Genomic DNA, 144,179 nt, shown 5'->3' on the forward strand with positions numbered 1-144,179 from the left:
TAGGGTTACTCATGTGAGGACTGTTAGGCAGAAGCTCATCCTGCCCTCTCTGTTGAACTTACAGTACTGCTGGAAAACAGAGTGAACACAGTGTTTGGCAGAGTAGAAGTTACGTGTCGTCAGTCAGTGTAAGTGCACACTGGCCTTGACACATGGCTCTGCTCAGCGGGTCAACACGTTGCGGGGGTTCTGTCAGGTCCTATGTCGTCACACACACACACATGCATACACAAACTTGTACAAAAACACAAATTCCTATTGACTGTCACTACACTTCATTTCACCCTATCAGAGCACACAGAGTCATTGCAGACAGTCTCTGATGTGAATAGCAGCAGGATAGTCAATCTTGACCATATAAACTATTCCTCTACAAACCTCTTACGGCCTTTCATTCTTGGCCTTGCATTCTTAATTGCTTCAGTCTCGCAAGACACACTGTAAGGTTAATAAAAAGAACAGTCCTCGAGTTCTGGAACCTCCGGTAAACCTCCACAATGTTTCTCCTTTCTGTCTCCCTCATTCTCCCTAATAAAAATGTACAGTGCACTCGTCTCAGAGCTTGCTGTGCTCTCTCCCTGCACAGAGTAAAACTCCCACTCAGTTCAGCTTCAGATGGCTCACCCTGGCTCTCTAGCTTGCTTGCTTCCTCTCTCTCACAGAAAAACTCAATTAAACCAAATAATAAATATCAGATACACCTATACATATTAATCATCACCTCATAAACTCCAGCTATTTAAAATGTCAACTCTAGTAGAGCTGTAGTGTACAGGGGAACCGTCTTCTGAATGACAATGCATCTCAGATGGGCTGAGATCTTCTCCATATTCCCTTCCCTCTGTAGCTTCACCGGCATAAATCCCACCTTAATTTCCTCGTGGGATAATTGGTGTAATTTGTAGCCGAATGATAGATAGTATAACGAAGCATTCCGTGGTAGTCCCCCACCATGCTTGGTTGAGCATCATGGATTTGTTCATTACAGACTGTTTCCCAGTTACTGCGCCCCCAGAGAGTGACTGTCTGTCCTTATCTAATGTAGTTAGAGAGACTCTCACAGCCAAGCTTAACCCAGGGAGCTCTCCTCCCTTTCTTGCCATTTAGATCTAGTTTGCACAGTGGTCTATTCAGAAGGGGGAAACAATATAAACCGTTCAGAAGGAAATACACTGAGTATACCAAACATTAGGAACACAGTTCTACAGCTGCACCATCGAGAGCATCCTGACCGGTTGCATCACCGCCTGGTATGGCAACTGCTCGGCATCTGACCGTAAGGCGCTACAGAGGGTAGTGCTACGGCCCAGTACATCACTGGAGCTTCCTGCCATCCAGGATCTATATAATAGGCGGTGTCAGAGGAAAGCCCATAAAATTGTCAGAGACTCCAATCACCAAAGTCATAGACTGTTTTCTCTGCTACCGCATGGCAAGCAGTACCGGAGCACCAAGTTTAGGACCAAAAGGCTCCTTAACAACTTCTACCCCCAAGCCATAAGACTGCTGAACAATTAATCAGATGGCCACCGGACTATTTACATTCTTTCAGACTCTACAAGGTGTCGAAAGCATTCCACAGGCATGTTGGCCCATGTTGACTCCAATGCCTCCCACAGTTGTGTCAAGTTGGCTAGATGTCCTTTAGGTGGTGGACCATCCTTGATACACATAGAAAACTGGTGAGCAGATGGTCACCATGCGCAGTGTTGCATTTCTTAACACAAACCGGTGTGCCTACTACCATACCCCGTTCAAAGGCACTTCAATCTTTTGTCTTGCCCATTCACCCTCTGAATGGCACACATACACAATCCATGACTCAATTGCCTCAAGGCTTACAAACCATTATTTAACCTGTCTCCTCCCCTTTATCTACACTGCTTGAAGTGGATTAAACAAGTGACATCAATAAGGGAGCATAGCTTTCACCTGGATTCACCTGGTCAGTCTATTTCATGGAAAGCGCAGGTGTTGTTAATGTTTTGTATATTTGAAAGAACAAATAGGATTTTCTGTAAGGTAGCATAGGGAATTGTTTGCTCTATTCATTACAATTCTATCTTCAACATTCTTAATGTTTCACCTCACTAGACCCTAGACTTAGTTAACAGAGCTTGTCTTCTACAACTTATCATTGATCTTCATCAGAGTTTTCTCCTATGCAGTCTTTTATAAATGTCAACCCTTACCTGTTGGATTCATTCATTGTGCAAGATAGTCAGTTGGAATTTTTCATATCATGAACTCCTTTTCGATGTTACAGAAAAACAGGTCCATTAACAAAGATCTCCTAAGGATAATTCACAATCTCCAGCCACATCATATTGATTTGGATAAGACCCCTGACCACCACTAATTACATAATGACTGGGAAAGCCTGTCTGATGAGTAATTGCATTTTAAGTGTGGGATCCAGGCACATTGAATTACGTTGCAATTCAGTTTAGGCCCTGCTGGCATATGTATTCTGGAAACATTTAGATCCCAATTAGGCCTTTCTAGGATGAGGAACCTGGCGCTAGGTTAGGGGGTGGGAGGGGGCTGCCTGGTAGTTAGGTTCTGTGTCAGGCCCCCTCATCTAGATTCACTCTGACAGAGAGGCCCAGTAGGACTGGTCCAAAACTGCAACTCATCCACCATGGATTCTGCTGAAGGCATACTGATTGGGTATCAAGGAGAGCTGTACCAAATCATACATTTTAATTTCATACTTATGCTTATACTATATTTCCATTGGTTCTGTATTTCCTTCCTCCGCTCTCCTATCCTTTGTAGATCCTGTGTGTGTGTGCCTGTGTGTGTGCGTGCGCATGTCCATGTGTGTGTGCGTGTTGGCTGCAGTGCAGTACAGATCTCTCTCTAGTGCTGGTAGGCAGTGAGTGCTGTGTGCAGGCTCTGGCCAGCTCAGAGGAGCGGCTAATGTAGTTATATAACAAGCAGTGCAGCTGGCGTCTGCTGTGAGCTGAGTGCCAGGCCAGCCTGGTTACGTAAGCTTGTCAGAGTCATATTATAGCAGCACGGAGAGCTCACACCACAGTGTGTCCCTGCTCCAGCTTCTGCTGCTCCCGTCATCTCTTGTTCTGTCTATCGCTCCCTCCTACTCTGTTTCTCTTCCTCCCTCACTCTATTTTTCCCTCCCTTCCTCTCTGTCCTCCCCTCTCTTTCTGTTGAGGTGCTGTTCTGGAGTCAACTGAGGGAACAAAGGCTGAACACGCTAGATGATGCAGATGCATAGACTTAACATGGCTCAGGGGGGTTTAGTGCACAAATGTATTTTATATAAATATCAAGACTGCACGCTATAACGAGAGAAAAAACAAGCAAGCGTCCCCTCACCCCCATGGCTTGTCTGCGTCACCATGGCACCTTTTGACGTGACTTTTGAAGTGACAGGGGCAAGCGTGCCGTGACTCACCACCTAAGAGCTCTGATGTCCACTGACCTTTAAACGTCTGGCCCCCATGCAGGGGCCAACCAGACAACCTTTACTGACCAGCACTGCCATCCCACACCGTCACCACAACACTGCGTCAGAGCCACAACAATTAATAAGTGGCATGGGTCACATTTTCTGAAGTCCCCTAGTATGGAGTACTAATGTGTGGCCACTGCCCAGTGCCCAACTACTACGGGAAGCATGGGTTACACTTTAAGGTCCCCTTGGTATGAAGGGAAGAGAGGCAAGCTGTGTGGAAGAGCTGCTGCCTGACAGGAAATTAAAGTGATGTACCTTCGCAATTGTGACACACACAGAGGTCTTTTCTTATAGTTTACATAGTCGCCAAAGTAACTATGTCACACGGGCTGTAAATGTGCAATCACTGTTTGGGCATAGAACGTGCACGCATGCACGCACGCACACACACGTCTTTAGTCTCAGTTAGAGTCTGAGCAAGAAAGAGAGAAAGAAAGAGACGAGAGTTTTACTTCCAAAGAAGAGTGGCCCAAAGAATGGCCCTAAGAACAGTGGGCAATGTACACTGCAGTTTGACTATGGAAGCAGGGGACGACTGGCCATTAACTTCTTAAGGTATAGGGGGCAGTATTTTCACGGCCGGATGAAAAACGTACCCATATTAAACTGGTTACTACTCTGGCCCAGAAATTAGAATATGCATATTATTATATTATTAGTAGATTTGGATAGAAAACACTCTGAAGTTTCTAAAACTGTTTGAATGGTGTCTGTGAATATAACAGAACTCATATGGCAGGCAAAAACCTGAGAAATATTCAACCAGGAAGTGGGAGATCTGAGAATTGTAGTTCTTCTTTCTAATCCCTATCGAAACTACAGTGTCTGTGGAGTCCCGTTGCACTTCCTAAAGCTTCCATTGGCTGTCAAAAGCCTTCAGAAAGTTTTTTAATCCGTCTCCTGTAACCGGGCAGAGAATAGGAGCTCAGTCAATGAGTGGACTGCCTGGGGACAAAGGGATTGATGATGCGCATTACCGTTCTTAGAAGCATGTCAAACGTTAAAATCAATCTTTATGGTATTTTTAACGTAAAAATGCGATAATATTCCAACATGACAATAGCGTATTCATTCAAGGATAAAAAACGTACCCGATATAATCTGGTTATTACTACTGCCCAGAAACTAGCATATGCATATAATTGTTTGATTTGGATAGAAAACACCCTACAGTTTCTAAAACAGTTTGAATGGTGTCTGTGAGTATAACAGAACTCATATGGCAGGCAAAAACCTGAGAAGATTCCTTACAGGAAGTGCCCTCTCTGACCATTTCTTGGCCTTCTACACTCTCTTTATTGAAAACTGAGGATCTCTGCTGTAACGTGACACTTCCTACGGCTCCAATAGGCTCTCAGAAGGCGGCAGAACGTTGAATAATGACTTTGCAGGCCATGGCTGAAAAACAGTAGCGCATTTGGTAAGTGGTCGATCAGAGAACAATGAGACTGGCGCACGCGTGCACGAGAAGAGTCCATTTTAGATTTTTAGTCTTTGAACGAAAACAGAGAAAAATCACATAAAAAATGATTTTAAACAGCGTTTGACATGCTTCGAAGTACGGTAATGGAATATTTAGAATTTTTTTGTCACGATACGCGCCGGCGCGTCACCCTTCGTTACCCTTCGGATAGTGTCTTGAACGCACGAACAAAACAGAGGATATTTGAACATAACTATGGATTATTTTGAACCAAACCAACATTTGTTATTGAAGTAGAAGTCCTGGGAGTGCATTCTGGCGAAGAACAGCAAAGGTAATCCAATTTTTCTTATAGTATATCTGAGTTTGGTGAGTGCCAAACTTGGTGGGTGTCAAAATAGCTAGCCCGTGATGGCGAGCTATCTACTCAGAATATTGCAAAATGTGCTTTGCCGAAAAGCTATTTTAAAATCGGACATAGCGATTGCATAAAGGAGTTCTGTATCTATAATTCTTAAAATAATTCGTATGTTTTTTGTGAACGTTTATCGTGAGTAATTTAGTAAATTCACCGGAAGTTTGCGGTGGGTATGCTAGTTCTGAACGTCACATGCTAATGTAAAAAGCTGTTTTTTGATATAAATATGAACTTGATTGAACAAAACATGCATGTATTGTATAACATAATGTCCTAGGAGTGTCATCTGATGAAGATCATCAAAGGTTAGTGCTGCATTTAGCTGTGGTTTGGGTTTATGTGACATTATATGCTAGCTTGAAAAATGGGTGTCTGATTATTTCTGGCTGGGTACTCTGCTGACATAATCTAATGTTTTGCTTTCGTTGTAAAGCCTTTTTGAAATCGGACAGTGTGGTTAGATTAACGAGAGTCTTGTCTTTAAAATGTTGTAAAATAGTCATATGTTTGAGAAATTTAAGTAATAGCATTTCTAAGGTATTTGAATATCGCGCCACGGGATTCCACTGGCTGTTGAGTAGGTGGGACGATTTTGTCCCACATACCCTAGAGAGGTTAATCTCTATGCGTAACTGCTAAGGTTGACGGTCACTGGACCAAGGTTCCTGTCCTGGTCAGGACTAACCTCTGAATTTGCTACAATATAGTAAAATAAAAAAATATAGATATCTTTACTGTGTAATCTACAGGTAATGTACAACACCTTGCACTTTTCTCTGAACCTCCCTTCACTCTCACCCTAGGGAAGGGGTTAATTGAATCGGGACACATATGTATCTGTGGCTTACCCCTGTAATAGTCCCTTTGTGGGCAATGCGTTATGTTGCCATTGATGATCAGTTAATTGATTTAAACTTGCAAGGATGTCACAAGCCTGGAGTTAGCTTGAATCGAAGTTGGCTGACACTAGCAAACCCTCAACTCCCCAGGTACAATCAACTAGTAGGCTATTGTGAGTGAGAGGGGTGAGGGACACTGGGTGATCCTCTGTTCTAATTGATGCTTTGGATCTTGATGTAATTTGTGGTGGGTATAGAGCTCGCCCGCTTGTAGTCCTAAAAAACTGAAATGAGTTACCTCTGGTTCATTCAGCAATTCCTATGGGGGAAATGAATGGGGAAAGAATGGTGTTTTGGGATGGACGTCAAAAATAAGGTCTGAGGTTTACACAGGCTTACAAGATCTTATACATTTTGTTCTATGAGATAATATTACCAAATTAACATGACCTTTATGAATTATGAAGCCTTCATGTGCTTGTTTTGATTACAGAATGTCAAGAAAACGATGTGTTATGGTTCTGGATGGCCAGATAGCTAGCAACAATGACAAGAAACTGTCATGTGGTGAATCTTAAGTGGCTCGTTTGATCTTGTTCGTGATACCATGTCGTGTATTGAGGTGTTTTGACGGTCACATCTATGCTAATACGGCTAGCTAACCAAAAAATGTTACAATATATTTGAGAGACAAGTGCTCATTTTGCAACTTTATTTATGTTTTCAATATAGTTTACATGTTATTAACAATTTAAGCCAAGCCTGTCTCTTTTGCCGCAGAGTTGCGCAAGCATTGGTTTTGTTACTAAACAACCAACCCGTCTATAAGCTATGCTTCAGAGAGGGCTCCTTGTTGCTTGAGCATGGGTCCATTTGCAGGAAGTGTCATCCATCAAGGTGTATGGCTGGTGCTTTCCTTTCCACACTTGCTTCAGCTTTTTGAAAGTATTTGTACACCTTGATGGTAGTGGAAAAAGTTTTAAATGTTTTAGTTACGTGAAGCGGTGAAATATAGTCAAAGTTCAATATATTAAAATATCAGTTCTTATTACTTTGATAGACTATATCAACCTTATTACTTTGGACTGTGGGGCAGTTAGATCACATTAAATCACAAATAACTATAATAAGACTACTACACTTTTACTCAAAAGGAATTAGAAAAGTTTTAAGCTATCATTTAGGGAGAGAAATATGATGGTGCATCTAGTGGAAAAAGTTTAGAAGTTTGTTAGTGTTTAACATTTTCTGTGGTAGTTGAAGTTTAAAAAGTTTTTCTTGAGCGAAGTGTGGGAATATAGTCAAAGTCAAAACATTTTGTGGTAGTTGAAGAAGTTTAAAACATTTTACCCGAGTGGCGCAGCTGTCCAAGGCACTGCATCTCAGTGCAAGAGGCGTCACTACAGACCCTGGTTTGATCCCAGGCTGTATCACAACCGGCTGTGATTAGGAGACCCATAGGGCGGTGCACAATTGGCCCAGCGTCGTCCGGGTTAGGGGAGTGTTTGGCAGGGGTAGACCGTAATTGTAAAATAATAATTTTTCTTAACTGACTTGCCTAGTTAAATGAAGGTTAAATTAAAAATAAAAAGTTGAGAAATACTTCGCTCAATAAAACTTTTTAAACTTCAATTACCACAACATTTCACTTTTACTATATTATGCTACTTCGCTCAAGTAAAGCTTTGTAAACTTCTTCCACTTCCATATTTCTCTACTCAAATGATAGCCGAAAATGTTTATAATTCCGTATGACTAAAAGTGTAGTAGTCATGGGCCTCCCAAGTGGTGCAGTGGTCTAAGGCCCTGCATTGCAGTGCTAGCTGTGCCACTAGAGATCCTGGTTTGAGTCCAGGCTCTGTCGCAGCCGACCAGGAGATGCATGGGGCAGTGCACAATTGGCCTACCATCGTCTGGGTAAGGGGAGGGTTTGGCCTGAGTTTGTAGTCATATATCACATATTTAATCAAAACTGCCCCACAGTAAGTTTAGAATTTTGTTCACAAATGTACCCAAATTTATATTATATGTAAATAGTTTATGATTAGTGAATGCCATAATGTAGTTATTTTGTTAGATGCTTCTCCCTATTTGCTTAATTTTCTTTTTCCAAAGCCATTTTAGCTGTCGTGCTAGCTGTTCGGTCTAAACAGATTCACTAATCATGTGAAAATCAGTAGCTCATTTGTGTCAAAAGTTGCATTGTTTCATTCACAGTAAATGGAATGTTGGAAGTCATTATGTCACAATGGAAGCTTTAGAATGTTGAAGAAATCTCATGAAAGTTTAAATTTAACAGTTTAAAAAGTATGAATAGTATCAAAAATGTGTTCGCAAGCAAGTTATTCCAGACCAGTCTGAACGTTTTAAAGTTTGAATGGCATTTCTAGCTTAAACGCTGTTTTTATTTTATTTATTTTTATTTTACCGTTATTTTACCAGGTAAGTTGACTGAGAACACATTCTCATTTACAGCAACGACCTGGGGAATAGTTACAGGGGAGAGGAGGGGGATGAATGAGCCAATTGTAAGCTGGGGATGATTAGACAGCCGTGATGGTATGAGTGCCAGATTGGGAATTTAGCCAGGACACCGGGGTTAACACCCCTACTCTTACGATAAGTGCAATGGGATCTTTAATGACCTCAGAGAGTCAGGACACCCGTTTAACGTCCCATCCAAAAGACGGCACCCTACACAGGGCAGTGTCCCCAATCACTATTTGAACATAACTATGGATTATTTTGAACCAAAACAACATTTGTGGATGAAGTAGAAGTCCTGTGAGTGCATTCTGATGAAGAACAGCAAAGGTAATCCAATTGTTCTTATTGTAATTCTGAGTTTAGTGAACGCCAAACTTGGTGGGTGTCAAATTAGCTAGCCTGTGATGGCGAGCTATCTACTCAGAATATTGCAAAATGTGCTTTTGCCGAAAAGCTATTTTAAAATCTGACACCGCGATTGCATAAAGGAGTTCTGTATCTATAATTCTTAAAATAATTGTTATGTATTTTGTGAACGTTTATCGTGAGTAATTTAGTAAATTCACCGGAAGTTTTCAGTATGTTTGCTAGTTCTGAACGTCACATGCTAATGTAAAAAGCTGTTTTTTTTATATAAATATGAACTTGATTGAACAAAACATGCATGTATTGTATAACATAATGTCCTAGGAGTGTCATCTGATGAAGATCATCAAAGGTTAGTGCTGCATTTAGCTGTGGTTTTGGTTTTTGTGACATTATATGCTAGCTTGAAAAATGGGTGTGTGATTATTTCTGGCTGGGTACTCTCCTGACATAATCTAATGTTTTGCTTTCGTTGTAAAGCCTTTTTGAAATCGGACAATGTGGTTAGATTAACGAGAGTCTTGTCTTTAAAATGGTGTAAAATAGTCATATGTTTGAGAAATTGAAGTAATAGCATTTCTAAGGTATTTGAATATCGCGCCACTCGATTCCACTGGCTGTTGACTAGGTGGGACGATTTCGTCCCACATACCCTAGAGAGGTTAAAATAAAGTGGTGATCCAAACTGACCTAAAAGAGGGAATTGTTACTTGGATTAAATGTCAGGAATTGTGAAAAACTGAGTTTAAATGTATTTGGCAAAGGTGTATGTAAACTTACGAATTCAACTGTACATTCCATTACAGCTGCGCCATGGTAGGTTTGGACAACGAGTTTCTCTATGAAGTTAAACTCAGACTTCTCAAAATTCATAAAGTCAAACACAGACTGTGCATCTTGCCCACTTCACACATCAAAGTAGCCCAATAAACGTTCCTGAATAAAGCCCTGGTTATCTACATACCTGACAATAACTGACAACTGTAAGCAGACTGGTGGCACCATAGGTCCCAGAGCAGTGGGGCAATTTTTACCCCCTGGGGCCTGGAGTTTTTCCTTAGGTGCTAACCAAACTAAGAAAACTCTGGACCCTATAAGGTATGAGGTCAGAGTCCTGACCGTGTGGAGGTCAGAGAACTGACCGTGTGGTGCAAGGAAAACAACCTCTCCCTCAACGTGATCAAGACAAAGGAGATGATTGTGGACTACAAGAAAAGGGGGACCGAGCACGCCCCCATTCTCATCAAAAGGGCTGTAGTGGAGCAGGTTGTGAGCTTCTAGTTCCTTGGGGTCCACATCACCAACAAACTAACATGGTCCAAGCACACCAAGACAGTCGTGAAGAGGGCACGACAAAACTTATTTCCCCTCAGGAGACTGAAAAGATTTGGCATGGGTCCTCAGATCCTCAAAAGGTTCTACAGCTGCACCATCGAGAGCATCCAGACGGGTTGCGTCACTGCCTGGTGTGGCAACTGCTCGTCCTCCAACCACAAGGCACTACAGAAGTTAATGCGTATGGCCAAGTACATCACCGGGGCCAAGCTTCCTGCCATCCAGGACCTCTATACCAGGCAGTGTCAGAGGAAGGCTCTAAAAATTGTCAAAGACTTCAGCTACTCTACTCATAGACTGTTCTCTCTGCTACCGCACGGCAAGCGGTACCGGAATGCCAAGTCTAGGTCCAAGAGGCTTCTAAACAGCTTCTACCGCCAAGCCGTAAGACTCCTGAACAGCTAATCAAATGGCTACCCAGACTATTTGCATTGCCCCCCCTTCTACGCTGCTGCTACTGTCACACTCTGACCTAAGAGAGCTGTGTTTTCTCTGTTTAGCTAGGCCAGGGTGGGCATTCTATGTTTTGGCCGGGTATGGTTTCCAATCAGAGGCATGTGTCTATCGTTGTCTCTGATTGGAAGCCATACTTAGGCAGCCTGTTTTTCCTTTGTTTTTTGTGGGTAGTTATTTTCCGTTTAGTTGTAAGTACCTGACGAAACTGTCTGCTGTCATTTTTTGTTTAATTTGTGAAGTGTTCATTCTTTTGCATTAAACGACAAGATGAACATATTCCACGCTGCACCTTGGTCTACTCACTTTGCGCCTGTGACAGCTACTCTCTGTTATTATTTATGCATAGTCACTTTAATTACTCTACCTACATGTACATACTACCTCAATTACATTGACACCAGTGCCCCCGCACAACGTGCCATTGGAACACAGGAGTGATGGTTGCTGATAATGGGCCTCTGTACGCCTATGTTGATAGTCCATTAAAAAATCTACCATTTCCAGCTGCAATAGTCATTTACAACATTAACAATGTCTACACTCTATTTCTGATCAATTACATGTTATTTTAAATGGACCAATTTTTTTTGCTTTCCTTTCAAAACAAGGATATTTCTAAGTGACCCCAAACTTTTCAACGGTAGTGTATCCAGAAGACAAGGGGGCATTGTTGAAGTTTAAAATAAAAAACATTATTTAACTGTGTATCCCTTACTTCAACCATACATTAATTTCTTAATCAAACGATAAAGCTTCTAAAATAACGTTATGACTGGATAGATAAATAAATAGTATAGATAAATAAATAAAGTAATGATACAGGAAGAGCTAATGGATGGAGGGATGAAAGGAGGTGATGTTGGACTGATTAGTGTGAAAGGAATTCATGTATGATTGAAGGAATATTCATAAGTTGAAGGTGTGGATGGTGTGTGTGTATGGGGGGGGGGATTGGTAGTAGTTATTGCTGTTCTGATTTCAGATTTGATTGTCAGAGAAGTAGACCAAGGTGTCATACACTAAGTTTTTGTTTACTACAGGTTGTTGGGAAAAGTGGTCAAGGTAGCTGATTTGTGTCACAAGTCACAATATTTACTCTTAGTCTCATGTTTAGAATCTGCTCCCCCATTGTTATAATTTTAAATAATGGCAATTCATTCAACAGTGGGAAGTTAGCTAAATTAGTTTGTGGTAACTAAAACAGCTGCACCTCTTAATTGGTAGTCGATATTTATGTTCTCATTTCCACATTTGAATAGCAGAGAAGTAGAGGAAGATTTCATACCTTATAAGTTTTTGTCTGAAGTGCTAGGAAAGTGGTCAAAACATCAGTTGTTTGAAAATAAATGAGAAAATGTTGTTGATGCGGTTACTAAAAAAGCTCTATCGTTTGATCCGTAGAAGTTTAAATGGCGTTTCTAGCTTAAACTGTGTAATGTTTTATTATTTATTTCACCTTTATTTAACCAGGTAGCAAAGCAGTGCGACACAAACAACAACACAGAGTTACACATGGAATAAACAAGCGTACAGTCAATAACACAATAGAAAAAAAGTCTATATACAGTGTGTGCAAATGGCGTCAGGAGGTAAGGCAATAAATAGGCAATAGTAGCGAAGCAATTACAATTTAGGAAATTAAAACTGGAGTGATAGATGAGCAGATGGGGATGTGCAAGTAAAACTACTGGTGTGCAAAAGAGCAGAAAAGTAAATAAAAACAATATGGGGATGAGGTAGGTAGATTGGGTGGGCTATTTACAGATGGGCTATGTACAGCTGCAGCGATCGGTTAGCTGCTCAGATAGCTGATGTTTAAAGATAGTGAGGGAAATATAAGTCTCCAGCTTCAGCGATTTTTGCAATTCGTTCCAGTCATTGGCAGCAGAGAACTGGAAGGAAAGGCGGCCAAAGCAGGTGTTGGCTTTGGGGATGACCAGTGAGATATACAGTGGGGGGAAAAAGTATTTGATCCCCTGCTGATTTTCTACATTTGCCCACTGACAAAGAAAGGATCAGTCTATCATTTTAATGGTAGGTTTATTTGAACAGTGAGAGACAGAATAACAACAAAAATATCCAGAAAAACGCATGTCAAAAATTTTATAAATTAATTAGCATTTTAATGAGGGAAAGGAAAGGCGGGAGGCATCGGCTGAGTGATCACAGAGTAGCCCGGGAGGTGGGCCTGGCTCAGGGCTAGCTTCGGGGCTGGGTCACTCGGCGGCAGCTAGCTGTGATGATCAGGAGTAATGGTCCAGGGTTTACGGCAGGAATCTGGCGTTGTAGTGAAGAAAACAGTCTGATACTGGCAGGCTGGCAAGTATTATTCAGGCCAAAAAAAAAACGTCTCGTGTCTGTGCAGAAGGTAAAGGCCGCTAGCAGTGGCTAACAATGACTAAATAGCTTGTAGCTATTTAGCTGGTTAGCTCCTGATGGCTAGCTTCTGATGGAGGTTCTGGCTATAAGGTCTAAAAAATTGCGAATCCGTGTCACATTGGGTGAGGCGGGTTACCGCAAGGTATATTTAATTGAAAAATGGAAAAGATTGAAAATAAATGTAAATATATATACAAAAAATACAATAAGTAAACGAGAGAACGACAAACCACGTCTGCACTGCTACGTCATCATGGATTAGGACAGAGTAGAGAGCTGAATAATAATAAGTATGACGAAAATTTAAAGTACTGACTTTTGCTTCTCAAGTCCAACCTAATAAGAAATATGACGAAGATTTAAAGTCGGGACTTTTGCTTAACAAGTCCCACCTAATAAGAAGTATGACTCCTACCGACAAATTATGAATTTACAACTCGAAAGAGTCATGCACAAACCTCTCGTTCACATGTCCTTTACCATAGTGCGCTTATTGGAGCTGTCATTTGTGACTGAAACTGGTAAAATTGTACTTTAAACAATGTACATGTGTTGATAGCTAGGCATACAAATAAGAATATTTCTTGATACATTTGAAAGGAGGTCTAGTTGTGGCCGCAACCGGACTAGATTGTGAACGGCTCTTGGCGGGAATGCATGGCTTGACTGCCGTGAGAGTGATTCCCGTTTACATTGTTACGTATTTCATTACACCAGTACTTCATCTTCAGAGTCTTGCCCCGCTACTGAATGGACAAGTGTACTGTTTGTAGCGTAAAATGGAGGAGAACCTGTTCCTCATCAGTAATCACATTTATTTTGGGAGATTGCAAAATATGACCTTTTCACTCAAGATAATAAAACATGTTTTGTTTAGTTACTTTTTCCTCAACTTGTTTCTCTAACTTTATAGAAAGTCAAGCTAGCTTGCAATTCTGAGCAGGTTGAAGATTTATTTAATTTAACCTTTATTTAGATAACATTGTGCCTAGCGAACATTGTGGCTAGCGACCACAACCTAATAATTATCAAAAACAAACATCATTACCATCACAAACTTAAACGGGAGACAACAGTCATATCATATAATTGGCTTAACAGAAAGCATTTAACATTACTATTAAAATAGTACTCACCAATAGGAATGGGTAATTGTTTACAAGTTGCTTGCTATCACATAAGCCATCACCAAAAACCTCATATTTTCATCTTCTTCGGTGGTTTGGCTGGACTGAAGACGATGCAAAGTTTGACAAATGTAAAAGTATGCGGCGTCCGTCTAGCAGCGGAGCCTTCTCTCGAAAGGGGGCGTTGTATTTCCACTCTGTTAACTTCGCCATATGAAATGCATGACATCCAGCACAACCTAACGGAGTGTTTATTGGTAAGATAAACAGGGCTAGATATGCAAAATATTGTTTGCGAAATGCAGCCCCCCCAAACAATTCGTTCTCGAGTTTGGTTCTACAAAGCTGTGTCCATCATAACATACAACAATCAATTAATTGTATTCATTATTGCACCATGCGATCAATTATCAGTTCTAAACATGCATGTTCTTCCCTATGCGCACATGATAGGCAGTAGCTGGTCGGAGCACGTCTCCAGAGCCGGAAGAGCATGTATTAATCCTGCTGTAGAAATAACACTGTGGGGGATAGGATGATGGATTGGTGCACATTCAACAAATCTGATCTAACAAAGTGGATATTTGTCAAATCCTTAATGATTGATGTATTGTAACAGGCCCACAATGTGGTTAATAAAATCCGATTTGGATATATTTGGCTGCATAACATTTAGAATTCGTATAAACTGGTAGCATAGCTAGCATACAGAAATTGGTGGTGGTAGTCAAAGTAGTTTTTAATTGTACTGCAGTTGAATGATGACGATGACATGAACATGTATTGACATCCATACAAGCATTATTCTTCAATTTGTACCTTAGCGTGCTGAGGGGGGGCAATGGGGAGATTCAGGATGGAGATTTAGGTGGGAGAATGGTGCAGTATTTTTACTTCATGCTATCTTGGCTGAGCTCCCATGTCAAGCACCGGGAAACAGACTCTCAGAAGAAGAAAGTTCTTGTCTTTTTATTTAGCCAGTTGCTTGTAATTAGCTGGATGGCTATACAGATTAGCCCTGAATCACTACGAGTGGTGCGGTGCAGACCAATTTATTGGATGCCTATGACTGCTGCCAGAAGAGCAAGAAGTAAGAATGCACTGACTTCTGTGGAGGCGGCTAGCAATTCAGTGAACAACTATCCCAAAATGGAAATATCTGACATGAATAACAAATAAACAAGTAACAATCAATCTCTTGAGTACCTGTTAATGAGTGAAGTTGACACCGACCAGAATAATTATCTTACGGTATAGAGTCCTCCTCTGGCATATTGCCTGGTCTGCTGCTCCATCGTTATGGACACGACAGGTAAGCTTGCATGCATATCATACAGGCCATGATTTTTAAAAATAGCTAAATAAACTATTTTACTGACTGTTAAGAATGATTAAAAGCCAGAATAGTGGTGTTTCAATGTGAAAGTAATATTGCATTAGAGCTGCTGATGTTTTTTTTCTAATGAGTAGGCATGCATTGTGATTAATTTATACAACATCACACCTGTGCATATTATTAAATGACACTGATGTTCAAGATAACTAATATTGAAAGGTGATATGATGCAATCTTAGATTGGAAGGCTACTTCATCCTAATGTAAACTACATGCAGATTAGCTTGCTCACAAAACTAGCCAAGTTAGCTGCATTGTTGCTTGCATGTGATTGGCTGTGGTCTTGCGGGTGGCACACAGCCTGGGAGACAGTGTTGCATGTCAGGCATTGTTCAGGATCTAAATGTCCCAATAAAGCTTAATTGACCCATGAGCTCTTAGCTCAAGGTAAGGGACATTTAGCTTGCTAACATTCTAACTTAATTGATAATAAGCTCCAAACACAAATGAAAGCACAGTGCTAGCATGGAATGTATCGTCCCTTAGTGTAGCAATCAATAAAAGTGTATGCGCTCAATACATCCACTCCTATTTACAGACTTTATCTTGTAATCTTGACAAAACCACTTTGTTATGTCATGATCATGAGAAAATTATTGTGATGGACAATTTTATTTTTATTTTTTATGTTGTGATCATGAGATACTGTACATTTTGTTGTGATCGACATAACGTGATGTTGTGATCGACATAACAAGAGAGTAATTTTTTTATTCATATGTCCTTTCTGGACTTCCATACTAAACAGCCGATAAGCAGGATGATATCGCCTGCTAGCTAGCTATCGTGTCCTACATGTCACCTAGCTTGGTTGGCAACGGCTGATAAGCATCAGTTACTCAACATTTGACTTAAAAATTCATACCTAAAGTTTTGCCTGTGTTGCAGATGGCTATATCAGTCAGCTAATACAGGACTATTAAAGTCCCAGTGCACTACCCTATTTCCCGCGGCTATGATGAGACATCCTGAAAATCGTTTTTCTCCAATCGTCTTCTGTAGTGTCCGAATGGTTTGGCCTACAAACTATTATTACCCCTCTGTGGAAAGATGAGATTCTCACCAACTTGAACATATTGGTTGTTTTGCTCTACGACCCCCCACAAGTGTCGTGGGACTCGGTACCACCGATCTGCCAACTTCTGTCTGAAGCATCTGTCTGTGGAAAGGTGACACTCACTAACATGTACAGTACCAGTCAAAAGTTTGGACACAGCTACTGATTTAAGGGTTTTTCTGTATTTTTACCATTTTCTACATTGTAGAATAATAGTGAAGACATCAAAACTATGAAATAGAACACATGGAATCATGTAGAAACCAAAAAAGTGTTAAACAAATCAAAATATATTTTAGATTTCAGATTCTTCAAATAGCCCCCCTTCGACTTGATGACAACTTTGCACACTCTTGGCATTCTCTCAACCAGCTTCATGAGGTAGTGACCTGGAATGCATTTAACAGGTGTGCCTGGAATTTCTTTCCTTCTTAATGCATTTGAGCCAATCAGTTGTGTTGTGACAAGGTAGGGGTGGTATACAGAAGATAGCCCTATTTGGTAAAAGACCATGTCCATATTATGGCAAGAACAGCTCAAATAAGCAAAGAGAAACGAAAGTCCATCATTACTTTAAGAGATGAAGGTCAGTCAATGCGGAACATTTCAAGAACTTTGAAAGTTTCTTCAAGTGCAGTCGCAAAAACCATCAAGAGCTATGATGAAACTGGCTCTCATGAGGACCGCCACAGGAAAGGAAGACCCAGAGTTACCTCTGCTGCAGAGGATAAGTTCATTAGATTTACCAGCCTCAGAAATTGCATCCCAAATAAATGATTTACAGAGTTCAAGTAACAGACACATCTCAATATCAACTGTTCAGAGGAGACAGCGTGAAGCAGGCCTTCATGGTCGAATTGCTGCAAAGAAACCACTACTAAAGGACACCAATAATAAGAAGAGACTTGCTTGGGCCAAGAAAATCAATGGACATTAGACCGGTGGAAATCTGTCCTTTGGTCTGATGAGTCCAAATTTGAGATTTTAGCTTCCAACCTCTGTGTCTTTGTAGGTGAACGGATGATCTCCGCATGTGTGGTTCCCACCATGGAGCATATGGGAGGAGGTGTGATGGTGTGCTGTCTGTGATTTATTTAGAATTCAAGGCACACTTAACCAGCATGGCTACCACAGCATTCTGCAGCGATACGCCATCCCATCTGGTTTGCGCTTAGTCCCACTATCATTTGTTTTTCAACAGGACAATGACCCTACACACCTCCAGGCTATGTAAGGGCTATTTGACCATGAAGGAGAGCGATGGAGTGCTGCTTCAGATGACCTGGCCTCCACAGTCAAGGGGCAGCAGGTAGCCTAGTGGTTAGAGCGTTGGACTAGTAACTGAAAGGTCACAAGATTGAATTCCTGAGCTGACAAGGGTAAAAATCTGTCGTTCTGCCCCTGAACAAGGCAGTTCACCCACGGTTCATAGGCTGTCATTGAAAATAAGAATTTGTTCTTAACTGACTTGTCTAGTTAAATAAAGGTAAAAAAATAAATCACTCAACCCAATTGAGATGGTTTGGGATGAGTTGGACTGCAGAGTAAAGAATAAGCAGCCAACAAGTGCTCAGCATATGTGGGAACTCCTTCAAGACTGCTGGAAAAGCACTCCAGGTGAAGCTGGTTGAGAGAATGCCACGAGTGTGCAAAGCTGTCAAGGAAAAATTATCCTTGGTATGACCTTAAAACAATTCCATATAGCTTAGTAGAACATAGACAGGGCTTTTACTGTAATGGGTTAAGCTATATAAAACAACAATTGTTGATGTGTATGGCTGCATTTCAGATTTTTTTTTTGTACATTTCAATGTTGCAGTAATAGGACCTAGGCCTAGCATTTGAGTGAGCGAGAGAGAACATTATTTTGATAGCCCTGATCCCAGTGACTCGATTGCCCCCGCATGGAGAGAAAGAGTGCTGCTCATTTTCAGCCACTCACAAGGCTCATTTGAATTTCCTGATGCATCAGAAAAATTCTCAGCGACAAAAGAGTGATCAAGTTAAGATCCGACATCTGTAGATGGAAACTTTACATGGAGTAAAGTTGTGAGGCTTGTTTAGCACTTTTAAAAAATGCTGTCGTAGAGGAATAAATGTAATAATAGAGCACTGAGGACAATGAGGCATTGTTGAAGTTTTAAATAAACAAATACATGTTTTCACAATGTATTTCGACAACAGCAGGATTTTTTGGAAGTCCTCTCTGGGCTGGAGGGGGATCAGTGGGAAGAGGGACCCTCTGCACCTCTGCCCCCAGGGACACAAGTTAACTGAGCATAGCATACACAGGGCCATATAAAATCCATTTAATGTTTTGCCTGATTTATTTTTCGCTGTTTAGTTTTTCCAGGTTTCCTTTTTTTGGGGGGGGTTTTCGCTCTGAAAATCACACTTTTTAAATAGAAAAACAGCAACGCTTATTTTTTTGTGCAGTGTGAACACTCCAAAGGAACTAAGACCCCTCAAAAGAGCCCCCGAAGCAAACCGAACTGAGACCATCTCGAGAAGTGGTCTGAGTTCCCATTCCAGGGTCAGGTTCCCTTTTTGAGTACAATGTGAATGCAAAGCTCCCCAGGTTCGCTTGTCATTATTCGTGCACCACACGCTAGACTACTGCAACCCCATTTCCCCTGCCATAAACCTTCACATTGGTGCCACAAAAGAGAGAAGATGTGTGCGGTTTTTGCATATTGATTAGCGATTGTCAAGGACGCACATATTCCAAAATGTGTCAAGTTTTTAGTTATTTGTTTGAAATATGTGCATCATAGGCATCAATGTGTCAAGTTTTTAGATTATTTGTTTGCAATATGTGCATCATAGGCAAAGAGAGCTTTATAAGCTGTTTATTTATTGTGTAGTTTGAATAGTGTGAGAAGACAACATATTTGGTGAGAATCTCAACATAGGGTACAAAATGTATTCTCTGTCTTAAAGGGGCAGCAGCCTACATTACCTTGGGTGTACAATTTTCAATTACAGCATTATTTATTATGCAGTAATTATATTGCTATAATTCTGTTACCAATGTTAATAGTATCTTCTGATTACAATTATTACAGTGCATCGGAAAAGTATTCATATGACTTGACTTTTTCCACATTGTTACATTACAGCCTTATTCTAAAATTGATTAAATTGTTTTTTTCCCCACTCAATCTACACACAATACTGCAAAATGACAAAGCAAAAACAAGTTTGGACATTTTTGCAAATTTATATTAAAAAAACTGAAATATCACATATACATAAAGTATTCAGACCCTTTACTCAGTACTTTGTTGAAGCACCTTTGGCAGCGATTATAGCCTTGAGTCTTCTTTTGTATGACGCTACAAGCTTGGCACACCTGTATTTGGGGAGTTTCTCCCATTCTTCTCCGCAGATCCTCTCAAGCTCTGTCAGGTTGGATGGAGAGCGTCACTGCACAGCTATTTTCCCCCTTAAATAGCTGAGAAGTATACCAATATGTTATACCCTCTAAGTTTTTGTCTAAAGTTGTAAAAATGTAAATTGTTTGGAAGTAGAGGAAGATTTCATATGCTTTAACTTTTTGTTAAAATTGATGGGAAAGTGGTCAGAGTAGCGTATCTTTGTCAAAAGTTGCATTGTTCTGTAACGGCTGTCGGGAGAGAGAGTTGACCAAGGTGCAGCGGAGTTAGTGTTCATCTTGAATTTTAATACAATGAAGAGAACACTATACAAAAACAAGAAAAACTGACAGCCAAACAGTCCTGTCAGGTGCAAAACACTCAACAGAAACATAGAAAAAGGAACATAGAACGCCCACCCAATGTAACACCCTGGCCTAACCAAAATAAAGAACAAAAACCCCTCTCTATGGCCAGGGCGTTACATGTTCACTGTGAATGGAATGTTGGAAGTCTGGGAGTTGATGTCACAATGGGAACTTTAGAATGTTGAAGAAAGTGAATGAAGATGGACAAAAAACGTAATAGTTTTAAAAGTATAAAAGATACAGTATCAAAAAGTTGTATGCACACACACTGGTCCTGACCGCTCTGCACATTTTAAAATTTGAATGAGATGTCTAGCATAAAGCTGCAATATGTAACTTTTTGGGCCGCTCCAATTCACACAGAAATGTGAATTATGGATATGTCATTCTCATTGAAAGCAAGTCTAAGAAGTGATAGATATGTTCTATGTGCGCTATTTCTATGATTCCTTGATTAAGTTTCATTTTTTGCATCTTTTACTTTTGGTTTTGTACACCAGCTCCAAACAGATATATTTTTATTATGGAACATATATTTTACAGCGGTTTAGATGGTACAATGATTTTCTACAATATACATGTTTTTTTTGTAACAAACTGAATTAGGTGAACTATTAGAATTTTAGCAACCAATAAATGGTGGAGCAATTTCTGCATAGTGCATCTTTAAACGGTGTAAGAGGATTCGTTTTCCAGATAGTAGCAATAATAAGAAGTATGTTGAATATTTCAAGTGGGGACTCTCGCTTTGCAAGCCCCACTATGAAAAAGATTTAAAGTTGGGACTTTTGCTTCACAAGTCCCATCGATGTAAAATGTCCTGTTAAGCCAGGCCAATGAGAGACGACGAAAGGGGGCGGGATCCTCTTGACGTCTGGTGCGGCGGCGCGAATGTTTGTGTAGCGCGAGATGATGTTTTTGTTGTTCTAATCTTCTGAATATGGCTTCGTAGTTCGTTTGACAAGGCGTAGGGAAAGCCCCCCCCAATTTGTTTCAGCTTGCCTTCAAGCATCGCTGCAAGATCTGCACTACACACAGTGACACAGCCGAGGAACCTTTCACTACGGGTTAAATGGCTGCAGCACCCACACCGTAGCAAGCTGGTAAGTAGTGCTAAACGGTGTAACTTCACGCTATGTATTTTAGTCGTTCGAATGACCGGGTTAGTGAATAATATGATGGCATTATGTCCAAGCTCTAGGAACTATTAAGAAATATGGCAGTTGTAGGACTTTGGCACTCACTCTGTTTATTTTGACAATAGTTGAGGTGCTCAACATTCTTGTTTCCCAATCTCAGTATAAAGTAGACAGTATATTATTGCTACTGTAACGGTATTGGAACTGTAGTACATGCCGTGAATTGAATTGCACTTCCTGACTGCCAAATCACAGAGTTTCTAAACCCAGAGGCACAACATCGCAAGACTTTCGGGAACGCTTGCGAAACAGACCAAGCAGTCCAGGTCCAGGTTTGAGAAGTCAGTGAGAGTAATTGTTACTTAGTTAATTTTCTGAAATCTAAAGGCACAACCTTGATTCGAGCCAATGTCTTAAGTAGTTGATCACTCCAGCCTCTGGAAGGTGACAAATTGACACGTTTTCATTTAATTCAGAAACAACTTAATATCGAAGGAGGGCCTTTATCTTACGGCCTGCACATGCGCAGTTTGGCGCGAGTCGACCGTTGACCCATTTACGTGTTTCTGCGCATGAGTTTCGCAAGCAAACATCGCCATGACATCGCCAAGTGTGATAGGCAGAAACTGCCTCTTCAGTAGAGATCCCCATCTTCATATTGTACTGTCTTTGATCAAATTCTGAATATGCTATGCTATTATTGCTAAGAATTTTGAATGTGTATTTTGACATAGGCTAAAATAAGAATATGCTATATATTTGACATACGTGCAGCTGTCTGTTTAAAATAATTGTTTGTTGTAATATAGCCTAATATCGTGCATTTCTACTATCAATTGTGTGCGTAAAATAACCGTGCGCAAAATATTTGTGTGCATAAACTCCAGCCAGGCAAAAGTTTAATTTTTAATTTTTCTTGGTTACATTCTTGTGCAATGGGGAAAAAGAAGGGTGGCAAAAATCGTTAGGTCTACCTGCCTTCATTCACCAACGTAAAGTCTGACCATTTATATGAATTAATGTGATAACTTGCTCAATATATTCTTGATGATTGCAGTTGATCATGTTATACAGTGAAATAATAGCTTAGAATAGAATTTCATAGGCATACATCTGCCAAGATGCGATTTCTAGAAATATCATCTTGAAATGTGAAAGCAAAGCATGCATTCATCCAGTTTTGGCTTACCTATATGCCAAAACTGGATTATGTTGAGTATGAATCTGTTGATTATGAATTCTGGAGAGCGCCCACTGCCCAGAATGAAATTACGCATAGCCTAGTGATGTTCTTCTTTGTTGGGAAAGCTTGAGTCAGTGCACTGTAGTGGGTCACCTGTCAGAAAACACACATTACAGTAATGTTGATCGTATTTGATCTCCTCCTTAATATGGTGGTATGACATTTTCTGTGCATTGGTCATAGGACATGGTCAATAATTTTTTTTTGTTATTGTCCGCGTTTGACACGATGCGGTCTTGGTTCTTTTTTATACACGTTAAAAGGTACTGCCATCAAGGGCATTTTAGGGCAAACAGTTAGACTATACTGTAGGCCTACATGACATGCCATGATATAAAAATATGTTTGCATGGAATCCTGAAGCATTTGCTTTGCATCTATTCCTTATTTCCTTCATATTTTCTATTACCCCATATATTAATTACTCATTAGTGTGGATAACTTTAAAATCTGCATACATTTCTTTCATTTTTTTATACTGTCCTTCATTCAGAGAGAAGTAGCTTGCTCTTTTGGAAGTTTAGAAGTTTCACTGCGCACATTCCTAATAATCTCATTCACAACCCATCACCGTTTCATTAGCAAATTAATCTACTCATTTCAATCAGGTCAGTGACCGGTCCAGTGGTTTCAAAAACCTGCCCTTTTATGTAATCTGTTGCCTGCATCTTTTATTATTTTCCCTGTACAAGTGTAATTACAGCTTAAGTGTAATACTAACTAGCACCACCAAGACATTTTCTGACATGTGTCCAAGATGCTCTCTGATCGCCCTCTGCAATTGGTTGGTTGCTTCGTTTTGTTGTTCGATTCGATTTATAATTGATTTCTGCCTCCTCTCCTAACGGCAAAGTAGAGGATGTCACTTCAATAATGTGTTGAAATATATTATTTTACTTACAATGTGTACTGCATTGAAACATAAACATGGTATTTTAAAACAAAAATCTTGTTCCTCTAGTAACTAAAATCAAATAATGTTATTGGTCTCATACACATACTATATTTAGCAGATGTTATTGCGGGTGTAGGGAAATGCTTGTCTTCCTAGCTCCAACAGTGCAGTAATATCTAACAATACACAGAAATAAAAAACTAAGTAAAATAATGGAATTTAGAAATATTAGGAGGAGAAATGTCTGGAGTGTGTGTGCGTGTACAGTGCATTCGGAAAGTATTCAGACCCTTTGCCTTTTTCCACATTTTGTTACGTTATAGCCGTATTCTAACATTTATTAAATAATCTACACCCATTACCCCATAATGACAAAGCAAAAACAGGTATTTAGAAATTGTAGAAAATGTATAATCTCTTAAGGATCGGCCCCTTTTTTTTCTACTTCCGCCTAAAATGACATACCCAAATCTATATGCCTGTAGCTCAGGCCCTGAAGCAAGGATATGCATTTTCTTGGTACCACTTGAAAGAACACTTTGAAGTATGGGGAAATGTGAAAGGAATGTAGGAGAATATAACGCATTAGATCTGGTAAATGATAATACAAATATTTTTTGTTTGTTGTATTATTCCAGCCCAGGTGCAATTTAGATGTTGGCTGCTAGATGGTTGCAGTGTATGTGCAACGTTTTAGACTGTTCCAATGAAAGATTGCATTTCTGTTCAAAATGTTTTATCAAGACTGCCCAAATGTGCCTAATTTGTTTATTAATAACTTTACATGTTCAAAACTGTGCACTCTCCTCAAACAATAGCATGGCATTCTTTCACTGTAATAGCTACTGTAAATTGGACAGTGCAGTTAGATTAACAAGAATTTAATCTTTGCCTATATCACATATGTCTATGTCCTGGGAAATATTCTTGTTACTTACAACCTCATGCTAATAGCGTTAGCCTACGTTAGCTCAACCGTCCTGCAGGGGACCCACCAATCCTGAAGATACAATTTTAAATAAACATATCACATTTACATAAGTATTCAGACCCTTTACTCAGTAATTTGTCTTGGGTATGATGCTACTAGCTTGGCATGCCTGTATTTGGGGAGTTTCTACCATTTTTTTAACCAACAATGCAGTTTAGTAAGCATTTAACTGTAAGGTCTACACCTGTATTCAGCGCATGTGTCAAATAAGATTTGATAAACTATATAATATTTGACTGCAACATTCAAGAAGACACTCATTGTTTGACGTGTTGATTTTGGTCGTATACACATACTGTATTTAGCAGTTTTGGACTCCCAAGTGGCACAGCAGTCTATCTCAGTGCTAGAGGCATCACTACAGGCCCTGGTTTGATTCCAGGCTGTATCGCAACCGGCCGTGATTGGAAGTCCCATACGGCAATGCACAATTGGCCCAGTGTCGTCCAGGTTAGGGCTTGGCCGGTGTAGGCCGTCATTGTAAATAAGAACTTGTTCTTCACTGACTTGCCTAGTTAAATAAAGAAAATGTTGGACATGTGAGCCTTCTGTAGTGAAACTGGAAATAATTGGTGATCTGACAGGCTCAGGCAACACCACTTGTTGGATATCTTGCCTTGGTTTCCTTTTATGAGAGGCAGTGCTAAGAGAGACTGCCAAGAACCTTGCCCTCATCCAGGCCAAGGTGGCGAGACATGGGCGTTGTTGATATCTTCACCAGACAGGATGCTCATGCCAGCACACTTGGGATCCAACATGTACGCTGCGGCATGTATGGGCTTCAGGCAGAAGTCTTAACGGCTTTTGATGTATTTCAGAACGGAAGTTTCCTTTGCTTGGAGCAACAGTGAAGTGGGAAGGGCAGTACGGATTTCTTCTCTTACATCTGCAAGCAGAGTCTGAACATCAGAGAGGATGGCATTGCCTCCCTTAATTTGTGCAATGGCTACTGCTATAGGTTTTGGGAGTTTCAGGCTGCTTACCACCCTCTCCCAAAATCCATCATCCAGGAGGATCCTCTTGATGGGGCTGTCCGTATCGACAGACTGTGATATGGCCATTTCTTGGAGAGACTCCTTCCCCTCCAGGAGACTGTCAAACATGATGACAACACCACCCCAATGGGTGTTGCTGGGCAGCTTCAATGTGGTGCTGTTATTCTTCTCACTTTTCTTGTTGAGGTAGATTGCTGCTATAACTTGATGACCCTTCACATACCTAACCATTTCCTTGGCTCTCTTGTAGAGTGTATCCATTGTTTTCAGTGCCATGATGTCCTTGAGTAGCAGATTCAATGCATGAGCAGCACAGCCAATGGGTTTGATGTGAGGGTAGGGCTCCTCCACGTTAGACCAAGCAGCCTTCATGTTCGCAGCATTGTCTGTCACCAGTGCAAATACCTTCTGTGGTCCAAGGTCATTGATGACTGCCTTCAGCTCATCTGCAATGTAGAGACCGGTGTTCCTGTTGTCCCTTGTGTCTGTGCTCTTGTAGAATACTGCTTGAGGGGTGGAGATGATGTAGTTAATTATTCCTTGCCCACGAACATTTGAGATGATTGCAATATAGTCTGCTTTCTCTATGATTTTCTTGACCTTCACCTGAACTCTGAACTCTGCATCCAGCAAATAAGTAGATAAAGCATGTCTGGTTGGAGGGGTGTATGCTGGGCGAAGAACATTCAGAATTCTCTTCCAATACACATTGCCTGTGAGCATCAGAGGTAAACCAGTTACATACACAGCTCAAGCAAGATATTCATCAGCATTTTTCTGACTATGTTCCTCCATCGAGTAAAAAAAAAACTTCTATTTCCAGGAAGACCATGAGCTGTTGCTATCGATAAGGTGTCTGATTCATCATTTTCACCTCGAATAGAAGTAGAGGGACTTTTGTCAGAGGTTGCTAGCGCTGAGGGAACTTTATGCACTTGGCCAGATGATTCTGCATCTTTGTTGCATTCTTCACATATGATTTGGTACAGTATTTGCAAATGTACACATCTTTTCCTTCTTCATTAGCTGCCGTGAATTGTCTCCACACATCAGATAGTGCCCCTGGCATTTTCCTGTAAAGATCAGAAAAGATGATTCAAAAAAATAAATATACAATTCCATGTACAGTTAGATTAAATAACTCCTTTTGAAAGATACATGTTTTAAAATGAAAGATCAATGTTTTAAAATGAAACCTTTATGGAAACAGGTGAATTAACACTCCTCAGTTTGCAGGCTTAAGCAAGCCTTAACCCACATGGTAGCAAAAACTAACTAGCAGAAATTGTTAACAAGTTAGAAATGATTTAAACACACTTTGCTGTATGCAACTATTTATTAGTTAACTAAAAATCATGTCATATAAAATATATTCACCACACCCAGTATTGTAATCAAAACTTACCAGAAAGCATGTAGTCCTTGGCTCAGACAGTGTAGTAGTGTGGGCTCAATAGCATCTCATTAGTGTGCAAGATCTTGAGAATCAGCTGTACATGGAAGAATGCACTGTGTATGCAGGGGGTTGCAATTCCGTTGCATTGGGATAGTTTAACCAACATATGCCATAAGGCCTAGAATTACCTTATGTGTATCCCACAAAAAAAGGTTAAATGTTATAAGATAACTTCTTTTGATGAATTTAAGCAAAATTCCCCAAATTCCAATGCTTAACTTCGTATGGAAAAATTCAGACCCTTTGCAACCCTAACGGTGACCATGACTCTGTGGCTGCTATTGTAGTTGTGCATTACCCTTGCTTTGGCCTGCCAGTGGTCATTGAAAGTACACACACACACACCACACACACAGGGTGTTTAATCCCAGAGACTGGTCCTAGGGACAGAAGTAAACAGGCGGACACAACCGTTTCATGTCCATGCCGCAGGTCATTAATCCTGTTCTCTGAAACACAAGGGAATAATAGAACCACTGTGTCCCTTAGAGAAGAGGGAGCCAGGAACAAGGCCCTGGACACACACTTTTTGTGGAGGGGCTGAAAACAGGGACCCGGAGCACTGGTCAGGAAGCCAACTGGCCCACTAGCCTGATTATTTCAGTAAGGTCATTAATTCATTGTAAAGGCACAACATGCATACTTACTATGTAGACCAGGGATCATCAACTAGATTTAGCCGTGGGCCAAACATTACCAAAAACCTGTTTTCACTTTGGTATTATGGGATATTCTGTGTAGTTTGATGAGGAAAACATTTTATTTAATACATTTTTGACTAAGGCTGTAATGTAACAAAATGTGGAAAAATGGAAGGTATCTGAATACTTTCCAAATGCACTGCATGTCCCTGGCCCAGACCCAGCTTTGTGTGTTGGCTACCTCAACGAAAAAGTATTTGGTAGCAGACTCGACTGATGTGTTATTGCGGTTGGCTCCAGTGCCAATGGTGATTACACAATAGACACACACACAGGGCAGGTGTAGATGGGGAGGATGTTGTTACTGTAACACTCCTTACTCCCACAGTAGTTAATCATTACATGTGCTCATATTTACCAACAGAACATGGGCTCATATGAGGGATTTTGCATGGTGCAGTTGTCAAATAGCTCCCTACATGAAATGGTCTTAATAGTACCCAATGCCTGTAACTACACAAGGCCTTTAGGTAACAGCTCTCTCACTGAGGTTTAGTGTGTGGGGAATATTGTCTGTACTACTTCTGCCTGGGCTATATCTTTATGTGTAAACTGAAGTTGGCTGTGACAATCCCTCATGTTATACACTCCTTTTGGGAGAGGGAATGTAGAGAACCTCAGCTGTGTGTGGTCTCTTGTGCAACAGTGGCAGTGTGGCTGCACTGTCATACACCACAAGTACAGTATGTCTGTGGTGGCATGCTATTATTGGTAAGAACAGTGTTTAGAGGGGTGTCTTGTAGGGATGCACAATATATCGGTTAGCATATCAGAATTGACCGCTATTAGGTTAAAATGCCAACATTGGCCCGATGTCTAGTTTAACGCCGATGGGCGAAACCGATGTCTAAGCTGACGTGCATACCTATATAATGTAGGCAGATGACATAATGACGCCACAAAAAATACAGTGCTACACAGAACAAAAGCAGAAAAATACTAAGCGCACTCTTCTAACAAGTTCAATTTGAGCAGTCATTTGAAAGAGTAAGAATTTCAGCGAGACAACTCAAAGGCGAAATCCATTAACGCCAAGATAATGGAATTCATTGCCCTTGACAATCAACCGTTCTCTGTCGTGGATGATGTTGGCTTTCGCCGGCTGGTCGAGCACCGGTACACACTTCCAAGTAGGCACTTTTTTTCAGACGTTTCCCTACCAAAGAGTTCCACAGTATTGTTGAAACGCACATGGAAATATGAACACCTAGCTCTATTCGAGCAACTGACTCGAAATAAGCTCAACTGCTTCTGCAGCAGACGTGATACCCTCTGTCATGGCATTGAAACGCCTGCTCAACAAAACTGCCGACACAGACCGTAGGGTTAAAACTTTCAAAAGTACTCTACAAGAGGCTGTGAACAAGCAATTCATGGCAGTCTCTCTGAGCTTCTTTACTGTGTCGCCACCATGCTTGACGCTAGGTACAAGGACCGCTACTATCGATGCAGACAAGAAAAAGGGTTTACATGAAATGTTAAACACAGCTGGACAAGATAGAAACGGACACAGTGACAGTGCGCACTGAGGAAGAGAGGCCACGGACAGACAGAGCTGAAACTTCACTGCTTGACATGTATGATGTAATCTTGGTTGAGACTGAACAATGAAACAGCACAGCAAATAAGTGAGAGAGGTTTTGGTAATGGGGACATATGTAAATGCCAACAAAATAACTTTTTGGTGTGTGTGTTTAACTGTACTAGAATGCTTAAAAGGCAGCAACATTGTTTTTATCAGATATCGGTTTCAGACAAAAATGTCATATCGGTGCATCCCTAGTGTCTTGTTTTAGGAATGGATAAGAAAGCTACTGCCCATGCAGTGTCCATTGTCCAGAGCTGGTGACTAGTCTCTTTCATCTCATTGACATGGGATACCATTGAAATGGAAGCTTAGCTGTAACCTTCACACATTCACATTTTTCATGGAATCCTGTAGCCTTAATGTGTTTAGTGGATGCATGGTCCAAATGACCATGGCTAGATAGTGCTGTGTGGACTTGTGTGTTGATCCTTCAATAAAGACTGTAGAGAAGGTCCATTTAAGGGGCTTTATTGGCATGGGAAACATATGTTGCATTGCCAAAGCAAGTGAAATAGTTAATAAACAAAAGTGAAATTAACGATAAAAAATTAACAGTAAACATTACACTTGCACTTCAAATGTCATTATGTCTATATGCCGACCTGTAATGATGTGAAAATAGTTAAAGTACAAAAGGGAAAGCTAAGTATCTGTTTTTTACAATGGTGTTTGTTCTTCACTGGTTGCCCTTGTGGCAACAGGTCACAAATCTTGCAGCTGTGATTGCACACTGTGGTATTTCACCCAACAGATATGGGAGTTTATCACAATTGGATTTGTCTCTCTAATATGGTCATACATTTGGCAGGAGCTTAGGAAGTGCAGCTCAGTTTCCACATCTTGTGTGCACATAGCCTGTCTACTCTTGAGAGCCAGGTCTGCCTTAGGTGGCCTTTCTCAATAGCAGGGCTATGCTCACAGAGTCTGTACGTAGTCAAATAATTCCTTAATTTTAGGTCAGTCGCAGTCATCAGGTATTCTGCCACTGTGTACTCTCTGCTTAGGGCCAAATAGCATTCTAGTTTGCTATTTTTTTGTAAATTCTTTCTAATGTGTCAAGTAATTATTTCCTTGTTTTCTCATGATTTGGTTGGGTCTAATTGTGTTGCTGTCCTGGAGCTATGTGGGGTCTGTTTGTGTTTGTGTTTGTGAACAGAGCCCCAGGACCAGCTTGTTTAGGAGGCTCTTCTCCAGGTTAATTTATTTGTAGGTGATTGCTTTGTTATGGAAGGTTTGCAATCAATTCCTTTTAGGTGGTTGTATAATTTAACAGCTCTTTTCTGGATTTTGATAATTAGCGGGTATCGGCCTAATTCTGCTCTGCATGCATGCATTTGGTGTTTTACGTTGTACACCAAGGATATTGTTGCAGAATTCTGCATGCAGTCTCTCAATTTGGTGTTTGTCCCATTTTGTGAATTCTTGGTTGGTGAGTGGACCCCAGACCTCACAACCATAAAAGGCAATGGGTTCTATAACTGATTCAAGTATTTTTTTTTAGCCAGATCCTAATTGGTATGTCACATTTTCTGTTCCTTTTGATGGCATAGAAGGCCCTTCTTGCCTTGTGTCTCATCGTTCACAGCTTTGTGGAAGTTACCTGTGGCACAGAGGTATGTATAATTTGTGTGCTCTAGGGCAACAGTGTCTAGATGGAATTTGTATTTGTGGTCCTGGCAACTGGACCTTTTTTGTAACACCCTTATTTTTTGTCTTACTGAGATTTACTGTCAGGGCCCAGGTCTGACAGAATCTGTGCAGAGGATCTAGGTGCTGCTGTAGGCCCTCTTTTGTTGGGGACAGAAGCACCAGATCATCAGCAAACAGTAGACATTTGACTTCAGATTATTGTAGGGTGAGGGTTAGGGTGCTGCAGCAGACTGTTCTAGTGCCCTCGCCAAAGTTTTAGAACAGCTACTCATTCAAGGGTTTTTCTTTTTTTACATTGTAGAATAATAGTGAAGACATCAAAACTATGAAATAACACATTGAATCATGTAATAACCAAAACAGTGTTAAACAAATGAAAATATATTTTATATTTGAGAATCTTCAAATAGCCACCCTTTGCCTTGATGGCAGCTTTGCACACTTGGCAATCTCTCAACTAGCTTCACCTGGAATTATTTTCCAACAGTTTTGAAGGAGTTCCCACATATGCTGAGCATTTGTTGGCTGCTTTTCCTTCTCTCTGCAGTCCAACTCATCCCAAACCATCTCAATTTGGTTGAGGTCGAAGGATTGTGGAGGCCAGGTCATCTGATGCAGCACTCATTACTCTCCTTCTTAGTAAAATAGCCCTGACACAGCCTAGAGGTCCAAATCTCCAATTTGGACTCCAGACCAAAGGACAAATTTCCACCAGTTTAATGTCTATTGCTCGTGTTTCTTAGCCAAAATAAGTCTCTTCTTATTGGTGTCCTTTAGTAGGGGTTTCTTTGCAGCAATTTGACCATGAAGGCCTGATTCATGCAGTCTCCTCTGAACAGTTGATGTTGAGATGTGTCTGAACTCTGGTAAATCTGGTAAATGCTGGTAAATCTAATGAAGTTGTCCTCTGCAGCAGAGGTAACTCTGGGTCTTCCTTCCCTATGGCGGTCCTCATGAGACAGACTTTTTTTGTTGTTGCCAATTTTAACCACACACTTGTCCAATTTGTAAGTCTGCTAAATAACGTAAATGTAAATGTTTATTTACATGGATTTTATGTGGTATGCTTTTCCCACAAAACCCACTTTCCATCAATTTGTATAGCAGGCCCTTATACCAAATTGAGTTGAAAGACTGCCTCTTTTTTCGTCAATAAGGGTGTGCAGGGTGAATATGTGGTCTGTTGTATGGTAATTTGATAAACATCTTATTTGACATTTGCTCAGGTTATTTGGGTCAAATTTGTCCCTTTTTTTTGTGGATTGGGGTGATCAGTCCTTGGTTCCAAATATTGGGGAATATGCCAGAGCTGAGGATGATGTTAGAGTTTAAGTATAGCCAATTGGAATTTGTTCTGTATATTTTATAATTTCCTTTAGGATACCGTTAACCCCACAGGCCTTTTTGGGTTGGGGGGTTTGTATTTTGTCCTGTAGTTCATTACATGTAATTGGAGAATCCAGTGGATTCTGGTAGTCTTTAATAGTTGATTCTAAGATTTGTATTTGATCATGTTTTTGCTGCTTGTTATTTGTTATAGAGCCAAAAAGAGTGGTTTATCCATATCTCCGTTTTGGATAGATACCTCTTTGTGTTGTTGTTGTTTTAGAGTTTTACAATTTTCCCAGAAGTGGTTGGATTCTTCTATGGATTCTTAAATTACATTTGAGCTGATTTCTGACGTGCTGTTCCTTCTTTTTCCCTAGTGTATGTCTGTGTTATAGTCATTCACCATAGTGAAGGCGTAGGCTCAGGTTTTCTGGGTCTCTGTTTTTGGTTGGATAGGTTTCTCAATTTCTTACATAGGTTTTTGCATTATTTTTCAAACCATTTGCCATTGTTAATTTCCTTACGTTGTCTGCTTGACATTTGATTTGATACGCACATAGATGTGATAGGAAAGCTGAGAAAGCAAATAATCTGTTTAGGTTTTCTACTGCCAAGTTTAGACCTTCACTCTCTTACAGTGAAAAATTTTGTCCAGGAAATTGTCTAGAAGGGATTGAATTTGTTGTTGCCTAATTGTTTTTTGGTAGATTTCCACACTACTTTCCTTCCATCTATAGCATTTCGTAATATCATTCAGTTCCTTTGGCATTGATGCCACATGATTGACCATGGCTCTGTTCAAGTAGTGTGATTTTGCTGTGATCTGATAAGGGTGTCAGTGGACTGACTGAACGCTCTGAGACTCTGGGTTGAGGTCAGTGATAAAGTAGTCTACAGTACTACTGCCAAGAGATGACCTATAGGTGTACCTACCATAGGAGTCCCCTAAAAGACTACCATTGACTATGTACATACCCAGCGTCCGACAGTTGTGACACGTTTTTGTTGGTTATGTTGTCGTAGTTGTGTTTAGGGGGGGTATATGGGGGAGAGAATGCTGTCTCCTCCAGATAGGTGTTTGTCCCGCTGTGTGTTGAGGGTGTTGTTCTTGTCCAGTTCTGGCACTTCCGACTTCAACTGTATGTCCTTCTGTCATGTTGAGGTCCTTGCCGCAGGGGCGGGGGGCATTGGGTGGCCAGAAGGGGCATAGGTCTGATATGGGGGGGCTACAGTTGAAGTCAGAAGTTTACATACACCTCAGCCAAATACATTTAAACTCAGTTTTTCACAATTCCTGACATTTAATCCTTGTAAAAATTCCCTGTCTTTAGGTCAGTTAGGATCACCACTTTATTTTAAGAATGTGAAATGTCAGAATAATAGTACAGATAATTATTTCAGCTTTTGTTTATTTCATCACATTCCCAGTGGGTCAGAAGTTTACGTGCACTCAATTAGTATTTGGTAGCATTGCCTTTAAATTGTTTAACTTGGGTCCAACGTTTCGAGTAGCCTTCCACAAGCTTTCCACAATAAGTTGGGTGAATTTTGGTCCATTCCTCCTGACAGAGGTGGTGTAGCTGAGTCAGGTTTGTAGGCCTCCTTGCTTGCACATGCTTTTTTAGTTCTGCTCACAAATTTTCCATAGGGTTGAGGTCAGGGCTTTGTGATGGCCACTCCAATACCTTGACTTTGTTGTCCTTAAGCCATTTTGCCACAACTTTGGAAGTATGCTTGGGGTCATTGTCCATTTGGAAGACCCATTTGCGTCCAAGCTTTAACTTCCTGACTGATGTCTGGAGATGTTGCTTTAATATATCCACATAATTTTCCTCCCTCATGATGCCATATATTTTGTGAAGTGCACCAGTCCCTCCTGCAGCAAAGCACTCCCACAACATGATGCTGCCACCCCTGTGCTTCACGGTTGGGATGGTGTTCTTCGGCTTGCAAGCATCCCCCCTTTTCCTCAAAACAAAACAATGGTCATTATGGCCAAACAGTTCTATTTTTGTTCCATCAGATCAGAGGATATTTCTCTAAAAAGGACGATCTTTGTCGATCTAGGACTCGTTTTACTTTTGATACTTTTGTATCTGTTTCCTCCAGCATCTTCACAAGGTCCTTTGCTGTTGTTCTGGGATTGATTTGCACTTTTCGCAACAAAGTACGTTCATCTCTAGGAGACAGAGTGTGTCTCCTTCCTGAGCGGTATGACGGCTGCGTGGTCCCATGGTGTTTATACTTGCGTGCTATTGTTTGTACAGATGAACGTGGTACCTTCAGGCATTTGGAAATTGCTCCCAAGGATGAACCAGACTTGTGGAGGTTTACAAAAACATTTTCTGAGGTCTTGGCTGATTTTGCTTGACATCATGTGAAAATCAAAAGAAGAGGCACTGAGTTTGAAGGTAGGCCTTGAAATACATCCACGGGTACACCTCTAATTGACTCAAATTATGTCAATTAGCCTATCAGAAGCTTCTAAAGCCATGACATAATTTTCTTGAATTTTCCAAGCTGTTTAAAGGCACAGTCAACTTAGTGTATGTAAAATGCTGACCCACTGGAATTGTGATACATTGAATTATAAGTGAAATAATCTGTCTGTAAACAATTGTTGGAAAAATGACTTGTCATGCACAAAGTAGATGTCCTAACCGACTTGCCCGCAACTATAGTTTGTTAAAAAGACATTTTGTGGAGTGGTTTGAAAAACGAGTTTTAATGACTTCAACCTAAGTGCATGTAAACTTCCGACTTCAACTGTATATAGGGTGCGGCCAGAGTTTGCTTGGGTTGGTCTTAGCTGGTTTGGGTGTGGCTTGTGATGCTCTGGTCTGGGTGTAGGTCCTTTTGGCATGGGTTCTCTCAGTTCAGGTCCTTCAGGAGTTGGTCTTGCAAGTTTTGGAGTGTGTATCGCTGGTCTGGACAGGGTGTCCGTTGCTTTATTGCTCCTGTGTGAGGTGCTGGGGCTACTCTGTGTTGCATTTAGAGATCAGGCCAGATGCATGACTTTCATATTTATCGATTGGTCTTGCAGGCAAGGCGTTGCATTTCAGTGGTGGGGCACACACACACAGAGAGACACAGAGGTTTTATAGGTCCCAGGATACACAGGCCCTCAGCTGAGTGTGTTGGAGGGTACACCCTGTTTTCACAACTTCCCAGAACTGTTTAACAAGACTTCATTGTTTATTTTAATTGTACCATTTAACTTCCTGATGAGTGACACTGTTCAGTGAAGATAGTGGCTGAAAATAAAGTAAAGCAATCTTTAGTGCTTATTTATACCAAAAAAAATAAAGTTTAAAGCTTGTTTCGAAGCCAAATCTTCGGGGGGGGGGGGTGACGAGCGGAAGAGGGTTTTGGCGAAAAATCCTCCAGCCGTGCCTGGGATCTGCTGAGTGAATTCTGCTGATGGGAGACGCTCCAGAAAAGCCCCCACAGCCTTGCCTCTGTCTGTGAAAACAGACACACACACGCATAGTCTGAAAAAGCGCTTAGAATCCCTATAAAGGTTTCCAGTGGAAACCAGATGTGTTATCCAGTCTCTCTAACACTACTCTCGGTGGTGCACCATGTTCAGCCCACAGCAATGCTGTCTGTCTCGGTTTGCTTGTATGACATAAACATTTACGTCATTTAGCAGATGCTCTTATCCAGAGCGACTTACAAATTGGTGCATTCACCTTATGATATCCAGGGGAACAACCACTTTATAATAGTACATCTATCTTTTTTTTTGGGGGGGGGGTTGGGTGGGAGGGTTAGAAGGATTACTTAATCCTATCCCAGGTATTCCTTAGAGGTGGGGTTTCGGGTGTCTCCGAAAGGTGGTGATTGACTCCACTGTCCTGACGTCGTGAGGGAGCTTGTTCCACCATTGACTGGACTGAGCGGGAACTGTGCTTCCGCAGAGGTAGGGAGGTGAGCAGGCCAGAGGTGGATGAACGCAGTGCCCTCCTTTGGGTGTAGGGACTGATCAGAGCCTGAAGGTACGGAGGTGCCGTTCCCCTCACAGCTCCGTAGGCAAGCACCATGGTCTTGTAGCAGATGCGAGCTTCAACTGGAAGCCAGTGGAGTGTGCGGAGGAGCGGGGTGACGTGAGAGAACTTGGGAAGGTTGAACACCAGACGGGCTGCGGCATTCTGGATGAGTTGTAGGGGTTTAATGGCACAGGCAGGGAGCCCAGCCAACAGCGAGTTGCAGTACTCCAGACGGGAGATGACAAGCGCCTGGATTAGGACCTGTGTGAGGAAGGGTCGTAATGTTGTGGAGCATGAACCTACAGGATCGGGTCACCGCCTTGATGTTAGCGGAGAAAGACAGGGTGTTGTGTTGTCCAGGGTCACGCCAAGGCTCTTAGCACTCTGGGAGGAGGACACAATGGAGTTGTCAACCGTGATGGCGAGATCATGGAACGGTCAGTCCTTCCCCGGGAGGAAGAGCAGCTCCGTCTTGCCGAGGTTCAGCTTGAGGTGGTGATCCGTCATCCACACTGATATGTCTGCAGGACATGCAGAGATGCGATTCGCCACCTGGTTATCAGAAGGGGGAAAGGAGAAGATTAATTGTGTGTCGTCTGCGTAGCAATGATAGGAAAGACCATGTGAGGATATGACAGAGCCAAGAATGTAAACGGATACATTCACTTTTAATTGTTAACTCCAGGGATGTGTGTGTGTGTGTGTGGGTTGCACCAACATGGTGTAAATTAATCTTAGATTAGACCTAATCTAGACTTTGTAAATGTAGGTTTATAATTAATCAGATATATGATGCACAATTTAATTTTAAGCCTAATCTAAGGTTAAATCAATACACGTCATAAAGGATTCACCATAGAACAAATTGCTCATTCTTTTTCTGTGGAAACAAACCCGCATTGCAAGCTTGGTTGCTGGCTAGCTAGCAAAGTGAGTTTTCACTTATTTGTCAAATTAGTTTGCTGGCTAGTTGAGTTTTACATACATGATAAGCTAAAGGAAATGATGGTGTTAATCACACCAAAAATACTGCATATACACAGTTAGATAAAGGTTAAAATAAAAAAAATACACTGACATTTGATGAACTTAAAACCCCTATGCAGTCTTTGTATTTTTAAATCATCACTGTATGTCTAGTAAATCACTGTTTAATGAAAATAACTCCAAGATACACTACCGGTCAAGAGTTTTAGGACACCTACTCATTCAATGTTTTTTCTTTATTTTTACTATTTTCTACATCTGTGAATGATGGACTGTTGTTTCTCTTTGCATATTTGAGCTGTTCTTGCCATAATATGGACTTGGTCTTTTACCAAATAGGGCTATCTTCTGTATACCCCTCCTACCTTGTCACAACACAACTGATTGCCTCAAACGCATTAAGAAGGAAAGAAATTCCACAAATTAACTTCTAACAAGGCACACCTAATAATTGAAATGCATTCCAGGTGACTACCTCATGAAGCTGGTTGAGAGAATGCCAAGAGTATGCAAAGCTGTCATCAAGGCAAAGGGTGGCTATTCAAATATACATTTTTAATTTAACACTTTTTTGGTTCCTACATGATTCCATATGTGTTTTATAGTTTTGTTGTCTTCACTATTATTCTACAATGTAGAAAATATATTAAAAATAAAGAAAAACCGTTGAATGAGTAGGTGTTCTAAAACTTAATCAGTAGTTTGTGTTTATTATTTCGTGTGGGCTTTAGGAAACAAATTTGAAGATATTTATTTACACAGCCCTGATTGGCTGAAAGGATGGTCTAGAGCTAGCCTGACTCACACTACATTCTTCTGCTGTTCTGTCGTTCCCTACGTACTTTATTCTAAGACTGCCATCATTGAAGTCGTTTGTGGTGATGAGGGGTGTTGTACAAAACAAATTCATCAGCGATTTGATTGTCTCTAACCAATATCAAAAGTATCAAAGCCATAAAGAATTTTCAAACTGCCGCTTTACCCACATGTTTTCTGGCTCTAGCCCAACCCATTGGTTTCTGGACTAATCAGACGGCCCCAAATGTGTTAGCATTCGGTAAAGGGTCGGAGATGTACTCAGATCCAGACTCATTGCGGAGAAGAAACTGACGTCGGTGGGCGTGGCGTAGCGTTTGCCCGGAGCAAGGAGTCTGGGTACACAGGCAAGTCTAGAGCTCACCCCTTTATACAGATGAACCGTCATTGGTCTGTTGTGATCAGATCACATTGTGATGTCAATATGTGCGCCAAAAGTTCCATCCCACCCTGAACAGGCTGAGAGTTACACAGAAAGGACAATCATCATTTTCACAATTTTAAGTTTTATTTCAACCTCATAGGGTGGAAATATATAATTTAACCCTTTTGACACGTAAGAACTCTCCGGTGTGGTCATTCCGGAGTGGTCCCTGCAGCATATGCTCAAACCGGTGTGATGAGAACATTTATTTAGAATGTCCAGTTACGATTGATGCAACAGTCAGCGTTTTTAGCTGGCCACACTGTTTTTCACAAACATTTTGCACAAATAGTCTTTACAACGTTACGTCAATGTGAGCAGTTTATTTTTGGATGCAATGTTAAGACATTCACAGAAGTAGCGACAGCATAACACAGTTCTCACCCAAACCGGAAAACGTAGGCTACATTAGTCATTGCACTAACTGAGGATAGAGTGACCTAACACAAGCAGCCATATTTAGCTAACTCTCGGCTGACAGAAACCATAATATGAATTAGCTAATAGCAATTACTATTTACAGTTCATCACGGGTGAGCTCACCAGTGATCTAAATAATTTAGTAAAACGCTTTCTAAAAATCAAAAGTAATCTGACTATGGGTAGTTTGTGCACACCACCCATGTTTGTTTTTCCGCAACCAGTGGTTACAAGGTTACAAGTGGTTACAAGATGAGATTGGTGTGTTTTGCAGTATGCATGTTGAAGGGGGTGTGTCTTCTACCATCATTCACTTCCTTCATTCACTTACGGAGGTTTACTCGAAAGACGAGTGAACCATCCCTTCACCTCGTTTTGGGATAACATCTTTGGTCTGACCGACTTTTGTGACAACCAGAATGCATTGTATGATGTCAACAAACATGGCGCCACACACAGCTGCCAATTTAATCAAATTAACTGTATTTTTAAAGCCCTTTTTTACATCATCAGATTGTGTTTATACAGAAACTCAGCCTAAAATGCCAAACAGCAAGCAATGCAGATGTAGAAGCACAGTGGCTAGAAAAACCTCCCTAGGAAGGCAGGAACCTATAGAGGAACCAGGCTCTGAGGGGTGGCCAGTCCCCTTTTGGCTGTGCTGGGTGGAGATTATAAGAGTACATTGCCATAAAGGCCAGATCGTTAGCTTAACATTAGCTCATCATAATCAGTACAACATTCAAAAAAGTATTTACATATATCATATGAGGAGGTGGAACACACCTCAATTCAAACTGTTATTATGAAATAAAACTTAGTCAGAAAATCATTTGAAATTGACAAGTTGTAACAGCTATAGATAATTAGCAGGCATCATGCCTTGGTTTGAGATCAGTGGGGGTTAACTGCCCTGTTGCGCAACAATCACATTTTGGAACAGTGAGTGCATTCTGACATCATGAGCATAAAAGAAAACTCATGCAGGGGCGACCGTTAGATGTTTGGAACTCAAGCGTGAAAAGGTAAAAAACTGCACTGATACTTTGAACCTCCTCCAGTGGCAGTTTTAGATTTCATCTCTAAACTCAATTTAAATTTCATTTTAAAACAATGGAGCAAAAAAATATTACATTTGATCTTGGTTTGAAGTCAATTAAACTTATTTTAGAAGAAGTATTACATTGTCATAGTTCAATGTAAAACTAGGTTTATAGTTTTGGTACAACATCATTGATAGATAAACCTTGATTTAACACCGTTTTAAGGGTTAATCCATGTTGGTGCAACCCAACCACACATTTGTAGGGTCGGTGGTGGGAGTGACGGGGTGTGGCAATGGGCGCAGTCAACCAATTGTCGCAGCTACATTTATCTTACACTCTCATCTTGGCATTGTAGAGACATTTTTGTATTTTTAAGCCAATTTCCTGCAATGCTACAATTTTCTCCATAGAGCTGAGAAGATTGTTTTCTGTTTTATAAAGCGATACTTTGGGATTTTGGCAATGAGGCCCTTTATTTCTATATTTTTGATTCCCTTTATCTACTCCCCCAGAGTCAGATGAACTCGTGGATACCATTTTTATATGTCTGCTAGCAGATACCGATAGACTTCCAATCATTGCGCTAACGCTAATTAGCATTGGTTTGCAAAACTACCTATAAATTCCTTCATACTGGACACAGACATATATAAATGGTATCCACGAGTTCATCTGACTCTGGGGGAGCAGATAAAGGGCATCAAATATAAACGCAACATGTAAAGTATAGATAAACCTCATGTTTCATGAGCTGAAATATAAAAGATCCCAGATATTTTCCATACGCACAAAAAACATTTCTCTCAAGTTATGTGCAAGTTTGTTTACATTCCTGTTGGTGAGCATGTCTCCTTTGCCAAGATAATCCATCCACCTGACAGGTGTAACATATCAAGAAGCTGATTAAACAGCATGATACTTACATAGACAATAAAAGGTGCACTCTAAAATGTGCAATGCACACACAATGCCACAGATGTTTTGAGGGAGAGTGCAATTAGCATGCTGACTGTGTCCACTGACTGCTGACTGTGTCCACCAGAGCTGTTGCCAGATGATAATTAAATGTTAATTTATCTACTATAAGCCGCCTCCAACTTAATTTCAGAGAATTTGGCAGTACGTCCAACCGGCATCACAACCGCAGACCACATGTAATCACACCAGCCCAGGACCTTCACACTCGGCTTCTTCACCTATGGGATCGTCTGAGACCAGTCACTCAGACAGCTGATGAAATTGTGGGTTTGCACAACCAAAACATGTCTGCAAAAACTGTCAGAAACCGTCTCAGGGAAGCTCATCTGCGTGCTCGTCATCTTCACCAGGGTCTTGACCTGGCTGCAGTTCGGCATGGTAACTGACTTCAGTGGGCAAATGTTCACATTCGATGGCCCCTGGCACGCTAGAGAAGTGGGCTCTTCAAGGATGAATCCCGGTTTCAACTGTACTGGGCAGATGACTGGCGTCGTGTGGGCAAGTGGTTTGCTGATGTCAACGTTGTGAACAGAGTGCCCGTCAACATTGTGAACAGAGTGCCCTGTGGTGGTGGGGTTATGGTTTGGGCAGGCATATGCTACGGACAACAAACACAATTGCCAGCAGCATACCACCCTGCATCCCACTGCTGGTTTGCCTCTGAAGCTAAGCAGGGTTGGCCCTGGTTGGTCCCTGGATGGGAGACCCAGATGCTACTGGAAGTGGTTTTGGAGGGCTATTAGGAGGCACTCTTTATTATGGTCTAAAAAAAAGTATCCCAATGCCCCAGGGCAGTGACTAGGGAAATTGCCCTGTGCAGGGTGCCGTCTTTCGGATGGGACTTAGGACACCCGTTCAGACTCTCTGTGGTCACTAAAGATCTCATGGCACTTATCGTAAGAGTAGGGGTGTTAACCCCGGTGTTCTGGATAAATTCTCAATCTGGCCACCTAATCATCACCAACTTCCAATTGGCTCATTCATCACCCCCTTCTCTCACCTGTAACTATTCCCCAGGTTGTTGCTGTAAATGAGAATGTGTTCTCAGTTAACTTACCTGGTAAAATAAGGGTTAAATAAATAAATGAAATTATCAATGGCAATTTGAATGCACAGACAGTGCATGAGATCCTCATGTTTCAGTATGATAATGCATGGCTCCATGTCGCAAGGATCTGTACACTATTCCTGGATGCTGAAAATGTCCCAGTTCTTCAATGGCCTGCATCACCAGACATGTCCCCCATTCAGCACGTTTGCTCAATGGGTGACACTCATTGAAGATGAGTGGGACAACATTTCACAGGCCATAATCAACAGCCTGATCAACTCTATGCGAAGGAGAGGCAAGGGGCGGAGGGGTGGCAGGTAGCCTAGTGGTTAGAGCATTGGGCCAGTAACCGAAAGGTTGCTAGATCGAATCCCCAAGGTAAAAGTCTGTCATTCTGCCCCTGAACAAGTCAGTTAACCCACTGTTCCTAGGCCGTCATTGTAGATAAGAATTTGTTCTTAACTGACTTGCCTAGTTAAATAAAGGTTAAATTAAACAAAAAGATGTCTCACTAGAGGACAAATGGTGGTCACACCAGATACTGACTGTTTTTCTGATCCTTTCTTTAAGGTATCTGTGACCAACAGATGCATATCTGTATTAGGGCCTAATGAATTTATTTCAGTTGACGGATTTCCTTATATGAACTGTAACTCTGTAAAATCATTGAAATTGTTGCATGTTGCGTTTATATTTTGTTCAGTATGTCCTGCAATTCTTCACATTTTTGCCATGGAGCTGAGCGAAAATGTTGCAGTTTTAAAGCTCATCTTATGCTCAAACATAATAACAAAATCAATACGGCTAAATTCATTGTTTTGAGAATGTTCAATTTTCCCTCACTGTCTAGCTTTTATTTTGATGATTGTTAGTTTTGAAAGATAATATTATAAAAAAAATATATAGGTCTATTTTATATTCAACACGGTTTAAGTTGACAGTGTTTTTCCATCCCGAAAAGTAGTTTATTTTCACACCCAAGGATTACAATGACAGAAAAATCCCTGCATTTGCATGTCACCAACACACCTCTACATGTAAGGCTGAAGGCTTCTAATACCTCTCAGCTTCTTTTAGAGCCATTCAGCCCTTCTCCAACCCAAGTCCCCAGAACATCACCACTGTCAATTCAATGTTGGGTCATGCATGCCTTGACCATGCGAGCCTACAGTGGTTCCTCCTTTAAAAGTTGCGAGCTTACACTGCGGGACTTAGCGGTACCCAGCGTCACGGCTTCATTGCTCCAGACCACCACAAGGGGGAGATGGAGCACTCCTTATGCATTTGGGTCCCAAGGTTTTTATATGACCTATCATATCGAGTGGTTCCAATAACGAATTTGAAGAGTCACCCACCCCTGGTTACTTTTTTTCAGCAAAGATGGCTTACAAAACATTACGGTGGAAGCTAATTTAGGTAGTTATAACGTCATAACGACTCAAACAAAACATTTACAATTGAGAGGAATATGTTAGTGTAGAGACAAACGATTGTGCATATTTCTTGGTTAAATTCATTTACGAAAATCACTATTTAGCATGTTTTTTTTTCAGTCATATCCAATACCAGGTGTATCAAACTCCATTCCTTGAATGATGCTATGTCTGCATGTATGTATTACAATTATACACTTCAACAGTGTTTACCACTCCTGCTCCTGGGACATCAATGATTGCACATTGTAACTATGCAATAGACTAGAAACATGATTTAAGTAAAGGCTGATTTTGTAATTCATATATACAGAATAAAACCGCTCAGGAAGGAGACGCGTTCTGTCTCCTAGAGATGAATGTACTTTGGTGCAAAAAGTGCAAATCAATCCCAGAACAACAGCAAAGGACCTTGTGAAGATGCTGGAGGAAACCGGTTCAAAAGTATCTATATCCACAGTAAAACAAGTCCTATATCGACATAACCTGAAAGGCCGCTCAGCAAGGAGGAAAGCCTCCGCTCCAAAACCGCCATGAAAACGGTTTGCAACTGCACATTGGGACAAAGATCGTACTTTTTGGAGAAATGTCCTCTTGTCTGATGAAGCAGTAATAAAACTGTTTGGCCATAATGACCATCATTATGTTTGGAGGAAAAAGGGGGACGCTTGCAAGCCGAAGAACACCATCCCAACCGTGAAGCACCGGGCATCATGTTGTTGTGCTTTTCTGCAGGAGGGACTGGTGCGCTTCACAAAATAGATGGCATCATGAGGAGGAAAATTATGTGGATATATTGAAGCAACATCTCAAGACATCAGTCAGGAAGTTAAAGCTTGGTCACAAATGGGTCTTCCAAATGGACAATGACCCCAAACATACTTCCAAAGTTGTGGCAAAATGGCTTAAGGACAACAAGGCTATCACAAAGCCCTGACCTCAATCCTATAGAAGATTTGTGGGCAGAACTGAAAAAGTGTGTGTGAGCAAGGAGGCCTACAAACCTGACTCAGTTACACCAGCTCTCTCAGGGGGAATGGGCCAAAATTCACCCAACTTATTGTGGTAAGCTTGTGGAAGACCACCCGACACATTTGACCCAAGTTAAACAATGTAAAGGCAATGCTACCAAATACTAATTGAGTGTATGTAAACTTCTGACCCAGTGGGAATGTGATGAAATAAAAGCTGAAATAAATCATTTTCTCTACTATTATTCTGACATTTCACGTTCTTAAAATAAAGTGGTGATCCTAACTGACTTAAGACATGGAATTTCACCTAGGATAAAATGGCAGGAATTGTGAAACTGAGTTTAAATGTATTTGGCTAAGGTGTATGTAAACTTCTGACCTCAACTGAATATTATAAATCCTATCAATTGTCTTAATTTCTCTGTTCAACAAAAGAATGTTTCCGGAATGACTGTCTTGTGTTTTGAACTAGAGAAATGATTTCGGAACAATCTGAGATGGTGAGAGTGTCATGGCTTGCTGAAATTACATGGAATGACCCTGCTTTGAATTATGCAGGAGTGTGGTGGACTGGACTGCCATCACTATGGAAGGTCATGCGCTCGTCACCCTATTCAAAAGCACACCGAAATAGATTGTGTGTGTGGTTATTTACTTAATATCTGTGCACATGGGGTTGTGAGCAGGGATGTAGTGTTATTAAAATATGTGGATAAATGCTGATCGCGGTGTTTAAAGTAACCCTCCCCTCCCTATACTTTCAATGCATTTTTCCGGGAAAGGTGGGTAAACGGTCGCGAAAAACAAAAAAAAAGTGTGTGAATGACATTTTAGCGCGTTTACCCGCCTCCGCATCTCTGGTTTGAGTATATTTGGGCTTTAAGGTACAGTATATTTAAGATGTATTGCAGATACATTTTTAGTGTGCTTTTTTTGTTGACTATCCTTGTGGGGACTGAAAGTCATTGTGGGGACGTTAGACAGGTCCTCACATTAAAAAAGGCTATTTTAAGGTTAGAATTAGGTTAGGGGTCAAATCAAAGTGCATTTGCAGATCTTATTGCAGGTGCAGTGAAATGCTTGTTTCTAGCTCCAACAGTGCAGTCATAACCTACCAATACTCACATAATATATAATGGCGTGTGATTAGACCGGATGGACACTATACAGTACCAGTCAAAAGTTTGGACACCTACTCATTCCAGGGTTTTCCTTAATTTTTTACTATTTTCTACATTGAAGAAAAGTAGTGAAGACATCAAAAGTATGAAATAACATATATGGAATCATGTAAGTGTTAAACAAATCAAAATATATTTAACATTTTTCAAATATCCACTATTTGCCTTGATGACAGCTTTGCACACTCTTGAATGAGTAGGTGTCCATTTTTTTTATTTAACCTTTATTTATCTAGGCCAGTCAGTTAAGAACAAATTCTTATTTACAGTGCCGGCCTACCCCGACGACACTGGGCCAGTTGTGCGCCGCCCTATGGGTCTCCCATTCACGGCCGGATGTGATACAGCCTGGATTCGAACCAGGTACTGTAGTGATGCCTCTTGCACTGAATGGGAATCAATTGTTTTGGCTCCACAAGAATAGTAAAACAAGTGTGTGTGCGTCCGGGCGGGCGGTGTTGGGATATATTTCCACCGTAGGTTTGTGTTTGTCTACTCTATCTGTAGGTATGTATGTATGTATGTATGTGTTTATGTATATTCAGTTTTTTTCTGCTGAGACCTCCGTACTGCAAAGCCATGCAAGGGCATCTGTTTCTCCGCTGCACTCTCTAATTGAAGGTCAATATTTGCATGAGCATTCCTACAGAAAGTGTTTTTGCTCAGCTCGGGGCAGAACACAGCGTGGTAGTGTACTAAAGCAACGCTCAAGGTACACTGCACTTCATATGACACAAGCTGGTGCTGTGCGTTAAGCCTAAGGCCTATGCTAGAAAAGAGTGTTTGATAGAAAGCAGGTACAATGTCCCTGGGCTTCAGTATCACATTTGTATTTATTATGGATCCCCATCAGCTACTCTTCCTGGGGTCCAGCAAAATTAAGGTAGTTCTACAATTTTAAAAACATTACAATACATTCACAGATTTCACAACACATGGTGTGCCCTCAGGCCCCTACTCCACCACTACCACATATCTACAATACAAAATCCATGTGTGTATAGTGCGTATGCATATGTTTGTGTTGCTTCACAGTCCCCGCTGTTCCATAAGGTGTCTTTTTTCTTTTTTTTAAATCTAATTTCACTGAATGCATTCTTTACTTGATGTGGAATAGAGTTCCATGTAGTCATGGCTCTATGTACTACTGTGCGCCTCCCATAGTCTGTTCTGGACTTGGGGACTGCGAAGAGACCTCTTGTGGCATGTCTTGTGGGGTATACATGGGTGTGCTAGTTTTTTAAACAGACAGCTCGGTGCATTCAACATGTCAATACCTCTCACAAATACAAGTAGTGATAAAGTCAACCACTTTGGGCCAGGACATGCATATTATTAATATTAGCTCTCTGTGTACATCAAGGGCCAGGCCTGCTGCTCTGTTCTGAGCCAATTGCAATTTTCCTAAGGCCCCTTTTGTGGCACCTGACCAAACGACTGAGCAGTGGTCCAGGTGCGACAAAACTAGGGCCTGTAGGACCTGCCTTGTTGTTAAGAAGGCAGTGCAGTGCTTTATTATGGACAGACTTCTCCCCATCTTAGCTACTGTTGTATCAATATGTTTTGACCATGACAGTTTTACAATCCAGGGTTACTCCAAGCAGTTTAGCCACCTCAACTTGCTCAATTTCCACATTATTTATTACAAGATTGAGTTGAGGTTTAGTGAATGATTTGTCCCAAATACAATGCTTTTGGTTTTAGAAATATTTAGGAGTAACTTATTCCTTGCCACCCATTCTGAAACTAACTACAGCTCTTTATTAAGTGTTGCAGTCATTTCAGTCGCTGTAGTAGTTAACATGTATAGTGTTGAGTCATCCGTATACATAGACACACTGGCTTTACTCAAAGTGTGTAAAGATTTAAGGAAGTAAGGGGCCTAAGCACACTTTCTAGTAGGCTTAAGTTGAAAATATGGAAAATAGGAGTGGCAATATTGTCTGCTATTATCCTCAGTAGTTTTCCATCCAACTTGTCAGACCCTGGTGGCTTGTCATTGTTGCTATATAACAATATTTTTTTCACCTCTTCCACACTCACGTTACGGAATTCAAAATTACAGTGCTTGTCTTTCATAATTTGGTCAGATATACATTACCAGTCAAAAGTTTGGACACAGCTACTCATTTCTCTTTATTTGTACTATTTTCTACATTGTAGAATAATAGTGAAGCATCAAAACTATGAAATAACACATGGAATCTTGTAGTAACCAAAAAAAGTGTTAAATTAAAATAAATATATAAATTAAAAATATATTTTTTATTCAAGATTCTTCAAAGTAGCCACCCTTTTGGGAGCCCCGAGTTCCTTCAACCTGCTGTCCAACTCATCCCAAACCATCTCAATTTGGTTGAGGTCGGGTGATTGTGGAGGCCAGGTCATCTGTGCAGCACTCCATCACTGTCCTTCTTGGTCAAATAGCCCTTACACAGCCTGGATGTGTGTAGGGTCATTGTCCTGTGGGAAAAAAAAACAAAAAACGATAGTCCCACTAAGCGCAAAACAGATGGGATGGCGTATCGCTGAAGAATGCTGTGGTAGCCATGCTGGTTAAGTGTGCCTTGAACTCTAAATAAATCAGACAGTGTCACCAGCAAAGCACCCCCACGCCATACATTGAGGGAAATAAGTATTTCACCCCCTCTCAATCAGAAAGATTTCTGGCTCCCAGGTGTCTTTTATACAGGTAACTGTGGCTCAGTTGGTAGAGCATGGTGTTTGCAATGCCAGCATGGTGTGTGCAACGCCAGGGGTGTGGGTTTGATTCCCACGGGGGGCCAGTACAACAACAAAAAATGCATGCATTCACTACTGTAAGTCGCTCTGGATAAGAGCATCTGCTAAATGACTTAAATGTAAGGTAACAAGCTGAGATTAGGAGCACACTCGTAAAGGGAGTGCTCCTAATCTCAGCTTGTTACCTGTATAAAAGACACCTGCCCACAGAAGCAATCAATCAATCAGATTCCAAACTCTCCACCATGGCCAAGACCAAAGAGCTCTCCAAGGATGTCCGGGACAAGATTGTAGACCTACACAAGGCTGGAATGGCCTACAAGACCATCGCCAAGCAGCTTGGTGAGAAGGTGACAACAGTTGGTGTGATTATTCGCAAATAGAAGAAACACAAAAGAACTGTCAATATCCCTCGGCCTGGGGCTCCATGCAAGATCTCACCTTGTGGAGTTGCAATGATCATGAGAACGGTGAGGAATCAGCCCAGAACTACACAGGAGGATCTTGTCAATGATCTCAAGGCAGCTGGGACCATAGTCACCAAGAAAACAATTGGTAACACACTACGCCGTGAAGGACTAAAATCCTGCAGTGCCCGCAAGGTCCCCCTGCTCAAGAAAGCACATATACATGCCCGTCTGAAGTTTGCCAATGAACATCTGAATGATTCAGAGGACAACTGGGAGAAAGTGTTGTGTTCAGATGAGACCTAAATGGAGCTATTTGGCATCAACTCAACTCGCCGTGTTTGGAGGAGGAGGAATGCTGCCTATGACCCCAAGAATACCATCTCCACCGTCAAACATGGAGGTGGAAACATTATGCTTTGGGGGTGTTTTTCTGCTAAGGGGACAGGACAACTTCACCGCATCAAAGGGACGATGGACAGGGCCATGTACTGTCAAATCTTGGGTGAGAACCTCCTTCCCTCAGCCAGGGCATTTGAAAATGGGTCGTGGATGGGTAATCCAGCATGACAATGACCCAAAACACATGGCCAAGGCAACAAAGGAGTGGCTCAAGAAGAAGCACATTAAGGTCCTGGAGTGGCCTAGCCAGTCTCCAGACCTTAATCCCATAGAAGATCTGTGGAGGGAGGTGAAGGTTCGAGTTGCCAAACGTCAGCCTCGAAACCTTAATGACTTGGAGAAGATCTGCAAGATCTACAAAATCCCTCCTGAGATGTGTGCAAACCTGGTGGCCAACTACAAGATTGATTGCCACAAGGGTTTTGCCACCAAGTACTAAGTCATGTTTTGCAGAGGGGTCAAATACTTATTTCCCTCATTAAAATGCAAATCAATTTATAACATTTTTGACGTGTTTTTCTGCATTTTTTTTGTTGTTATTCTGTCTCTCACTGTTCAAATAAACCTACTATTAAAATTATAGACTGATCCTTTCTTTGTCAGTGGGCAAACGTACAAAATCAGCACGGGATCAAATACTTTTTCCCTCACTGTAATACCACCTCCTCCGTGCTTTATGGTGGGAAATGCACATGCGGAGATATCCGTTCACCTACACCGCGTCTCACAAAGACACAGCGGTTGGAACCAGAAACTTCCAATTTGGACTCCAGACCAATGGAGAAATTTCCACCGGTCTAATATCCATTGCTCGTGTTTCTTGGCCCATGCAAGTCTCTTCTTATTATTGGTGTCCTTTAGTAGTGGTTTCTTTGCAGCAATTCAACCATGAAGACCTGATTCACACAGTCTCTTCTGAACTGTTGACGTTGAGATGTGTCTGATACGTGAAGTCTGAAGCATTTATTTTGGCCTGATATTTCTCAGGCTGGTAACTCAAATGAACTTATCCTCTGCAGCAGAGGTATCTCTGGGTCTTCCTTGTGGCGGTCCTCATGAGAGCCAGTTTCATCATAGCGCTTGATGGTTTTTGTGACTGCAATTGAAGAAACTTTCAAAGTTCATGTCTTAAAGTAATGGTGGACAATCGTTCCTCTTTGCTTATTTGAGCGTTTTTTTTGCCATAATATAGACTTGGTCTTTTAACTTCTGTATAACCCCCCCCCCCACACTTGTCACAATTGATTGGCTCAAATGTATTAAGAAGGAAAGATATTCAACAAATGTACTTTTAATAAGGCACACCTGTTAATTGAAATGCATTCCAGGTGACTACCTCATTAAGCAGGTTGAGAGAATGCAAAAAGTGTGCAAAGCTGTCAAAGGCAAAGGGTGGCTATTTGAAGAATCTAAAATATAAAATACATTTTGATTTGTTTAACACTTTTTTGGTTACTACATGATTCCACTTGTGTTATTTCATAGTTTTGATGTCTGTTTTATTCTACAATGTAGAAAATAGTAAAAATAAAGAAAAACCCTTGAATGAGTAGGTGTTCTAAAACTTTTGACCAGTAGTGTATGTTTAACAAGTTTGGATATCAAAGTAGAGTACAGTACCTTATCGTGTAATCAACTCGTGTGCTCAACTACTGTGAACTGTACTGAACTATACTCTACTTTTATTATTTTCACTATACTTTATCTTACTGTGCCGTCCAAAGTTGTGAACCAAACTGTGGTTTGTGACGACTATGATTTACCATTGATTGTAGCCAATTCTATTGACTCTTCGCTAAGTCCCGCCCCAGAATTTTGGGCAACCAATCGCAGCGCGCCAATGGATAACAACTGTCTGAGTCCAACACCTCAGACAAGCTCATGTTTGAAATGCACAACCATTCAACAGTTTAGAAATGTCTGTGTTTTTGAAAGAAAAGCACTTTTTTTGTCCATTAAAATAACATCAAATTGATCAGAAATACAGTGTCGACATTATTAATGTTGTAAATGACTATTGTAGCTGGAAATGGCTGATTTTCATAAAAATAAAAAATTATGGAATATCTACCTAGGCGAACAGAGGCCCATTATCAGCAACCATCACTCCTGTGTTCCAATGGCACGTTGTGTTAGCTAATCCAAGTTTTACCATTTTAAAAGGTTAATTGATCATTAGAAAACCCTCTTGCAATTATGTTTGCACAGCTGAAAACTGTTGTGCTAATTAAAGAAGCAATAAAACTGGCCTTCTTTAGACTAGTTGAGTATCTGGAGCATCGGCATTTGTGGGTTCGATTACAGGCTCAAAATGGCCAGAAACAAAGAACTTTCTTCTGAAACTCATCAGTCTATTCTTGTTCTGAGAAATGAAGGCTATTCCATGCAAGAAGGGGCCAAGAAACTGAAGATCTCGTACAACGCTGTGTAGTACTCCCTTCACAGAACAGTGCAAACTGTCTCTAACCAGAATAGAAAGAGGAGTGGGAGGCCCCAGTGCACAACTGAGCAAGAGGACAAGTACATTGGATTGTCTAGTTTGAGAAACACAAGTCCAACTGGCAGCTTCCTTAAATAGTACCTGCAAAACACCAGTCTCAATGTCAACAGTGAAGAGGCGACTTCGGGATGCTGGCCTTTTAGGCAGAGTTCCACTGTCTGTTCTTTTGCCCATCTTTTTCTTTTTATTGGCCAGTCTGAGATATGGCTTTTTCTTTGCAACTCTGCCTAGAAGGCCAGCGTCACGGAGTCGCCTCTTCTCTGTTGACGTTGAGACTGGTGTTTTGTGGGTACTATTTAATGTACAGAATAAACATCCAAGTTCAATGTGTTTCCATCGCTTTTTCAACTCTACTGATAGTTTATTCACAAAAACTGTTGCGTGAAAAAGCAATTATGCCCACTCTAGTCTTGGCACGTGCACTCTAGAAAAACAGCTCGCAGATACACCGGGTAGGCAAGTAAGTCTACATTATGAGACTATTGTGGATAAGAGCAATAATATTTTTATTTGTCAAACGGCAGACAAGCATTGATTGTCATGTCACCAGAAAAAGACACTCAATATTTATTGGAACGGAGCATCAAGCTCATCACCATGCACTTTCACCACCCTGTGAAGCATCATAACTTATGATCCGTAACTTAATAAACTGCATGGTGTCTCGAGTTGTAGTGGGAGGACCACACACCATATTGTCGCGTGACATGATGGTTATTATTTCAATATATACGCACAAAGGAGCTTCCACTGCCATTTCTCGCGTAATTAAGTTTACAGACACAAAAACATCCCACCATGTCGAACAAAAAAATTGTCTGCATTTTTTTTTATTGTACCCAAACTTCCAGTTTCCATCACAGTAGACCACTAGATGGTGGTGTTTAGGTCATAGGAGAGTATCTCTCCCTACAGTACAACACTATTTTTGCATAATGGCAATGCAGTGTTCTGGCCTGGGCAGAGCGGGAACACATGGGAGGCTTTTGTCAACTGTAAACCAACTCTGGGTCTGAGGTGTTTGTTGCTGTGGGCAGAGTTACTACTTAGATTGGCTGGGCGGTGGTGTGGGTCAACTCCCTCCTCAGCAGGCTGCCTGCCGTGGGAGGTCTGTTTACCACTGGAAGACCCCTGACATCATCAACCTGTTGCCATTTTTTGTGTACACTTAAACAGAGCTCCCACCTGTTGACTCTCCCTTAAGTGTCCACGGACCATTCCCACATTCTCAAAAATAGAAATATTGTTTATTGCTCCCATTTTGAGAATTAGGAGTTTTGAACTAAGAGAAGCTCTTTGTTCTGGTCGACTCTCTCTTTCAATACTGCATGGCAGTTTCTACTAGGTATTTATGACCTGTCGTAAAGTCATAAAACATGTGGTGGGGAGAGAAAGAGGGGGAGTGCCACGATATACACCCCCAAAAGGCCACGTCGTAACACTGTCTATGGTTGATGTGTTATGCACGACCCGCTCAGTTTTCTACCACAAACACCAGACAATTGCCAAAAAGAGTAGAACCAGCTCACCTGCTTTTAGTATATGATAAGATGTTCAATGTTTTTTTACATTTATTTTTTTAAACATTTTTAAAGGAATAGTTTCACCATTTTAAAACGAGTGTTCAGTTCACGTAACAGGGCTGACCTTAAAATGAGGGACAGACGTAAATGTATCACTAATCACTTGAAATAAATACATAATCGTCAGAAATGACTTTGTCAAAGCAACAAAATTATTAGAAATTTGGAGACGTTTGGGATTAAGTGGGTTAGTCTTCCTTGAAGTGACACGGTTGTTGGAGGGACATGTGAAAATTATGAATTATTGAATTCTCCATGTGGTCTACATTAAAGGGTACTTAATTTAAGGGCTTTTAAAATTAAATATTGGTGCACAATTTCCACTTAAAATATCAAAGGGATGCAAAAGGGAGTCACTTCTCAGCTCCTGTTCCTCAGGCAGTTTATTTCATACCTAGGCCAGCAAAGGTAAACTAAAGCTACAGGGGATACAGTGTCTGCTATTAGACCTTGTTTTTTCTTAACAATGGGGCACCAGAGAGAATCCCTCTTACAGTAGGAGGACTATGTATTCATTCACCACCAAGTGTAGATCTATAAAGAGTCAAACAACCTAATTTGATCATATTTGTCATAAGCCAGCTTTAGGGTGTTTTAGTCCTGAGCAATTTTTTGTTTTTTAACTAGAACAACGTCGGTTAAATTATTTGAATTTCATTTTGTTAATTTTTTTGTGAGGTAAATGCACAGTTTCTCTAGAGAGAAACCCAATCAAACCCGAACTGTGCAATGAAGTAGGGAGTTGTAGTTTCCAACAGGCCAATATTCTACATAGTTTAGCCCAGAAAACATGGTAATTTACTACAATAAGCATAATCCATTGTGCTCTTACTTGTCCGGTCTATGTGGGGTTTATTTTACTCCTGCTACGTTAGGTTGTGTGGGGCAGACACAGAGAGGGATAGAAGAGACCGAAAAATGTGATATCGAGAGGGATAGAGAGCAGTTGCTTAACCAGGTATCTACCAGAAAAATCAGGATCGACGTGATTTGATAGTTGGTATTCAGCATAAAAGTCTTCCTTATTTACTTTGTGATTTTGTCAGACAGCATAGGCAGCAGCTCTATAGAGATTAGATTTAAAATGTTTTATTTTAAATGTAACCTTTGTTTAACTAGGCAAGTCAGTTAAGGACAAATTCTTATTTACAATGGCGGCCTACACCAGTCAAAACCGGACGACGCTGGGCCAATTGTGTGCCTCCCTTATGGGACTCCCAATCACAGCTGTTCTGATAGTCTGGATTCTAACCAGGGTGTCTGTGGTGACGCCTCTCGCACCGAGATTCAGGTCCTTAGACCGCTGCTCCACTCGAGAGCCCAATAATAACTGAGATGGTGACTTGGAAGTAAGTAAATAAAGTAATCAAATTAAACAAATGTAATATACACAACAACTGAAATATTTTATTAAAGTAATGTGACTTAATTATGGTTTAAAAAAAATTATTTTATTTCACCTTAACCAGGTAGGCCAGTTGAGAACACGTTCTCATTTACAAATGCAACCTGGCCAAGATAAAAGCAAAGCAGTGCGACACAAACAACAACAACACAGAGTTACACATGGAATAAACAAATGTCTATGACATAATAGAAAAAAGTCTATATACAGTGTGTGCGAATGGCATGAGGAGGTAAGGCAATAAATAGGCCATAGTAATTACAATTTAGCAAATTAACACTGGAGTGATAGATGTGCAGATGATGATGTGCAAGTAGAAATACTGGTGTGCAAAAAAGTAAATATAAACAATATGGGGTTGAGGTAGGTAGATTGGATGGGCTATTTACAGATGGGCTGTGTACAGCTGCAGTGATCGGGTAGCTGCTCAGATAGCTGATGTTTAAAGTTAGTGAGGGAAATATGTCTCCAACTTCAGCGATTTAATTTTTTTGCAATTTGTTCCAGTCACTGGCAGCAGAGAACTGGAAGGAAAGGCGGCCAAAGGAGGTGTTGGCTTTGGGGATGAACAGTGAGATATACCTGCTGGAGCACGTGCTACGGGTGGGTGTTGTTATTGTGACCAGTGAGCTGAGATAAGGCAGAGCGTTACCTAGCAAAGACTTTTTGGCACTGTGATAGACTGCATCCACTTTGCTGAGTAGAGTGTTGGAGGCTATTTTGTAAATGACATCGCCAAAGTCAAGGATCAGGACAGTCATGGCCAAAAGTTTTGAGAATGACACATTAATTTCCACAAAGTTTGCTGCTTCAGTGCCTTTAGATATTTTTGTTAGATGTTACTATGGAATACTGAAGTATAATTACAAGCATTTCATAAGTGTCAAAGGCTTTTATTGACAATTACATGAAGTTGATGCAAAGAGTCAATATTTGCAGTGTTGACCCTTCTTGTTCAAGACCTCTGCAATCTGCCCTGGCATGCTGTCAATTAACTTCTGGGCCACATCCTGACTGATGGCAGCCCATTCTTGCATATTCAATGCTTGGAGTTTATCAGAATTTGTGGGTTTTTGTTTGTCCACCCGTCTCTTGAGGATTGACCACATGTTCTCAATGGGATTAAGGTCTGGGGAGTTTCCAGGCCATGGACCCAAAATATCGACGCTGTTCCCCGAGCCACTTAGTTATCACTTTTGCCTTATGGCAAGGTGTTCCATCATGCTTGTAAAGGCATTGTTCGTCACAACTGTTTCTGGATGGTTGGGAGAAGTTGCTCTCGGAGGATGTGTTGGTACCATTCTTTATTCATGGCTGTGTTCTTAGGCAAAATTGTGAGTGAGCCCAACCCCACACATGAATGGTCTCAGGATGCTTTACTGTTGGCATGACACAGGACGGATGGTAGCGCTCACCTTGTCTTCTCCGGACAAGCTTTTTTTTCTGGGTGCCCCAAACAATCGGAAAGGGGATTCATCAGAGAAAAAGACTTTACCCCAGTCCACAGCAGTCCAATGCCTGTACCTTTTGCAGAATGTCAGTCTGTCCCTGATGTTTTTCCTGGAGAGAAGTGGCTTCTTTGCTGCCCTTCTTGACACCAGGCCATCCTACAAAAGTCCTAGCCTCACTGTGCGTGCATGTGCACTCACACCTGCCTGCTGCCATTCCTGAGCAAGCTCTGTACTGGTGGTGCCCCGATCCCGCAGCTGAATCAACTTTAGGAGACGGTCCTGGTGCTTGCTGGACTTTCTTGTGGGCGCCCTGAATTCACAACAATTGAACCGCTCTCCTTGAAGTTCTTGATGATCTGATAAATGGTTGATTTAGGTGCAATCTTACTGGCAGCAATGATATCCTTGCCTGTGAAGCCCTTTTTGTGCAAAGCAATGATGACGGCACGTGTTTCCTTGCAGGTAACCATGTTTGACAGAGGAAGAACAATGATTCCAAGCACCACCCTCCTTTTGAAGCTTCCAGTCTGTTTTTCAAACTCAATCAGCATGACAGAGTGATCTCCAGCCTTGTCCTCGTCAACACTCACATCTGTGTTTTAACGAGAGAATCGCTGAAATGTCAGCTTGTGTTTTTGTGGCAGGGCTGAAATGCAGTGGAATTTTTTGCATGGAGTGGAATTCTTTGCATGGCAAAGAGGGACTTTGCAATTCATCTCATCACTCTTCATAACATTCTGGAGTATATGCAAATTGCCATCATACAAACTGAGGCAGCAGACTTTGAATTAATATTTGTGTCATTCTCAAAACTTTTGGCCACGACTGTAGGATAGTCAGTTTTACGAGGGTATGTTTGGTGGCGTGAGTGAAGGAGGCTTTGTTGCGAAATAAGAGGCCAATTCTAGATTTAATTTTGGATTGGAGATGTTTAATATGAGTCTGGAAGGAGAGTTTACAGTCTAGCCAGACACCTAGGTATTTGTAGTTGTCCACATATTCTAAGTCAGAACCATCCAGAGTAGTGATGCTAGTCGGGCGGGCTGGTGCGGGCAGCGAACGGTTGAAAAGCATGCATTTGGTTTTACTACCGTTTTAAGAGCAGTTGGAGGCCACAGAAGAAGTGTCGAATGGCATTGAAGCTTGTTTGGAGGTTTGTTAACTTGTGGATTAGTGGGACGCTAGCAAAAACTTCCAGTGAAATTGCAGAGCACCAAATTCAAATTTAATTACTATAAATATTCAACATTCATGAAATCACAAGTGCAATACATCAAAATAAAGCTTAACTTGTTGTTAATCCAGGCGCCATGTCAGATTTCAAAAAGGCTTTACGGCGAAAGCAAACCATGCGAATATCTGAGGACCGCGCCCAGCACACAAATGCATAACAAATCATTTTCAACCAGGGAGTTGCGACACGAAAGTCAGAAATAGCATATAATATATGCCTTACCTTTTGAAGAGCTTCTTATGTTGGCACTCCAAAAGGTCCCAGTTACATTACAAATGGTCCTTTTGTTCGATAAAGTATTTTTTTATATCCATAAAAACTCAGTTTAGCTGGCACGCTTCAGTCAATAATAAACTCGGTTTCCCTCCTTCAATATGCCTTACCTTTCCCTCCTTATCCAAACAACTCAATGTTTATAATCAAACTTTAGGTACCCTAATACGCAAATAATTGATCAAATTTAAGACGGAGCATCATTATTGTCTTTACCGGAGAAAAATCCAAAAGAACCCGCTCTCATTCACGCGCTTGGAAACACTACAGCCAAAATGGGAGCCACCTAGAAAAAGTACAATTTCTGGCTAATTTCCAAGAACCAGCCTGAAACTCTTTCTAAAGACTGTTGACATCTAGTGGAAGCCCTAGGAACTGCAATCGGGCACGATTTCGCCCTATTATAAAAGTGGCAGCCACTGAAATCAGTGGTAGGATGAATTTATTTTGGGGGGGGGGGATGGTTTGTCCTCGGGGTTTCGCCTGCCATTTCAGTTCTGTTATACTCAGACATTCTTTTAACAGTTTTAGAAACTTTAGTGTTTTCTATCCAAATCTACCAATTATATGCATATCCTAGCTTCTGGGCCTGAGTAGCAGGCAGGTTACTTTGGGCACGCTTTTCATCCAGACGTCAAAATACCACCCCCTATCCAGGGTGTGTCCAAAGAAGAGCCAGATGTAGACAGAATGGTGTCGTCTGCGTAGAGGTGGATCAGGGAATCACCCGCAACAAGAGCGACATTGTTGATATATACAGAGAAAAGAGACTGCCAGAGGTCCGGACAACAGGCAATCCGATTTGACACACCGAACTCTGTCTGAGAAGTAGTTGGTGAACCAGGCGAAGCAGTCATTTGAGAAACCAAGGCTGTTGAGTCTGCTGATAAGAATACAGTGATTGACAGAGTTGATGAAGACGGCTGCACAGTACTGTCTTTTATCGATGGCAGTTATGATATTGTTTAGTACCTTGAGCTTGGCTAAGGTGCACCCGTGACCAGCTCGGAAACCGGATTGCACAGCAGAAGGTACGGTGGGATTCGAAATTGTCAGTGATCTGTTTATTAACTTGGCTTTCGAAGACTTTAGAAAGGCAGGGCAGGATGGATATAGGTCTGTAACAGTTTGGGTCTAGAGTGTCACCCCCTTTTGAAGAGGGGGGATGACCGCGGCAGCTTTCCAATCTTTAGGGATCTCGGACGATACGAAAAAGAGATTGAACAGACTGGTAAGAGGTTGCAACAGTGGTGGCAGATAATTTTAGAAAGAGGGGGTCCAGATTGTCCCAGCTGATTTTTATGGGTCCAGGTGTTGTTGTGCCCTCTTCACAATTGTGTTGGTGTATGGACCATGATAATTCCATAGTGATGTGGAGTTCTCAACCTGCTCCACTATAGCCCCATGGCTGTGGATGGGGGCATGCTCGGCCCTCCGCTTCCTGTTCTACCACGAACAGCTCCTTTCTCTTGCAGATGTTGAGGGAGAGTTGGCATGGCACCACACTGTCAGTTCTTTGACCTCCTACTTGTAGGCTGTCTCATCATCGGTGATAAGGCCTACCAGTGTGGCGGATGTGTTGTTGCCTACCCTCACAACCTGGGGGTGGCCTGTCAGGAAGTCCAGGATCCAGTTGCAGAGGGAGGTGTTTAGTGATGAGTTTGGAGGCCACTATGGTGTTGAACTCTGAGCTGTAGTCAAAGAACAGCATTCTCACGTAGGTGTTCCTTTTGTCCAGATGGGAAAGGGCAGTGTGGAGTGCAATAGAGATTGTCATCTATGGATCTGTTGGGGTGGTATGCGAATTGGAGTGGGTCCAGTGTGTCTGGAATGATGGTGTGGATGTGAGACATGACAAGCCTTTCAAAGCATTTCATGGTTACAAATGTGAGTGCTACGGGGTGATAGTAATTTACACCGGAGTTCTTGGGTACAGAGACTATGGTGGTCTGCTTGAAACATGTAGGTATTACAGACTGGGTCAGGGAGAGGTTGAAAATGTCAGTGAAGACATTGGTCAGCACATGTGCATGCTCTGAGTACACATCCTGTTAATCCGTCTGGCCCTGTGGCCTTTTGAATGTTAACCTGTTTAAAGGTCTTACTAACATCGGCTACGGAGAGTGTGATCACACAGTCGTCTGGAACAGCTGGTGCTCTCATGCATGGTTCAATGTTGTTAGCCTCGAAGCGAGCATAGAAGGTATTTAGCTCGTCTGGTAGGCTCACATCACTGGACAGCTCACAGCTGGGTTTCCCTTTTGTAGTCTGTGATAGATTGCAAGCCCTGCCACATCCGACTAGTGACAGTCGGTGTAGTAGGATTCGATCTTGGTCCTGTATTGACACTTGGTCCATCCGAGGACGTAGCGGGATTTCTTATAAGCGTCCTGATTAGTGTTCAGCTCTCTTCTGTTTGGGATATGTACATACGGCCACTGTGAGGATGACGCCCTCGATGCACTTATTCATGAAGCCGATGACTGATGTGGTAAAATCCTGAATGCCATCAGATGAATCCCGGACATATTGCAGTCTGTCTGTGCTAGCGAAATATCTTGTAGCTTAGCATCCGCTTCATTGGACCACTTCCTTATTGAGCATGCAACTGGTACTTCCTGTTTAGAGTTTTTGCTTGTAAGCAGGAATCAGATTTGCTAAATGGGGGGCGAGGGAGCGCTTTATATGCAACTCTGTTTGGAGTAAAGGTTTTTTCACCTCTAGTTGCACAGGTGACATGCTGGTAGAAATTAGGTACAACGGATTTCGGTGTTCTTGCATTAAAGTCACCGGAGCGCCGCCTCTGGGTGAGCATTTTCTTGTTTGCTTATGGCCCTATACAGCTCCTTGAGTGCGGTCTTAGTGCCAGCATCAGTTTGTGTTGGTAAATAGACAGATACAAAAAATCTAGGTGAAAACTCTCTTGGTAAATATAAATGCAACATGCAGCAATTTCAGCGATTTTTTTTTTTATTTTTTTTATTTGTTTTATTTTTTTATTTTTTATTTTTTTGTTATTATTATTATTATATTTTTTTTATATATATTTTTAATTTTTTAAATTTTTTATTTTTTTATTTGTTATTATTTTTTTAAACTGAGTTAGTTCATATAAGGAAATCCGTCAATTTAAATGAATTCATTAGGCCATAATCTATGGATTTCTCATGACTGGGCAGGGGTGCAGCCATGGGTGGACTTGGGAGGACATACCCACTGGGGAGCCAGGCCTAGCCAATCACAATGAGTTTTCCCCCACAAAAGGGCTTTATTACAGAAATAAATACTCTTCAGTTTCATCAGCTGTCAGGGTGGCTGGTCTCAGATGATTCTGCAGGTGAAGAAGCCGGATGTGGAGGTCCTGCGCTGCCGTGGTTACACGTGGTCTGCGGTTGTGAGGCCGGTTAGACGTACTGCCAAATTCTCTAGAACAACGACGGAGACGTGTTATGGTAGAGAAATTAACATTCAATTCTCTGGCAACAGCTCTGCTAGACATTCCTGCAGTCAGCATGCCAATTGCATGCTCCCGCAAAGCTTGAGACATCTGTGGCATTGTGTTGTGTGACAAAACTGCACATTTTAGTGTGGCCTTTTATTGTCCTCAGCAAAAGGTGCACCTATGTAATGATTATGCTGTTTATTCAGCTTCTTGATATGCCACACCTGTCAGGTGTATGGATTATCTTGGCAAAGGAGAAATGCTCACTAACACAAATTTGTACTCAACATTTGAGAGAGCTTTTTGTGCGTATATAACATTTCTGTGATCTTTTATTTCAGCTGATGAAACATGGGGCCAACACTTTACATGTTGCATTTATATTTTTGTTCAGTATGGTCTACAGCTTATCATGAGGTATTCTAACCTAGGCAAGCAGAACCTCGAGACTTCCCTACTGTTCGAGATTGCGCACCAGCTGTTGTTAAGAGACACACACCACCTCCCCTGAGCTTCTGTTCTGTCCTGCTGATGTATAGAAAAAATTGCTACATTTATATTTACCATGTTCTTGTTCAGCCACAACTCAGAGACATAGGATATTGCAGTTCCTTAGGTCATGTTGATAGGATAGTCTCGAACGGAGCTCATCCAGTTTATTCTCCAATGATTGCACGTTCGCCAATAGAACGGAGGGTAGAAACAATTTATCCACTCTCCAACGTAATCTCGTCAGGTATCCAGCACGCCGGCCTCTAGCGCCGTCTCCTCTGAGTGTCTGGTGATTTGGGCCTGGTCCGGGATAATCAATGTCTTTTGCCTACGACTCATTGAAGTAGAAGTCCTCGTTCAAATGTAGGTTAGTGATGGCTGTTCTGTGTCCAGAAGCTCTTTTCGGTTATAGGTAACAATGGCGGAACGTTATGTAAAAAAAAAAAAAGTTAAGATTAGCGTGAAAAAATGCACAATTGGTCAGGAGCGATGTTCCCCTCATTGTTTTCAGCACTGAGCAAATTTCATGTCTGCTCAGCACAAACTTGAACGTTGTGAAAATTCTGTGCAACTTCCAGTGCACGTTTACTGTGAACACTAAGGCTGTACCAGCTTTAAGTTAGTTTTAAGTGGCCAAGTATGCTACTGTGGCTATATGATTATAATGTAGGCCTACCAGAGTGGCCTACCAATCAAAAACAATGGAGAAAATGCATCCCGTAACATTTTAACGTCGAAATAGCTGTTCTATCATTCAGCCTACAGGAGCAGCCACTGTGTGGTGTCCAATGCAAGAAACCACTTTACAAAATAAAATTCATTATTATTCCCGTACCATAATTACAGAGAATCAGACAAATGATGCAACGCTCTGCCTATTGTCTACTTAGCTTATTCAAGTAGTCTCAAAATACAACCTTCAAGATAAAAACCGCTCTTTACCTGACTCGCTTTTCAAAGATAGCTAGAAATGCACACATTTTGTGCTCTTGTTGAAGTAACTACTCCCCCCTTTGTTGACTAGAAATTATCTATAACTGGGCTAATAACTCACTAACTAGCAAAGTATATAAACAAATGTGCACAAGTGGCTACATGCAGCTCTCGCTTTGATCTCAAAACAAGTGCATCTACTCATGACCTCTCATACTGTATTCTAAACACAGTCCAGTTCTGTTGTATAGCACACTGTATTACTTATACAACTAATATAAGGACAGGACATGAGACCGGAGTAGAAATTAACGTGGGCGTTGTTTAATGCGTTTCACAGGACAAAACATTCCAAGCATTCCAATGTACGTTAGCAGGGCAGGTGTTACAGGTGCCCTAAAGGGACAAACTAGAATATCAATACACAAGTGCAAAGTAAATGGCACAGATCTATATATGGGAATGGCTATTTGCATATAGGCCTACTGCAACCCTGATTGGTTATGACACACCAGTCTGTGTAGAGTACGGGCCTAAGTCATGCCTGTCAATGCAATAGAATCCTACTCCAATGTGCTCTGCCTACAAGAAAATCTCTTGCAAAGATAGTTTTGCATACTATGTTTTGCATAGTTCGTTTTGTTACGATATGTTACATTGAAAGTGGCTAATATTACATAATTCGATCACAATTCACACAGTAGAGCACAACGTTGATTGTGTTAACTAAAGGGGAAAACTCTAGAAAGTTGAGTGAAGTTTAATCTAGTGCTTCTTTGTGCTGGCTGATATTTCTGCAGTCTGAGGGGAGCTGCACGCCCCAGCACACACGCAGTTTAGAGGGAGAATTGGTCAGGAGACCATAGAAACGGACGCTATTCCCTCCAGCGCCATTCTCCAACAATACTATCCAGTTCTGGTTTGCGGTTATCTCAATTTCAATCCATTTATTAAATAATTGAATTGTGCTCTTATGGAGTATTTCCATGATGTCCAATTGAACTGACAAGGATTGAAGTAATCCAAGCTCTTGTCCAGGAACTCACAACGTGAATCTGATTCCTTTGTTATGTGTGGAATTATTGAATTTCCTACTTGCTGTATCCTATTTTCCAGAGAGTAACTGAGCTTGCAGCCTGGTCCCCAGCCCTTCTTATCATCATGTCAATGTGTAGCAGCTTCCCTGTCAATCGTGTCCACAGAGGCTGTATTGTCCCTACCTACCGCCCATCCACTGTAAGCTCAACTCCTCCCCCAGTTTGAAGAACAGAGGACAAAAGGATGACGGATGGGTGAAACTCCCTCTCTGGGGAGTACAGTATGAGAGGTGTGTGCTGGGGCTGCCGTACGACGGCCACAAAGATCACATTCAACCCAAACACAATACAGTACAATACTATAGAGCCCCTTCGGCCAGGACAGGACCGGCCCCAGGCCAGCACAGCACCACAACGCCTGCCTGCTACACAGAGCTGGGGGTTAGGGTTAGCACCAACAACTAAAAATAGAGAGTGGGACAACAAAAGGGATGAGGAAAAAGTGGATTAAAAGAGGAGAGTAAGAGAGAGGGACAGAGATGGGTGAAGAGAAGGTGGATAAAGGAAAAGTAGCAAGGGGACAAAGGATAGCAAATGATATAGAGAGAGAGGGAAAAGTTGTTTTTGACCAAGGTTTAGAGACTATAGAAACCCCCGTAGTGACCCCCACTGTGTCTTCCACTGTATCTCATGCCTGCCACCGAGTAAGGTGAATGGTAACTGTCCGACTGGGTAATAATTATCAGACAGCACTCCCTCCCTTGTCTGTATGTGTGCCGGTTGAGCTCGCTGTGTGCGACTGTTTATTTTCGAGTATGACTCACACTTCCTGTGTGAGTCATACTTGCCCTACCAGTGAGGCCTCAATGGAACAGCAGGGCCTCCTTTCATTCTCAATTCCACACAGCAATAATATTTTTCAAGATTTTTTTAATGTAAACAATAGAGCACCACGACTGGCGTTTTGTTAGCAGGAAAAGACCGCCGTTAGACACAGTCATTGTACATTCTAGCGTTTCTTGAGTGAAATCTTCTGGGAATTCATCACGCCATCATCACTACTTCCGCTTACTTAGTCAATAATGGTTGGCGATGATGACGGGTTGCTAGGTTTTTCCACAGGATCTGTCTCCCTTCGGTGTCCTGCCTGCTCTCTGGGGGAAATACCTGTTTATAATGGAATCTACAGCCAACTGAGCCACTGTGCCACTTTATTAAAGGTGCACAGGAGAGTAATTGTGATGAAATGTCTCAAAGCAAGAGGATTCAGACCTGGTTTGAATGAGGCACTATATTTTTTTTGCTCGTAAAGTCTGACCACAAACGTTAATATTAGGGATGCACGATATATCGTTAAGCATATCAGAATCGGACGATATTAGCTAAAAATGCCAACACCGGCATTGGCCCGATGTCTAGTTTAACGCCGATGTGCAAAACCGATGTCAAAGCTGACATGCATACCTCTATAACGTAGGTAGACGACGTAATGACACCACGAAAAATACAGCGCTACACATGCAACACAGCAATTCCTAACCTAGCACACAATGTCTGCTGCGTGGATCTATTTTGAAGTTTCAAAGGAAGATAGCAAAAAGGCCATATGCAACATTTGTGCTGTTATTGTTTCCCGAGGAGGGGAGAAGGTGAAATCGTTTAATACCACAAACCTAATTACTCATTTGAAAGTGCATCACCCCCAAACGTTCAGCGACTACTTAGAACAAAAGCAGAAAAAAACTCAGCGCACTTCCAACAACTAAACAAGTTCACGTCGAGCAGTCATTTGAAAGAATAAGAACATTTCAGCGAGACAACTCAAAGGCGGAATCCATTAACGCCAAGATAATGGAATTCATTGCCCTTAAAAATCAACCGTTCTCTGTGGATGATGTTGGCTTTCGCCGACTGGTCGAGCACCTCAAGCCCCGGTACACACTACCAAGTAAGCGCTATTTTTCAGATGTTGCCCTACCGGAGTTACACAGTATTGTTGAAACGCACATCCGTGAGCTACTTGCTATGGGCGTCACTGCTATTAGCTTCACGACTGACATTTGGACCAGCGATGTCAGCCCCATGAGCATGCTGAGTCTGACCGCACAGTAGGTCGACAAGGATTTCATACGGAGGAAAGCCATTGTCAAGTTGTGTATGGTTCACACTGCAGCTCTTTGCCCAAACTTGAAAAAGGCCTTTAAGGACTGAAGGACGCAAGGGACAACTCAATTTTCTTCTAACTTCTTTTATTTCTTTAGTCAGTTAGTTAGTTAATTAGTTCTTTAGTTAGCTTAATAATTAGTTAATTAGTTAGTTAGGTTGATAACCTTTAAAGGCAAAACACAAAAAGAAATATACATTACTTCAAGTAAGGTCATTTCAAAATAAATATATAATCTTAATGTAGTCATTATCTCAATTATACTATATACTAAATTAGACAATTGGTCTCAATTCTCAACACAAATAAACATCTAACTTGCAACAATTTTACACAACAATGTCCATGTGCCTACCGGTTGAGTCTCCAGAATCCTAAATGAGCTGAATGTGTATGAATGAGAGTCTTCTCTTCCATGAAGGACTTCCAGTGAAATGCTTTTCCACCAAACATTTCACCACCTGCTATCACAAAGGTGCACCAGTATATATGTTCCCCAGGGAAACACAAGCTAATGATGGGTTCCACAATGCATACACCCTTTCGCCCCCTGCTGGTGTTTTATCTTTGAAATCAGTTGAAAATCTGAACGCCTTGAATATCAATACCTGTCTTTTGACGCAACAGCCATATTGCATGCTCAAGAATGTGCGGGTTCTCATACCGCTGCTGCCATGTCAATGGCATTTGAGAACATGTTTGAAACTTGGAAACATGAACACCTAGCTCCATTCGAACAACTGACTCTTGCTCTGAGCTCAACGTCTGCAGCAGACGTGATACCATCTGACATGGCATTGAAACGCCTACTCAACAAAACTGCCGACACAGACCATAGGGTTAAAACAAAAGTACTCTACTAGAGGCTGTGAACAAGCGATTCGGTGGGCTTTCTCTCTGAGCCTCTTTACTGTGTCACCATGAAGCTCAATGCTAGGTACAAGGACCGCTACTTCGATGCAGACAAGAAACCGGGTTTATGTGAAATGTTAGACATAGCTAGACAAGTTGGAAACGGACACCGTGACAGTGCGTACTGAGAAAGAGAGGCCACGGACAGGCAGAGTTGAAAATTCACTGCTTGACATGTATGATGAAATCCTGGTTGAATGAAACGACTAAACAAATGAACAACGAAACAGCACAGAAAGTAAGGGAAATAAATAGGTTTTGATTATGTTTTACTGGTAACAGGGACATACGTGAATGCAAATATAATAACTTTTTGTTGTGTTTGAACTATTTAACTACTAGAATGCTTTAAAAGGCTGCTAACATTTTAAATATCGGTATCGGGTTTTTTGCCAAGGAAAATATTGTATATCGGTATCGGACAAAAATGTCATATCGGTGCATCCCTAGTTAATATGCTTCGATGTTACAATGATGATGATGATAATGTTTGTAATGATGATGGTTATTCTAAGGTGGCAACTTTGTTGGTCCCTCCTAGCTCTCTATTAACTCTTTTTTTTCATTCCTCTACTTTCCATTACAGGGCTAACACTTGTTAACGCTTTCTCTCCATCACTCATTTTTCGCCTCACCCCCTCCCTCTCTAAGAAACACACCCTCTCAAGCACTCATCCGTTCGCTCTCTCCCCGCATGTCTCTGTGACTCGAAGCTCCTCTGAGGGGTGAAACCAGGCTACTCTCCCAGGTAAACTGCTCTCCATCCATCCTCCCTGGCTCATTTTCTCTCTTTCTCTCCTTTCTCAATCTCTCTGTCCTCGTTCACTATCTCACTCTTTCTCACTCTCCACTCTCCGCTCTCACAACTCTCTCTCTCATACACCCTGAGGCTAAATGGCCACTGTAATGGGATTAGTCTGTTAGATTTGGATTGAAAGTCCTCATAACTGTCTTGTGTGATCTGCTGCTGTACCGTAGGTAGTGTTTTTATCTGTGTGTGCTTTCTCTGAATGGGTTGCCGTTCCTGATTTTGTCTTCTTTACTCCAGTTTGTTTGAGTGTGTTATGTACTAGATGTGAGTGTAGCAGCTACCTGGATTCTAGGAGTTCTAGTTCTTTCATGGTTGAGTGCAGCCAAATGGGAGTGTTTAACCTGTCTGGGCAGAATTGCGTCGCGCGAAATACAAAACCTCATAAATGCTATAACTTCAATTTCTCAAACATATGACTATTTTACACCATTTTATAGATACACCTCTCCTGAATCGAACCACGTTGTCCGATTTCAAAAAGGCTTTACAGCAAAAGCAAAACATTAGATTATGTCAGGAGAGTACCCTGCCAAAAAAAATCACACTGCCATTTTCAAAGCAACTAGATGCATCACAAATACCCAAAACACAGCTAAATGCAGCACTAACCTTTGACAATCTTCATCAGATGACACTCCTAGGACATCGTTACACAATACATGCATTTTTTGTTCCATAAAGTTCATATTTGTATATAAAAACAGCATTTTACATCGGCGCGTGACGTTCAGAAAATATTTTCCCTCAAATGCTTCCGGTGAATCAGCGCTACAATTTACAAAATTACTATTCGAAAACATTGTTAAAATTTAATATTGTCATTCAAAGAATTATAGATTAACATCTCGTGAATGCAACCGCATTGCCAGATTTAAAAATAACTTTACTGGGAAATCACACTTTGCAATAAACGACGTGGTATGCTCAGAAAAATAGGCTAGGCGATACATGTTAGCGCCATCTTGGAACCATCTAATATCAAAAATACTATCGGAAATATTCCCTTACCTTTGATTATCTTCATCAGAAGGCACTTCCAGGAATCCCAGGTCCACAACAAATGTAGTTTTGTTCAAAAAAGTTAATAATTTATGTCCCAATAGTTCCTTCTTGTTAGCGCGTTCCGAAGGCTACTCATAATGTACTGTAGCGCGCGGGACTTGTCATCACGAATGTGCAAAAAATATATATTTACGTTCGTTCAAACATGTCAAACGTTGTATAACATAAATCTTTAGGGCCTTTTTCAACCAGAGCTTCAATAATATTCAAGGCGGACGATTGCATTGTCTTACTAAACGTTTCGAAAGGGGAGGGTAGCCATGGGCGCCCGCGTCATAGTAGTAAATGGCCCTCCTTCTGTGACCAACTTCCCAAGCCTCTCTTTGGGTCAGTTTCTACCATGGAAGACTCAAACCACTTTGTAAAGAATGTCGACATTTAGTGGAAGCCTTAGGAAGTGCTAAATGATTAATACGTCCCTGTGTGTTTCAATGGCAAAAGTTTGAAGTGATTCCACACATCAGATTTCCATTTCCTGTTAGGATTTGTCTCAGGGTTCTGACTGCCATATGAGTTCTGTTATAGTCAGACACCATTCAAACAGTTTTAGAAACTTTAGAGTGTTTTCTATCCAAATCTACTAATTATATGCATATTCTAGTTACTGGGCAGGAGTAGTAACCAGATTAAATCGGGTACGTTTTTTATCTGGCCGTGCAAATACTGCCCCCTATCCCCAACAGGTTAAAGAGCATCGCTGAAAAGCAAAGTCCTCAATACTCTCCTTTAGAGATCGACCGATTAATCAGAATGGCCGATTTAATTAGGGCCGATTTCAAGTTTTCATAACAATCTGTAATCGGTATTTTTGTCCACCAATTTGCCAATTTTAAAAAATATATATATATTTTACACCTTTATTTAACTAGGCAAGTCAGATTAAGAACACATTCTTATTTACAATGACGGCCTAGAAACGGGGGTTAACTGCCTTGTTCAGGGGGGGATTCGTTTTTGCAACCTTCGGTTACCAGTCGATCGCTCTAACCACCTGCCTTACATTACACTCCACAAGGATTAACAGGCTGACTACCTGTTACGCGAGGGCAGCAAGAAGCAAAGGTAAGTTGCTAGCTAGCATTAGACTTCTAAAAAACTATCAATCTTAACATAATCACTAGTTAACTACACATGGTTGATGATATTACTAGTTTATCTAACGTGTCCTGCGTTGCATATAATCGATGCGGTGCCTGTTAATTTTCATTGAATCACAGCCTACTTTGAGAAACGGGTGTTGATTTAACAAGCGCATTTGCGAAAAAAGTACTGTCGTTGCACCAATGTACCTAACCATAAACATCAATGCCTAACAGGAATATTTAGACTTAGCCACCCGTTAGATAAAATACGGATTGGTTCCGTATGTCACTGAAAGAAAAAAACTTTTGTTTTTGAGATGATAGTTTCCGGATTCGACCATATTAATGACCTAAGGCTCGTATTTCTGTGTGTTTATTATAATTAAGTCTATGATTTGATAGAGCAGTCTGACTGAGCGGTGGTAGACAGCAGCAGGCTCGTAAGCATTCATTCAAACAGCCCTTCGCTGTGCTTCAAGCATTGCGCTGTTTGACTTCAACCTGGGTGGGTATAATTTGTGGAACGTTCCAACAGGAATCTATTCCAAAAACTTCGTAAATAGCAAGGTTTCCAAAAAACAACGCATACAAAGTTGTATAGCGGCAGAATAAGATACCGGGTAGGGGGTGGTCTATTTCATTGCGTTTTTCACTCATCACGTTTATTCCGAAAAATGTCTGTCCTCACATGTCTGTTTGCCTATGGACAAACATTAAGAATAAGCTACGTGGTGAGTTGATGCCTATCCGGCAGCTAGTTAGCTAGGTTTGTATGCATTGTTGGTTGGCAACCTTTTACTTTACGTTTTTTGGAACAGATTCCTGTTGGAACGTTCCACAAATTATACCCACCCCTTCAAGCCTATCAACTCCCAAGATTAGGCTGGTGTAACCGATGTGAAATGGCTAGCTAGTTAGCCGGGTGCACGCTAATAGCATTTCAAACGTCACTCGCTCTGAGACTTGGAGTAGTTGTTTCCCTTCCTCTGCATGGGTAACGCTGCTTCGAGGGTGGCTGTTGTCGATGTGTTCCTGGTTTGAGCCCAGGTAGGAGCGAGGAGAGGGACGGAAGCTATACTGTTACACCGGCAATACTAAAGTGCTTATAAGGACATCCAATAGTCAAAGGTATATGAAATACAAATCGTATAGAGAGAAGTAGTCCTATAATTCCTATAATAACTACAACCTAAAACTTCTTACCTGGGAATATTGAAGACTCATGTTAAAAGGAACCACTAGCTTTCATATGTTCCCATGTTCTGAGCAAGGCACTTAAACATTAGCTTTCTTACATGGCACATATTGTACTTTTACTTTCTTCTCCAACACTTTGTTTTGCATTATTTAAACCAAATTGAACATGTTTCATTATTTATTTGAGGCTAAATTGATTTTATTGATGTATTATATTAAGTTAAAATAAGTGTTCATTCAGTATTGTTGTAATTGTCATTATTACAAAAAAATTATAATAATCGGCCGATTAATCAGTATCGGCATTTTTGGCCGCTCCAATAATCGGTATTGGTATCGGCGTTGAAAAATCATAATCGGTCAACCTCTACTCTTCATTTGTTTTTGGGGGGTTAATGGTGGCTAGAGAGAGGATGACTAATCAGTGTATGCGAGTGTGTGGTCTACATAGGCATGATTCACAGTTATACAGGCATATTCCCTCTACTTCCTGGTGTGGGTCTGCTCTTTGCCTTTCTTGATACGTTCAAAAGGCAGTAAAATAAATATTGACAGCTTCTACGGGCTAATCAGCCTGGTCTCACTGGATTGGGTTGAATCCCTAGACTTTGTGAAAATATGAGAACAGCACTTCGGTTAGAGCTCTTCTTGTAGTTTATAATGTTACCTGAATACATGATCAATGACCTTCATCCTAGCCCCTTGTTCTTTTCTGTCAAATCCCCTGGGTTCTTCTTGTGGTTCAGATTACTGTTGTGAATGTTTAAACATTTAAGCGAAGTTGGGATTTTTAACATTAAGAGAAACTATCACAACTCCTCTCTCTCCCTCGCACTGGCTCGCCTGCTCTTTCTCTTCGCTTATGTTGAGTGTGTGTTTGTGTGTGTGTCCAGTCTTCGGTCTGTTGCGTGTTGAATATCCTAGCCTATTCATTGATGATAGGCCCGCTTTACTGGAGTTGCAAGACATTGCAAGACACAAAATTGCAAGGTACAGCATTCCATTGTGATATTAAGTTTTTGATTGCCAATTAGAGTCAGGCCTAGTGCACAGTTCTATCTGTCTGCCTGGTGGCCGACCTGCCTATACTGTGCCCCTCCCCTCTCGCTATTAAAGATGTGAGTGTTTGTGTTCTTCAAAGTATGGCAATTAATCGGTCTCCTCAATTCCAAAATTACTGAATCTTAGGAATTGATTCCTAGCGGAATCTAATCTTGACCCTCAGAAATGGGAGTCGACATGCAAGGAGTCGAGGAATAAACAATTTGAGTCTACTCTCCACAACTACGTCATCAGCAGCAAAGTCCTATATAGCAATACTTTGAAGTTAAATGAGAACAAAATGCAAACTTTACGAGGTGGAATTGAGGTACAGTAATGGTAGTACAGGTGCGATGCATCTGTACTACCATTACCATCTGAGAGACAAACTGTTGCTCGTAGCAGCGCAGCTGCATTGTGAATTCACGTGGTTATTCTAGTTTAAACATTACTATTTTTTTTCCCATTTGTCACATCCCTAGTTTAGATGTACATTTCGCTATGCCTTTGTGCTGCTTGTTTGATTTGGAGGGAATTGACCTTCAGTCCAATCGGCTAGTGTTTAATTAAAGTGAGCATGGTGATCGTTGTGAACCGCCTGTCTTATCAAAGCCGTCTGAAATCCTGCTCACGGCCTCAGAGGCACAGCAGAGCAGACCTCAAAGAGACGGCTTGTATACAGTTTAAGAGAATTCCCTCTGAGTGTGTACATCTCCTACTAGACACAGTGGGAGTAACCCTAGGTGGGTCTGGGGAACGTTGGTCTTACATGCCATCTGGTTTTGAGAGCTTCTGTCTTCTGGGTTTCTTTAATTGTAAGTTCTAGTAAAAATAGCTTTATTGTTTTTTCCCCCCTTGGTTACAATAACACCCTCAGGTTCAGGTTTGGGCGTTAGTTTGATCTGGTAAAAGTGCTTAAACTCTCTCTGAGAGAGAATACCAAGAACTGGGTGAATCCCTCTACAGGACATATGTATGACTATGGTTTGAGCTAATGTCACTTCCACAGACCTAAGTAATGAATGTAAACAAGTTCCCCTGAGACACTGATCTTACAGCAATGTAGCATTGTTACGGCCTGATGGTTATGGTGACAATTTGGTGAAGGTGAGCTGGGCCTAGATCTGTAGGCTGCTTTCTACCTTCAGCGACCCTCAAGCCCAGGGGTTAGGGGCTGTTCTGCATGAGTGCAGAGGTCAGGCTGTTCCACCCCTTCCTCCTGCCAGCTTGCGTCCGTACCCAGAGAGGATGCTGGGTGATAAATGTAGCCCTCCAGCTCTCTTTCCATCTGCCGTAACTCCGAGTAGACCCGTTTCCATGGGAACCAGTGAACCAGCAGCACCAGGCTACAGCGAGGAAAGGAGAGGCGGGAAAGAGCGTTTATCGGTTCTCCAGGCACAAGCTAAATTAATTTTTAGCCCATATTTTTTCCATCATTACCAGCCGTGGAAAGACCTGCCAAAATAAGCACAAACTCATAACCCGGACTGCTCTTTGTTCTTGGTGTCTGTGCATATTAATATGGAGATAGTTCTGATATTGTACCAGTGCAGCTTTTTTTACCTATTGAGTGATTGAATGGTGCTTGTAATGATGCCTCAACTTATGTGACCAACTTATCAAAGTTACAGTAGATCACGATTTGTTGCTGTGTCTCAGTCTTCAGATGTTAAGGTTAACATAGCAGGACTTCCAGCAGACCTGGTTGCCGAAAGAACACTCTAACAACGTTATCGCAATGTTGCTAGCTGTCATTGGCATGGTCAGGTTTCCTCTGTCTTTTACAAACATCCCACCAATGTCAGATTAATCTTGCTCCCTAAAGAAGGGTTAGAACATTAGATTGGAGCCTAAGTGAACATTTTGCTGAACTACTCAGTGCTGTTCCTCATGTCGTCCACACATTACAACCACTTACGATCAATGTGTTAATACCATTTTAACAAAATTTCCTAGCAGTTTTATCAACAGACCTCGCAAGAAGAGTTTAGCCTTTAGTTGGAAATGCATAGTTCTTTTCACTTGGAAATGTCTAGTAAAATAAATCTAGTCAGGTGTCAGTCTATTTTATCTGTTTGAATCTCCCCCTCAAGACATGAAGCAAGGTGCTTCAAGGTGCCATATTGATAAGGCTGATGCCCTACAAAGCTTATCTTTTGTGTTGATGAAATTCAGGGGTAACCCCTCAAGTCTTTGTGAGGACATTTTAAGGCATGACACATATCCAGAGTGAAGGGAAATTTAACTTGTCCTGCATTTTTAAATATGTCTCTGCAGACTCACTGCAAGTGAGAAACCCCACCTCTTTAAGGAATACTTGGGATAGGATTAAGTAATCCTTCTAACCCTCCCTCCCTCCCCCCCCACCCTCCCCCCAAAAAGATATAGATGTACTATTGTAAAGTGGTTGTTCCACTGGATATCATAAGGTGAATGCACCAATTTGTAAGTCGCTCTGGATAAGAGAGTCTGCTAAATGACGTAAAATGTAAAAAGTGTTCCATGGAACAAGAAGAGAGGGAGCCTCAAAGACATGGAGGAGAGAAAGGCTGCTTCTTCCTGGGTCTTATTTCCCCTGGGTACAGCCACCACTGTTTTGTGCATCTGCTGACAATGCACCGCACTCACACTCCCCCTCCTCCACCCACACCCCCCTCCTCACTTATTGGTCTGAGCTAGGCAATCCCTTTCACACCATGATATGCACGCCTCACACGCATGCACACACAGACATAAAAAGACACTCTGACCACACCCCAAGTCTACTTGGTACTGTTTCCAACTGATTATAGCAAAGGAATGTACTGTACAGGCAAAGGTTAAAGATAGACAGCAGAGAGGTATGTCCCATTACAGGCTCCCATACTGAAGGACTTGATTCTGCAGAGTAAAGGATTCGCTGTTTAATTTCCTGATACTGATATTGGCTCTGGAGTTTTGCTTGTGACAACTCTCAAAGGAATGTGTCACTGTAAGAAAATGGAACACCGCTGCATCGTCGGCCTCACTAACATTACATTCACACCGTATAGACTATAAATAGATCTTTGTGAATGAGTGAATCAGCAACCTTTCCCCGTCTGCATTCATCCACAGTAGAATTCTAATTACCATCCTGAGATTCCAGCATTGAAGTGTTTGGACTGTCAGCCTTCAACTGCTGTGCATTTTCAATCTCACTTCCTTCATATGGTTCCTTCTACCTTATTGTAAAGCATTAAGGTAAGGGGGTCAGTGGGAAGGGAAAGCCTTTGTGAAACAACAGGAGGAAACATTGAGAGGAACCAGAGCCACTGGGGAATGACAGGATCTCTTTAGGGTCTTGTTTGCTTACCTGATCTGACTGTCAGAATGGATTTGAGACCAACAGGCTACAGAGGAGGGTGTTCTGGGCAGTGTAACGTGTGAGAGAGTTGGTGCGTGTGTTTAAGAAAATAACATGACAGTCTCTGCCATATTTCCCCTACCCAATACAACGATTATGAATTAGCCTATTATTTCTAAACAGTGTAGTTCCTTATCCAATCTCAAATAATTGTGAAAGGAATACAATAATGACAATGTAGCCAAATGAAATAAACGTTATTAATACATGTAATTAATATGATGACAGTCTGTATAGGATTAGGTGTTTGATTCATGTCTCGTGTAACAGCAAGAACCAACTCGGGAGTTCCAAGCTCTAACCAACCATATATTTCAGCCAGTTGAGATGAGTTTCCAGGTGATCCATTGTCTCTCCAATGGTGTACCTCCCTTCTGACTGGTAGCCATTGGCAGTATGGTTGTTGAGCTTATGCACCATCAGAATGCCTCATCACCGGACTCATCTTTTGAGTCAAAGTAAAAGTCACCAGACTCAGTCGGACTGTGATGGCGCCGAAGAACATGGCTGACGTTTTACATTCTCCCAACCGATTTGTGCTATTTTGTATATATATTTTTTTGCGTTTTGTGTAACTTATTTTTTTAATTGTGTGCATAATGTTGCTGCTACCGTCTCTTATGACCGAAAATAACTTCTGGACATCAGAAAAGCGATTACTGACCACGGACTGGAAGAAACTTTTTCCTTTAACAAATCCAACGAGAAGGATATCTTGCTTTCACTGGAACAGGCCCAGATCCACGCCTTTTGTGTGAAGAAAAGACGCCGGAAAAGGCGCCGCAGATCGGGCATCCTTCTGAGAATCCGGAGGCGAGCGAGTGAACTCCCACTGCCTTCCATTATCTGGCTAACATGCAATCATTGGAAAATACAATTGATGACCTATGATTAAGATGTTCCTACCAACGGGACATTAAAAGCTGTAACATCTTATGTTTCACCGAGATGTGGCTGAACAAAGATACAGACAATATAGAGCTAGTGGAATTTTCCATGCACCTGCAGAACAGAGACGCTATCTCTGATAAGACGAGGGGTGGGGGTGTGTCTTTTTGTCAATAAGCGCTGGTGCGCGATGTCTAATATTAAAGAAGTCTCGAGGTATTGCTCGCCAGAGGTAGAGTACCTTAGGGTGGTCTACAGCTATCATATCTACCAAGAGAGTTCTCATCTGTATTATTTGTAGCCATCTATTTACCACCACAAAACCAAGCTGACACTAAGACCGCTCTCAACCAACTCTATAAGGCCATAAGCAAAGAAGAAAATGCTCATCCTGAAGCAGCTCTCCTAGTGGCACGGGACTTTAATAGAGGGAAACTTAAATCAGTTTGACCAAATTTTTACCAGCGTGTCACGTGCAAACAGGGGGAAAAAATCCTAGACCACCTTTACTCCACACACAGAGATGCATACAAAGCTCTCCCCCGCCCTCCAAGGCCCTGCCTTGCCCGTGGCCAATTCCACAGGAGCCGGGGCACTGCTCAAAAGGTCTTTGTCAAGCTGGAGGTTTTAGTAGGAACCACACAACCGAGCCAACAACACAGTTTGAGAAACACGTGTCTCTGGCGCCGGGTGCGTAGCGGGGTGGCCCCCTACCACAGGCATCGCTTCCTGGGCGTACCACTGCCCGCATTGGAACACCAATGTAGGGCCACTGGGTCAGACGGGTCGGCTGGGTCTCGCTCAGACGGGGCTCGGCTGGAGCGTATCGGAGAAACGGGGTAAACCATCTCCGAAAGGGGCTCCACCGATAGAGGCGAATCCACATGGGAACCATCCGGCCGACGGGGGCCCTCCCAGGTGGATAACGGATGCCAATCGGTCAGAAGGAATGAAACTGTCTGGACAATAGAGAGGAACCATGCATGAACCATGCATGTGAGGTGAACACTGGGATAGAGCACCTGCTCAATATCCGCCCGCAACCAAGCTGGGAACTGGGCTCGAGCCAGGCCCTCTCTGGGGCTAAACAACCACCAATCGGTCGCCGAAGGGATGATCACCTTCAGATGATCACCTTCAGTGTTAGAACCATGGTCCTGAAGGACCCAGAACCCTCGAAACAGCCTATTTCTACATAACCACACGGGTCTAGAAGTTTGCCACCGTCCCCGGATCTCTAGGACATGGTTCTGTTTGTCGAAACCCAGGTTTCTGAAATCGCGCCGGTTCCTGTCTAGTCAACCTGGAGCTGAGTGAGGCTAGTACCGGACAGGCCGCATTATCGACATAAGCCCTGTCACCCACAGGGCTTCAGTGTCGCTCCACTGTCAGGGGTCAAATCCCCCATCTTTAACCGTTAATAACTCAAAGTACAAGTCAAACCAAACCGTTTTTTCAATAACATTTTATAATATAAAATCGTGTTTGAAGTTGGTGAAATGTTTTTATAGGGGCGGGGAGAGAGGCTTCCTGTGGGTCCAGTTCCGGTTTGACCACGGAACTGTAGCCCATCACCAAAGAGGGTACCAGTCAAAATTCTGGACCTCTAGCACCTCCAAAGTATTTTTTTATCATTTATTTGAAAATTCCGAAAAATGTTCCACTTTTTTTGTCCAGCCGTGGGAACACAGTGTAAATTAATGACAGAGCTCTGCTGAAAAATGACTATATTTAGCTGTGCACCTGGTGATTGAACAGGTTACCAGGTGTTGATGGGGGAAATGGCTCCAGGGGCCAGCCCTTGTCCAGTAGGCCCCCCCCAAAAAAGGGGGACAGAGCAGCCAACCTCCAGAGGCTGGCTGCTCTTCCCCACTCAAGGACAGTGGAACTACGGGCCTCTAGGCCTGCACTCCCTGCCCGGGTCAACACCCCTCTCTCTGGGCCTGAGAGTATAGCTTACTCCCTGGAACTAAGGCCCTCCAGGCCTCTAGGCCTGCACCATGCCCGGGTCAACACCTCTCTCTCACACCCCCTCCGTAGCCTCGCCCAACAGGCGAACCGGGTTACCCACACTTAACCTGTTAGGGATAGGGGGCAGTATTTACACGGCCGGATAAAAAACGTACCCGATTTAATCTGGTTATTACTACTGCCCAGAAACTAGAATATGCATATAATTATTGGCTTTGGATAGAAAACACCCTGAAGTTTCTAAAACTGTTTGAATGGTGTCTGTGAGTATAACAGAACTCATATGGCAGGCAAAAACCTGAGAAGATTCTGTACAGGAAGTGGCCTGTCTGACCATTCCTTGAGCTTCTTGGCTCTGTTTAAAGAAAATGTAGGATCTTTGTGACACTTCCTACGGCTCCCATAGGCTCTCAGAACCCGGGAAAAAGCTGAATGATGTAATTCCAGGCGCTGGCTGAAAAACTTTGGCGCGTTTGGATGGTGGTCGATCAGAGGGCCATCAGACTGAGGCTCGTGCACGAGGGGATTCCATGTTCTTACTTTCTCTCTCTTTGTACTAAAAAACGATTTCCCGGTCGGAATATTATCGCTTTTTTACGAGAAAAATGGCATAAAAATTGATTTTAAACAGAGGTTGACATGCTTCGAAGTACGGTAATGGAATATTTAGAAATGTTTTGTCACGAAATGCGTCGTGCTCGTCACCCTTCTTTACCATTCGGATAGTGTCTTGAACGCACGAACAAAACAGAGGATATTTGAACATAACTATGGATTATTTTGAACCAAACCAACATTTGTTATTGAAGTAGAAGTCCTGGGAGTGCATTCTGACGAAGACAGCAAAGGTAATAACATTTTTCTTATAGTAAATCTGATTTTGGTGAGGGCTAAACTTGGTCGGTGTCTAAATAGCTAGCCCTGTGATGCCGGGCTATCTACTGAGAATATTGCAAAATGTGCTTTCACCGAAAAGCTATTTTAAAATCGGACATAGCGAGTGCATAGAGGAGTTCTGTATCTATAATTCTTAAAATAATTTATGTTTTTTGTGAACGTTTATCGTGAGTAATTTAGTAAATTCACCGGAAGTTTGCGGAGGGTATGCTAGTTCTGAACGACACATGCTAATGAAAATATGAACTTGATTGAACAAAACATGCATGTATTGTATAACATAATGTCCTAGGGTTGTCATCTGATGAAGATCATCAAAGGTTAGTGCTGCATTTAGCTGTGGTTTTGTTTTTTGTGACATTATATGCTAGCTTGAAAAATGGGTGTCTGATTATTTCTGGCTGGGTACTCTGCTGACATAATCTAATGTTTTGCTTTCGTTGTAAAGCCTTTTTGAAATCGAACAGTGTGGTTAGATTAACGAGAGTCTTGTCTTTAAAATGGTGTAAAATAGTCATATGTTTGAGAAATTGAAGTAATAGCATTTCTAAGGTATTTGAATAACGCGCCACGGGATTCAACTGCCTGTTGAGTAGGTGGGACGATTTTGTCCCGCCGACCCTAGAGAGGTTAAAACCCCCAAAATCTGAAGGATTGTCATGCCCCGCTTTCACGGTCTGTATTAATGCTGAAAATCAAGATCAAGCGAGCTTTTGCCCTTCTGCTCCACAGGTTTCTGTCCTCCCTGAGCTCACCTTAGGACACCTGCGTTACCGTTTGACAGGTGTACCGCCGCAGTCAACCTCCCCACATGTCACTGTCCCCGAAGCGGGGCTCACCTCCACGCCTCACCGGGTAAGTGAAAAAATAATAAGAGTAATGGTATTTCACCGGCGGCCGAGGCCTCCCACTTATTCTACACCTCTCATGTCTCTTCACAGTGCCAGACTAGAGTCAAGCTCAACAGGGTCTTTCCCCGCTGATTCCGCCAAGCCCGTTCCCTTTGGCATTTGGCATTTTGGCATTTGCTGTATGATCGATGAGAAACTCCATATTGCAAATTTACGGTCCCTTACTAGACGTCCGCGAATGTTTGTAAAATTCTAAAACGTTACAGATCCAGTTGTAGCTTGTTCAGACGAATTCGTTAAGGCGGGTTTCGGAGCTCTGCGAGTTTTCTGTGATTTCCTGAAATAACACACACTCATTCAACCCTCTGTAAATAAGTCAGTTCTTAACGTAAAGACTTAACTCAATATTCTATAAGAGCCTACCCCAATCAGGATATGTGTTCACTTTCAGCTTCCTGTGTCAACCGGAAGTGCCTTAAAATGGTGTCATAGGGGCTGTTTCGAAGTGTTAAAAAGGTCAGATCTTTCCAAAACTTCATATGTTTGATTAGGCAACCCTCATGAACTGTAAATCAGTAATTTCTCCCAACAGATGTCAAAGAAAAAAACTCTCTCACACACACACACACACACATAAAGGGTGGAGTGACACAGTGCGGGGCTTAAAGACACACACCTGCAATGGCATTACCATAATCTCTAGGCTGTGCTGAGTTCAACGAGATGCCCCGATTGACCGTAGCTCGCTCGGTCTGAGCGCAGCGACCGTGAGAAAAATTAGGCCCATAATGACGCCTGGCCCTAAATTTTAAGTGCTTCTGGGTGACAGCGAGAGAACCGTTAGGGTTAGAAGCACAATTCGACCTCAGGAACATTCCTGAGGTTCTCCCGATCTGTGCAAGCCTGACCTTGACCATGTGGCATTAACCCTTAACAGTGAAAAGGTGTTTACATCAAACAGTTTGCAATGACTTCTCTCCCCATAGGAATACATTGCCTGCTCCCATAAATTCAACCTGAAGCCTATGCGGGTTATGAATGCCTTATGAACCTGTCTTCGATGACTATCCATCAGGCCACTATGAGGTCTACCTGCGTTGACTCTAAGCTTCCTGGGGAAACCGGAAGTGATTAAATTCACCCTAAAGGTGTATTGATATACCGAACCTGCAGTTTGTGAAAATCACTGCATTCAACCCTATGTAGATCAGTCAATTCTTAACATAAAGACTCTAAACTCAGGATTCTGTAAGAGCCTACCCCAATCAGGATATGTGTTCACTTTCAGCTTCCTGTGTCAACCGGAAGTGCCTTAAAATGGTGTCATAGGGGCTGTTAAAAAGGTCAGATCTTTCCAAAACTTCATACGTGTGATTAGGTAACCATCATGAACTGTAAATCAGTCATTTCTCCCATCAGATTTCCAAGAAAGCTCACACACACACAGCAAGGATGGAGTGACACAGTGTGGGGCTTAGAGACACACAGAGCCTGCAATAGTTACCTTTGTTCGAACTATCAAAGAACCGTCAGACCTAGAGCTCTGAAACTTTAGAAACCTAGAGCTCAAGTCGATAGTGCATGGTGAGTTATGTGGCTCTAGAAGGTTCTCAGACCAAGAAACAGCCTCGTACATTTGCAATAACATCAATTTATTTTGACATCACGAAAATGACGACATTTAAAAATGTCCCAGAGTCGCAAGACTATGTGCATTGAAACCGCCTCGGATCATAGAGACGGACCCTAAAGTTTCTGTCCGATAGCTCATTCAAGGACCCCGTAACAACGCCTGGAAAAAAGTGCATTTTCAGCACCAATTAAGGTCGCTGCTTTATTATGGTTTAAACAGAAGGTGCTGTGAATTTTTGGCCTGCTCTGAAATATGTGATAGTTGGCTTCTAAACGAGTTTGAAAAAGTGGGTGTGGTGTCAGTTTGTATCAGTTTGGTGTCAGAATGATATTGACTGATGGACGGTGACTTGCTGGCTGACTTTTGTCCATTTGCAATATGTTTAAACAGTGATAGACATCACCAAATTGACATTCTGAAATCAACACCAATGAGCAATGGAGAGGAACCTGAATCACTGCCAGGCCAGAATCACTGCCAGGCCATCCTGAGTTCATCGGGCCAGTCAGTTTTGCATTTCTGCAGTATTTTTTAGCATGTCAAATTCGTGATGGTAAATGCCCATTGAAACATATTGCAAATGGACAGCCGTGCGCCTGGTGATTGGAATGCGTTACCAGGAGCACATAAAAATATTTTTTAATGCCTTTAGGTGGGTGCAAGGGGTCTACGGTTGGGTAGGGAGCACCCCCACATGTGCTCAGCACATGGTTCACTTTCATATTGCATTTGGACATTTCTTATGGCATTTGGCAAAAAAAGGGAAAAAAATTACTTTTGACTTCGACGTTTGACTTCCTATGATATCATATTGCAAATGGACAAAACATCCTGATTTGGCACATTCAATGCTTTCATATTGCATTTGGACATTTCGTATTGCATTTGGCAATGGTTCACTGACTTTTGACTTCGACTTTTGACTTCCTATGAAAGCATAATGCAAATGGGCAAATTATATGCCTTATGGACAAGTAAAAAAAAATAAAACATTATGACAAAAGTATGTTCATACAGTTCTTATACATGTGTAATTGACAGAAAAATGGTCCAGAAATCACTTTTTTAAGGGGGTGATAATTATTTTATTTTTTTCAAATTTTCGAAATTTTACTCCTGGGTCTTGACTTGTGTTACATTTGCAATAAGAACATTTACGGTGGCGCGCACTCGCCATCTATTGGATTTTTGCTGTGTGACACTTGGCATTTGCAATCAGTTTTGAATGAAACGACGTCCATTTGAGTGGTATTGTACATCGTGTATATGTTTCGTATGGTGACAGTAAGATCCCATTCATTTTTGTCCATTTGAGCGGGGTGTTCCTTTACCTATATTATTCTAACATGCCAGAGACTGTTCACCTTGGAGACCTGATGTGGATATGGGTACGACGGAGGCCATCGCCCCTCCCGAACGGCGTTCGCCCATCTCTTAGGACCAACTGATCTATGTTCAACTGCTGTTCACATGGAACCCTTCTCCACTTCGGTCTTCAAAGTTCTCATTTGAATATTTGCTACTACCACCAAGATCTACACCCGCGGAGGCTTCACCCGGGACCGTGCCCTAGGCTTCCGTGCTCACTGCGGCGGCCCTCCTACTCGTTGCGGCGTAGCCCTCGAGGCTCCCGTGGCCGGCGAGGGCCGGGTATGGGCCCGACGCTCCAGTGCCATTCATTTTCAGGGCTAGTTGTTTCGGCAGGTGAGTTGTTACACACTCCTTAGCGGAGTGTGTAACTTCCATGGCCACAGACTTCCATGGCCACAGTCCTGCTGTCTGTATCGACCAACACCTTTTCTGGGGTCTGATGAGCGTCGGCATCGGGCGCCTTAACCCGGCATTAGGTTCATCCCGCAAGGCCAGTTCTGCTTACAAAAGTGGCCCACTAAGCGGCTCGCATTCCACGCCCGGCCGGCTCTTACCCATTTAAAGTTTGAAAATAGGTTAAGATCGTTTCAGCCCCAAGACATCTAATCAATCGCTTTACCAGATAAAACTGCGAAACTTCGAGTGCCAGCTATCCTGAGGGAAACTTCGGAGGGAACCAGCTACTAGATGGATCGATTAGTCTTTCGCCCCATACCCAGGTCGGAAGACCGATTTGCACGTCAGGACTGCTATGGACCTCCACCAGAGTTTCCTCTGGCTTTGCCCTGCCCAGGCATAGTTCACTATCTTTCAGGTCCTATCGCACGCGCTCACGCTTCACCTCCCTGACAGAGCGGGCGAGATGGGATTCCCACAGGGCCGGGGTCCCACCTCAGCCGGCACGCACCGACCCTCACTTTCATTGCGCCCTGGGGTGTGTTCAGAGAGAACCTTCTGACTTGCGGGTTAGACTCCTTGGTCCATGTTTCAAGACTGGTCGAGTGGATTGCCGACATCGCCGCTGACCCCTGGCACCAGTTTACGTGAGCCGATCCCCGCCCTAGTGACGCAACGTGGCCGGGTGCGCATGATGCAGCGGGTACTAAGTCATGATGCAGCGGGTACTAAGTCCTCGAGCCCGGGAAGCGGCGAGTACGGAGCAGGGGTGCTGTGAAGCACACGGCCAAAACCGGTAGCCACCTTTTGCCCCCAGCCCTTTTCCTCCGCTTAGTAGTATGCTTAAATTCAGGGGGTCTGATCTGAGGTCGTAGTCAAAGTGAATGGAATGTGGCTGGGCACCCGGGCTCACCTTTTCAATCCGGTTCAGGTCGGCGGTCAGAGCTCAGCGGCCCAAACCTAACCCCGAGCGTTACCCTGAGAACCGGTGGCGGCCTGCGACTGCCCCAGCCGCGGAAACCCAGGGGTTCCGGGGGATGGCAAAGCGACCCTCAGACAGCCATAGCCCCTGGAGGAACCTTGGGCCGCAAGGTGCGTTCGAAGTGTTGATGATTCACATTAGTTCTTGCAGCTAGCTGCGTTCTTCATCAACGCACGAGCCGAGTGATCCACCGCTAAGAGTTGTACTCTTTCATTTTTTTGTTTTGTGCAGAGACTAGTGGCTAGGCGGGGTTGGGGAGGTTGCCCTCCTTTCCCCTGCCTACCCTTCGCCAGAGAGAGGCCACAGTTCACAGAGCAAAAAGGTTTGAGGTTGAACGAAAAGCATCCGGGTGCTCCTCCGCCGCGGCGGGAGGGGAGACATTAAACCCCCGCCTGCACCAGGTGCAGAGTGGTTGGCTAGGTTCCCGGAGCTGTGCGAGGGTTCTGGGTGAGACACAAGTAGCTTAATGTTGGAGACCAAGGTGGGAAGACCTGCTTCAACGGCAACTCCCAATCCCCTTCGGATGCTGGTCGACGCACCTGCCCATGCGGCCGTGCCTAACGGGGAAAGGGGGGGTGGAGCCGGCCGGGCGCAACCCAGGTGACATGGAGATGCGGGGAACCAGGCTGGGGCCGAAGCCACCCTCCCGGCCAAGAACCCCGCGCCGAGGGATGGGAGAGGCGGGGGGCGTGAGCCCCCTACCCAACCCACAGCAGAGTTTTGTTTTTGGAGCACAGCCGGCGGCGGCAACCCATTAATGATCCTTCCGCAGGTTCACCTACGGAAACCTTGTTACAACTTTTACTTCCTCTAGATAGTCAAGTTTGATCGTCTTCTCGGCGCTCCGCCAGGGCCATGACCAACCTCCGCAGGGCCGATCAGAGGACCTCACTAAACCATCCAATCGTTAGTAGCGACGGGCGGTGTGTACAAAGGCCAGGGACTTAATCAACGCGAGCATATGATCCGCGCTTACTGGGAATTCCTCATTCATGGGAAATAATTGCATTCCCCAATCCCTATTATGAGTGGGGTTCAGCAGGTTACCCACGCCTCTCCACAAAGGGTAGACATAAGCTGATCCGCTCAGTGTGGCGCGCGTGTAGCCCCGGGCATCTAAGGACATCATAGACCTGTTATTGCTCAATCTCGTGTGGCTGAAAGCCACTTGTCCCTCTAAGAAGTTGGACGCCGACCGCTCGGGGCCGCATAACTAGTTAGCATGCCGGAGTCTTGTTCATTATCGGAATTAACCAGACAAATTAACCAGACAAAATAACCTAACCCTATGTGAGTGCTGTTCATTGACTACAGCTCAGCGTTCAACACCATAGTTCCCACGAAGCTCAACACTAAGCTAAGGACTCTGGGACTAAACACCTCCCTCTACAACTGGATCCTGGACTTCCAGACAGGCCGCCCTCAGGTGGTAAAAGTAGGCAGGAACACGCCTGCCACGCTGAGCCTTAACACTGGGGCCCCTCAGGGGTGTGTACTTTGTCTCTTCCTGTATTCCCTGTTCACCCACGACAGCGTGGCCAAACACGACTCCAACACCATCATTAAGTTTCCTGACGACACAACAGTGGTAGGCCTGATCACCGACAACGATGAGACGACCTATAAGGAGGTCAGAGAACTGGCAGTGTGGTGCCAGGACAACAACCTCTCCCTCAATGTGAGCAAGCCAAAGGAGCTGATCGTGGACTACAGGAGCCAAACAGGCCCCCATTAACATCGACTGGGCTGTAGTGGAGCGGGTGGAGAGTTTCAAGTTCCTTGGGGTCCACATCACCAACGAACTATCATGGTCCAAATATACCAAGATAGTCATGAAGAGGGCACGACAAAACCTTTTCCCCCTCAGGAGACTGAAAATATTTGGCATGGGTCCCCAGATCCTCAAAAGGTTCTACGGCTGCACCATCGAGAGCATCCTGACTGGTTGCATCACTGCCTGGTATGGCAACTGACCGTAAGGGTAGTGCGTACGGCCCAGTACATTACTGGGGCCAAGCTCCCTGTCATCCAGGACCTATGTAATAGGCGGTGTCAGAGGAAAGCCCATAAAATTGTCAGAGACTCCAGTCACCCTATAGACTGTTTTCTCTGCTACCGCACGGCAAGCGGTACCGGAGCGCCAAGTCTAGGACCAAAAGGCTCCTCAACAGCTTCTACCCCCAAGCCGTAAGACTGATTAACAAATCATAAAATCAGCACCAGACAATTTACATTGATTTCCCCCCCCCCCTTTGTACACTGCTGCTACTTCCTGTTTGTTTGTTACCTATGCACGGTCACTTCGCCCCCATCTACATGTACAGTTTACCTTAACTAGCCTGTACCCCTGCACACTAACTCGGTACCAGTGCCCCCTGTATATAGCCTCGTTATTCTTATTGTGTTACTTTTTATTATTACTTTTTATTTTAGTCTACTTGGTAAGTATTTTCTTCAACTGCACTGTTGGTTAAGTTGACATGGTAAAAAGTGGAATATACTAAAGTATCTAAAAGTAAACAGAATGTATGATGTCACAAAGCAACATCATGACTTCACATATATCACAAGAGAAGGAAGCTTTGATTGCCAGATACCAGCAATAACATTCTATAGTTCCAAATAATTCTAAACAGATTCCCTTCTACCTTAGCATACTCTCCACCTTCGGAGATAACAAGCTTTTAAATCCTTTGGTTGACTCTTGAAATACACAGCATTTAACTTAAAAAATGTCAGCGCGCAACTTGGAGTATGAGTCGACCGTGAGTCAAATCAAACTTTCTTTGTCACATGCGCCGAATTCAACAAGTGTAGACTTTACCGTGAAATGCTTACTTACAAGTCCTTAAAACTTCTTATGGCCTGGGGGCAGTATTTCGACATCTGGATGAGAAGCGTGCCCAAAGTAAACTGCCTGTTACTCAGGCCCAGAAGCTAGGATATGCATAGAATTGGTAGATTTGGATAGAAAACACTAAAGTTTACAAAACTGTTAAAATAATGTCTGTGAGTATAACAGCACTGATATGGCAGGCAAAAACCTGAGGAAAATCCATCCAGGAAGTGGGATTTTTTTTGATGTGGGTACTTTTCAATTGAATGCCTATAGAGTATCGAATGGGTTAGGACCCAGATTGCAGATCCTATGGCTTCCACTCGATGTCAACAGTCTTTAGACATTGTTTCAGACTTGTTTTCTGAAAAATGAAGAAGAATGAGACCCTTTTTGTCAGTGGACTGAGGAAGAATGTAGAGATGGTTTGCGCGCGTGACCGAGTGCGCACCCTTCGTTGTTTTTCCTTTCTATTGAATACGCTATTGTCCGGTTTAAATATTATCGATTATTTAGACAATTGACAACCTGAGGATTAATTATAAACATTGTTTGACATGTTTCGACAAACTTTACCGGTACTATTAGGATGTATTCGTCTGCATGTTTTGACCACCTTTGAGCCAGTGGATTACCAAACAAAACGCGGCAACAAAATAGAGTTTTTGGGATATAAAGAGGGACTTTATCGAACAAAACATTTATTGTGTAGCTGGGACTCTTGTGACTGCAACCATATGAATATCTTCAAAGGTAAGTGATTAATTTTATCACTATTTCTGACTTTTGTAATTCCAATACTTTGTTGTAAAATGTTTGTCTGCTTTTGTAAGCGGGGCATTGTCCTCAGATAATCGCATGGTATGCTTTCGCCTTTTTGAAATGTGACAAAGCGTCCGGATTAACAAGAAGTTAATCTTTAAGCCGATGTATAACACTTGTGTTTTTTGTGAATGTTTATTATGACTATTTCTGTATTTTGAATTTGGCGCTCTGCAATTTCACCGGATGTTGTCGAGGTGGGTCGCTAGCGAAACGCCTGCACCAGAGAGGTTAACCTGTTAGTGCCCCTATCTGCCTTGGCTCTCTTTTCCTGTCAGAGCACTCTACCTGAGCTGCCTAGTCTCCCTTGGCCTCCAATTTGACCAAACTGACCAAAATTAGCAAAAATTGTCTATGTGTGCTCGCACACTAATGAGCTGGGTGATTGATTAGCAATGCATATGGAGCTGTCTGACAATCTACTGACACAAATATTCAAAGCTAATCGGTAGCCTATGTCAGCTAGCTGCCTAGGCACATTTTTTTTGTATAACTCCAGGACTTTTGGAGTCAAGGAGTTGAGGAATCGACTCTATGGAGTCGACTCTCCACCACTATTCATTAGTGTGTGTGTACACATGCTTGAGTGTGCATATGTCTGTATGTGTGTGGGCACGTACGTACTGTATGCATGCTTGTTTAGATGTGTGTGTGTGTGTGTGTGTGTGTGCTTGCGTGAGAGATGATGATGTGCTTGCTCACTCTGGCAGGCTTTCCCCTTGTCGTCCTGGCAAAGCCCTAATGTGTGTTTCCCTGCTCTGAGCTGGAGTCTAGACTACACTGCCATGCATAATTCAGACGGTGCTCTCCCCCACCCTAAAACCGCCTAATCATTCTGTTTAAAGGTTGCATCAATACTATGCCAGAGATTATTAAGCCTTACACTGTGATGGCCAATGTGTGCTCAGTTCAAACCACACAAGTAGGAAGGGGGAAGACACTTTTCTTTCTTTTTTCTTTCGCTCTCTCGATATTTCTATATACAGTATGTATCGCCCTCCTACGCTTCTTTTTTTCTCCCCATTCATCTTCCCACTCTTTACCTGTCTTTTCCTGTCTTTCCCACTCATGCCTTTTTTATTTCTCAGTCTCACACTCCTGTAGTATTCTCACACTCACTTTTCTTTCTTGGGAATTGTGTGTGAAGAGACCACATTGGTCCATGACCTAGCTACAGTATAAAACAATCCCTTTTCTAACTATTCTAGCTAATTCCCAAGGCTAACACCACAATGTAGCTGGACAGCTCAGAACATATTCTCGTCTACCTCTCTTACTGTGAGGCGTTTGAGTTCATTTTAATGCCGCCACTTCAGTCTGTTATTATTTTTAATTGCTACTATTGATGGTACTCTGCTGTAAACAAAGTTAACTTCTGTTTGACGAAACAGACTAAATGGATGATCATCGTATGTGGGGGAACGTGGAAATGGAGCTGATAATCTGTCAATTCACTTCCAAAAAGGAAGAGTTTTTCTGTTTTATTTTCCACTGTAATGAACCCAGACTGTGCTGTGTTTTTCAGGAGCATATGGAAAAAGAGAGAAAACCCGGGCTCATTAAAAAAAAAAATGTCACCGCTGCCCCAGCTGGAGTCTGTCAGACTAGTCTTCTTCTAGGCCTGTTTAGCCAGCCGCTGGAACACTGAATGATTCCACACAGCCTCTCAGAGTTATCTCTCTCTCTCGCACACTCACTCACCCTGTCAACTTGTCAGCCTCTGCCACTGCTTTTGCCTTACCCAGGGAAGGTGGGACTGGACTGTCTTACATACTGTTAAATGCAGTAGTTTATAACCCCTACATCTATTCCCTCCCTGAAAAGTGGTCTTCTGAAATATGATTCATTATTCAGACTAAATTATGATTTACTCCCGATTTTGATTTAAAATAAAACTTATTGAAAAGTTGAAGTATTATATATTTTGATTTTATCAGGCTATTATTGATGGTTATACTTATGCACCTGATTACCTAATAGTGTGGCCTATTATGAACACTAGAGATATGGAGATGAATATCTTTATACAGAGCTGTTGCAGCAGGGAGGAGAACACAGTTTAAAATGCCAAAGACCACTCTGCACATAAGCAGAGCTATCTGTTTTATTTAAGCTATCCTAAGCTATCCTGAGAAGTGTGTGTTGATGGTTCTGCTCTGATGAGGATGGATGTCAGTGGATGGGCCTCAGCCCGGACTGTCAGCAGTTGGCTACGGCAGCTCAGTGACATTTGCTCCCAGAATGTGTTTTGATTGGCTGCGGTACAAGATTTCTGTGTGTGGTGTTGAGACCTGGGTTTCTCCTAATGTGGGAAATATAACAACAGATATGTCTTGATAAAAGAGGGGAGCACTTACTCATCTGCCTGCAGTCTTTTTTCTATCTTCAACTACTTCACCCATTGCTGTCAACTCATCTTTACTCATTACAAGAAGATAGCCCCCCTTTCCCTAGCTTTAGAACAAGATCAAATAAGCTCAGGCTCAATTTCAAATGTTTGTTTAGACTTAGTGCCTTGACATTGTGTCACACTTTTAACCTCTCTGTTGGCGCTGCTTCCCTGGATGTTGACCTTGCTTGGCCTTGTCAGAGCAGTGGTGTCTCGTGCAGACTGCTCTAGCCAGATGGTTTGGAGTCAGAGATAGATACACAGTGGTGTGGTAGACTTTTCTCTCTTACTGTGTCTGATCTCTTTTTGGAACTAGGAGGTTTTATGTTGGATATTGCACATTAGTGCATTGAGACCATTCAAGCACATTTCCACATACAGAACCAACATTACAGGGTAGAAGCACACTGAAATAGACTTTCTGTATGTGGCAGAGACCCTTCAGCCAAGAACAGATCAGAGCAATAACAGTGTTACCGCAATTACCTCGCTAATGTGATCATTAGAACACTTCCCCCACTCATCAGGCCAAGGAAATGTGGCCTTATTTGTCAGGGTATGATATGTGGCAGCAATATCAACGTGAAAGTCAGTGTTTGGTCACAGGGCATTGACTAGGCCTTAACCCCATGACAAACAGTCTGTTTTTGGTGTCTGTAGGGACTGGCCACCTAGTCATTGATAGTGTCACGAGTCATAACCAATGAAACAAATGCCTAGGTGTATTTTGTCAGGTCTGCCTAAGCTCTGTGACTCACTTCTGATTATTTCTGTGTTTCTGCAGATCCAGTGAGGTGCTAGGATTGACCAGTGACGGCCTAAGAGGAACAAGAGAAGACCCAGAGGTTTCTACTTAGCAGTGTCAGAACGGTCCAGCAGTATGCCAAGCCAAAACCTCGTCTAGCTCCCAGTCCACAGTGAAGACCTGTCACAATGGCTCAGGCCGGATGGGAACAGGCTTACTCCGTGATAAGAGAGGATCTATGTTTACCTACATCCTCTATGCTGCTCTGGGGCACTATTTAATTATGTCTTATTTGATCCTCTTGAATGACTTTTGGCCTGCTCATAAAAAGGTACTCCATTAGATGTTCCCTCGTCCCAGGCATCTCTGCAGCACTGCGGCTAGCCTCATGAGGCTGTGTGGCACACTGCTCCCAGAGGCATTCCCTGTGTGTCTGTAAGGCCTCCTCCCCACTCTATGGAGGCGGAGCCCAGCCATCCTGCTGATGGTGAGCGATCCGGAAGGCAACAGCAGCCTCTGTCTGCTGGGGCCGCTGAGTCCCCCACAGGGTCCCGTCCACAGCAGCCGCCATCCAACCCCCGCCCCGTCCACGGTGGCCTGGGACGCCTCCACCACCGCAAGCCCAAGCGTAGCGACCTGCTCCTCAGGCTTCAGCATCAGCACAAGACCCAAGCAGCAGCATGGCAGCACTCAACAGACACCTCAGGTCCTTCAGGAGGCAGCATCCCCTCCACCTCATCCCTACAATCCTCCTCTACCCAAGGCCATAACACTCATGGGGTCCAGTCCCAGCCCAATCAGGAAGCCCCAGAGGGCAGCCCATCTAAAAGAGGTGAGAGGAAGCTCCAGAAACCGGGGAGGTATGTGTGCACTTACTGCGGCCGTCCATGTGCCAAACCCAGCGTTCTCCAGAAACACATCCGCTCTCACACAGGGGAGAGGCCTTACCCCTGCGTCCCCTGTGGCTTCTCCTTCAAGACCAAGAGTAACCTGTACAAGCACCGCAAGTCCCACGCCCACCGAATCAAGGCAGGCCTGGCGTCCAGCCGGGACGAGCTGAGCCTGAGCGGACCTGCGATGAGCGCCCCGGGAGAGGATCCCGAGGAGCCTACAGAGGGGGAGAGTACAGACTCTGAGGAGGAGTCGGGTCAGTACAGGAAGGAGAAGTTGGGCAAGCAGAAGAGTAGCAGCAGTTTGGCACTGTTAGGGCAAGAGGAGGGCCAGAGGTCTGACAACTCCCAGGCCGTGAAGCAGAGACTGGCCATGAGGCTGAGTGAGAGGAAGCGTGGCCCCATGGCCTCCCCAGAAGACCCTCCCTCTTCCTCCACCTCCTCTTCACTGGGCCCCAGCAGTAAAGGCAGCCAAGAGTCAGGCTACTTCTCCCTTTCGAGGAGCACTGAGATGAGCCGAGCTGACTCCCAGGTGAGCCCTCCCACCGCCAAAACCTATGCCGAGATCATTCTGGGCAAGTATGGACGGCTTGGAGGGCAGCAGCGCGGTCCCCATCAGCAGCACGCCCACTCTTCTTCACCAGGGATGGAGGAGAAGAGTAGCATGCCCTTCAGCGTGCCCAAGACGCAGGTCATCGAGCACATCACCAAACTCATCACCATCAACGAGGCAGTGGTGGACACCAGCGAGATTGACAGCGTCAAGCCCAGGCGCTCCTTGCTCTCCAGGAAGAGTAGTCTGGAGTTACCCAAGTTCTCCTGCCCCAAAGACCCCTATATGTTTGAGCCTAAGGGAGAAAGCCCAGGCCCCAGTATGGCAGGCCAATCATTCTTTCCCCATGTCCAAGACGTGGACCCATCGGGGGTCCAGGAGTCTTCCTCTTCAGTGCCTCTGCTGAGAAGCCACTCCACGCCCACCTCAGCAGGCCCGGGAAACCACTCCACCACCTCTCCCTGGGGCTTCTGTCGTCTGAGCCACTCCTTTGATGAGCAGCAGGCTGTGGTGGCCGAGATGAGGGTGGGCAGGCAGCACCATTTGCTGAGGCGCCAGCCCGCCATCGAGGTGCCCCTCGGGGCTGAACTCAGCCTGGAGGAGGCTGGCCCCTCCTACGCAGCAACAGAAAGCAGCCTAACCAGGAAGCAGCAACAGCAGCAACGCAAAGGTCCAAGGCTCTATGAGTGCAAGGCCTGCGGAGTCCGCTGTAAACAAAGGGAGAGTTACGAGGCCCACAGGGGTCTTTGCACAGGCCAGCCAATAAAGGAGCTGGAGAGAGGAGAGGTGGATGGGGCGTGCCGGGATGACCGTCCCCAGATGATGCACTATAAATTCCGGGCACTGGCCATGGCAGTGAGGAAGAGGAGGAAAGAGGAGAGTCTGGAGGAGGATCCTCCCAGCCCCGAGCCTACAGCTGTTGTGACCTGCAGCCCCGCAACCACCACTGCAGTGCCAAGCCTGGTGGAGCAGAGTGAGGCCTTCTCAGGTGCTCTCTCACAGACTGAGCAGCAGCAGCAAGACAGGAAGGGTATCTCTGTCATCCAGCACACCAGCTCCTTCGAGAAGCAGGAAAGTATATCCATGGAGAGCCAGGAGTCTATAGAGCTCAGAGAGAGCCAGTCAACACTGCAAAAACAGCCGCAGCCAAAATCATCGCCCTCCATGTCCCGCCTGGTCCGCCAGCACAATATCCAAGTGCCAGAGATCCTAGTGACGGTGGAACCTGACGCTGATATGGTGCCAGTGTCGCCCACGGCGACGACATCCTTGTCCAAGGAGCCAGAGAGTGTGGTAGAGGAGTTCCAGTGGCCTCAGCGCAGCCAGAGTATGGCTCAGCTCCCCGCCGAGAAGCTGCCACCAAAGAAGAAGCGTCTCCGTCTAGCCGAGGCTGCTGCCCAGTCTTCCGGGGAGTCCAGCTTTGAGTCGGTATCGCTGGGGGCCCGGAGCCCCAGCCAGGAGAGCAACATTTCCCGCTCGCCCAGCCGATCTGCCTCCTTTGAAGACATGGGGGGAAAACCTGCTGAGCCTTCCCCCTGGGGCTCCAGCAGCACCCAGGGCTCCCACATGCTAACCGTGCCCTCGGGCCTCCACCAACAATACCAACCCCAAAGAGAGATGCGGCGCTCAGCCTCGGAGCAGGCCCCTGCCAGCCAACAGCATACGGACGAGGTTGTGGAGACAAGGAGCAAATCCTTTGACTACGGGTCCCTATCCCCGCAGCGGTCTGCATCAGCCTGGAGGGAAAGGAGGAAGTGCCTACTTGTGAAGCACGCCACCCTGGGCGAGCCAGACCACGAGGAAGGGGCCATGGCCAGCCACTCGGGCCGACCAGGGAGCCCCAAGCCAGGCCCGTCCTACACCAGCCACCCTGCCCTCCACCCAGCTGAAGCCAGCACCTCGAGGCTCAGCCCGGAGGCCATAGGGAAGACCGTACAGCTGTTCCACCAGCCCCGGATACCCCCATTCCCCATGCAACCAACTGGGCATGATCGGTTCCCTCTTGGCCAGATAGCCCAGCTCCACCCGGTCACCACTGCCATCTCAGATGTCCTCTCCACCCACATCATCCACAGAGCCTTCTTACACACACACCCTTCTCCTCCAACCATACAAGTCCACCCAGGGCAGCTTCACATGGCAGAATGCTTAGGCCTGCCCCTCCATCCTTTCTCAGCTCTGCTCTCCCTGCAGTACCCCACCGGGGCTGACGAGAATGTGTACTTCCCCGTTTCCCCTGGGCTCACCATCCAAGTCCCCACACAGCCCCCCATACCCCCCACTGTGGTTCTCCCTTCCCCATCTCCTCAGTCCTTAGTCCCCCTACCTTGCCTCCATCCCCCGCCTGTCATCGCAACGTGCCTGGCGCAGCTGATGCCAGTCGTGTCACTGGTGGTGCCAGTGCGCCTCCAGACCCACATGACCACCTATGCCAGTGCCCTGTACACCACCCTATCTCAGATCTTGGCGTCAGCCCGCTCCCAGGAGCCCATCTGCTGCATGGCCATGGTTATCATGGGCCAGCTGGAGCAGGACAAGCTGCAGAGGTCCTATCTAAAGATCCCCACCCCGGACTTCAAGAGCTACCTGCCCCTGTCTCTGCCCCTGGAGCTGGGCTCTGTGTCCAGGGAGGGCTGCGGGCCACTGGGGGCTGTAGGGAGCAAACGCATGCTCTCCCCTGCAGCCAGTCTGGAGCTTAGCACAGAGGCCCAGCGTCAGCAGAAACGAGTGAAGGAGGAAGAGGTGGAGGAAGAGAAGGTGGGAGAGGAAGAGGAAAATAAGGGTACTGGGAGAAAACTGGAAGCAGGGGAAGATGAAGAGAAAGAGCCGAAAAGGGCACAGATAGGATTAGTTACTGTGAAAGTCGAGGAGGAAGAGAAGGTACGGGACCCAGAGGGGCACAGGGAAGAGGGGGAGATGCAAGGGAAGGCTGAACCTAAGAAAGAAAAGGGGAGGGAGGAGAATGAGGGCCAGGGAGTGAGTGCTTCCTTTGTACCCCAGAGTCCAGAGCGAGCCAAAGCCCCCTCGTATACCAGCCTCCACACAACCACCTCAGTCAGCTGGTGCTACTTGAACTACGTGAAGCCCAACCCGTCTGCCCAGAGGGAGTCACAAACCTCCGTTTACACCTCCTGGAGCGTCAGCGTGCACAACCCCAACCTGCCAGGCCTGTCCACCAAGCTGGCCCTGTCCCTGCTGAGCTCCAAGCAGAAGCACAGCTTGGAGACCTACACCATGGCCACAGCTCTAACCCCTGCGACAGGCAAGGTGGTCTCTGCCAGCAGCAGAAAGACCTACATTTCAGAGGTAAATATAACAGCAATTTTCAATATCTAGGAAAACACAGCATGGGCCAATTAGACCAAAACTACCAAAACCACTGATTTAGTTTTAGTTATGAATTATATAGTATAATGCATACCCCACAATTCCACAGCTGGAAATTACCAGACACTATGCTGTTAGATTATATACTACAACCAATACATTAAATCTTTGACATTAATTGTTGTTCCAATGTACTGTCATTGCCAACCAAGATGTCAGGGTGCGTTGGTGAATTTGCCTGTGTCTGTCTTTGAGTGTAGGTACATGCTATCCCACCCAGCACCCCTGTCGAAGTGAAGGAGCCACCACAGCAGCCTGAGAAGGAGGAGAAGGGGAAGAGAGAAGTGCAAGGGCCCTCCACCTCCAAACAGAGCGAACCTCTCCGCGTCCAAATCTTCGAGGGCGGGTAAGAGAAAGAGGACACAGGAGTACTGCATACCTCTCTGATCAGCTAATACTAGTGGATTTGTTCGATGAGCAGATAGATTTTTCTGCAAAATTCATCATGCAGATATTCAACGTTACTGACAGATAAAGGCGAAGGCAGTAGAGATGTAACAATACAGTAGATGTGAGTCATTGTATTCAGATACGGTAGCCGTACCAGGCAGCACAGGGCTGCCACCAAATGCAGAGTCTCAAAATATAAATGCCACATTTATGAAGGGAAAAAAGGCAGTAACAGTGGAGAATGTTTTACACTTCAGTCTCCCAGAATAACAGAGAAACAGTTGAGCTAGCCTCCAGGGACTTCATTTATACCGACAGCAGAGCCTTACCCATTCACAGCTGGTAGAAAATGTAGACCTGAATGTGTTGAATGGGGTTGGTATTTGTGCGGTGCAGCAGACAGGCAGAAGGCATCCCTCCAGATTTGTTTTGAGATTCTCATTTGTCTGTATACCTTCCTCTCAATGACACGAGAGCAACTGAAGTTTAGCTGCTGTACTGTACATACATATGTAGGAAAGAAGTCACTGTAAGTCTCTTGAGTAAAGGCAATATTTGGGTGTGAGGATTGAACAAGGCTAATTGCTGCGAGTTGTGTGTGTCAGTCTTCCCACTGCAGTATCTGCTCTCACTGTTGCCTCTGATCGCAGCTCACAAAGCTGCCTTTCCTGTGGCAGCTGCTGCAGTCTAGCCAACAGATAGTGATCTGCCAAGAGCACAGTAAAAGACAGTGTGATAGAGATGGAATTGAAAGGGAAAGAGGGGAAATGGTGGAGAGAGGGAAAAATAGAAGGAAGCGTTGAACATTTTTTGTTTCCTTATGACAGACAAGGACGTGTGCGAAAGAGATGGAGACAGAAATACAAACAGATAGGTGTTGATAGAAAGATATGTGATAGAGAAGTTTTTACAATGAATGACAGATGGACAACATAAGTGTATGTGGGTGGGGGGGTGATTAAGCTTACACAATGCTGTTTGTTGTCTAATTATTGACACTATTTTAGGATATTAATAATGATTTCTCATAAAATTGTTACTTATACATTGATTTATTATAACATTTGTGAAGAATGATAATTCCAGCTAAAATAATATGCAGGAGTAGAGCTTTCCATAAATCACCATCTAATTTAGACAGCTTGCTTTGTCATACTTTGTCATACTAAAATTATAATTCTATATAGTTGGTTCTGAACACATCTACATTAATGTGGATGCTACCATGATTACGGATAATCATGAATAACGATGAGTGATAAAGTTAGAGGCATACAATAAAGATCATACCCCCCCAAAAAATACTAACCTCCCTGGTTATTGGTAAAGGTGAGAGGCTAGCATGTTTTCTGGGGCATGATCACAGTTTTCCACTAATGGAATATAAAAGGAATGAATCTGTTAAATATAATGAAAATAAGTTATTGTGTTTAATACATACAGCTATTATAAATCAGGGTTCCCCTGGGGGGGGGGGGGGGGGAGAATATGAAAGACTGTAAAAACACAAGGAAGTCAGCTCCAGGTGATTTTCATTTTGGTAATCTGTTCCCAAGTATTCCCACGCATAATGGATGGGTAGACTGTTTGGCTGGATTTAGGACCGTGTGGACACCACAAAGCGGACAAACAGGCTTTGTGAAGGCCAAGCTTCTGGAAGGCTGGCTGGACCAGCAAGGGAGAGTTGAACATAGTGGTTTATTTTATTTATTTATTTTATTTCACCTTTATTTAACCAGGTAGGCAAGTTGAGAACAAGTTTTCATTTACAACTGCAACCTGGCCAAGATAAAGCAAAGCAGTGTGACACAGACAACAACACAGTTACACATGGAGTAAACAAACAAGCCAATAACACAATAAACACGTCTATGATACAGTAGAAAAAAGAAAGTCTATATACAGTGTGTGCAAAAGGCATGAGGAGGTAGGCAATAAATAGGCCATAGGCGCAAATAATTACAATTTAGCAGATTAACACTGGAGTGATAAATGAGCATATGAAGATGTGCATGTAGAGATACTGGTGTGCAAAAAGACCAGAAAAGTAAATAAAATAAAAACAGTAAGGGGATGAGGTAGGTAGATAGGGTGGGCAATGTACAGATGGGCTATGTACAGCTGCAGCGATAGCTGATGTTTAAAGTTGGTGAGGGAAATAAGTCTCCAACTTCAGCGATTTTTGCAGTTCGTTCCAGTCACTGGCAGCAGAGAACTAGAATGAAAGGTGACCAAATAAGGTGTTGGCTTTGGGGATGATCAGTGAGATATACCTGCTGGGACGTGTGCTACGGGTGAGTGTTGTTATCGTGACTGGTGAACTGAGATAAGGCAGAGCTTTACCAAGCATAGTCTTATAGATGACCTGGAGCCAGTGGGTCTGGCGACGAATATGTAGTGAGGGCCAGCCGACTAGAGCATACAGGTCGCAGTGGTGGGTGGTATAAGGTGATTTGGTAACAAAACGGATGGCACTGTGATAGACTGCATCCAGTTTGCTGAGTAGAGTATTGGAAGCTATTTTGTAGATGACATCGCTAAAGTCGAGGATCGGTAGGATAGTCAGTTTTACTAGGGTAAGTTTGGCAGCGTGAGTGAAGGAGGCTTTGTTGCGAAATAGAAAGCCGATTCTAGATTTGATTTTGGATTGGAGAAGTTTAATATGAGTCTGGAAGGAGAGTTTACGGTCTAGCCAGACACCTAGGTAATTGTAGTGGTCCACATAATCTAGGTCCAGGGTGGTGATGCTAGTCGGGCGGGCGGGTGCGGGCAGCGAACGGTTGAAAAGCATGCATTTGGTTTTACTAGTGTTTAAGAGCAGTTGGAGGTGGCCTCCAACTGCTCTTAAACACTAGTAAAACCAAATGCAAGGAGTGTTGTATGGCATTGAAGCTCGTTTGGAGGTTAGTTAGCACAGTGTCCAAGGAAGGGCCAGAAGTATACAGAATGGTGTCGTCTGCATAGAGGTGGATCAGGGAATCGTCCGCAGCAAGAGCAACATCATTGATATATACAGAGAAAAGAGTCAGCCCGAGAATTGAACCCTGTGGTACCCCCATAGAGACTACCAGAGGTTGGGACAACATGCCCTCAGATTTGACACACTGAACTCTGTCTGCAAAGTAGTTGGTGAACCAGGCGAGGCAGTCATTAGAAAAACCAAGGCTATTGAGTCTGCCGATAAGAATACGGTGATTGACAGAGTCGAAAGCCTTGGCCAGGTCGATGAAGACGGCTGCACAGTACTGTCTTTTATCGATGGCGGTTATGATATCATTTAATACATTGAGCGTGGCTGAGGTGCACCCGTGACCGGCTCGGAAACCAGATTGCACAGCGGAGAAGGTACGGTGGGATTCGAAATGGTCAGTGATCTGTTTGTTAACTTGGCTTTCGAAGACTTTGGATAGGCAAGGCAGGATGGAAATAGGTCTGTAACAGTTTGGGTCTAGGTTGTCACCCCCTTTGAAGAGGTGGATGACTGCGGCAGCTTTCCAATCTTTAGGGATCTCGGACGATACGAAAGAGAGGTTGAACAGACTGGTAATAGGGGTTGCAACAATGGCAGCGGATGGTTTTAGAAAGTGGTGCACGACTCAAGGATTTTTGGAGTCGACTTCGACTCCTGTGGTTGGAGTCGTAGGAGTCGACTCTTGCTCATCTCCCAAAACACGCTGAAAGAGATTCGCACACACGTACACCTCATTATTGCAGAGTCCTACTAGGAAGACTACATTTGCATTCTAGAGGACTGACATGAGCATGATGCTGTCCGTTTGAATATAGAAGGTGATGTGTAGGAACTCAAATATTTCAGTGATATTTCTGCTGTGTGCCGCCTTGACCGATCCCATGGGATGATGCGGTGCGCTCTATGCTGATAAGGCTATTCTTTGCCATGTTCTAGCCCTATTCGGACAGGTATTACTAGATATGTTGGTTTTGTAATTATTATCCTAGCATGTGCCTTATTCCAGAGGAATTCACACAGGATTAGTTTTTCAAAACTGCCCCATGTAATTCTTAATTTTTCGAAATGAATCGACTCTTATGACGGAAGCCTGCAGTTTTTTGTTGTTGTTGTAGACATGAAGATATTTCAACATCATGTCCAGACGATAATAGGCTACACTGATACCTCGTGCTTGGTTTCCAAATGTACAGTGAGGGAAAAAAGTATTTGATCCCCTGCTGATTTTGTACGTTTGCCCACTGACAAAGAAATGATCATTCTATAATTTTAATGGTAGTTTTATTTGAACAGTGAGAGACAGAATAACAACAAAAAAATCCAGAAAAACGCATGTCAAAATGTTATAAATTGATTTGCATTTTAATGAGGGAAATAAGTATTTGACCCCTCTGCAAAACATGACTTAGTACTTGGTGGCAAAACCCTTCTTAGCAATCACAGAGGTCAGACGTTTCTTGTAGTTGGCCACACATCTCAGGAGGGATTTTGTCCCACTCCTCTTTGCAGATCTTCTCCAAGTCATTAAGGTTTCGAGGCTGACGTTTGGCAACTCGAACCTTCAGCTCCCTGCACAGATTTTCTATGGGATTAAGGTCTGGAGACTGGCTAGGCCACTCCAGGACCTTAATGTGCTTCTTCTTGAGCCACTCCTTTGTTGCCTTGGCCGTGTGTTTTGGGTCATTGTCATGCTGGAATACCCATCCACGACCCATTTTCAATGCCCTGGCTGAGGGAAGGAGGTTCTCACCCAAGATTTGACGGTACATGGCCTCGTCCATCGTCCCTTTGATGCGGTGAAGTTGTCCTGTCCCCGTAGCAGAAAAACACCCCCAAAGCATAATGTTTCCACCTCCATGTTTGACAGTGGGGATGGTGTTCTTGGGGTCATAGGCAGCATTCCTCTTCCTCCAAACAAGGCGAGTTGAGTTGATGCCAAAGAGCTCAATTTTGGTCTCATCTGACCACAACACTTTCACCCAGTTGTCCTCTGCCAATGAACATCTGAATGATTCAAACTTCAGACGGGCATGTATATGTGCTTTCTTGAGCAGGGGGACCTTGCGGGTGCTGCAGGATTTCAGTCCTTCACAGCGTAGTGTGTAACCAATTGTTTTCTTGGTGACTATGGTACCAGCTGCCTTGAGATCATTGATAAGATCCTCCAGTGTAGTTCTGGGCTGATTCCTCACCGTTCTCATGATCATTGCAACTCCGAGGTGAGATCTTGCATGGAGCCCCAGGCCGAGGGAGATTGACAGTTCTTTTGTGTTTCTTCCATTTGCGAATAATCACACCAACTGTTGTCACCTTCTCACCAAGCTGCTTGGCGATGGTCTTGTAGCCCATTCCAGCCTTGTGTAGGTCTACAATCTTGTCCCTAACATCCTTGGAGAGCTCTTTGGTCTTGGCCACAGTGGAGAGTTTGGAATTTGATTGATTGCTTCTGTGGACAGGTGTCTTTTATACAGGTAACAAACTGAGATTAGGAGCACTCCCTTTAAGAGTGTGCTCCTAATCTCAGCTCGTTACCTGTATTAAAGACACCTGAGAGCCAGAAATCTTTCTGATTGAGAGGGGGTCAAATACTTATTTCCCTGATTAAAATGCAAATCAATTTATAACATTTTTGACATGCATTTTTCTGGATTTTTTGTTGTTATTCTGTCTCTCACTGTTCAAATAAACCTACCATTAAAATTATAGAATGATAATTTCTTTGTCAGTGGGCAAACGTACAAAATCAGCTCTGAAAAAGTCAATGGATCTCAATACTTTCCGAAAGCACTGTATGTGTTGTCTTTTCTCCGAATTATAAAAGCAAGCAGAGCAGAAACTGGCTAATATTTAGTTGACTAATGTAGCTGGCAAGGTAACTTTTGTTTAATTTAACCGATAAAAATAATACATTTGTGAAAATTCCCAGTGCTAAGCTAGTAGCGCTAGTGTAACTGATATGTAATGTTAGCTAATGTTTCATCCCCTCTCGACTGAGATTAATTAATTAAATCGCTAGTAGCTAGCTACCACAGCCAGTTCAGCTCCAGCGTCTAGCCATCTATCAGATAGCGATATGAGGTGGCTAGTATTACTATATTTCTAACAGCTGTTGTGGTTTGTGTGGAAATGTTTTGTAGCCTTTGTTTTGTCTCGTTTCAACAGAAGTAAATGAACAGGGATAGCTTTTGCCAGTTGGTGTACCATTAGAGAGAGAGCTGGTCAAAAGTTGGTTAACGTTAGCTATTATTTTTTGCCTCAATCACTCTAGATCTGGTTCAAACGATGAAACCATGATTCTATTCTTTGATAATATAATTTATAAACATACACCAAGGTAATTCTTTGTCATGCCTCATCTTACGAGGATCAGATGGTGACAGGGGTCTCAGCAGGGTCAGGCAGCCAGGGAAGATCCAGTCTGTGACAGAGCTGAGATGAATATTTAGAGATGCAAGACTTTATTATCTCTGTGCAGCAAACACTGGACAAGCCAGATACTTCAAAGATTGAAACTATTTTAAGGCAGTCTGAAAAACCTCAAGTTGATTTCCAAACTATATCAAGGGTTGATAGAGGCTTTGTTAGGAAGACCTGGTGGAAGCTATTGATGATGATTCATGGATACAGATATGTTTGAATGCCCAGTCATGTTCATACAATCTCAGACATAAATTACTGCAGTTTTAAGACCGTCCATATGCCGTACTATATGCCAGTGAAACTTAATTACATGCACTCAGAAGTGTAATTCCTCTGCTGGAGGTGTAAAACTCAAAAGGGGACATATTTGCATAAGTTATGGTCTTGTGAGGGCTGGCTGAATTCTGGCAAAGAATATGTTATTTTATCTCAGCATGTCTACAGATTCCCTTCACCCTGTTTTTGTTTGCTTGGAAATGTTGATACTGGAGACTTATCAGAAGAAACATTTATAGTAGCTAAGCATTGCCATGAATTGGAAGGTTGGTTATCCTCCCTCAATGTCACAATGGATGGCAGAAATATCAAGTTATGTATCACCAGATTTGATTTATTACAAGATTAAGGGTATACTGGGTACTTTCATGAGGTCTGGATGCCTTATATGGAATGTAGTACTACAAAAGGAGTTTATTGAAAACATGCCCAAGTCAGGGGAGATACCTTTTTTGTTAATCCCTAGCTGCTGGACTGTTCAAAACTGGCCCTGGGGGTCTTCCGTCTTGTGGGTTGTCACTCTGGCCTTGGCCTAACACACCCAAAACCAATCATTTATGTTTCTCTAAGATCCTAAAGCTGAGTGTGGTGTGTTGGGTTGGGGCGCTGTAGGGTGTTGGACCCCTAGGAACAGGATGGGGCGACCCAGCTATTTTGTGTGCACGTAAAAGGAGCTCTACAGTACTATTAGGCCTATGAGATTAATTTTATGGAGGATTTGCTGTTTCTTTGTGTTAATGTGTATTGTGTTGGGAGAAAGTTAAGTTATGTAAGAGACTGGTGGGGGTCAGGGGTGCAGGCGGCTCGGGCTGGCTGGGCAGTCTGGCAGAAATGTTATATAGATGTCTAAATAAAGACAATCAAGTCTTTGTATTTTTGTTAATTTGTTATGTTATTGGTTAAAGGTGCAAGACAACATTGATTATTGAATTTCCTTTGATCTAGTTCAGTCTTATCAATCACTTAAACATATTTAATAATGATCTCTTACCAAGCTTGAAGACTGTGGGCATTTTTGTTTACGTTTTGTTCTAAATAGAGACGTCATATTGGATTGTGTAGAAAAGCAGGAATTTAGCTATAGATGGCCCACCGACAGGTTATGTCCCCCACATCTATAACTATCATCAGTGGTTGCTAACAGGGGTTTACAATTTACAAGCCATAAAGTTTTGACCTTAAAGGGACAGTTTAGTGATTTTACATATGTAAATATTTGTTTAAATTGAAATCAGTCTATGGAAAAGGAGTGACTGCAATCCACACTTTGGCTTTCTAAAACTAGCCATTGCAAAGATTTTACACCATTAGCATTTTGGGATACCCAAATCTCAAAATAGTTTTTTACCAATTCATTGAGTAACGCAATCAATTTAAGAGGTGATTTGAGCATGAAATGTGATACATGCTAAACGGGGAAGATTGACTTGGGGAATGGGGAACAGCTGCTGCTCGTCAGGAAACAACACAATAACATAAACAGAATTTAGACATCTGGTAGATGTTTCTAGAAGCACTGTGCACAAATCCAATTTCCAGGTTGCACAGCAAAAAATACAATATGCTACAGCTGACTCCAAGCCTATGCTACAGCTGACTTCTCTCTCGGTTCCGTAGCCAACAGATTAACCTAACGAAGCAGGCGTAAAATAAACGCCTGAAACTAGATCCCCTACAATGGCCTACATACTGGTCTTGAGGAGAAGGGGGGAAAAAACTGTTGGGGCGTTCTCTTCTGCACTGTTCAACCAGTCCAGTAAATGTGGAGGAAGAGTTAAGACGGAGTAGAAGTCCAATCACAGGCTCTCTTTCCATTTCCCCTGAAAACCGGAACAACCGTTTGTTGGGACTCGGCAGAGGTACTTGACATGCATTTCTATGGGTTAGTGCCGCTGTTCTTATGGGTGTCCCCTCTTAAATCATCTCAGACTACAGCAAAAATATCAAACATGTCTGAACATTTTTGTGATGTCCCAGTCTTAATCTGGAGAATTTAACAGCATCCATCAGGGCTCGTTGACCATCTCGCACTATGAGCAGAAGAATGCGCAAACGAGTTTCTCGTGCGTGCATATTTCACCCTTATCTTTAAAACTTGTCTGGGACACTTAAATCTTGCAAATATTGGGGAACACACAAACACACACACAATGCATGTAGCACTCCAGAAACAGTGTGTCATTCATTCTACCTCTCTTCTGTGTTCTCAACCACGACTGCCGTCATCGGAACACAACACACATCACTACTTTCTATAAATACACGGCATGCAGGCAGCTCAGCTCTGTTATTTGGTTTTAATGACTTGTATGTTTTCATCCTGATCCAATTAAGTCACGTCTGTGAGAGAGGAGGGACTGACTGGGGGGGCTCTCTGGAGAACATTAACATTATTCAGTTGGAGAAACCGATGCTGTAACATGGCAGGCTTTTTCCTCACTGTCGCTTTTCTCATAAACTAAAGGAGCCGTGGGCGTCCTCTGTGACAGCGGAACATTGGATTTAATCTCCTTAATCTGCATTTAGTGCAGCTGCAACTGTCTAGTTGCTCTTAACACAGCCAGAAATACATTTTTATGGAGTAAATACATTGTCATATTTTCTCATTGGCTTGGTGACATAGCTTAGCTCATTCCACTGTTAACCTGTGAGGTCATGATCAGCGTGTTTATCATATTGTATGAAGTTCAACAGGATGCAGGGTTTACCATAATTCACAGTCACATTCATGCCCAGCCTCATCACAGCCAGAAACAGATTGAAATTGTCAGTGTGATGTAATTTTTTACTTATTTTGTCCTGTTTCTCCTGCTGGGTGTATGCCGTGTGCCTGCACTCACAGTAGTGACTCAAAACACTGTTGCATTCCATCAATGGCATTATCTCCATCCGTTGTTGCTGCTTTGAAATTCACAGTCCCCATCTAAAAGAGTAATAGGAAGAGTTGCGCTTCGTCACATCTCTTTGCTCTATCAGTCATGATGCCATTGTACAACTGGGAATGATTTGTCAGCTTCCTTGCAGGAACACCTTGAGTGCTCCCTGATTGAAAGGCAGATGTGTGCAGCTTGAGTCTCGCTCTGCTGAAAATGTGAGGCAATATTTTTAGCCGTGCCACGAAATGTGTGTCAGTGTGCAGACACAGGCTGTACTAAGTGAATGCAATAGAATGGCACTCAGTTGAGTAAGAATGTGTTCAAAGTACTGTTGTTGCCTCATTGGAAAGCTCAATGCGAATACTGATCTTTATTCATGTTGATCTAGTATACTGTATGACAAATTCTGTATTTAAAGATGAGTGTACATCGAGTTGGGTAGTGCATAGTATTTCTGTAACATATAAACTAGTATTTTATAGAGTAGGGCTAAATGTACAGTTGGATTTTGTATGTAGAGTAGGCCCAGGGAGCTATCTTTACCTACTTTTAACTTACTATGTATTTTGTTTTTCTTTTCTCACTCCCTCTCCCCCCACTTCCTCTCTCTCTCCCTCTCCTCCTCTTTCCCATCAGGTACAAGTCTAATGAGGAGTATGTGTATGTGCGGGGTCGCGGCAGAGGAAAGTATGTCTGCGGCGAGTGCGGGATCCGCTGTAAGAAGCCCAGCATGCTAAGGAAGCACATTCGAACACACACGGATCTCCGGCCCTACATCTGCAAACACTGCAACTTCGCCTTCAAAACCAAAGGTGAGGAAGAGGAGGTGTGATTTTTCTAAATAGGCCCCAAATCATAATACGGCATTCAGTGTCGCTCTGTCTTCGTATATGGTTGAGCAGTTTCTTTAACGATTAGCTATACTCTAAGTCGATATTCACGTCATAAGAAGGAATTCCCCTCGACCACAAATTGGAGAAAACAAACATTCTTTCCCATTGACCCCCATTGTTAAAGAGCCAACTTCGTCAATTTTCTTATACAGAAATTACAAAACATGCCGAAAAACTGCTGTGTTGTTCAATGAACATATAACCAGGTAAAAACAACATAAGGAAATAGAGCCTGCGAGAAGAGCCATGTGGCCTCAGGCTATTCGACATGGAAAATATGGGATCCGGTTCCCAAGTAGGCTACACGTAAAGTGCATTCAGAAAGTATTCACATTTTTTTACGTTAGTCTTATTCTAAAATGGATTCTAAAATTGATTTTTTTTTATTTATTCCCCTCATCAATCTACCCACAATACCCCATTATGACAAAGCAAAAACAGGTTTTTAGAAATTGTTGCAAATGTAAAAAATAAAAATAAAAACTGACATGACATTTGCATAAGTATTCAGAACCTTTACTCAGTACTTGGTTGAAGCACCTTTGGCAGCGATTATAGCCTTAAGTCTTCTTTGGTCAAGTCTGGGCTTTGGCTGGGCCACTCAAGGACATTCAAAGACTTGTCTTGAAGCTACTCCTGCGTTGTCCGCTGAAAAACATCCCCACAGCATGATGCTGCCACCACCATGCTTTACCGTAGGGATGGTGCCAGGTTTCCTCCAGATGTGACACTTGGCATTCAGGCTAAATAGTTCATTCTTGGTTTCATCAGACCAGAGAATCTTGTTTCTCACGGTCTGAGAGGCCTTTAGGTTTCTTTTGGCTAACTCCAAGCGGGCTGTAATGTGCCTTTTACTGAGCAGTGTCTTCCATCTGGCCACTCTATGATAAAGGCCTTATTGTTGGAGTGCTGCATGGTTGTCTTTCTGGAAGATTCTCCCATCTCGACAGAGGAACTCTGGAGCTCTGTCAGAGTAACCATCGGGTTTTTGGTCACCTCCCTGACCAAAGCCCTTCTCTCCCGATTGCTCAGTTTGGCTGGGTGGCCAGCTCTAGAAAGAGTCTTGGTGGTTCCAAACTTCTTCCATTTAAGAATGATGGAGGCCACTGTGTTCTTGGAGATCTTCAATGCTGCAGAAATGTTTTGGTACCCTTCCCCAGATCTGTGCCTCAACACAATCCTGTCTCGGAGCTCTACGGACAATTCCTTCGACCTTGTGGCTTGGTTTTTGCTCTGACATGCACTGTCAACTGTGGGAGATTATATAGACAGGTGTGTGCCTTTCCAAATCATTTCCAATCAATTTAATTCAAGTTCAAGTTGTAGAAACATCTCAAGAATGATGAACGGAAACAGAATGCACCTGAGCTCAGTTTCAAGTCTCATAGCTAATGGTCTTTAAATAAGGTTCATAGGTTTTAATTTTTTTTGCAAATGTATAAAAACATATTTTCGCTTTTTCATTATTGGGTATTGTGTGTAGATTGATGAGGGAATTTTTTTAAATCAATTTTAGAATAAGGCTGTAATGTAATAAAATGTGGGAAAAGGCAAGGGTTCTGAATACTTTCCGAATGCACTGTAGCTATGTGTGTGTTAAACTTTTCATCACAGGTAAGACATTTAACTTGTTTAGTGTAGTCCATTTATAACTCCACTCACTATTTGTAACTGTATAGTCTGTTTGTTTATGTTGTTGGTTTTGATTAGCTTATAATGTTCCAGTCGGTAGGTAGCTAGCACTCACTTACGTGGCTGCTAGCACCGTCATTTTATTTATTTTTTATTTAACTAGGCAAGTCAGTTAAGAACAAATTCTTATTTACAATGATGGCTTACCAGAAGACAAAAGGCCTCCTGCGTCATAAAAAGGGGCATGAGGGAAGCCCTACAATATTACTTTTAGTAATGAGAATGCTTGGGAGTAGGCAATGTTGAAAAGTAATCTTTAGACATGTTGTACTTAAATGTAATTTTGTAGTTGAGTAAAACAAGCAGACAAGAAAATTCAGTTTTAAAAAGGTCACGTTTTTGCTGTGAGCCAATGGGGTAACCTAGGTAACAACGGGTGGTTTTCCTCACGGGCGGGCTGTGACATTCCATCTAAAAATTACTGGGACTATGCTTAGGGTTGCAAAATTCAGAGAACTTTTAAATAAATTCCCTGGTTTTACAGAAATCCTGGTTGGAGGTTTCTGGATTCCCTCCTGATTCCGTGAATCTTCCAACTGGGATTTTGGGGAAAAAACTGGGAATTTATTAAATTCCCAGAATGCTTGACTATTTGGTTGTACTCTGGTCTCTCCCCGCACAATCAATTATTCCTCATCTACCCTGCTCCGGTTCAGTCTAATGTGGCTTTGCTGTTCTTGTTTTCCTTGTCTTCATAGGGAACCTTACCAAGCACATGAAGTCCAAGGCTCATGGGAAGAAGTGTCAGTCAATGGGAACGTCTGGGTCTTCACTGGACGAGCCAGAGACCGAGGAAGCAGGTACAATACCATAGAGAGGAAACTACACCCATCAAACATCTTTCCTCAAACCTGACTCGATAGCTAGCCTTGTAGCTATATCTGCTCCTCTAAAGAAACTGGAACTGGGCAGGACATGTATGTTGGATATGTAAGGCAATATGTTGCTATTCTCATTCCTCTGTCGCGCTAAAGAGAAATAAAAAATAAAAAATTAATTTATAAAGAATACATGGCCAAATACATTCCATAGAGTCTGTTTCTGGTGCAGGATGGGAGAGATGTACAGTGTTGTTTTCAAGGCTGCAGTCCTGGCCTTTAAAGAACAGAATGCCAGACATTCACATCCACCCCCTCTCTGTGCAGGCTCAGTGCCTCCCGGTAGCAGACTGCACTCAACACTGAGCCAAGGACAGCCCATTCAAATAACCCTTCCATTCAAAAGCCAGCTGTTAGACTTCATGAATGGAAACAGCAGCACGATTCCATTAAATCAAACCTTGTCCGTCTGCTTGCTATTTATAACATCAGGTTGATAGAATGTTATGTTGGATAGGAAGCCAGCCTGTCCTGGTCCTTGTGCCCATTTCATGTGTTTGTGTGTATGAATGTGTGTTTATATACAGTGAGCTCCAAGTATTGTGGTAGTGCCCAATTTTTTATGTTTTGGCTCTGCACTCCATCACTTTGGGTTTGAAATGATACAATGACTATGAGGTTAAAGTGCAGACTATCAGCTTTAATTTGAGGGTCATTTCATCCAAATCTGGTGAACCGTTTAGAAATTCCAGCACTTTCTGTACGTAGTCCCCTCATTTTCAGGGACCATAAGTATTGGGACAAATTTTGTTATGTGTTTTTAAAGTAGTCAAAGTTTAGAATTTGGTCCCATATTCCTAGCATGCAATGATTACATCAGGCTTGTGACTCTACAAACTTGTTGGATGCAGTTTCTGTTTTTGATTGTGTTCAGAAATGTTTTTGCCCAAGAGTAAAGAATGGTAAATAATGTATTGTGTCATTTTGGAGTCACTTTTATTGTAAATAAGAATATAGTTTTCTAAACACTTCTATGTTAATGTGGATTCTACCATGATTATGGATAGTCCTGAATGAATCGTGAATAATGATGAGTGAGAAAGCTAGACACAAATATTATACCCCCAAGACATGCTAAACTCTCACCATTACAATAGAAGGGGAGGTTAGCGTATTTGTGCGTCTAACTTTCTCACTCATCATTATTCACGATTCATTCAGGACTATCTGTAATCATGGTAGCGTCCACATTAATGTAAAAGTGTTTAGAAACATATTCTATTTTTATTGAAGCTCATAGTCAAATCCAAAGTGCTGGAGTACAGAGCCAAAACAACAACAAATGTCAGTGTCCCAATACTTTTAGAGCTCACTGTAAGTCCAGAGTGACTTAGGTGAACTCTGTATCTGGAGAGCTGAATTGTCTGCTGCTTTTCAGTCTTGCCTTTCAATCTGGAACTAGTTTAGACCAAGTGTTTCGTATTGGACAAGTTCTGATAGTACCTCCCCATTTCTGACTGCTTTCTTCCATTTTGTGACTATTGAACACAACTGTGTTAATTTAGGTGTGGCCTGGGGGACTGGAGTTTGGAGAATTAGGCTTAGTGTAAGTTTCCCCCTCTTCTCATCAGGAGGTATTGAAGAGCATTTGTCTGGGTTCGAGGACCAGGATGAGCACCAGTGCTCTGACGTGGATGATTCAGAGGAGGACGATGATGAGGAAGAGTCCTCATCTCATGACGAGCCGCCCTCATCCTGCTCCTCCGACCGCAGTCTGTCAACAAGGGGGCATTCCAGCAGCGGAAGACGGTCCCAGCAGGGCACGCCTGACCCCTCAGCCCCAGAACCCCAGCTAGATCCCAGCCCCTGTCCCAGCCAGGAGCTCTCTCCCACCCGTAGACTGTGGCACAGCGGGCATGCTTCCTCTCCAGAAAGCCGGAGGGCACTGTTCTCCCGCCGGGGCTGGGACACCTCCCTCAGGGCCTTCTCCCCTAGCAGTGAGAGCTCTCCCATCCAAAGCCTTTCCCCCAGACGGGAGCTGGACTCCCACAACCGACACCTCTCGCCCTCCCCCAAGAGAGGACCATCCCCCAACAGAGCTCTATCCCCCCTGTACCCCATGCGGCCTCTCTCCCCTCTCCGGCCGATGTCCCCTAGCCAGTATCGGATGTTGTGGGCTCCTGCCTCTCCCTCGCCCCTGGGGGTGCAGCATAGACCTTGCAGCTCACCCAGTCGTTTGCCATGGGACAGCGATCGCATACAGGTGGGTTCAATGGTAAGTTATGTATTTAATTCACTTTCTGATCCTGTAGTTTTTCATGTTATTTTAATCCACAGTTATTCTTGTCAGTTACAAAATGAGATGTAATTAGCCATCCCTCCACATAACTACATTGTCAGTAATGGTCAGTAGTAAACACATCTCATTGCAGAGTAATTTCCTTTTTGGTACTAAGCTAACACTTACTATATGAGAATAGCAGAGGCCTAAATACGTAACGATACTATACTTTGTAAATTTACTTTTGATGGCTGATGGTGTTTAATGCCTGTGGTTGCATCTTGCTTGCATCCCTCCCCTGTGTTTTAAAACCTGCATTGGAAGCCCAGTTTAGCCAAAGGCAATGTGAAAACAAGTTCAGTGTTTTGTTCTACTGTGTGAAGTAATGATGAGGTCCTTGCTCCCCCAACAGGAGAGGATAGGAACACCAAGTGAAGGGCAGATTGGTCCAGAGCCCTGCCTGTCATTCCCCCCAGCTTTCCGTCTGTCCCCTAGTGACAGCCCTAAAGCCCAGTCCCAGTCCATGGACCGCATCTTCAGCCACCTGCCTCTGCACTCCCAGCAGGCCAGGGTAACCTACCTGATGATTCCCATTGGGGGCATTCAGATGGTGCAGGCTCGTCCCCACTCCCACCCCACTACCCCCACCTCGGCCTCCTCTCCCCCGATGGAGAGGCTTCTACTGGGCCAGACCAGGAGGGAAGCCCCCTGGTGCAGGACCCCCAGAACTCAAGGGCTCAGAACTCCTGGGGACCACTGGTCAGACAGCCAGGAAGTAGTAGGAGCTAGCCAATCAGGGCTGTGCATTCCCAGTTTAACCCCACCCATACGTTCCAAACCCTCCACCTCGCAGCAGGGTAGGATCGACCCAGGGATGATAAACACAAAGCAATATGACAGCTCCTCCCACTCACACAGGTCTGAGGCAGAGACCAGAGAATGATGGCCCTCACATGGCCAGGCAGGACCATCCCCCTAGTCAGCCAGTCCCCCCCCCCCCTCCCGCACACAGGATTGGACAGCTGTTTGAGAGGCAGGAGCCACCAGGGTTGCGGTTCAGAGCGACTGGTTCAGAATTGGTAGAGGGAGGAGCTAAAGGCCGAGACTCAACCAATCAAGGCCAGAGCACTTAGTCTCCACCCTTTGATACGTCATGGGTCCTTTACGCTTTTTGTTGCTACTCTTGTTTTTGGGTTTTGTATTGCTTTGTTTTTATACCGTTTTCAATACAATTGTTAACTTAAATGTTAGTTCTTCTGCAATATTCAGGTTTGTTATAAAATGCACTTTTTTTCTTTTTGAAGATTTCTTTAAATCTCTCGATCTTACCTTCTGTATCTCTATTGATACTGCTATCTTAATATATATTTGAATATATATGTAAAATAAATATGAATACATTTGTAAATTACCAAAATCTTTAATCAACAATAAATGCACATGTTGTTTTGTCTCTTTGTCCAGTATTACTCAAACTGTAGTTACTTGTGCCTTTTCTGTCTGGGTTTGTGTCTTGAGATGACGACAAAGATAAAAGGCTGTGAAGTTTTGATATGCACTCTGTGTTTCCAGGAAGGGGGTTCCTGTGTGGCGTGATGACTGTTTGTATCCTTAAAGGGATAGTTAAGGGTTAGAGGTAGTTTCGCGAGCCAATGCTAACTAGCTGTACCCGAAGACTTTGTCTTTGCACTTAGCTAGTTTGCATTGGCTTGCGAAACTACAGTACCTCTACCTTCATTCATACTGGATGCAGAGACATAAAAATGAATTTCCAAAACCCCAAACTATCCCTTTAAGGCCATTGCATTGATGTCAGGGTATTTTAAAATATGGTATATGAGGTGGTATATTGGAGGAACAGTGAGCGCTTTGCAAAGAAAATGCACTGAAGTCATATTTTTTTATAAAAAAAGATTTGTCAATGTAATGTCTATGTACGGAGAAGTGCTCCATATTTATTATTTTGTTAAACTATGAAAGTAATTATTGTTTAAGTTCTTTTACTTTATATTTTTGGAGGGAAAAAAAATCTTTTTTTGTCTGTCTTTTTCACAATGTTCTCACGACTTGAAATGGAGATGGACAAGAAGGTCTCTTTAAGATTGGATATGGTACAAGGAGGAACAAGTGCCCTAAAGATTTTCACACACAGCAAATGTTTTGTCTCTGAACCAATAAAAAGTGCACCAGACTTCTATGAGGCTGTTTTACTGGTTTTCTTGTTTTTGACATTTTTAGATAAACTTTTTAGATAAACCAAAATAATGATTGATTAATACATACAGAATGCTGCTGTTTGAATTCCACAAAATAACAATTGGAGTTAAAATCAACAAAAACAAATACATTTGTCACTTGCTTCGTAAACTACAGGTGTAAACTAACAGTGAAATGCTTACTTAATGGCTCTTCCCAACAATGCAGATTTTTTTTTTTAAATAATAGAATAAAATTCTAACACAAGGAATAAATACACAATGAGTAATGATAACTTGGTTACAGTGCCTTGCAAAAGTATTCATCCCCTATGTGTTTTTCCTATTTTGTTGCATTACCACCTGTAATATAAATAGATTTTTATTTGGGTTTCATGTAATGGACATACACAAAAAAGTCCAAATTGATGAAATGAAATAAATTACTTGTTTCAAATAATAAATAAAAATGTGAAAAGTGGTGCGTGCATATGTATTCACCACCTTTGCTAGGAAGCCCCTAAATAAGATCTGGTGCAACCAATTACCTTCAGAAGTCACATAATTAGTTAGATAAAGTCCACCTGTGTGCAATCTAAGTGTCACATGATCTCAGTATATATACACCTGTTCTGAAAGGCCCCAGAGTCTGCAACACCACTAAGTAAGTGGCACCATGAAGATCAAGGAGCTCTCCAAACAGGTGAGGGTTGGGTTATAAAAAAATATCAGAAACTTTAAACATCCCACGGAGCGCCATTAAATCCATTATTTATAAATGGAAAGACTATGGCACCACAACAAACCTGCCAAGAGAGGGCCGCCCACCAAAACTCACGGACCAGGCAAGGAGGGCATTAATCAGAGAGGCAACAAAGAGGCCAAAGATAACCCTGAATGAGCTGCAAAGCTCCACAGCGGAGATTGGAGTATCTGTCCGTAGGACCACTTTAAGCAGTATACTCCGCGGAGCTGGGCTTTATGGAAGAGTGGCCAGAAAAAAAGCCATTGCTTAAAGAAATAAATAAACATGTTTGGTGTTTGCCAAAAAGCATCTGGGAGACTCCCCCAGAAAGTAGAAAGTACTCTGGTCAGATGAGACTACAATTGAGCTTTTTGGCCATCAAGGAAAACACTGGTGCAAACCCAACACCTCTCATCACCCCGAGAGCACCATCCCAGCATCATGCTGTGGGGATGTTTTTCATCGGCAGGGACTGAGACACTGGTCAGAATTGAAGGAATGTTGAATGGTGATAAATACAAGGATATTCTTGAGGGAAACCTGTTTCAGTCTTCCAGAGATTTGAGACTGGGACGGAGGTTCACTTTCCAGCAGGACAATGACGCTAAGCATACTGCTAATGCACCAGTACCAATGCACCAAGTATGAAACTAATAGGACCCTGAACAACTTCTACCCCCAAGCCATAAGACTGCTAAATAGTTAACCAAATAGCTACCCAGACTATCTGCATTGACCTTTTTTGCAATAATTATTTTACCTCATTAAATATGCTGCTGCTACTGTTTATTATCTACCTGTTGCCTTGTCACTTTACCCCTACCTGCACTCAGTGACCAGTTTATTAGGTACCCGGTCAGACCCCCTTGGTGCATTGGTACCGCTTGCAGTGCGGTAGCAGAGAGAAGTCTAGGATTTTGGTGGCTGGAGTCGAGCCAATTTTTCAGGGTTCTGGCACAGCCTGGTATAGTGGTCCTGGATGGCAGGGAGCTCGGCCCCAGTGATGTACTGGGCCGTACTCACTACCCTCTGTAGCGCCTTGTGGTCAGATGCCAAGCAGTTGCCTTACCAGGGCTGTGGTGCAGCCAGTCAAAATGGTCTCAATGGTGCAGATGTATAACCTTTTGAGGATCTGAGGGCCCGTGCCAAATCTTTTCAAACTCCTAAGCGGGAAGAGGCGTTGCCGCTTCTTCTTCATGACTGTCTTGGTGTGTGTGGACCATGTTAATTCCTTAGTGTTGTGAACACCGAGGAACTTGAAGCTCTCGATCAGCTCCACTACAGCCCTGTCGATGTGGATGGTGGTGTGCCCGGCCCTCCGTTTCCTGTAGTCCACGATCAGCTCCTTTGTCTTGCTGACATTGAGGGAGAGGTTGTTGTCCTGGCACCACAATGCCAGGTCACTGACCTCCTCCCTATTATAGTCTCATCGTCGTCGGTGATCAGGCCTACCACCGTCATGTCGTCAGCAAACTTAATGATGGTGTTGGAGTCGTGCAGCCACACAGTCGTGGGTGCACGACTGTAGCACTAAATGGCAAATCCTAACTTCCATGGGTGAGGGAGCATGAACAGGGCGGGACAAAAGTTGGGGAAAGCTGAGTATGCAAATTCTCTGGGACATCGCAACGCTGTTGACCAATCGAAGCTCAATATAGCTTCCAGACCCTAGTGGGTTGGCTGTTGATACCTAGCCTGCTTCCTAGCACCAACATGAGGGCGAAGCTGGAGTGGCTCTCCGAATTATCGTGTTATGTGGAAATCTACCATGACGAGAGGGAATCATTTGCTGATGTTAGCTAGCTTTAAACTCTCCAAATTCACTTTACATAATTATTTTCTGCAAAATAAACATTTCAGTCAACTCCGACGTTGTTCCAATTCAATACTTGGCGAGGTTTGTTCATTTCTGACACCATGTTAAGATGTGAGGACTGAACAGAGACACAGGCAACTGTGGCTTCTTCGGTGGGGTTTATCGGCGGTTGGCATTCAACGTTATGGTGCATTACCGCCACCTACTGTACTGGAGTGTGGGCCAGAGACTGGGAGAAACTAAATCCTACCTGCCAGCCCTGCTGCTCTTAAAAAATATAAAATATTTGAGACTATATCTAATGACGTTCTACTCAATATACTCTTTAAACTAATACTAGATCTCAGCCTCTCACTTTCCCGAGTGGGAAATCACAGTGCTAGCGGTGTCACTACAGATCCTGGTTCGATCCCGGGTTGTATCACAACCGGTCGTGATCGGGAGTCCCATAGGGCGGCGCATCGTGGTTAGGGGAGGGTTTGGCCCCTCCCCGACTTTTTCTCTCTACTTGAAATAAATGCCTGCCCTTAGTATCTCTATTTCACTGCTCCTGTTTCACTGCTCTGCACCATCACTGTCCATATCAGGCTTTTTGCTTTGCTCATTGAAACTACAACATCAACATCCCCACTACTAAGTGCCTGTTTAGCCAGTACATCAACTGCCTCATTCCCCTTCACCCCCAATTGGCTGGGACCCAAGTAAATCTTATCTGTATACCCATCTGTCTAATCCTGCCATGGTTTGTAGCACCTCATAAAGCAGGTCTTGTCTGCTACGTGAGCTAAAGGACTAGAGACTCAACACTGCACATGAATTAGAGCAAACAACTGCTCTGCCTTGGCTTGACTTCCTCCACCCATTGCATGGCTAACAGTATGGCCATCAGCTCCACCGTATATACAGCCAGATGATCTGTAATATGTTTCCTGACAGCCACCCCACATTCCTGCACTACAAATGCTAACCCAATACGTCCTGTCCTTGGATCTTTTGCGCCATCTCTGTAAACGGCCACAAAATTTTGATACACAGTATCCAGACGTCTCTTAAAACAAATCAGATGGATCAACACCCTATCTTTCTGTAGTCTCTCCAACTGTTCTAGATCAACTACTGGAGGCAGGATTAGCCATGGTGGATCTAAAGGAATATCTACCGTTGGACTAAACTCCCTTCCATACAGTCCCTTCACCTGGGTATTAACCACCCACCCAAAGCTCATGTCTGTCTTCGCTCATGTTACCAGCATGCCTGTAAAATCCCTTTCGCAGGATGAGACACCCCTTTGTCCCTGTAAGTTTACCCAATAATTAATTGCCAGCTGCTGTCTTCTAATCTGCAATGGCATATCCCCCATCTCCACCTGTAGTGCAGCCACTGGGGAGGTCCGAAACGCCCCACTACATATTCTGAGATCTAGCCTTTCCAATGAGGTCCGGGATGCCAAACCATACACTATACTGCCATAGTATATTACAGATCAGATCAATGCAACATACATGGTCCTCAATGAGGAACTCCCAGCCCCCTACTCCTTCACAGTCAGACTGCGCATCACATTTAGCACCTTCTTACACTTTAGCACCACTCTCTCAATGTGTTCTGCCCAGGTCAGTCTAGTGTCAAAGTATACACCAAGGAACCTGAAGGGCCCCACCCTCTCCAAGTTTCTCCTATATAACATCAGGTATACCTCATCTCCCATCTTTCTCCTGGTAAAGAACACTATCTTGAGTTTTCTATACAGAGAACCTGAATGCCCACCGCTCTACCTCATCAACTGCTTCCTGTACCTTCCTGACTAGGAATGGCACATTTCTTCCCCTCTTCCTTAAGGCCCCATCTGCAAATAACGGCCTCCCAATATATTTTCGTACCTGAGAGTAAACATCATAGATCATGATTGAGAACAACAGAGGATTAATCAGGCTCTCCTGTGGTGTACCGTTATCCACCAGGTAGCTGCCTGATATAGACTTCCTCACCTGGATGGACCTTCCAAACAAGAAATCCTTTATCCAGTTGTACGCTCTTCCTCATACCTCCATATTATCAAGCTTGATTAACAACCCCTCCATCCACATCATATCATAAGCCTTCTCCACATAAAAAAAGACAGCTATAACCGTCTCCTTGCTCACCTGAGCCTTCATTATCTCTGCTTTTAAGCAGAGCACTGGGTCCATAGTTCACATACCCTTCCTGATACTAGCCCCCTGCTCTCCAGGAAGTAATTTAGCCTCTCCGTAATCATACGTTCCATAATCTTACATACATGTGATGTTAAAGCTATCGGCCGGTAGCTTGTTGGCCTCGTTGGGTCCTTCCCTGGCTCCCGGATTGGTACCACTACTGCCTCCATCCAGCTGCCTGGTAGTTTCCCCTCCTCCCACACTCTGTTGTACAACACCAATACCTTATCCAGTGCTTCGTCAATAAGATGGGCCAACATAACATAGCACACCTCATCTTTACCAGGTGAAGTTAACCCATCCTCACCTATTGCGCTTTTCACCTCTGCCATGGTAAATGGTGCATTCAACGTATCATTTACATTCTCCCTCCTATCTAGCACTCCAGAACGCTCCTCTCTCATTCTCTCTCTGCCCCTCTGATAAATTTGCAGAGCTATGCACTTGGACAAACGCATTGGCCATCATATCTGCCTTCTCCTCATCTGTTACTGCCACATCCTTCCCACTCGTCAACACTGGATGATCCCACTCCCTTCTGACCCCACTCGTCCTCTTAATCATCCCCCACGTTTCTCCCATAAGTGTCGCCCTTCCAATGGTGTCACAGAACCGACGCCAACGTGACCTCTTTGCCTGACGGATGGTTCTCCTCACCAGGGCCTGGGCTTATACTGAATCAGATGTTGAAAGATATTTGTCCTTTTCAGTGCTCTAAATGCCCTATTCCTTCTCCTCACCATTTGCCCACACTCTTCCGTCCACCATGGGACTGCTTTCCTCCTCCCTGAACTCTTAGGTATACTATCCACATCCCCTCTCATGTCCACCCGAGTCATTGCCTGCTCCTGAAACTGATCCCACTTTGCCCTTCCAAACACCCACCTGCCTACTCCATCCACTGACGCCTCCTCCCTCCGGGCCTACTGTGCATACTATGGGGTAATGATCACTCCCTACTGTCGACTCCTTCCATACCTCCTACTCACAGATTCCTGCCATCGCACTCGATACTAGAGTGAGGTCCAAGGCAGACTCTTTCCCTGTGGCTACATCAATCCCGGTCTCTTGGCCATCATTCAGAAACACCAGATCTTCTATCAGATTTTCCATCACTTGGCAATTTCCATACAACCGTTTCCCCCCTCACTAGAGCGTATTGTGGGCATTAAAATCCCCACACCACATTACTTTACTTCTATCCTGGCCCTCCACCCTCTCCAGCACTTCCCAGGTCCAAAAAACTGATTTGATTTTTGATTTTTATTTGGATCTCTTTTAGTCCCCATTTGGACTAATCTTCAAAGAATCCTTAAACTGACATGGATTAATGTAGTTAACTACCACTAGAACCCCTCCTCTCAACCACCATGTTTCCTGCAAACAAATCACATCGGGCTTAGCTGGCATATCCACAATGAATTGCTTGAACTCCTGCCCATTAGCCAACAGGCTTCGAGCATTCCATTGTAGTGACATGCCTAGTTAACCTTTTATTTAAATAAAATAAACTAGTACTACCACCGTAACTACGATCCAATAATACCTGACTCCACTCTCGGCTGATTGAGGTCATCTCGAACCTCTTCCCATGTCAACCCTGTTACAGTGGGGGGGAAAGTATTTGATCCCCTGCTGATTTTGTACGTTTGCCCACTGATAAAGAAAGGATCAGTCTATAATTTTAATGGTAGGTTTATTTGAACAGTGAGAGACAGAATAACAACAAAAATATCCAGAAAAACGCATGTCAAAAATGTTCTAAATTGATTAGCATTTTAATGAGGGAAATAAGTATTTGTCCCCCTCTCAATCAGAAAGATTTCTGGCTCCCAGGTGTCTTTTATACAGGTAACGAGCTGAGATTAGGAGCACACTCTTAACCTGTTGGGGATAGGGGGCAGTATTTGCACGGCCGGATAAAAAACGTACCCGATTTAATCTGGTTACTACTCCTGCCCAGTAACTAGAATATGCATATAATTTGATTTGATTTGGATAGAAAACACCCTAAAGTTTCTAAAACTGTTTGAATGGTGTCTGTGAGTATAACAGAACTCATTTGACAGGCCAAAACCTGAGAAGATTCCAAACAGGAAGCGCTCTCTCTGACCATTTCATGGCCTTCTTGATCATCTCTAACCAAAAAAGGGGATCTCTGGCATAACGTGACATTTTCTAACGCTCCCATAGGCTCTCAGAAGGTGCCAGAAAGATGAATGGTGGCTTTGCAGGCCCTGGCTGAAAAACATTAGCGTATTTTGATAGTGGTCGATCAGAGTACAATGAGACTGAGGTGCGTGCACGAGGCGACCCCATGTTTTTATTTTTTTAACTAAAACAGGGTTTCCCGGTCGGAATATTATCACTTTTTTACGAGAAAAATGGCATAAAAATTTATTTTAAACAGCGGTTGACATGCTTCGAAGTACGGTAATGGAATATTTAGAAATGTTTTGTCACGAAACGCGTCGGGCGCGTCACCCTTCTTTACCCTTCGGATAGTGTCTTGAACGCACGAACAAAACGCCGCTATTTGGATATAACTATGGATTATTTGGGACCAAGCCAACATTTGTTATTGAAGTAGAAGTCCTGGGAGTGCATTCAGACGAAGAACAGCAAAGGTAATCAAACTTTTCTAATAGTAAATCGGAGTTTGGTGAGTACCACACTTGGTGGGTGTCAAAATAGCTAGCCTGTGATGGCCGGGCTATCTACTCAGAATATTGCAAAATGTGCTTTCACCGAAAAGCTATTTTAAAATCGGACATAGCGAGTGCATAAAGGAGTTCTGTATCTATAATTCTTAAAATAATTGTTATGTTTTTTGTGAACGTTTATCATGAGTAATTTAGTAAATTCACCGGAAGTGTTCGGTGGGAATGCTAGTCACATGCTAGTCACATGCTAATGTAAAAAGCTGGTTTTTAATATAAATATGAACTTGATTGAACAAAACATGCATGTATTGTATAACATAATGTCCTAGGATTGTCATCTGATGAAGATCATCAAAGGTTAGTGCTGCATTTAGCTGTGGTTTGGGTTTATGTGACATTTATATGCTAGCTTGAAAAATGGGTGTCTGATTATTTCTGGCTGGGTACTCTGCTGACATAATCTAATGTTTTGCTTTCGTTGTAAAGCCTTTTTGAAATCGGACAGTGTGGTTAGATTAACGAGAGTCTTGTCTTTAAAATGGTGTAAAATAGTCATATGTTTGAGAAATTTAAGTAATGGTATTTGAATATCGCGCCACGGGATTACACTGGCTGTGCTTGCGTCCCACCTAGAGGTTAAAGGGAGTGCTCCTAACCGCAGCTTGTTACCTGTAAAAAAAGACACCTGTCCACAGAAGCAATCAATAAATCAGATTCCAAACTCTCCACCATGGCCAAGACCAAAGAGCTCTCCAAGGATGTCAGGGACAAGATTGTAGACCTACACAAGGTTCCTCTCTAGGTTTCTTCCTAGGTTTTATGCCTTTCTAGGGAGTTTTTCCTAGGGAGTTTTTCCTAGCCACCGTGCTTCTTTCACATGCATTGCTTGCTGTTTGGGGTTTTAGGCTGGGTTTCTGTACAGCACTTTGAGATTTCAGCTGATGTACGAAGGGCTATATAAATACATTTGATTTGATTTGATTTGAAGGTCCTGGAGTGGCCTAGCCAGTCTCCAGACCTTAATCCCATAGAAAATCTGTGGAGGGAGCTGAAGGTTCGAGTTGCCAAACGTCAGCCTCGAAACCTTAATGACTTGGAGAAGATCTGCAAAGAGGAGTGGGACAAAATCCCTCCTGAGATGTGTGGCCAACTACAAGAAACGTCTGACCTCTGTGATTGCTAAGAAGGGTTTTGCCACCAAGTACTAAGTCATGTTTTGCAGAGGGGTCAAATACTTATTTCCCTCATTAAAATCATTTTATAACATTTTTGACGTGTTTTTCTGGATTTTTTTGTTGTTATTCTTTCTCTCACTGTTCAAATAAACCTACCATTAAAATTATAGACTGATCATTTCTTTATCAGTGGACAAATGTACAAAATCAGCAGGGGATCAAATACTTTTTTCCCCCTCTGTATACTGATGTCTCCCATCAGGTTTCGTCTCTGTTCTAGACTCTACTTTACCAGTGCTATTGATTGCTCCTGCTATTAACGTCACCAGCTTTCTCTTATCTATGTATACCATATCGCTGCCCACCTGCCCCGTAATCCCCGGTCTAGATGTACCTACCCATCTCTCCCTTGTATCTCCCCTGACCTGGACCATGTCCTGTCCATGCCATGTCCTTACAGAACACCAACAAGCTCCCATGTCTTAACAGTTTAGCATTGACAACTTCCCCAATCAACTCTTTTTTTTTTAATCACAGCCGTCCACCTTATCGGACTCATCGCCCCAACTCCCCCTTCTTCCCTAAACTTCAGAATCACTTAATGCTCCTCCTCACCTCCATACTACCCTCGCGACTTGCCCTTCATCAGCACTCTCCACCTCCGAACTGCTGCTAGCGTTGGAAACTGTTGCTCTCTTCAAACTACCATTTCTGCTTCTATAGATCTCTCACTCCCCTTCAAACCCCTACTCCCTTTCTCTCCCGCTTTCTTTTTGTCTTTTGTCACGGAACCCAAACCGGCTGCGTGCGTGCGTGCGCCATCGTGCATAAATGCATTTTGTCCCTCCCACACCAAACGCGATCACGACACGCAGGTGAAAATATCAAAACAAACTCTGAACCAATTATATTAACTTGGGGACAGGTCGAAAAGCATTAAACATTTATGGCAATTTAGCTAGCTAGCTTGTACTTGCTAGCTAATTTGACCTATTTAGCTAGCTTGATGTTGCTAGCTAATTTGTCCTGGGATATAAACATTGAGTTGTTATTTTACCTGAAATGCACAAGGTCCTCTACTCCGCCAATTAATCCACACATAAAATGGTCAACCGACTCGTTTCTAGTCATCTTTTCTCCTTCCAGGCTTTTTCTTCTCTTGACTTTGTATTTCGATTGGCAACTTTCATAAATTAGGTGCATTACTGCCACTGACCTCGTTCGTCTTTCAGTCACCCACGTGGGTATAACCAATGAGGAGATGGCACGTGGGTTACTGCTTCTATAAACCAATGAGGAGATGGGAGAGGCAGGACTTGCAGTGCGATCTGTGTCAGAAATAGAACTGACATCTATTCTAACCCTTGGCAACGCAGACACTCGTTGGCGCGCGTGAGTATTGTGGGTGCAATAATTGAATAACATGTATGTCAAAATTTATTTTGCAACACTCGCGCACGATACACTCGCGGTGTAGTCAGCCTGTAACTTCCCCCTTTATTTGTACCACTATGCTCCATACCTGCTTCACTTTTTTTCTTCATCACCCTCTCTGACCCATTCACAGCTTTCAGCCTCTCCCTCACTTCTGTCCCCGTCTCCTCTTGCCCTGGCAACCGTGGCTTTAGTTAACCCATGCTTTATTACAGTACCCCCCCTCCCCCTCCCCCAAGCATGGTAGTACACATATCAATGCACCCACTGTAGACATGTATTAATATGCACCATTACAAAATTGAATGGGGAAGAAATATAGTTATACTTTTGCCTATTCGATCTGGCCACTAACATAGGCCTACGGCTTTGCACCAAATTATTGTCTCAAAAACATCTCATCTGTGCTTCAGAACCAAATATTTGCGCAGCTTGACTATTGGCGTGCAAAGGCAGGTGCACATATCCAGATTAGTTACCAGAAGGTGCTTGTTTCATTTTCTCCGGTTTTGCCTGGCAAAACCGTTGATATTATCCATATAAAATACAGTTTAGCAATCTGTTACGAAGGCATCTTTCACAGAACAATAGGCTACCTGGTGATGTCTTTCGATAATTTTCATATTTCAGATAGGCCTAGTTTGGGTGGGTTAATTATATACCTCAGTGGTGGGTAGGCCTACAGCTATCTTTAGACATATAGCCAGTAACATTGTACTGCCTTCAATATTGATGGGATGAAGACTTAACACATTCTGGTGAATTAAATCCGATATTTGTGAGGAAGGAAAAAGGCTACAGACCGACCATGCTTTCCAAGCGCGTCATGCACCCATTGTTTTAGAGGGAGCACAAAGTATGTGAGGATGGATGGATGGGGGTGGTGGTATATGTTCAATTGCATTTTATCTCATACTGCACAAACATGTCTAGGATATTACATCCAAATTACAACAGTACATGGGATAATACCACACATCATCAACACAGGCACATATCATGGCATCATGATACTGCAGGGGTCGGTTTTGGGACCTGTTCTCTTTACTATTTCTATGAATAATATTGGTCTATATATCAATATAGATAGACCAATGTAATATTAATCCGTATGCAGGCGATACGTTTTTGTATATCATTGCACCAACTGTTTACCAAGCTATGTTAGAGATGCAATTTGCCCTTGTTGATTTAAAACGTGTACTTAATGCAGGAAAACTATATATACTGTATGTTCTCTAATTCAGAAAAAAAATATTTTCGATGGACTACATGTTTCCTCATTGGATCATTCTCTCATCGAGTGGGTTCCTGCCTATAAATATCCGGATGTTTGGATTGACAAAGATATATACATATATACACAGAAGAGCTAGTTAAAAAGCTAAGATTTAAATTGGGTGTCACGTCCTGACCCTTGTAAGAGGTCATTTGCCATAGTAGAGCGGTCAGGGCGTGACAGACAGGTGGTTGTGTTGGGTGGTTTTGGGTTTTCTGTTTATAGGTGGGGTTTTTCTAGTATTCTATATCTATGTTTTCCAGGTTTTGGCCGGGTATGGTTTCCAATCAGAGGCAGGTGTCTTTCATTGTCGCTGATTGGAAGCCATACTTAGGCAGCCTGTTTTCCTTTGGGGTGTGTGGGTAGTTGTTTTCCGTTTTGTCTACGTACCTGATGGAACTGTTGGCTGTCGTTTTTTGTTATTTTGTTGAAGTGTTACGGTTACACCCTGATCCGGAGCCACCTCCGTTGCTGGAGGATTGGAGGCAGAGGAAGGGTCTGGGTGTAGCGCATGAGCCGCCATAGACGTTTGTCACCCTCCCTTCCCTCCCTTAGTGTTTGGGGTTGTTTTTGTTGGGTTTTTGTTTGGGTGCAGTCGTGGTCTGCACCTTTGGGGGGGGGTACTGTCACATCATGACCCTTGTAAGAGGTAATTTTCCATAGTAGAGCGGTCAGGGCGTGACAGGTGGTTTTGGGTTTTCTGTTTATAGGTGGGTTTTTACAAATTGGTGCATTCACCTATGATATCCAGTGGAACAACCACTTTACAATAGTACATCTATATTTTTTTGTGGGGGAGGATGGGGAGGGGGTTAGAAGGATTACTTAATCCTATCTCAGGTAATCCTTAAAGAGGTGGGGTTTCAGGTGTCTCCGGAAGGTGGTGATTGACTCCGCTGTCCTGGCGTTGTGAGGGAGCTTGTTCCACCATTGGGGTGCCAGAGCAGCAAACAGTTTTGACTGGGCTGAGCGGGAACTGTGCTTCCGTAGAGGTAGGGGGGCCAGCAGGCCAGAGGTGGATGAACGCAGTGCCCTTCTTTGGGTGTAGGGACTGATCAGAGCCTGAAGGTACGAAGGTGCCGTTCCCCTCACAGCTCCGTAGGCAAGCACCATGGTGGGGTAGTTGGCGGGGTAACTAAATAATTAAATAAAATCATAATACAGAAATATGATATTATAATAAGGTGCTAGATTACATTTAAACCAAGTATTATTCTGCATATTGACACATACCTCTTGAGCTATCTGTATCCTCCTGACTGGTCCAATTGGTGTGGCCCCACTGCGAAATATAGCTGACAGGTCTTTTTTTATAAATAATTATGACAAAACGTGGGCTTAGAAATTCTGTTTAGTAAATAATTTAACATCTGAAAAATAAAAAAAACTCGACAAATCTGAGGGGGTACGTGCCCCTTATGGTTATGACGCCTATGTATTCCATGCGATCCTGCAACCTCCCTGCCTAAATTATTACCGCCCCGCAGAACTCACGTTGGTAGCCATGAAGTGCTTTGAAAGGCTGGTAATTTTTTATTTATTTTTTATTTTTTATTTCACCTTTATTTAACCAGGTAGGCAAGTTGAGAACAAGTTCTCATTTACAATTGCGACCTGGCCAAGATAAAGCAAAGCAGTTCGACAACATACAAAAACACAGAGTTACACATGGAGTAAAACAACATACAATCAATGATGCAGTAGAAAATAATAATAATAAAAAAATAAATAAATAATAATAATAATGGATCGCATCAACACCATCATCCCAGAAAACCTAGATCAACTCCAATTTGCATACCGCACCAACAGATCCACAGACAACACAATCGCACTCCAAACTGCCCGTTCCCACTTGGACAAAAGGAACACCTATGTGAGAATGCTGTTCATTGTTCAACACCATAGCTCCCACAAAGCGCATCACTAAACTAAGGACCCTGGGACTAAACAACTCCCTCTGTAAATGGATCCTGGACTTCCTGACGGGCCGCCCCCAAGGGGTAAGGGTAGGCAGCAACCCATCTGCCACGCTGATCCTCAACACTGGGGCCCCTCCAGGGTGCATGCTTAGTCCCCTCCTGTACTCCCTGTTCACCCACGACTGCGTGGTCAAACACGACTCAAACACCAATAAGTTTGTTGATGACAACAATGGTAGGCCTGATAACCAACAACGATGAGACAGCATATAGTGAGAAGTTCGAGACCTGGCAGTGTAGTGCCAAGACAACAACCTCTCCCTCAATGTGAGCAAGACAAAAGAGATGATCATGGACTTCAGGAAAAGGCAGGCCGAACAGGCCTCCATTAACATCGATGGGCTGTAGTGGAGTGGGACGAGAGTTTTGAGTGTCCACATCACCAACAAAGTATCATGGTCCAACCACACCAAGACAGTCATGAAGAGGGCACGACAACACCTTTTCCCCCTCAGGAGACTGAAAAGATTTGGCATGGGTCCCCAGATCCTCAAAGTTATACAGCTGCACCATCGAGAGCATTGTGACCGGTTGCATCACCGCCTGGTATGGCAACTGCTTGGCATCTGACAGTACAGAGGGTAGTGTGAACGGCCCAGTACATCACTGGAGCCAAGCTTCCTTCCATCCAGGACCTATATACTAGATGGTGTCAGAGGAAGGCCCAGAAAATTGTCAACGACTCCAATCACCCAAGTCATAGGCTGCTCTCTCTCCCAAGCCATAAGACTGCTGAACAATTAATCAAATAGCCACCCAGACAATTTACATTGACCCCCCCCCATTTGTTTTTACACTGCTGCTATGTGCTCTATCTATGCATAGTCACTTAACCTATACCTACACTACCATTCAAAAGTTTGGGGTCACTTAGAAATGTCCTTGTTTTTTAAAGAAAAGCACAAAAAAATTGTCAATTTAGAATAACGTGTTATTGGTCACATACACATGGTTAGCAGATGTTAATGCGAATGTAGTGAAATGCTTGTGTTTCTAGTTCTGACAATGCAGTAATATCTAACAAATTCACAACTACCTTATACACACAAATATAAGGGAAGAATATGTACATATAAATATATGGATGAACGATTGCCGTGCGGCATAGGCAAGATGCAGTAGATGGTATAGAGCAGTGTATATACAGATGAGTGATGTAGGATATGTAAACGTTATTTAAGGTGACTAGTGATACCTTTTATTAAAGTGGTCAGAGATTTGAGTCTGTATGTTGACAGCATCCTCTATGTTAGTGATGGTGGTTTAACTTCTCTAGGGTAGGGGGCAGTATTTTGATGTTTGGATGAAAGGCATGCCCAGAGTAAACTGCCTGCTACTCAGGCTCAGAAGGTAGGATATGCTGTTTGAATGATGTCTGTGAGTATAACAGAACTCATATGGCAGGCAAAAACCTGAGAAAAATCCAACCAGGAAGTGTGGAAATCTGAGGTTTGTAGTTTTTCAAGTGATTGCCTATACAGTATACAGTGACTTAGGGTTCATGTTGCACTTCCTAAGGCTTCCACTAGATGTCAACAGTCTGTTTCATGCTTCTACCATGACTGGGGAGAGAATAAGAGGTCCTGGAGTCAGATGACTGAGAGAATGACATGAGTTCAGTGGCGCTCACTCACGTGAGAGTAAGCTGTGTTCCTTTTCATTTTTGAAGACATTGGAATCGTCCGGTTGGAATATTATGGAAGATTTATGTTAAAAACATCCTAAAGATTGATGCTATACATCGTTTGACATATTTCTACGAACGTAAATATAACTTTTTTTGACTTTTCGTCGTGACATTTGTGTGTGCTTCCTTCATTTGGAGTCGTGGACTGAACGCGTGAACAAAAAGGAGGTATTTGGACATAAATGATGGACTTTATCGAACAAAACAAACATTTATTGTGGACCTGGGATCCCTGGGAATGCATTCTGATGAAGATCATCAAAGGTAAGTGAATATTTATTATGTAATTTTTGTCATTTCTGTTGACTCCAAAATGGCGGATATCTGTATGGCTTGTTTTGATATCTGAGCACTGTACTCAGATTATTGCAAAATTTGCTTTCGCCGTAAAGCTTTTTTGAAATTTGACACAGCGGTTGCATTAAGGAGAAGTGTATCTATAATTCTTTGAATAACTGTTGAATATTTTATCAACGTTTATGATGAGTATTTCTGTAAATTGATGTGCTCATTCACCAGAAGTTTTGGGAGGCAAAACATTTCTGAACATTACACAATGTAAAATGGGGTTTTTGGATATAAATATGAACTTTATCGAGCAAAACATACATGTATTGTGTAACATGAAGTCCTATGAGTGCCATCTGATGAAGATCATCAAAGGTTAGTGATTAATTACGAGAAGTGTATCTTTAAAATGGGATATAATAGTTGTATGTTTGAGAAATTTGAATTATGAGATTTTTGTTTTTTTGAATTTGTCGCCCTGCACTTTCACTGGCTGTTGAATAGTGTGTCCCGCGGGTGGCGTCCCACATACCCCAGAGAGGTTTTACCAGTCTGATGGCCTAAAGACAGAAGCTGTTTTTCAGTCTCTCGGTCCTAGTTTTGATGCACCTGTACTGACATCGCCTTCTGGATGATAGCGGGGTGAACAGGCAGTGGCTCTGGTGGTTGTTGACCTTGATGAGCAATTTTGCCCTTCTGGTGCTATAGGGTGCTGTGGGTGTCCTGAAGGGCAGGTAGTTTGCCCCCGGTGATGCGTTGTGCACTACCCTCTGGAGAGCCTTGTGGTTGAGGGCGGTGCAGTTGCCGTACCAGGCGATGATGCAGCCCAGCAGGATGATCTCGATTGTGGATCTGTAAAGGTTTGTCAGGGTTGTAGGTGATAAGCCACATTTCTTCATCCACCTGAGGTTGAAGAGGCGCTGTTGCGCCTTCACCACGCTGTGTGTGTGGGTGGACCATTTCAGTTTTTCCGTGATGTGTGCGCCGAGGAACTTAACTTTCCACCTTCTCCACTACTGTCCCATCGATGTGGGTGGGGGGGGGGGGTGCTCCCTCTGCTGTTTTCTGAAGTCCACGATCATCTCATTTGCTTTGTTGACGTTGAGCGAGAGGTTATTTTCCTGACACCACACTCCGAGGGCCCACTCCTCCTCCCTGTAGGCCATCTCGTCATTGTTGGTAATCAAGCCTACCACTGTAGTGTCGTCTGCAAACTTGATGATTGAGTTGGAAGTGTGCATGGCCACGCAGTCATGGGTGAACAGGGAGTACAGGAGAGGGCTGAGAACGCATCCTTGTGGAGCCCCAGTGTTGAGGATCAGCGGAGTGGAGCTGTTTCCTACCTTCACCACCTGGGGGCAGCCCGTCAAAGTCCAGGACCCAGTTGCACAGGGCGGGTTGAGACCCAGGGTCTCGAGCTTAATGACGAGTTTGGAGGGTACTATGGTATTAAATGCTGAGCTGTAGTCAATGAACAGATGGGATAGGGCAGTGTGATGGCGATTGTATCGTCAGTGGACCTATTGGGGCAGTAAGCAAATTGGAGTGGGTCTAGGGTATCAGGTAGGGTGGAGGTGATAAGCTCCTTGACTAGTCTCTCAAAGCACTTCATGATGACAGAAGTGAGTTTAACGGGGCGATAGTCATTTAGTTCAATTACCTTAGCTTTCTTGGGAACAGGAACAATGGTGGCCATCTTGAAGCATGTGGGGACAACCGTCTGGGATAGGGATTGATTGAATATGTCCGTAAACACACCAGCTGGTATGCACATGCTCTGAGGATGCGGCTAGGGATGCCGCCTGGTCCGGCAGCCTTGCGTGGGTTTTACTCACGTTGGCCACGGAGAAGGAGAGCCCACAGGCTTTGGTAGCAGGCCGTGTCAGTGGCACTGTATTGTCCTCAAAGCGAGCAAAGAAGTTGTTTAGTTTGTTTGGGAGCAAGACGTCGATGTCTGCGACGGGGCTCGTTTTCTTTAAGTCATCCGTGATTGACTGTAGACCCTGCCACATATGTCTCGTGTTTTGAGCCGTTGAATTGCGACTCTACTTTGTATCGATTCTGACGCTTTGCTTGTTTGATTGCCTTGCAGAGGGAATAGCTCCACTGTTTGTATTTGATCGTGTTTCCAGTCGCCTTGCCATGATTAAAAGCGGTGCCATCAATCCACGGTTTCTAGTTAGAAAATGTTTTAATAGTCAGTGGGTACGACATCTCCGATGCACTTGCTAATAAACTCGCTCACCGAGTCAGCGTATACATCAATGTTGTTGTCTGAGGCTATCCGGAACATATCCCAGTCCACGTGATTGAAGCAATCCTGAAGCGTGGAATCCGATTGGTAGCCCCGGACATTGACTTGGTACCAGTACCCACTGTATATACCCTCGTTATTGTTATTTTATTGTGTTACTTTCTATAATTTTTTACTTTTAGTTTATTCAGTAAATATTTTCTTCACTCTTTCTTGAACTGCATTGTTGGTTAAGGGCTTGTAAGTAATAATTTCACGATAAGGTCTACACCTGTTGTATTCAGAGCATATGACAAATACAATTTGATTTGATCCAGGTAGCCATATGATCCAACCTGGACCATGCACTGAGCAAAGAGATGCCTAGGCAGGACGCTAGATACTCTAGTGCATGCATTAACGTCAGTGAAGGAGGAGAGAGAGTGACAAAACATAGCAGCACGCCTTGCCCTTAACTGCCAATACAGAACTAACATCAACAGCATACATGCCAGTCTTCCTGGTTGAAAGTTGACGAGAGATTAACTGCTTCTCCTGGTTTTTATGAGAAATATTACTGTGTTGAAAATTCCAGATTTTCTGAATAATCAAGTAACATACAGCTCAGACTCCCATACATACCCCACAAGACATGCCACCAGGGGTCTCTTCACAGTCCCCAAGTACAGAACGAACTCACGGAAACGCAGTTTTATACAGAGCCATGATCGCATGGAACTCCCTTCCATCTTTAATTACTCAAGCAAAGAGCAAAATTACCTTTAAAACAGTAATTAAAAAACAACCCATTTAATGGCAGGGACACGCACACACAGACATTTTAACAAACATACAAACAACACAACTAAAAAAATAATATTGTTGTATTTTTTAAATTTGTGTGACTTTCCTTGTCTATCAGTGTTTTGTTGCTAGTCATGTTTTTTTTGGTGGACCCAAGCAAGAGTAGCTGCTGCTTCTGGAAGAGCTAATGGGGATTGCAATAAACAGACAAATAGACACTCTGTGTCTAATTTGATTTTAGCTCCTGGTGATGGGCAGGAGGTATGTTTGCAAATTAATTTGATTAAGCTATTTAGCCTATTCATTCCTTCTTGATGAAGAAATTAAACAATGTTTTGTTTCTCTGTAAAAAGAGTCACCTAGCAATTTTATAAAGTTGGCTTTAGGTAACCAGCTAGATAAATTCCCAATCAACCAACCTCATGACAAGCAAGTAATTTCAGGCTATCAATCAAGTTAGAGTAGCTTGTATAACTATCATAGCTGGCAAGCCTGCTGGCAAGGTTGCTAGACTTTAGAAAAGCAAGCAATAACTACATGTTTTGAATAAGACTTGCATTCCTTTAAATCTTTTACCCAGATTTTAGCAGAGAAACACCATTTAGTTTATTAAAAAAACACTGGTCAGGAGGGTACAGACATCTCAAGCGGTATGATTCGATATGCAGAAAAGCTGTTTCAGGTGCTTCCCATTCTTAAGTTTGTTTTTGCGTCTTTTATTTTCGGTTTTGTACACTAGTTCAAAACAGCTGAAAAATACAATATTTTTGCATTTTAAAATATATTTCACAGTGGTTTAGATGGTACAATGATTATCTACACTTGTTGCTTGTTTTCACACACTGAAATTAGGCGAACTATTAAAATTTTAGCAACCAGGAAATGGCGACGCGATTTCTGCGTATAGCACCTTCAATATTAATATTATACTCCCCTACTTCTTACTACATTTTAACACCACTTCATTTTCTTACAACGTCTAGAGTGACTGCTTGTTCTTTGATCAAGCAGTACCACTAGATGTCACTACTGATTCACATAGAGATAAGGGTTGTTTGCACTTCTCATTTCTAGCTGCCTTGTTTGCAGTTTGTACATGGGTCTGTTTCCCTGCTCCTGCCTGTTTCTTGCTCCTGTTTTTCTAGTCCTTCTCGGTTTTGACCGTTCTGCCTGCCCTGAGACTGCCTGCCGTTCTGGACCCTTTGCACCCTCTCTGGATTATTGACCCCTGCCTGCCTTTGACCTGTCCTTTGCCTGCCCCTGTATTAGAAAGAAATGTTTGTTTCCTTGACACTGTCTGCATCTGGGTCATACCTGAAATGTGACCGTATCTTTGTTAGAGATAATTTAGTACTGATGTATTGTATAGCTGTGCTGTGCTCAGGGCATATTTGAAAATGGGTTTCCCCTGACTAAATAAAAGTTAAATAAAAAATAAAATCCTAATTAATACAAAAATATCATGATATTATATCATAAAGTATTCTTCGGCATACCCAAACATACCTCTTGAGCTGTCTGTGTCCTCCTGACCAGTGGTTCTTTTTTTCAGCTCTGCTAAAATCTGGGTAAAAGATTGAAAAGATTTTTAATCTTATTCAGTACATTTTGTAATTGCTTGCTTTTCTAGCAACCTTGCCAGTAGGCATGCAAGCTAAGATCGTTAGACAATCTACTTTAACTTAATTGATTGTTCTGTTGTCTGTGTCCAATAATGTTTGTACCATGTTTTTTGCTGCTGCCATGCTGTGTTTTCATGTGTTGCTGCCATGCTATGTTGTCTTAGGTCTCTCTTTATGTAGTGTTGTGGTGTCTCTCTTGTTGTTATGTGTTTTGTCCTGTATTTTTATTTGATTTTTAATCCCAGCCCCCGTCCCCGCAGGAGGCCTTTTGGTAGGCCATTATTGTAAATAAGAATTTGTTCTTAACTGACTTGTCTAGTTAAAGGTTCAATAAAAACTAAAATAGCCTGAAATGGCATCAAGTCAAATCAGATCCAATTATATTTGTCACATGCGCCGAATACAACAAGTATAGACCTTATAGTGAAATGCTTACTTACAAGCCATTAACCAACAATGCCGTTTTAAGAAAAAAATAAATAGAAATATAACAAATAATTAGAAGCAACAATAAAATAACAGTAGCGAGGCCATATAAAGGGGGTTCTGGTACAGAGTCAATGTGCGGGGGCATCGGTTAGTTGAGGTAATATGTACTGTACATGTAGGAAGAGGGAAAGTCACTATGCCTTGATAATAAACAGAGTAGCAGCAGTGTAAAAATGGGGGGTGGGGACCATACAAATAGTCAGGGTAGCCATTTGATTAACTGTTCAAGAGTCTTATGGCTTGAGGGTAGAAGCTGTTAAGAAGCCTTTTTGACCTAGACTTGACCCTCCGGTACCACTTGCCATGCGGTAGCAGAGAGAACCGTCTATGACTAGGGTGGCTGGAGTCTTTGGCAATTATTTTGGGCCTTCATCTGACAATGCCTGGTATAGAGGTCCTGGGTGGCAGGAAGCTTGGCCCCAGTGATGTACTGAGCCGTACGCACTACCCTCTGTAGTGCTTTGCGGTCGGAGGCCGAGCAGTTGCCATACCAGGCGGTGATGCAACCTGTCAGGATGCTCTCGATAGTTCAGCTCTAGAATTTTTTGAGGATCTGAGGACCCATGCCAAATCTTTTCAGTCTCCTGAGGGGGAAAAGGTGTTGTCGTGCCTTCTTAACGAAGGCACGACTGAGAAGGGTTTGGACCATGATAGTGTGTTGTGTTTGGACCATGATAGTTTGTCGGTGATGTGGACACCAAGGAACTTGAAGCTCTCACCCTGCTCCACTACAGCACCGTCGATGAGAATGTGGGTGTGCACGGTCATCCCTTTCCTGTTGTCCACAATCATCTCCTTTGTCTTGATCACGTTGCGGGAGAGGTTGTAGCTAGTGATAAGGTTGGGCGATAGGGAACCTAAAGTCAACTTCATAAAATGGCTAGGTGGCCAGTATGACAGAGAAACAACAGAACATTTTCATCCAGCCCATCACCGGCAGCTAAAATCAAATCAAACGCTGTGTGTCTTTGTTCATTGGTACACCTTGGAAGGAACCACTTACTAGGAAGAAGAGAGGATGGGTCCGCTGCCTGGTCCAGTCAGTGTGCCCCCTCCGCAAAATACAGCTGACAGAACCTTTAATAAATAATTATGATAAAACGTGGCCTTAGAAGTTGAGTAATTGAAGTAATGAATTTAAATGAAAAATCTGAGGGGGCATGATGCCTCTGCAGACAGAGGTTATGAGTTCATCCCATAACGAACATAACCCTTCTCAGTCTCTTCAGCAGCAACACACCACAACACATCCCAAAAGGCAGCAGCCGACTTCAAATCAATAACAATGGAGTGTCTGCAAGTCAGGGAAAAGCAAGATAGCAGTTTATACACTTACCCCACTCTGTTAAGAAGGTAGAGTAGAGGGCTGAGTCTCTGAATAGTCTTCGGTTCTTGCTGTTGGTATTTTGTCTATAATTAGCTACCACACCCCCATGCACAATTACTCATCTTTAATAAACCCCCCAGCCCAACATCCCCTGCTTCCCTATCGGTATCTGAACTTTGACCTCCTCTGCACACTTCCGTGGAGGAGGTAGCGAGTAATTCCTAATCACTTCTTCCCTTCTATTGGGACATGAAACCTACAAAATAGGGTGTCTCCAGATTTTTTGTGTGCAAGTCACTAAAGTATTCCCCTTTTTCCCCTTTGATGTGCTCTGTCTGTCCGCAGTCTGTTTGAAGTGTAGATAATCCTACTGAAGTCTCTATATAGATTTGTGAATGACCATCATCAAGAGTGGATGGATACAGTTGGGGACAACAGGGGTTGGGTGGGCAAGCAGTGGTGTAAAGTACTTAAGTTAAAATACTTTCAAGTACTACTTAAGAAGTTTTTTGGGGTATCTGTACTTTACTTTGCTATTTATATTTTTGACAACTTTTACTTCACTACATTTCTAAAGAAAATGGTGTACTTTTTACTCCATACATTTTGCCTTGACACCCAAAAGTACTCATTACATTTTGAAGGACAGGAAAATAGTCAATTCACACATTTATCAAGAGAACATCTCTGGTCATTCCTACTGCCTCTGGACGCACAAAACACATGCTTTGTTTGTAAATGATGTCGGAGTATTGGCTTGAGCCTCTGGCTGTCTGTAAATAAATAAAAACTAGAAAATGTGGCCATCTGCTTTGCTTAATATAAGGAATTAGAAATTATTGTTACTTTTACTTTTGATACTTAAGAATATTTAAAACCAAATACTTTTAGACTTTTACTCAAGTAGTATTTTACTGGGTGGCTTTTAATTTTACTTGAGTCAATTTCTTTGAAGGTATCTTTACTTTTACTCAAGTAGGACTATTGGGTACTTTTTCCACCACTGTGGGCAAGGCACAGTTTTATGTGAATATAGTTCTATGAATATTGTTTTATATTCCTGCAAATAGCATGTAATGGTAAATGGTTTACAAAATCAGTGCAATCACTGCATTTAGAAATGTATTCATAAATGATTGTCATATCAGATAATTGCTACAGTGATGGAAGTGTTAATTTTTAGACAGAGTGATAAAGTATGATGCAGTATGAATGTGTTGACATAATAAAACATAACTGGAGATGGTACCCAGCTCTAGTGCACTGCACTTTACCCATAAACTAACAGAGATACTGAGATTTATTATTCTGTTCCTTAAATCTTGAAGGCTCTTTATGGCTCTGGGATGACAAGCATAATCTCCTTCTGACAAGGCACTAGTGACCTCTGCTCTACTGTGCTTCTGCACTTACAGTATATCACAAAAGTGAGTACACCCCTCACATTTTTGTAAATATTTGAGTATATCTTTTCATGTGACAACACTGAAGAAATTACACTTTGCTACAATGTAAAGTAGTGAGTGTACAGCTTGTATAACAGTGTAAATTTGCTGTCCTCTCAAAATAACTCAACACACAGCCATTAAAACCTGTTGGGGCTAGGGGGCAGTATTTGCACGTCCGGATAAAAAACGTACCCGATTTAATCTGGTTACTACTCCTGCCCAGTAACTAGAATATGCATATAATTAGTATATTTGGATAGAAAACACTCTAAAGTTTCTAGAACTGTTTGAATGGTGTCTGTGAGTATAACAGAACTCATATGGCAGGCCAAAACCTGAGAAGATTCCATGCAGGAAGTGGAAATCTGACTTGTGGAATCACCTTCAACACTTTGCCTATGAAACACACCGTGAGTTAGGATTCATTTAGCACTTCCTAAGGCTTCCACCAGATGTCAACAGTCTTTACAAAGTGGTTTGAGTCTTCTCCCGTAGAAACTGACCGAACGAGAGGCCTGGAAAGTTGGTCATAGGGGGAGGGCCATTACTACTATGACGCGGGCGCCCGTGGGTACCCTCTCCTTCTGAAACGTTTAGTAAGACAATGCAATCGTCCACCTTGAATATTATCGAAGCTCTGATTGAAAAAGGCCCTAAAGATTTGTTATACAACGTTTGACATGTTTGAACGAACGTAAATACATTTTTTTTGCACATTCGTGATGACAAGTCCCGCGCGCTTCAGTACATTTTGAGTAGCCTTCGGAACGGGCTAACAAGAAGGAGCTATTGGGACATAAATTATTAACTTTTTCGAACAAAACTACATTTGTTGTGGACCTGGGATTCCTGGAAGTGCCTTCTGATGAAGATAATCAAAGGTAAGGGAATATTTACAATAGTATATTTGATGGTTGATGGTTCCAAGATGGCGCTAACCTGTATCGCCTAGCCTATTTTTCTGAGCATAGCACCTCGTTTATTGCAAAGTGTGATTTCCCAGTAAAGTTATTTTTAAATCTGGCAATGCGGTTGCATTCACGAGATGTTAATCTATAATTCTTTGAATGACAATATTAGATTTGACCAATGTTTTCGAATAGTAATTTTGTAAATTGTAGCGCTGATTCACCGGAAGCATTTGAGGGAAAATATTTTCTGAACATCACGCGCCGATGTAAAATGCTGTTTTTATATATAAATATGAACTTTATCGAACAAAAGAATGCATGTATTGTGTAACATGATGTCCTAGGAGTGTCATCTGATGAAGATTGTCAAAGGTTAGTGCATAATTTTAGCTGGTTTTCTGCTTTTGGTGACGCCTGTCTTTGCATTGAAAATAGCTGTGTGTAATGTTTTGTCAATGTACTGTCCTAACATAATCTAACTTTATGCTTTTGCCGTAAAGCCTCTTTGAAATCGGACAACGTGGTTAGATTAAGGAGGTGTTTATCTTTCAAAGGGTGTAAAATAGTTGATTGTTTGAGAAATTGAAATTATTCGATTTTTGCTATCTTGTCAAGCAATCCTGTTACCGGGATGAGAACGGGAAGGGGTCCCATAGAGGTTAATGTCTAAACCGCTGGCAACAAAAGTGAGTACACCCCTAAGTGAAAATGTCCAAATTGGGCCCAATTAGCCATTTTCCCTCCCCGGTGTCATGTGACTCGTTAGTGTTACAAGGTCTCAGGTGTGTTAAATTTGGTGTCATCGCTCTCACACTCCCTCATACTGACTGGTCACTGGAAGTTCAACATGGCACCTCATGGCAAAGAACTCTCTGAGGATCTGAAAAAAAGAATGGTTGCTCTACATAAAGATGGCCTGGGCTATAAGAAGATTGCCAAGACCCTGAAACTGAGCTGCAGCACGGTGGCCAAGACCATACAGCGGTTTAACAGGACAGGTTCCACTCAGAACAGGCCTCGCCATGGTCGACCAAAGAAGTTGAGTGCACGTGCTCAGCGTCATATCCAGAGGTTGTCTTTGGGAAATAGACGTATGAGTGCTGCCAGCATTGCTGCAGAGGTTGAAGGGGTGGGGGGTCAGCCTGTCAGTGCTCAGACCATACGCCGCACACTGCATCAAATTGGTCTGCATGGCTGTCGTCCCAGAAGGAAGCCTATTCTAAAGATGATGCACAAGAAAGCCCGCAAACTGAAGACAAGCAGACTAAGGACATGGATTACTGGAACCATGTCCTGTGGTCTGATGAGACCAAGATAAACTTATTTGGTTCAGATGGTGTCAAGCGTGTGTGGCGGCAACCAGGTGAGCAGTACAAAGACAAGTGTGTCTTGCCTACAGTCAAGCATGGTGGTGGGAGTGTCATGGTCTGGGGCTGCATGAGTGCTGCCGGCACTGGGGAGCTACAGTTCATTGAGGGAACCATGAATGCCAACATGTACTGTGACATACTGAAGCAGAGCATGATCCCCTCCCTTCGGAGACTGGGCTGCAGGGCTGTATTCCAACATGATAACGACCCCAAACACACCTCCAAGACGACCACTGCCTTGCTAAAGAAGCTGAGGTTAAAGGTGATGGACTGGCCAAGCATGTCTCCAGACCTAAACCCTATTGAGCATCTGTGGGGCATCCTCAAACGGAAGGTGGAGGAGTGCAAGGTCTCTAACATCCACCAGCTCCGTGATGTCATCATGGAGGAGTGGAAAAGGACTCCAGTGGCAACCTGTGAACTCCATGCCCAAGAGGGTTAAGGCAGTGCTGGAAAATGATGGTGGCCACACAAAATATTGACACTTTAGGCCCAATTTGGATATTTTCACTTAGAGGTGTACTCACTTTTGTTGCCAGCGGTTTAGACAATGGCTGTGTGTTGTGTTATTTTGAGGGGACAGCAAATTTACACTGTTATACAAGCTGTACACTCACTACTTGACATTGTAGCAAAGTGTCATTTCTTCAGTGTTGTCACATGAAAAGATATACTCAAATATTTACAAAGATGTGAGGGGTGTACTCACTTTTGTGATATACTGTAGATAAAAGACAAACTATGAGGTGTCTCTTCTCGAAGTAAAACAGCCCAGCTCAGACACACTTGCTGCTGTACAAATTGCAAACAAGGCAGCTAGAAATGTGAAGTGCACACATCCCTTATCTCTGTGTGAATCAGTAGGGACATCTTGTGGTACTGCTCTATCCGAGAACAAGCAGTCACCCAGAGGTTGTAGGTAAATTAAGTGTTAAAATGTATTAAGAAGTAGGGGAGCTGAATATGAATAATTCAGATAAAATATTAACATGCCCTACCTCTAAACATAAATTGGCCACATGCACAGATGATGGTTAGAAAATAGGAGCAGGGTTTATTGGGAGTGTGACTGTGTCTCTAACCAGAGCCAAATGAGACACCACGGACTGGTGAAGTTATGTAATCCCTTTACCACAGACAATGCCTCTGTGTAGTGAGCTGGTATGGCAGTACTGATATTGGGACTGTGTTATTGGTTCAAATCACATGGTAAGCCTATCAGTGCTTATAGGACCAGTACCACATCCTCTTCATGCACTACTTAATGAACCTCCAGATGAGCTTCAATGCCATACATCTCTCCTTCCGTGGCCTCCAACTGCTCTTAAATGCAAGTAAAACTAAATGCATGCTCTTCAACCGATCGCTGCCTGCACCTGCCCGCCCGTCCAGCATCACTACTCTGGACGGTTCTGACTTAGGTATTTGTAGTTGTCCACATATTCTAAGTGTCTGGTTAGACTGTAAACTCTCCTTCCAGACTCACATTAAACATCTCCAGTCCAAAATTAAATCTAGAATCGGCTTCGTATTTCGCAACAAAGCATCCTTCACGCATGCTGCCCAACATACCCTCGTAAAACTGACCATCCTACCGATCCTTGACTTCGGCGATGTCATTTACAAAATAGCTTCCAACACTCTACTCAACAAATTGGATGCAGTCTATCACAGTACCATCCGTTTTGTCACCAAAGCCCCATATACTACCCACCACTGCGACCTGTACACTCTCGTTGGCTGGTCCTCGCTTCATACTCGTCGCCAAACCCACTGGCTCCAGGTCATCTACAAGTCTCTGCTAGGTAAAGCCCCGCCTTATCTCAGCTCACTGGTCACCATAGCAGCACCCACCTGTAGCACGCGCTCCAGCAGGTATATCTCACTGGTCACCCCCAAAGCCAATTCTTCCTTTGGCCGCCTCTCCTTCCAGTTCTCTGCTGCCAATGACTAGAACGAACTGCAAAAATCACTAAAGTTGGAGACTCTTACCTCCTTCACTAGCTTTAAGCACCAGCTGTCAGAGCAGCTCACAGATCACTGCACCTGTACATAGCTCATCTGTAAATAGCCCATCCAATCTACCTCATCCCCATACTGTATTTATTTATTTACCATCTCCTTTGCACCTCAGTATCTCTACTTGCACATTCATCTTCTGCACATTCTACCATTCTAGTGTTTAATTGCTATATTGTAATTACTTCGCCACCATGGCCTGTTTATTGCCTTACCTCTCTTATCTCACCTCATTTGCACATGCACATATAGATTTTTCTACTGTATTATTGATTGTATGTTTGTTTATTCCATGTGTAACTCTGTGTTGTTGTATGTGTCGAACTGCTTTGCTTTATCTTGGCCAGGTCGCAGTTGCAAATGAGAACTTGTTCTCAACTAGCCTACCTGGTTAAATAAAGGTAAAATAAAAAAGAATTGAACAGGGGCGTGGCCCTAGGACCGAGTTTGGGAAACCCTGCACTAGAGTATCTAGTGTCCTGTCTAGGCATCTCTGGTAACACTTTACTTGACACCCAGTGTCATACCACGTTATGACACTGCATAACCATGTCATTATATGTAATAACAGCTGACATAACTTGTCATAACCTGTCATAATATGGTCATAAAACTGTCATGATCCATATATTTACACCCGTTGTGACACATATTGTGTTATTTTATGGCTGGTTATGAGGCCCACATAAGAGTGTCAAAACCCACATTTATTTAAATTAGTTTTTTCCCTGCCAAGAAGTTTACTTTCGTTTAAAAGTGTGTTTCTTAAATAATTTGTTATTATAATGAATTCTTCACGGTCATGTTTTTTTTCATCATATTTTAAATACCGTTCAGAAAATACACTTCATGACACTGTGTCATGAAGCATTATGACCATCCTGTTTCACTTTACTTTGACTAAGCAAATCAAGTATAGTAGAAGATGTAGCATTTGAAAATGTGACAAATCTAGGATCATGAACTAAGAGCTCCGCACAAGTAGTTTCCAATTCTTAATCTTACCTCCACTTCAAATTAAAACTCATTTAGCTTTAGTCAAAAAGTCATGGCGGCTACAAAAGGCGACCATTACAGGTGACATTTTTACCCAGACTCGAGCATTAGCCGCGGAAAAAACCTCTAAGAAATAGCTAGCTTCAGAAAAAGCTAGCGCCATTATCCAGGAGCAAGAGGACCCGTCCCCCAACAAATGCCAACCTCTAACTCTGTCGAAGACATCCTTTCTGAGCTGAGATCCCAACGTACAGAACTCAACATCAAATTAGATGGCATTAACTCTCAGCTCAGTGCGATAGGGGGCAAGGTGACAACCCTGGAAAATGCTTTGCCTGACATCAACAACAAGATAACCATTAACGCAGGGCGCCTGGATGAGGCAGAGGGGTGAATCCTATCCATGGAAAACTCACTGACAGACGCCATGGAAGCAATAGCATATACTAAAAAGAAAATAGAGCATCTGGAAGAGAAAACAGAGGACCTGGAAAACAGGGGGCGAAGGAATAATTGTGTTCTATTAAATCTGGGCGAAAAAGAAGAGGGGAACATGCCACTGACCCGTTACCTGCAAGACAAATTCCCGAGTGGCTCCACCTGTCCACCGACAGGCCCATAGAACCCGAGAGAGCTCACCGAGCACTGAGGCCCCCACCAGCAGCCAGACAACCACTGCACCCAATCACCATTACAGTGGGAAATGCCAAACTCACTTTACACCAGGACCTGTCAGCTGGAATACGCCGAAAGCGGCGAGGGTTTGACAAGGTGAAGAAGTACTCCATTGACCGAGGCATCTTTAGGGGATTCAAATACCCAAACAAGCTCAGGATTCTTCACCAAGGAGCCCTGCGACACTTCAAAACTCCCAAAGAGGCAAAACGTTTTTTGAAGGACAATTCTAGTCACTGAGAAATGGACCATGACTAAAAGCGATTACTGTTATTATTAATGGAGGTAAGACAACATCTAGCGGCCATCCAAAGACCCACCCACCCCGCTAAATGTCGTTATAACCGTCTAATTTATATTTATTTTCTTTTAGCTGAGAGAGGGATAGGCTCTATAGCCTAACCTAAGCTTACTAACGTTTCAGCCTACTTTTATTTCCCCCTTTTTTATTATTATTATTATTTGTAGAAATCATTTTCACATAGGCCTCCACCATTTGTAGGCTGTTGATTACGACACGTTTACAGACCTAATGAGAAGCTCAATGTGTCAATTTCATGCCTATGGCCTTATCCTGTTGATATTATGTTTTAATAAAAACAAACAGCTTATCCTATAGATCCCTCTTAAGGACTTGCCCCAACATTTCTGTTTTATTTGGTCCAAACAATTATCCCTACGTCCTTTGGGGGAGGTATATGTAGGCTGGGCTATTGATTTTATTTTCCCCCTATTTTTTTATGTGGTCTTGACGGGGGCTACATTGTCACTTACTCAATGAGGGGTGGAGAGGATGAGGCATTTCTTTGGTGGGGAGGGGGAGACGTTGTGTGTTGATAACTGTTCCCGGTTTTCTTTTTTTATCGGAACACAGAATTGAGACCGAGCGTGGGGGTAATAGATCCAACGGGATATGTTGAGTTGTTTGGGAACTCGGCTGGGGTGTTCAGACATTGTTCTTTTATGTAAACCATTTATTTGTCTTTTATGTGATCACAGCTGTAACTATTATCCACCTTTTACCCAGAGATGACTTGCACTAGAGTTCGATTACTGTTCGATGACATTGACTAGTACCTTTAAATATATTTACATGGAACTGACATGGTCTAAGTCATGCAATAAAACAGAAAAAGTTACTATGTGCTCTAAAAAAGGAAAAAGCAGACATTGTGCTATTACAAGAGACCCACCTCTGTGATGCCAAACATGCCACCTCCGCAGAGCTTGGGTGGGACAGGTGTATTTCTCATC

General features: G+C 42.9%; 1 protein-coding gene and 1 pseudogene across 6 annotated transcripts; one reads left to right on the plus strand and one right to left on the minus strand.

Annotated features, from left to right (window-relative positions):
* Positions 1–21,396: 21,396 nt before the first annotated feature.
* Positions 21,397–113,769, plus strand: LOC115175344 (transcription factor HIVEP3). Of its 6 annotated transcripts, XM_029734574.1 has the most exons (9): positions 21,397–21,606; positions 67,418–67,514; positions 79,833–79,955; positions 91,165–95,874; positions 96,156–96,301; positions 106,525–106,700; positions 109,172–109,273; positions 110,923–111,566; positions 111,985–113,769. In XM_029734574.1, exons 4-9 carry the CDS (start codon positions 91,582–91,584, stop codon positions 112,513–112,515), a joined length of 5,892 nt encoding a protein of 1,963 aa, XP_029590434.1. In that variant the 5' UTR covers positions 21,397–21,606; positions 67,418–67,514; positions 79,833–79,955; positions 91,165–91,581; the 3' UTR covers positions 112,516–113,769. The 6 variants fall into 6 exon arrangements, with proteins under 6 accessions (XP_029590434.1, XP_029590419.1, XP_029590451.1 ...); XM_029734559.1 differs by lacking the exon at positions 67,418–67,514; XM_029734591.1 differs by lacking the exon at positions 67,418–67,514 and having other exon boundaries at positions 110,923–111,554.
* LOC115189638 (uncharacterized) lies at positions 84,398–84,535 on the minus strand (annotated as a pseudogene).
* Positions 113,770–144,179: the final 30,410 nt, after the last annotated feature.

Source organism: Salmo trutta, chromosome 3 (assembly GCF_901001165.1).
Source record: "Salmo trutta chromosome 3, fSalTru1.1, whole genome shotgun sequence".
In the NCBI taxonomy this organism is placed as follows: Eukaryota; Metazoa; Chordata; class Actinopteri; order Salmoniformes; family Salmonidae; genus Salmo; species Salmo trutta.

What these genes read in the sequence shown, in the direction of transcription:
- LOC115175344 (XM_029734574.1), top strand. Translation starts at nt 91,582, where the DNA reads ATGGAGGCGGAGCCCAGCCATCCTGCTGATGGTGAGCGATCCGGAAGG. An exon ending in GAAAGACCTACATTTCAGAG is followed by an intron (nt 95,875 to 96,155) that starts GTAAATATAACA and finishes CTTTGAGTGTAG; the next exon opens with GTACATGCTATCCCACCCAG. An exon ending in GCATACAGGTGGGTTCAATG is followed by an intron (nt 111,567 to 111,984) that starts GTAAGTTATGTA and finishes CTCCCCCAACAG; the next exon opens with GAGAGGATAGGAACACCAAG.